Genomic DNA, 115,670 nt, shown 5'->3' with positions numbered 1-115,670 from the left:
AATTTTGATCTTTACTCGGCACTCAGGGCCATTGAGCAGTGAGGGATCTTTATCGTGCCAACGCCTGCCGTGACACGGGGCCTCGGTTTTTAAGGTCTCATCCGAAAGACCCGCAACTTTCACTTCAAAGTGCCGAGCGCATGGCGAAGGAACAGTTGCTACCTATTTTTTTATCGACTTAGGTCTGTCGCGGCCGAGATTCGAACTCACGACCTCCCGATCACGAAGCGAGCGCTCTACCGACTGAGCTACCGTGAACGGTAGTCATAAAGGGAGATTATGTTAAGAGTTATAACCAATAGTAGCCATTTTGCGATTTTCAATATGTGCTGAGAATACAATAGTCTTAAAATAAATAGAAATATGCATGTAAATGTGATGCTGTTTTATTGCATTTTAATTGTGCGTTCGTTTAGTGCTGGTCAAAAAGGGCATTAAGAAGAATTAAACATTGAGGTTCAAACCTTGGCGGCCGTCACGTAGCTCAGTCGGTAGAGCGCTCGATCCGTGATAAGAATGTCGTGTGTTCGGATTACGGCCGCGACTGACATAAGTCGATAAAAAATAAGCAGCAACGGTTCCTTCGCCAAGCGTTCGGCACTTTGAAGTGAAAGTTGCGGGTCCTTCGGATGAGCCTTAAAAAACAAGCCGCGGTGTCACGGTAGGCATTTGAACGATAAGAACCCTCACTGCTCAATTGCCCCGAGTGCCGAGTAAAGATATAAATTTGAAGCCCTTCACTGGTATATGGTGACGTCTCTATATAAGTGAAAAATTCTCGAATGGAAGTAAATCAACATACAATCAATCAGTCAATCAAACCTTGGCATCAATCACTTGTTACAAATTTTTTATCACTCTGCTGGATAGGGGGTCATTTTTCAACGGGGGTTAATTCTTAATAGGACATACATATAAAAAAAACATGACCCCTAGGGCTCTCTTTCTACTAAAAATTACCTTTTTCTACGGCTAGGAGTAATTTTTTGTCGTTGAAAAATGACCCACCCACCCCTTTCATTATTCTATGGGGTCATTATTCCTCTTTAAACCCGCAAACCTTTTATGTTCAGAGCCTTGCTTGATTCAGTGTATATTAACCTGGAAATGAAACGTTTTCTACTGCACAGATGATGTCTTCAACTTGTGTATTTTGTACATGTTACATACTTGTTCACCGTACTCATTTTTTTCGTGACATGACTTTATGAAGCTTTCATTTTCATGTTTGGTAAGATAATTTGTTGTAAAGTAGATTTTGAATTATAATTTATTTCATTAAACAATCTCTGGCAAATAAAATCGACTCGTTTAAAGTATATTTTTCTCAAATTCTATGGTCGATACAATGACTTTGTCAGCAAATACAGTCTATCCTTAAGTCGAATGTTGAATGAGTTTTTCTTACAAATTGTTAGGTCATTATTTTCACACTGAATTGTCTACGAATTCATTCGTCCGATCATGAGATGGAAAACACGGTGTGTGTGACATGTCGATAGGAGATGCATACTCCTCCGTGGCACCTGATCCAACCTCTGATGCTAGAGGTCCGTGTTTGCTCTGGTCCAAATTTCTATTGTTTCAATGGAACTTTGAGCTTGATTACTGACCGTTATCTTTATATTTCATACAATAGTGGACACAGAAAGGCTAAATAATCATGAGCAAATTATTAGTTTTTACTCATTGAAATTGTTAAGTCACTACTTTTGATTAATATGTCAATTTTAATTCGAAGAGCACAGGTATTTTCTGCAGAGTTTTACAATCTTTGAACACTGTACGGCATTACGTGAGATATGTAAGCCTACTCCCAAATCAGTGTTTAACTCAATATGTGAGTATTATTCAGATCAAAATACAAGAAACTTACAAATTACTATAAATCATAAAAAAAAATTAATCACCCTAATTCCCAGGGAGGGAGATCTAGGGTAGGCACGTGATGGCTGATGTTCCGTGGTGCTTCTGAAAATTCCAATTAAAGTTCACCTTACAGGATATTCTTTAATACTTTGCCACGTGGGAAATGTTTAAAGTAAATATTCAAACATTGGAAAAGGGGATTATTAAATCATAAATTACGAAATCCCGAATAAACGTCAAAGACTCATTGAATATTCTTATCATCTACGAAGGCAAGACTTAAAATTCGTATCATTATCAAAAAAATAAATTCATCATATAATTCACAAGGACTTTCTTCGTAGACCATCCAACATCTAATAAGATATTGTTAACTAAATTCCAAAAGATGTGCGGCTGTGCTTGCAGCAGTGAAACTACTAAGCCATGAAAACTTGAGGGCATCAATACCAGATTTGGATTTGAAATATTCTTTTCCCGCGAGAAATGTCCTTTGATGCCCCCCAATACACAGCTTTTTAGCTGTGAGAAAATATTCCCTATTTTTTCTTCTAAACTTTGCCTTTTTTAATATTTTACAATTTATTTATGTACAGTATGATGCAATATATATTCGTAAAAAATGACGGCAAATTTACATTCGCGTTTCGACCTACATATTTATAGGTGAAATAAAGTAGTTTATAAATCTATTGGAATTTGGGTAGTTATTTATAACATTGTTTAATCATGTGACATTTCATTTGTCACATGGTCTTATTGTCGTCTGCTTCGTAAACAGAAGCAAGATGGGCGCAAAATGGAAGGAGTTGAGCAACAAGGTAAAAGAAATCGCTTGGAGGTCATTACAAGAAGGAAAAACTATCAGCTACATATCAGAAACATTGGATGTGTCCAGGACTACAATCGTAAGTTTTAAGAAACGTGTAAAATGTCGAGGTTTCATAGAAAACATCCGGGAACGAAGCAGAAAAACCTATCGTGACAGCCCGAAACTATCGAAAAGCTAGATAGGCTCGTAAAATCCCACAGAAGAGAGAGTTTACATAATATAACTGACAAATATAATGAAAAGAAGGAACGGTCAATATGTAAACGAACTGTACAATTACATCTGGACAAAAATTGATTCGTGAGACGAGTTGCAAAGAAAAAAAACTGGTAATTCGAGAGGTTAACAGGGGAAAGCGCTCATCATGGTGTCGAGAAAAGAGAAAACTCACAGTTAACAACTTCTGGAGAAAAATGATATTCTCAGATGAATCCAAGATTTTTGTGGGACAAGATTCTCGTGTATATATTTGGAGAAAAACGGGGCGAGGGTTGGAGGCCGGATGTGATAGAGACGCGGAAAACCAAACCATGTTACCAAGTTATGATGTGTGGATGTATCACCTGGCATAGAGTTGGCACTATTTCTGAAGTGGATGAAAATATAAATGCTGATAAATATAAGAAAATCTTAAACGACATTTAGGCCGTCATTTTCCGACTGGAAATTATATTTTCCAAGATGATATAATGCTCCTTTACATCATGCACGTTCAACGCAGGATTATTTGCACAGAAATGGCATTGGAATATCTACAAGAAACTGATTATTACAGTAAAATTTAGAATAAAATAATAAGAACAATTTTGATGAGAAATACATTTACATGTACATAGATCAATTTAATTTTTTAACAGTTTACATTTTTTTTTTACATTTTACATATTTTTTAAATTTTAAAGTGACAATGTGACGGACAAACGGGAAAATTGTCAACAGTAGAATTTTTGCATGTGTTCAGTTCTTGAAGATATTAGGTTTCAGAAAATTACGGGTTTCAGAACCTAAAAAATCTAATTTAATGGAGAAAAATAAAAGTAAAAACAAGATGTGTTTGTGAAACACTGATGCCCCCGTATGGCAGCTTATGGCGAAGGTTAAAGTTTCTCAAATGCAAGTCAAAATCCAGGCCAAAAGATAAAAAATGTTTAATTCGAAAGCCCTAGCTGCAACTGTTCAAAAGTTATGGCGAAGGTTAAAGTTTTTTAAAAGTAAGTAAAACATCAAGGTCAAGGTCAAAATTGTTAGTATCCAAAGGAAGGTCTTGTCACAAGGATTACATATGTAAAGTATGAAAGCCCTAGCACCAACCATTCAAAAGTTATGGCAAAGGTTAAAGTTTATCGAAAGTAGGTCAAACTCCTATGTCAAGGTCAAAGGGTCAAAGTGGTTGGTATCCAAAGGAAGGTGATGTCACAAGGATTACATATATGAAGTATTGAAGCCCTAGCATCAACCATTCAAAAGTTAAGGCCAAGGTTAAAGTTTTTCAAACGTAGGTCAAACTCCTAGGTCAAGGTCAAAAGGTCAAAGTGGTTGGTATCCAAACGAAGGTCTTGTCACAAGGATTACATATGTGAAGTATGAAAGCCTTAGCTCTAACCGTTCAAAAGTTATGGCCAAGGTTAAAGTTTTTCAAAAGTAGGTCAAACTCCTAGGTCAAGGTCAAAGGGTCAAAGAGGTTGATATCCAGAGGAAGGTCTTGTCACAAGGAATACATATGTGAAGTATGAAAGCCCTAGCTCTAACAAGGTTAAAGTTTTTCAAAAGTAGGTCAAGCTCCAAGGTCAAGGTCAAAAGGTCAAAGTTGTTGGTATCCAAAGGAAGGCCTTGTCACAAAGAATACATATGTGAAGTTTGAAACCCCAAGCACCAACTGTTCAGAAGTTATGGCCAAGGTTAAAGTCTCATAAAATTTTGCAAAAGTGGGTCAAACTCCAAGGTCAAGGTCAAAAGGTCAAATATGATGGTACCCAAAGAAAGGTCTTGTCACAAGGAATACACATGTGAAATATGAAAGTCATAGCTCCAACCAATCGAAAGTTATGGGCAAGGTTAAAGTTGACAACAGACAGACAGACAAACAGACAAACAGATAAACAGACAAACAGATAAACAGACAAACAGACAGACAGGACAAAAACAATATACCCCCGGGATCTTTCGATCCGGGGGCATAAAAACCTTTTTATAACCCATCACAAAAATATTGCTTCACTTCTTCCTCGTTATTGTACGCATGCGCTGAAAAGTTGAAGAATTTACCATGGTGTCAATTCCATAGATATAAATGTCGGATGACTGAGAATTTTAATACAATCTTAATAAAAGATGATCATAACTTATTCCTCACTTCTACTTGCCCCAATTCAATGTTGTTTACAAGTTTCACGCTAAAGATAAAGGACGCGTGACCTTGAGATTGCTGACATTGACGATAAAAACAAAGCGATAGATACAACATTTGTTTTTCCGGCACCTATATTTTGCAGTTATTTCTTGCTTTACAGTGCAGTTGAGTTGTCAAAACTTCGCTATATTCATATTTCACAGAAATCTTTTGTTTTGTGATACAATTTTCTTAAAAGAAACAAATGGTTTTGACTCATTATGCAACTTTAAGTCCATCGGACGGGACATTAAACGGTGCCCCTTGTCAAGGATTACAACCTCCTTGGCACGTAAAAGATCGTTTCTCTGGATTTCCCGCGCATTTTTTCTCCTCCAGTTACACAACCATTATTTTATCATTTATTGTGAAAGAGACAATATTGTTTTGAAACAGGCGGAGAGAAAGAGAGAGAGTACATAACTGTGTTAAAGACAACTATCACTGGCATTAAGGATAGAATTTTTAAAAAGTTTATTACAACTACAGGGGTGTTAATACAATACACAGGCACCTGAAATGGGGAAAAGAAAGATACCATATACATGCATGGCCAAATTGTGCAAAATAAAACAAACTTATTCCACAAAATAACATAACGATGGAATTGATAGGGGAAATTACATTTTTTTTTTTTTTTTAGAAAATATAGAGTAGTTTTTAGTATTGGAGGGGGGGGGGGGGCAGAGGACGTTATCAATGTTTAAATGTTTAAGATGCCTGTGCATATGCATTGAAAATTATGGATTTTATTTTGCTCATATGGCTCATTAAGATATCGAATACCAGGCATTCATATTGATCATAGTGGTTTTCATGAAAGTTTTTCCACTCATGCATATTTTACTACAACTTCATGTTACATGAATGTATATGTACGGCATTAGAAATTTTCTGTTCCGTTTTCCGTACTCTATGCTCTGCCCATGTTCAAGGATCTTCATCATTACGACAGTGAACATGACTAAATTTACTCGAATTTAATAATCAAGGATTAAATATGAAAAATTTATATAATGTATACCGTTTCTGGTATGATTTTTCAGTTTTAAATGATTTAACCTGGAATAATATTTTCCGTTTTCTGTTCCGTTTCCATTCCGCGTTTTAGCAACACCCCCTTACAAAGTACTCGGTAAGTTAGTTTTGATTTATTCACTATCTGAAATGAAATAAACGAGTTACAATGTTGAATGTAAGCACGACGCCATCTTTTACGAATATATATTGCTTCGTGCTGTATTATTTACACTTTTATATACAATAAAGCGAATTGAAGTGGTAAAATTTTTCGTTTGAGTGGAAAGTCTGAGTTTTTCTTATCGAACGTAAATTGCTACATGATGATACGCCCATTTCTTAAGAAACGAGAAAGAAATATTCGTCGTAATGCTGTAGGAAACCTCACTCTCTGCGACTAGCAACATTGGTTACACTGAAATGGAGATTTTATAAAGCCAGAAGAGAGAGTTAGGGCCGGTACACACGGTAAGGCTTGCCTTATAAGTCTAAAACCTTATGGTTAGCAGGACGTACGGCTCTCGCGTCCACACGCTAAGGCAATTAAGACTAAAGTCTTACAAGATTATAAACAACATTTCCATAAATCCACGTCTTTTTGAGCCGTAAACAGTGCACATCATTAAAACAGAAGCATAGATTACTAGCTAGGATTTTGGAATAATTTTACCGACCAGTGCATTCACATTTTTTAAAAGAGTGGAGGTTATACAAAAGCATTTGCGGATATTTTCATTATCTTATACGAATATACTTTACATGTTTCCTTCAATCTACCCACGTGTTTGATAAAAATAGATTGAACTGTGGGTTATTGGATTTTATTTGTTGAGAGGAACATGACAGCTAAGTCTTGTATTAAGAAATACAGCAGTGCTCTATTCGAAAGTCAGACTTATAAGGCTTGAAAAAACGTATATTAAGGATGTACACACGGTAAGGCTAGAACTTAAGTTCCATGACTTATAAGGCAAGCGTTACTGTGTGTGCCGGCCCTTAGAGACCCCGTTTCTGTAAACACATAATGCAACGAATTATGAATGTTTTTAGTACTGTAGTGATGTACGATGTATTTATGATCGGGATCGGGATCCTTATAATGTGTATAAATAGAATGTAAATAGTTTTCAGTAGTTACCCCCTAGACCTTGCAGAGTCCAGACGTATTATACGGCCTGTGAGATCCGGTAACTCAGATCTTTGGTGAGTTATTGACTCATCTATTGGTTATTCATTCTTATTTCATAGTATTTATTTATGTCTAAATATTAACACAACATTGGTGTCAGAAGTGGTTGTAGATTTCAATCGAATACCCCGCACAAAAGATCGTGAATTTTGGCGCCATTTTTAAAAATAAATTCTTTGTTCGCCTAAATAAGATCAGGGTACATTGAATAAATAGTGTTAGTATTTTGTAAGATCCTTTGTCATTATTTTTCAATTTTCAATTTTTACTTATTTTTTCTTAGCCTACAAGAACATGTTTTTTTGCATCTCATACAATTGCATGACTATTTCGTCGGAGTGTCTGATGATTTAGTCAAACACATCATTTAAGACCATTGATAGTGAATAAGTAGGCTAATATAGTGGGTAAATAAGATCAAGATCATGATTACCCCTATAGATATGAACACAGCCTCTGTTGAAGATTTTGTGAGGATAAACAATATAGGTAAAGTAAGAGCACAGGCAATTGTAGATGCACGATTAAATAAGGGATCCCTTAGATTAGAAGATCTTAAGGTAATCCCTAGTATCCCAAGTAATATCTGGGACCCTCTTGTCGATCAGGGTAAGATAATTGTCCCTTCAACTTTAAGAAATACTTTGTCCACACAGATCACTGGACTAGTAGAAAAATCACAAGACAGATCACGAATTCAAACAGAATCAATAGAGCATGTACAGACACTGCAATCACAAGAAAACTTATACCAACAAATAGAAAATTTACAAAGAGAGTTACGAGAGAGAGAACATCAGATCAGAGAGAGAGAACATCAGATCAGAGAGAGAGAAAATGTGATCATGGAGAGAGAGAAAGAATTAGGAGAAAAAGATCAATTGTTACAAGATAAAACTGTCCGTCTTGAGAATAGTGAAGGGGAAGTTTCAATGTTACAGAGAAGTTTGGTCGTTAATAGAGAGAAGTATGATGGCATGTTTGAAGATTTGCAAAAGAAAGTTAATTTAAGAGAACAAGAACTAAATGATCAGTATGAGAGATTTGACGAACAAAAACAAAAAATAAGAGCATTAGAAGAGCAAGAGCGTGCTGAAAGAGAAGAACATTTAAGATCAAGAATGAGAGAGATGGATGAAAGAGAAAGGGAGATTGTGAAAAGAGAAAAAGAATTGAACCAAATGAAAGCAGAATTAGAACACCAACGCTTTACATCAAGAATAGAAAAAATTGCCCCACATAGTATTTATAGTCGTAAGAACGAATCTAGTGTTGAAAAACCAGAAGAGAAGAAAAACACAGTTTCCAGTCCAGCACCCCCAAAACTTGCTACGTATGATGGTAAATCAGAATGGAGACCATATTTCACTCAATTCAATCACATCGCTAAAAAGTACAAATGGAATGACTCAGACAAATTAGATAAGCTGATTGAGTGTTTGAGAGACAAAGCATTAAAGTTTTATAGTTCAAGACCTGAAAACGTACAAAAAGATTACAATTTGCTCTGTCAGAAATTGAAAGAACGATTTGACAAGAAGGACCAGCCACACATTATTCGGAGACAGTTGCAGGAGATAAAACAAAATCCAGAGGAAACGATTGAAGAATTTGCTGAACGTATTGAAGAACTCGCTGCTGAAGGATACCCTGAGACCCCTGAATTCTTCAAAAACACAATCACGGTTGATGCTTTCCTTAGAGGATGCACTGAGAAACGGGCTGCTCTGGTCACTTTGGATAAAGACCCACAAACTCTTGACCAGGCAATAAATTACATGAAAAGCACCATCACTAACCAAAAATTAATTATGGGCCCAAAGAAAGAGATCAAAAGGGTTACATTTGAGAACATTAAATCTGATGATAGTCCATCCAAAGACATCCATATTCGAATGGCAAGGAGTCCATCACCACCAAAGCCTTCACTAGAGTCAAGAATTTCAACTTTAGAAAAAGAGAGCAGGGAAACAACTAGACTGCTGAAGGAAATTTTGAGAGTATTACCAGTGCCTAATGAAGAAAGACAACCCAGACCAAGATACCAGTCACCAAAAAGAACACCTACACCAACATCTAGGTATATATCACCAGAAAGATTATTTAACACATCAGAACCTAGATATGCTTCACCAAAAAGATCCCAATCAAATAGTCCTGTAAGATCAGAGAGTGAGAGTGAATGCTATGTGTGTGGTAAAATAGGACATTTTGCTAGAAATTGTTGGAGGCCGAAATCAAAATCACCCTCCTTACCAACACATACTGGTCAACAAGGCAGTTTAAACTATCAAGAGCTGAGGAAGTAGGTCATTCTTCAGCTCGATCAAACACACCAAGACCTCAACCACACACTAGATTCAAAATATATATATGAGAGACAAAAATGATTGATTATACATATATGTACATTTCTTTCAGAACTTTTTAATGAAGCAGAAATTTAGTTTTATGTGATAGTAGAGAATTATCGAGAAATTGACAGATAGTGGCGTCGGATACTCTGATACTATTGTCTTGCTATGATTTCTCAGATAATTCTAGGAACAAGCCAGAAAATTTAGATGTAGGTTGATTCTGGTCATGAGAATTAAGTTTGCCAAAATGCTTTTATTTTATTGTAATATACAGACTTTAGGACATATAGTTTGGTATACAGAGCCATTCTAAATATTTTAATAAGTACACATTCAAAAAAAAAAAAATGTTGTACTTGTATATATGTTTAATTTTACATATTGCACATACTGGCTAGGTATTGACTTAGTATTATCATATATTTAGTCTTGTATTTCATTCAAATTGGAAGAGGAGAGAGATTTCATTTAAGGTTATGAATCTAACTTGGATCAATTAACTCGTTTTCTGTCCTCTGGCCATTTTTATTTGCAAAAAGGCAGTAGTTTTTAAATTGCAAAATTTCATGTTTTCAAATTTTTTAATTACATTTATCCAGGCTTCCTTTAATTCCTGGAGAACTTTAAAATAAGAAAAATGAGGAAGAAAAGGTCTAATATAAACAAATTGATCTACGATATTTTATTAAAAGGTTTTAAAATTAATCAAATTATCATTTAAAGTTTGATGACATTTTTTATAATTATTTATTGCGCATGGATGATGCTGACAAACAGTCGGATCGTCTGATTGTTGTCAATTTCATTGTCTCTGTGTAATAAATAAATGAATTACAAGTTTTTATTCTTACATTATTCTTTTTAAAACTATGTAAGTTCTATATGCGTTATATTTTAAAAGACATAAATATTTTTATGACCATATGTATAAAGACTTTTAAATATGAGGGGGAGGAATGTAGTGATGTACGATGTATTTATGATCGGGATCGGGATCCTTATAATGTGTATAAATAGAATGTAAATAGTTTTCAGTAGTTACCCCCTAGACCTTGCAGAGTCCAGACGTATTATACGGCCTGTGAGATCCGGTAGCTCAGATCTTTGGTGAGTTATTGACTCATCTATTGGTTATTCATTCTTATTTCATTGTATTTATTTATGTCTAAATATTAACACAACAGTATCATGTTTACTAAAGTTACCGCAACACACCTATCGGTCGAACACGCTTTTACTCTGTGTCTATGTAGACTGTCAATCTGATTGGCTATTATATTTTTGGAACACCTGTTCTACAAGTATTCGAATGAACCATTTGACCGTTGTTTTTCCTTTCTTAAGAAATAGGTGTGTCATTATATGTCAATCAACCACTTCAATGCGCTTAATTCATTGTATGTCACAATGGATATGCGAGGAGAACAGTTTTATTTTTATGCAACTATGTATCGTTTACAGTGTTGTTATTCTCAGGTGACCATTTAGGTCTTTAAAACTTTTGTATAAAGCCCGTGCACAATTGTTAGGTACTGTCTGGAACGGTATGAGAATACATGGTGACCTCCTTACTTTAACTTGGCTGTATAATGTTACTGTGAAGAATATTACATGTATCAATTTTGATTAAGGGTCTTGAATGTATTACAAAATTATCTACACAAAACACTACTTATCTTCTTCAAATTACATTTTGTATATATCTCTTTATTCTTTAATAAGTGATATCAAGTATGTAATATCTGTCCCGTTACTAACGCTAAGTGCATGACAAGCCTCAAATGAATTAAAACGTCTAATAAACGGATCTGATCCAATAGCCACGTCGTTAACAGGTGGTAAAATTTATAAATCCAAGAAAACTTCAGGCAGAATTTCTAGTTCCTAAACATTTATATCGAAAATTTTCTATCAAATAGTTAGCTTAAGTTAGAAATTCTAGGAGAACTATATATAACTGAAAAGGTGTCGGATACGTAAATAGAGTTCTTCATATGCAAAACGCACTGCTTTCAGTTTACGCTCTCCAAGAGTTCATAAGAACCGGAAATACTTTCTCTAGAATACCTTTGAATTGATATACAGTGTATAATTATGCGACATGCCAGAAAACCTAGCCTAAGAATCAGGTTGTGAACTTCTTGAGGTTGTTAAAGGTTATTCCAACATTTCCACCGGGGAAAAATGGAAAAAAAAAATGCTGTTTAAACAAAGTCTCGTAAGGTATGAATAATATACTGAGACGCAACATCCTATTTTAGGTTGAGAAAATTTATAAAGGGTAAAACTTTGTATTTAAAAGGTAAGGGCATCTTTCACTGTGCCAAGTCGGTAATTTACGGTTGAATGATTTTCATCCCATTATCGGAAGTTAAGTTTGAGCCCGCTTAACACTAACCGAAAATTACATGTTTAACAAAACATTTGGCAATAATTTGGGTTTTCAAGAGTTTGTACATGCATCTGTTAATCATAAATATTATATAAGATGATTATTTTCGTAATTTTCATTGGCTAAAGAACGTCACGTGATATTCGTCCTTTTGTGATATTGACACGAAAACGCATCAGTGGAATATGGTATCGCGCGACTCACCCTCTAACGTAGAAAGTGACGTCATAATATAAGAAGCATGTTTTTACCATTGTGGCGTGATGACAACCAAGATTTTTCAATTAGGACTGTGTCAGATTATTCACTTTGAGTGATTTTATAGCTATTATGGCCTTCAGTGAACATTCAATTTGTGGTTATAATGACCGAAGCCATTTGCAAGTGATATTGACCTCAGACACAGATAATGTTAGCGACCTCGCAAGCTCGGTCGCTATCACTTTCTGTGTCTTCGGTCAGTATCACTTGACATGGGTCCTTATAACCACATTTTGACCTACACTGAAGTCCATAATTGTATAGTATTGTACTAATATTCCAAAAATACACTGCGTCAGGTTAGAGAAAATTAGCATTCAGCAACTTAAAAAGGCCAAAGAGTATTTCTTTCGCTCAGATCAAGAGACTGATGAACCTAATGCATCGTAAAAATCGAGCTGCAAGTGTTGTGCATGGCGGACTTGCACGCTGTAATTGAATGGTCCGGGGGAGGGGGGGGGGGGTTAACAGTTATGTGTCACTTTCTAGGGTTTAAAAATAACATTCAACGTTTAAATCAAATCTCTGATGTTTTTAAATCTATGTTTTACCTTACTGTAATCATTTTTGAAAATCATTAGATAAAAAAATCAGATATGTGTAGTTTACTGCTTGTTGCGTGTCACTATAATACATGTAAGTATATCGCATAACATTAGGAGAAGCATCAAAGAACATTTCTACAAAAGACAATTCCTTTTGAATGGGCGATCCATACATCCTATGTTTTCAAAACACAAGTTCCAATCACCAATAAATTAGATTTCTTCTGGTTTCCATCTCTATCCTAATAAAATAGTCCTACAGTTTCTTGTAGTAAGTGAAAATTGATGATTGTACGTGGGTAAATTCGTGGACAAGTTGCCTAGAGTATAAAATAATCATCAGTGCGTTCTAAAAATTTCACTACTTTTTAGTACGTTTTTCACAATATACAAAGCAAATTTCATATAGATACATGTACGAGGGGTTATCAAAAAGTTCGTGGACTGACGCGATAAAATTAATAATATGTAGTCTTTGCTTACAAAATTTATGCGGAACATAAAACAACAGAAGTTTAAGAAATGTTGAAAATTTTAGCTTGATATGTTGATAATTTGCCAAATTATTCTAAAATTAAAAAGACTTTATGTGATCACCCGGCGCTGTCGCCGTTTAGTGTCATGACGTCCGCTTAACGTCATTGTTTCTTAATGTCCGCTCTCTCTACCTCATACAATTATCTTGATGAGATTACCTGGAGTTAAGTATGGACTTAAACCCGTCTTATTTATATGAATTTATAATGTCATGAGCAGCTGTTTTCAATGCATATAATTTTGTAAATGGATCTTTATATGGGGAAAGATCTTCACCTGATTATGCCAGAATACTTAGCTTGTTGGAGTTCAATTTCTACCACACATGATCAACGTCACTTTTCGATGTGACTGACTTTTGACACCCTGACTACAAATCGACACTAACTGTGCATATTTCATCTCTCTGAATCTTTTTGGGCATTAAAAACAAGTACTCTGGATGCATTTTATTTTTCTGTAGCCAGTTTAAACATTCCTTAGGTCAATACCAGTTTTTCCAGGAGCGAAACTCTATAGAGTGTTTGAAAAAGAAACCCCTCCCCCTTTTTGACGTTATTTTCAAGCCCATAATTGTTTGGACACTCCATATAAAATTTACGATAAAATTTCATAGAAATTACAGAATGGGGTAAAAATTGCAAATTTTACTGAACAAATGTGTCGTACCACATGCCTGAATTAACGAGATTTTTTGATGACAAATACTCATATCTAAAGAGTTTTTCTCAGTTACACTCAGGTAGAAAAAAACGTCATATTAGAGGTTGCGCCGCCTGGACATACCTTTGCTTACAAAAACACTAACAATTTATTAAAAAATAAAAATTATGATTTATGGTTTATTCTGTAGATAGAAAAGATGATGCTAACTAAATGTGTAAAAATTCATTGATGTACCTAAAGCGGTTTTAATTTTATGACGCTAGTCCACGAACTTTTTGATAACCCCTCGTATATGCAAAAATAAACAAATCATGAGATTTTATGTAATGTGTGGTATCGCCTTACGGCGCACAGATGATAACGTCAAAGTGTCTAAAGCAGCGCCACGTTTCCTCTATGTTAAGAAAAAGTTGAATAAGCCCCACTTAAATTCGGGAATTTCATTGATACACAAACTTGAGTTTTCCTTATTCCTTCATAAACAATTATCTCGCACACACATGTGACCTTCTGAAGATTTATTAGTAAGTTATGGACAGTACTCTCACTATCATTCAACTAAATAGGCTATCATATCTTATATCGACGGTCTACAGTGACAGCGTCTATTGCGCTATTGCCATTAGCTGTTTGTCTGTATGTTTTGCTCTACTGGGGACTCGATCATAAAGCTTTCGCTTAGAAAACTCCCATTTCACATGTATATTAAAGATCTAGTGATATCCCCCCCCCCGTAGTCATTTAATCTCTTAGGGCGTCATTACTACATCTTAATCAAACTGAACTGCTCTCCTGTGTGCCGTAACATAATCAAACGTCGCCATTTTTTGTGTGTTGTGTTTACCACTTTCCCTTTTCAAATGTTCGGGAAACTGCCAAAAATTAAGCAAATGCCTTTTTAGTACGTTTTTCACAATATACAAAGCAAATTTCATATAGATACATGTATATGCAAAAATAAACAAATCATGAGATTTTATGTAATGTGTGGTATCGCCTTACGGCGCACAGATGATAACGTCAAAGTGTCTAAAGCAGCGCCACGTTTCCTCTATGTTAAGAAAAAGTTGAATAAGCCCCACTTAAATTCGGGAATTTCATTGATACACAAACTTGAGTTTTCCTTATTCCTTCATAAACAATTATCTCGCACACACATGTGACCTTCTGAAGATTTATTAGTAAGTTATGGACAGTACTCTCACTATCATTCAACTAAATAGGCTATCATATCTTATATCGACGGTCTACAGTGACAGCGTCTATTGCGCTATTGCCATTAGCTGTTTGTCTGTATGTTTTGCTCTACTGGGGACTCGATCATAAAGCTTTCGCTTAGAAAACTCCCATTTCACATGTATATTAAAGATCTAGTGATACCCCCCCCCCCCCGTAGTCATTTAATCTCTTAGGGCGTCATTACTACATCTTAATCAAACTGAACTGCTCTCCTGTGTGCCGTAACATAATCAAACGTCGCCATTTTTTGTGTGTTGTGTTTACCACTTTCCCTTTTCAAATGTTCGGGAAACTGCCAAAAATTAAGCAAATGCCTTGAAATTTTCCAAAAGACGACATAATAGATAATGGACTAAAAATTTGATAATTTTTACCCCAGTCTTATCTATTTAAAACTTTTATTTCGAAATAATACTCGTGTATTCTCTAATGAAACTATGATTTTTTTATAGTGCGCCGTAGTCCTGACCGTACCCCGTGAACATTCAAGCCTAAAATCTTTTTTTTTTTGTCTTTATTTTATAAAAAAAAAATTAAGATGTATTTAAATCTGATAAATAAACATTTGCTGAAAATTTCAGCTCAATGTTCCATTCTTTTTCGATAAAAAAACTTTGTCCACGATTTTACCGACAACCCTCGTATATGTTTTGGTTTCCTTTCTAGACGTCATTTGGAAACAGTTCATAAAACCCTTGCAGTGATTCTGGATATACACTGAAACACTCGTTCTGCACTGAATGAATAAAGCAAGAAAAGCTAGGTTAAACAAGTGGTATCACAGCATTCAGAGTTTAAAGTCAAATTAAAAATTAAAAAAAGATCATGTATAAGACGTATCCTCTACTCTAGATAACACACTACTCTTTAAGACATTTATTGCTTTTGAATATATTCACCTTTTCATCCCTTAGTGCAAAAATTCACCTTGTCATCCCTTAGTGCAAAAAAAGGAAATATTTTAGCAAGTGCACATAGCAGCGAAGTTAAGCATACAAACGAAAGATAGAGCTTTTTGAGGCCAAGTTGAAACACATGTAGATACTAGTGTATTAATACAACGTTATGTCATTCATTATATTTTTTCCTTAGGCAAGCTACTGGCAAAAAAAAAAAAAAAAAAAAAAAAAAAAGCGCGGGTATGAATACTGTCGTGTAAAGTCAACACTTTGCAAATTCTATTGTCGATACATTAGCCTTTGTTTGCAAATTCCACCCGTAATTAGGTAGAATGTTTACAGACGCTTTTTAATACATTTTTATGCCATTATTTCCATACTGAGTTGACTCCGGATTTACCCATTTAGTAAATCAAGACAAAAGGCTCACGGTTGGTGTGTCCTGTTGACAGGGGATGCTTACTCTTCTATTGCACCTGATCCCACCTATGAAGTTTTCAGGAGTTCGTAATTGCTCTGCTCTCCATTTGTTTTTTTTATTTTGACCTTTTAGCATGATTACTATAAATCTTTATTAAAGAAAAGATCGCTGAAGGTTTTAGAATAGAGGTTCGATATGAAAAAAAAGTCCAACTTCCTGCATTATATATTGAATAAGGAATGATAGGTCTTTCAGTCTTTCATATGTTTTGGTATTTATGAATTAGGAATATAAAAATATTACTGACAGAAAAGAGTGATGTTAGGAACATTTAAGAATTATAAATGTAATATACACCATGTATTAAAGGAAAAAAAAAACAAGACAATGAGGTCACCGTAGCCTTTTCTGAAATTTAAAATTGAGACTTCTGATTGAATACAAAACGTTACAATTGAATAGACAGAATTTAATAATTTGTATATTCTTCGAGAAGAAATGCATGTGAGTATATGAAAAATATTAAAACGTCACATCTACTCCAGAAGAAGCAAATTGGTTATGTTTATTCATACAGTACCGCAAAACTTTTAAGTCATTTAAAAATTAAGTTGAAAGACAATGTAGAAATTTTAATTCAAGAATAATGAAATGAAAAAGAGTGTAAATATGGTGTTAAATCGAGTGCTCTGATTCATTTTATAACCCATATATCAATGAAAAATTTCAGTCTATTAGATTGCAAGAGTACTTTGACTTAAAGCGAACATTAAAAAAATTAATCTGATAAAAGGAAATAAGACTTTGTAATGCTTGATTATTTCCGAATATCATAAATGTTTAGTATTGTAAAGTGTATGATCACTTTTTGTTTCTAATGACTTAAATCAGCAACAAGTAGCTTTTTAATTCTTTTGTTCTGCATGTCAAATGCTCTTTCTATAGATCTAAAAACGTAATGTACTACATGTAATATACCCTGAAAAAATATTGTATTATCGGGTCAATAGATATAAACAACTCTCAACAAACATAATTCTTTGAGATTTATATGCTTTAGTGAGACGAACCCCAATGTTTATTTTTTTAAGTGTCAATTTTATTTTTAAGTACCAAATTTGATTTAATTTTGTTACTAATAGTGATGAAAATCAATGTAGAAAACCACGAGAGACGACTGAAACAACGAGTCTCGATCAATAAATACATACAAGAAAGCTTGTAGGAATAAAGCTGCCTTTACAGAGCGACATCCTATGGACATCAGCAGAAAATGATTCTGCTTACATGTATGTTCCTACTCTCTTCAGGTAACTGCTAAACTTATTACTTTCTTATTAAGACTTTTTATTATTTTGAAAGACATCTTAATTTTTAAGGGATTTAAAAAAAAAAAAGAAAAAAAGATATTGATATTTTTTTCAAAATTAATTTATATTTTTTTGTGCCGATCCATAATTTTTAATCATAAAAAATGAAAGTTGCATTGTCACCTGCTTTGGTTTTGTAAAAATGGCATCAGACGAAGTTATGAATTATTTCAACGAAATACGTGACAATACGTCCATGTTGACTGAGAGTGTTTAATAACAGTGCACACTTTTTAGGAATTATTTGCATATCTTTAGTAAATGCTTTTGCTTCAAAACTTGCAAGAGAGAATGATTTACTTCTTTATTTAGATTTTTTTAATGATAAAAAAACAAACAAAAGTTTTCTTTCATGTTTTATGAGAAATTGAAGCAATTAATACATTATGTTACCAAAGTGAACATACTGTAGGTTATTATAAAAAGTGCCAGCAACATGGAAATACTTTTCAACTCGATTACATTTTTCCTTTTAATTTCTTAAAACACACAGGTCAAACCTTACGTACTGCTAACTACACACGACAGACCAGATATGACGGAGTCCTACCTTTAGATTCTAGCTTGATTCGGTATCCCGACGCCCAAAGTCGGATCATCTGCGCAGGATTTTGTTCGGGATACGAAATTTGTAGGACTTTCTTGTATCATTATGGATCTAAAGATTGTTTTATTTGGGACAAGCTCTTAGAAGATAGCTCTGCGACAAAACCTGTCAGTGGGATACAAACATACGAATCCAACGCCCCATTCATCAACCTCAGGGGTACTGCTTTATAACTGCACTTTATACAAAAATCTATGTATATTATGTTATTAGTACACAAAGTCTAGAATCATTCCAAATTAAAGTTTATTATGTATATCGAATTCATTTTCAGAGAATTGTGTAAATCACGGGTTCACTATCAGTGACAGTGAAAGAATGTGCTTTAAATACTTTTACAACAGTGATCCCCGTCCTAAAGAAGTTATTCTGGGTGAATGCCAACAGTTCGGGGCTGGATTGCTTCTTCTAAACACTCCGGAAAGGAGGGCTTTCTTTCAAAGCAAAGGTATGAAATAAATAAAGATATTCAAAGAAAACTCAATTTGGAGAAACTGACTTGTTATACTAGTAGATGGCATTTGTATGTTTCTTTTTTAATAAATATGATGATAATGAATAAATATTTAATTCATGTATTCTTTTTGCTTTTCGTCCTTATTAAATAAGGTACATGTATTATGATGACAGTCTTTATACAAAATTATGTTCCGGAAAATAAGCGCTCAATAGCAAACCACAGAACACCAAAAACTTTTGTTCACTTTCAAATTGATGTTATACAGATTATGAAATTATAGGAACCAATGAAGCACACGTCGGACTAAGCGATGCAAAAGAAGGGACATGGATCTGGGATAACGGAGACCCAGCAGATGGCGCTGTTCTGACTAGTGCTACATTCGACAACGATGATGATCGGTACACATGTCCAGAGGGCGCTGACTGTGTTGTAGTCTTCATAGAGAGTAATAGTTTAACGTTCAAGGACTACTGCTGTGATTTCTTCAAACATTGGTACTGTGCTATTTACTTTTGAACACACTGATGATGTGGTATTTTGACTTTACATTTAGCAGTTTTGATTTCAGATGATATAAGATTGCACCTGGGGAATTATTGGGGAATATTTGAAGTTATGGAAGACTGTACTATTATTAAAAACGAAATTTTATCACTGCGTATCTGAAAGTATATTCAAGGAAAATGTTCTTTCATATTGATTTCTGTTAATTACAGTAATTTTTTTCATCATCAAATGTGATGTTTAGATTATTATGCTTAACCAAACGGAAAAAGTACATGTTGAAATTAATTGGTACTCCGTAAAAATGTTCAAATATAGCAAGGTCGAGTAATCAATAATTAATCCATCAATTTTATTTCCAAGATGATATTGATTATATTGTGTGGTGTATTATGCCCATTGAGCTACATTAATGTACTATTATAGATGTCTACAAAAATGCATCGCTGAAAGTCGTTTGTGAAGATGTATTGTATATTTTACAAACATTATATTTTCTTTGACAAATATTCAAAATACAAACCTTGTGGAGGTACATACTCAACTTCTTAAAAGTCTTACAATAATGACAAAGAAATCATCTCAGAAAGCCATAATGCTTTATGGTGCAATCCTGATTTGAATGTCATTTACTGCAAATAACGTTTTATTTATTGTATAATTCTGTGATAGGAAAACAGATCAAAGGCAAAAGGAACAGAGGAATGATTTTATTCCTTGATGTTAAATTCGATTTTCTTGAGCTGTTATTTAAGTATAGAATTTGCATATCAAAGCTAAATAAATCATAGATAGTAGATTCCTTTGAAAGTTATAATTAGTAACCTTATGTTTCTTTGTATCATTAAAAAAAATCGATCAATAGATGAAGGTGAAATCTACAATTCGCTTTAAAGAAAAAATTCAAATTAAGTTCGTGTTAGATTAGTACTGGAGGAAAAAACAAACACGGTTATTATCTTTCATTTCTTTTTTTATGCATTCTTTCACAAACAGCAGGACCACTGTAATAACATTCATATGGATACATTCCACAGTAAGGCGATTTAATTTTTTCCCCTCAAATAACAGATCAGGCCATGTTAGTCATAATAATATTGAAGCATTCCCAGGATGTGATGATTCAAGTTAGGGTATGTCAGCACCCTTTGCGGCAGGGAGTGGGATCGTAATACGGGGTAAAATTTTCATGTGTTTTTTTTTTGATCTTGTGATATACAGCATGGTCAGTGTGACCAAGGTGAACGTCTTTGGACAATTGGTTTTCTTGTTACAATCGGTGATGTATATCATGTATATAGTATAGTGTCAGTCGCACCCCCCCCCCCCCAAATAGGATTTTGTGTTCAGTCTGTGCAGTATTTTTTTTTCAAATCATTGAAAACGTTAGTGCTTAATAAAAATTGCGGGAAATAGTTTAATAGAAAATTGTATTTATTCCAATAAGACAAGATGTGTTAAAGACAATTTAACCTTTAGATTAAAGAATAAATAATGAACAAAGATATAGATTCCTTATAAATATTGACTAATTTTTTTTCTATTTAAATCTATGTTAGGAAATATGAAGATAACAAAAAGTAATCAAGCTCAAACGTCCATTGAAACAATTAAATCGAAAGCAGATCAAAAACGGATTTCCAAAAATAGAGATAGAATCAGATGCCATGCAGGAGAAAGCATCTCCAGTTGACCGGTCACACCCGCGGTGTGTTACTTGTTATGACCGAGAAAACGGAAAAATCCGTAGACAATTCAGTGTGTAAATAATAGCTTATCAATTTGTTGTAAAAAGGTCCGCCAATAATCGAGTTATTGATAGAATGCATTTGCTTGCAGTCATTGTATCGACCATAGAATTTGCGAAACATTTTCTTTAATGAAGACTGTTAATATTCCTGTTTCATCAACTTGTTTGTCAATAAGTTGCCTCGTTTTAGAAATCGTTCGTACGTAGAGCATACTCCTGTGTATAAAATCAACTGGGAGACACAAACTCCTTATGCAGGTGACAATGGTATATTTTAGGGATGGCAATCGAATACAGAATTGCAAGACGTTCCGACCGATTAATCGGTTAATCTTAAAAAAAAAAAACGGGATATGCCTGAAGTATCAGTTACATAAAAAAAACTTCAGAAGAGATGCCGTGCAAACAATTCTGCATTGTCATTATAATCAAAACTAAAACTGGACTATCGCTTACAATGTTTGTTTAATTATACAATTTGATAGGTAAATGCAAAGGATAGAAAAGGTAAGGTACACATTATTATCAGTTCGCAGTACTCAACGATCATTAAAATCATTAAAGAAACATAGGACAGGTTTGGTAACGACATGGTGTTTACACAGCAATTAACATCTCGAAAACTGACTAATTATCCCCATGGTGTCCATCTGGAGAGCCTTAATTATCTCTGAATCAACTTAAATAGATAGGTGAAAATGCTGTCATTTCAGATATTTTTATTTGTATCTTTTTAATTGATTTTTTTTTATGAAACTGTGTTCAGATTTACACATATATTAATTTTTTTCCGACTAACTGACTACAGATTGTCTAACCTATTACCATTGTTCCGACCGAGTAACCGGTTAACAGATTACAAATTGCCATCCATGTGAATTTAATAGCTACCCAAAGTATACTTTATAACCTAGGTTGGGGCAGTTTACGCTTTATAAACCGTGTATTATTATTATTATTTTGCGACTGGTGCTTCTTGCGAAATTAAGCGATAATAAATTCCTTGTGTATATTTAGGAATCTACAATATCCATATCTAAACGGCGGAGTTTATTTCCATTTCTGTAATGACCATGATTTTTTACTGATGTGTAATGCTTATTTTTAATTTTCTTCCTTTTGGATAAAATCTTTGCCCGTTGCTTCATCATTATACAAATAAAACTAAGTACTTGAATTTTTCTAATACAAAGACCTATGTGTTGTTAAATTGTACAGATGAAAAGGAAAGAGATTTTCGCTTTTAAAAAGCAGAATTTCCTTTAATTCCTTCCGTCATATTAATAATTGTTTATAATTTATACCCTGATTTTAGAATCAATCATGAGATTTCTTGTAAAAACAAATCACAGTGAACCTCAAAATTACGGCGTGTTTAAGAGGAAAGTACATACAATGTAATAAGTATGAAAATGGATGATATTATATGCTAGTAAAATTATTTTGAGTTAAGTTTCATGTATTGTATGTAAGAGTGTAAATCCCCACTTTGTGCCTCTTATCAGTAAACCCGTGGGGACCCCCCGGTAATTCTATCCTTTTGAGATAAGCAAACTAGCATCATTCTATCCACTGCTATTGTAAAGACAAGACGGCCAATCATTTGCTTAAAATATTTTGGATTACCCACCTCCATTCCCAATCAGACCTTTAATGTACATGTACATCAGGCCACCTCAGATTCAAATGTTTTATGTTTTCATTGTAATTTAATTTCTTTGTATATATATATATATATATATATATATATATATATATATATATATATATATATATATATATATATATATATATATATATATATATATATATATATATATATATATATATATATATATATATATTGTGTGGTCATATTTCCTTTAAAATCGGAATTATGTTAAATTTAAGACATTTCATATGTATAAGGCCATATTTTGGAGGCCACCTATTTTGCCAATTTATATATGTTATGTAATAGTCACATACTGGGAGGCCAATTTGTTATTGCATAATTGTTTAATATTTTTTCTCAGGAATTGTGTTTTAATGTTACATGGTCTCCCAGTCTTTTTCATTCAGTTTTATGTATTATATTATATGTTGTCATTTCATAATAAATGACATTGTTTGGAACAAATCTGTCCTGTGTTATTTGGCAAAAAACAAGCTCAATGTAGTCAGAGGAGTGTTTAATCCTAGGAATGAAAGCTAAACTTAAATGTTATTTTTCCTCCCGCGGTTCAGAGATGATTTTGAGTGAAGAAAGGTAAATCCTGATCATAAAAGAAGAAAACAATAAGAAGAGAATAATCTATTGAATGAATGCATAAATAAGTCTGCAATCAACATTTAAGTATCTCTGAAGTTCAAAACTTACAGTATAGACTTAATGGTATTAATCGATTTAACACACACACCCACACACCCTCACACACACACACACACACACACTGCAGAAATTGACAATCACAGACACTAGAAATTATAGGAACATTTTTACAGCTCCAAAACGAGGGTCACTAAAAATGGCGCCCCCTTATCCTGTTTTTTAAACAATTTATGATCAACATATTTTTATGTGTAAAAACATTTAATTTGTGTAGTTTTATTCCATTATTTGATTAAATACAAATCATGTTACTTAATTTCCAATTCAACATGTTTTGAGTAGATGGAGCACTCTTAACAACATTGTAACGTCAAAAACAAAGACGTGAAAGTTTCTCAGAATTACTCCTTTCTTCATTTCTCACAGGTCTTCAGCGCCTTACCTATTCATTAAAAGCATCTTCACAACACTTGCCTATTCACAAGTTTGCTAATGATTGTACGAGTAGTATTGTATAGTTCTAAATCTAGTAATGCAACTTACATCCACAGTTGACTTTCTAAGGATGAAATTCTTCAAAATCACATTTCAGTCTTTAATTCTTTTAACATTCCAGTCAATAAAGGTGAGTTCGAACTACCCTACCTATACTGTATTCCTAAAATTCATAAAAATCCTTACAAGCAAAGACACATTGACGAGTCCAGCAAATGCCTTACAAAGCCCCTGTCTTTAATCTTAAAAAAATATTAACTTCTGTAAAGGAGAAACTTCAGATGTACTATGCTACATCATATTTTAGAAGTGGGGAAAATCAGATGTGAATTCTCAAAAACTCTAAAGTTCTTTTTAGAAAATTTAAAAACAACAAATTTTTCAAAAGTCATTAACATCAAAACTTACGAATTTTCTACACTTTATACAACCATTTCTTTTGATAAATAAAAAAAACACAACAGTTTTTGATATCTTTGATAACTGCTTCTTCAAAAAAAAAAATGATCTCTGAAATTTTCATATATTGTGATTGGTTATCAACAAAATAACTTTGTTAAAAATCACTCTGATTCTACACACAAGTACTCTGGTGCCCTGTTCACACGAATGCGCATAAACATATTTAATTTGCAGTAAATTATTGCGAAGTAAAATGATTTAAAATCAGCTTATGTGAATTAAATTGCGTTCACACGGCGGTTAACACGAAGTAAACTAAAGCAAATTAAAATTATATTTCTACAGTAAGGCTTTTATGAATTCATTCGCAAATCACGTCACCTTTTGCAGATCAGATATACATCTGACAAAATGCCATAGAGTCTGTACACATTTTAGTGAAAATCAATTTCCCTTTGTTTTTCACTCAAAAATAGCAGAAGTGCTAATATCTACCACTGACACATGGCATGTGGCTTAATTTTGCTGTTACGCATACATCAAAAGATGTAGTTATATAAGCTTCGTTTAGTGTTCAGACGGACTATCATGGGCTGTAAATTAATTACAATTAAAGTAATTTGCATAAAAATGCTCCTAGTGAACGTACTTTAAATTAAATTGGAAGTAAATTATGTTTGATTTGAATTAAACTCTCCGTGTGAACTTGTATTTGATATGAAAGGGAAGCTGGAGGTCCACATTGACAACATCTATATGTACTCTTCAGAGACCAGGTCTTACAACAAACTGTTGGAATTTCGATTGAAACTAATTACGCTCCTTTATTAACCAACCTGTTTTTGTATTCCTATGAAGCAGAACGTCTTCAAAAACTTCCACATGAGAGAAGAAAACATTTGCTGTGGCTGTCACTTGGACATTCTGATATATCGACAACTTTTTTTTCTCCAATTGACAATAGTTAGTTCCATATGTCGACTTGATATATCCCAGTGATCTCAAAAGACACCACAGAGTCTGTCACTTCTGTTTCATATTTGGATGTTTTACTGACTATAGACGATAGGGCCAACTACCAACTAAACTGTATAACATTCGAGATGACTTCAGCATTTCCATCCTCAACTTTCCTTATTTATGTAGTAACATTTCGCTATCACCTGTAGATGGGGTTTACGTCTCCCATCTAACTCGATACTCAAAGACATTCTCTGAATACGATCAATTCTTAAACAGGTTACTTACAGAAAAATTGATGTTACAGGGATTTCAACAACCTCGTTTAAAGTCAGCATTTTGTAAATTTTATGGTCGTTCTGATGACCTTTTTAGCACATATAACCTATCATTGGGTCCTTTTTTGGCTGACGTTTTTCTTATTAATTTTTAGACCTCTGTTATTATTCTAAAATTGACCGAGGAATATTCCGACTAATTGATCAATACTTATATAGGGCTAATGGCGGTTATGACCGGTCGACAGGGAATGTTTACTCCTCCTTGGCACCTGATCCTTTTTTTAAGCCGGCTAAGTGCTATTTTGAGGACATGACGTCAGGTGCTTATTTTAAAATAAGCAGCGATTCCATCTTTGTACAACTATATTTACCTGACATGCGCTTTTTTGTTTGTAAAAAAAAGTAACAAGCCAAGTAAAGCACATGTTTTCACTGTATAAGTTTATATTTTAGCTGATATTGGTCCTGATCCATCAAATGTCTCACGAGTCCGTAAATTATGGAAAGTCATGTATGTTTATGTGTTATTTGATTTTTTTTTTTATCATTGGCTTCAGGCAAATATATGTGGTATGAAAGCTCCCCCTTTTTTCCGTTTCACTGTCATTGTTGTATGAAATGTTCATTGAAAAGCCTGCCCCCTTTGTGGTATAATCACTTCCCTCCATATTAAATGTTAATGTATTGGAATGTATACCCCCCCCCCCCTCCGCCACGAAATAGAATTCGAGTTTGGAATCCCTCTGGTTTGATTATTATTAGGATTTTTCAGGAAAAACATGTAACTTTTTTCCAGCTGAACCCCCCCCCCCTTTTCAAAAACGATATATCATGCCTACTAGCTATTGAGATATTTTTATCCACTACTAATGAATTAGTAGCATCACATACATGTACATATTTTGTATAGTCTTAAATTAAAAATATATGTGATTTGATCTTGAGTGTGCCTTCCTTTTTTAACCTTCAAACTCATATAACACAAAAGATAGACTATTTATATTCATTTTTGAAATAAACTTCGTAAGATTCAAGGTTTACAAACAACCAAAAAGAGAAACCATGTCATCTTCGCAGCCCTCAAAATTTTGTATCTGTTACTCGATTGATTCAATTTACAGGAGTACCGATTTTTTTCTCTTCAAGAAAAAAAAGGAGAGGGACTAAACATTGTACAGTAGAGTAAAATGCACTGAAAATCAAAGAACAAGCAAATGTAAGAACAAATCTGTTAAGATTTCTATTTTTCGAGATCTATCAGTATATACAAATGCACAATTTTTTAAATGGAAAATTCAGAATGTTTCAATCTTGGAATAACCCCACCCTTCTCCCCGTATTATCATATTTTGCAATCAGCCTTAGAGTCAGTTCAAATCAACCGATTGGGGGGTTCCTGTCAGGATAAACAGCAGGTGACAGAAAGACAGAAACCCTATCCCACCCTCTTTAATGTAAACACAATCCGACCCAACTGATGTTATTTAACATGTTTTGTTTTATTAATTCTTCTAACTCATTAACAGTAATGTGTTCAATATAAACAAATATAAAGGTTGAATAAACGTTTTATTAAAAAACAAAATACTCAAAGCATCATGAAATATGAAGCTAACGAACAGTAATCAAGTTCAAAAGTCCATTAAACCAATACAAATTTGGAGCAGAGTAAACACGGACCTCTAAAAACATCAGAGGTGGAATCAGGTGCCATGGAGGAGTAAGCATCCCTGTCGACCGATCACACCTTAATATACAGGTGATAATGATATTTGCTGCATAAAAAAGGGAAGTTGACGACAAAAAGGTTGAAGTAATCACGTTCATCATAAAGTTTTGTTGTTCGGTTACCATTAACGTCTTAGTAAAATATCCAAATATGAAACAGATGCATGTGTCAGACTCTGTGGTATCTTTTCATCTTTTCGAGTTTCGACTTTAAAGGAATATATATATATATATATATATATATATATATATATATATATATATATATATATATATATATATATATATATATATATATATATATATATATGAAAAACCTTAAGTCTTGGAATTTCAGTGTTGTACATTGACATTGTCTTCTCTTACATTTTGCACAGTAATAGTCAAAGAAGTTGTGAAATACAATTTGCAAAATTACAAATTACAATCTACAACTTAAGTTTTCCATGTAAGACATTTTGAGAGAAAAAAACTGAGTTGAACCACTTGGAATTCCATAATATACAGACTCGCGCGCCTCTAGGGTTAATTCAGATTATTACTGTTTTTTGCACGCCATCTAGCGTCAATTCAATGAACGATTATTGGTTTTGCATCAGTGATCGTTTAAGATTGGGGACTAAAGAAAATTTGCGCATTTTGTTTTTTAGAACATCTTATTATAATCGTTTTACTGAAGTAGGTAAATGGAGTGATATGTTGATTTACTCAGAGGCAACAAACTGTAATGTATTTGGAGATAAATCAAAATTTTAAATCTGCTATAAATATATTGTTCATAAAAGACTTTTTTGAAATGCTGTGCGCATAAAGTGAACAGTGAAACAAAGTGAAACAGTGATCTGTTTTTTTTAATGTGTTAAACCTCTGAAGCCTAGAAATTAGATAATTTTATAACTGAAGATTTGTTACTTTACGTAGTTTCACTTGTATATATCTTAACATATTATTTGTTAAATTACCTCAGGTACAATTTCATACTTTGTTGAGATAAAACAGAACTCGAACAGATAATAAAAACACACAAAGCAAACCCCTTTCAGTTTATAAACGAACAATAACTTTGCAATTAAAAAAAAATTCAAATTTTGTATTTGATATACTTCATTTCAGCATTGAATATGACGTGTATTGAAGAGGTCCTAGTGAATCTTGTATTTTGAACATCCGAAACGCGTCATTCTTATAATCTCAATCTTCTAATGACCTTTGAGCAGGAACTTGAATTTCCGTTAACCACAAAGCAATGATAGTGTTGTCATTTTTCCTCAATAATTGTTTAGCTGAATCTAACATTTAATAGCCATTATGGCCTAAACGCTGTTGTTAGAGATCATGACTCTCTAAATCATTTAAAATTTTATGATAATCTAGAGTGCATCCCATCTCTCTCTCTCTCTCTCTCTCTGAGATAGAACTCCTTAATTCAGCACGCACGGTACATTAAATACAAAGTAAATTTTATACAATCCCAAGACAGCAATATCAAATAAAAATCAAATATAACATTGACTGTAGAAATGTATCTTAATTCTTCATACATTTCTCATTACTTCATTTAAAAGCGAGGCTACATTTTCATTCATTGTTATGATGTACAATAATAACGTACATCTTCAAGTTCTTAATTTAGATCTTTAACAGAACGTTAAGCAAACAATTAATTAAATTGTACTAAAGATGAGAGATTGCAAGTTTTCCTTTTATACATATCGGAAATGTTGATGATCTGTCTATTTATGTATTCTGTCAGATTTATTTTTGTCGCTGGGTATATGGTCCATCGTGTCTAGCATTGAGAACTTATGTAATACCACTCAGTAAATAAATGTTTATGACTTAAAGGGGCCCTGACATAGCATTGTTTACATTTTAAATTTCTATGCATATTCAAAGAATAAAACCAGTTAAATGAATTGAACTAAGATGAATATTCTTAGAATTTATTGACAAAGACATTCTTCTTTACATCACGTCAAACATCTGTTTTTGATAAACATGGCACGAGCTCTGTTATTGTTAATTTTTACGTTTTACCGGGTGTGTTCAAATTGTTAAACTCCGCACACATCACTGAGCACGGACAGACAAAACTGGTTAGTTGGTTTTGCTTTTTCACATTTCTACTATGAATTTTCTGGATTATAGTTTTTAATATTTTTCATTAAAACACAACAAAATTTCTTAAGTACATGTATTATAAGGATAAAGTTTTCTTTGTATAAGTGCAAGGATGTGTCAATCAAACGCGTCCCAAAATTCGTAGTTTCAATAATATCCATATCAAAGAAGTTTCTGAACACGTTTTTATTATATTTTCGTGTGATTAGCTCGTTTAAAGTCGTCATTTCGTAAGTTCTATGGTCGATGCAATGACCTTGTCAGCAAATACAATTTATCATTAAGTCAAATGCTGACTGACGTTTTTCATACTAATTGTTAGGCCAATATTTACACACTGAATTGTCGACGGATTTTTCCGTTATACCCGATCATGACAAGGAGCACACGACGGGTGTGACCGGTCTGCAGGGGATGCTCACTCCTCCATGGCACCTGATCCCATCTATAATGTATTAGAGGTCTGTGTTTGCTCTGCTCCAAAATTTGTACTGTTTAATGGACTTTTGAGCTTGAATACTGTTCGTTATCTCTGTACATTTCATGGTACAGCAACATATAAGTCATGATATTATACAGAAAATTTGAGAAAATATTTACTTCAAATCTGTGTCCAGTTCCCTTTAAGAGCTTGAACATAACATATGATATACAATAGTCAGAATATAGCTCAATTTCATAAAGAAGGGGGTTAGAAAATGGTTATAAAATTTCAATGATATGATCAGTAACATTATAGCCCTATGTAAAAAAAAACTTCTTAGCACATGGATGTTTTTTTTTAAAAATATTTTTATCGAGTATGGGTAAACTATTTAATAACAAAATTTAAAGCACCGAAACTCATGGAAACGTTAAAAATAAAGTCAATTTAAATACGTTTTTGCATCCCCGTTAACATTAGTTGTAATCTGTATTACATTAGATGTAAACAAGGACCAAAGCACTGCGTAACCAGAAGCAGAATACTTTTTTCAGAATAAATACAATTTTCAATAAGTTTCATTTGATAACATATCCTGGTCGTCCAATAAGCTTTACCTTTAAAACCGATCAGTTGTCAGATATCAAGTGTTGTCATTCTCTCATCAATATTCATAAAATCTATCCATAAATACTTTTATATAACACATAAAATGTGTACGTTTCAAAATTAAAATAAAAAAGTATTGAGGCGTTTCAAGGTATATTAAGTAGATTTTTTCAACTTCAATCACTTGCTCAAAAATATCTTAATATTTCATATTTCTTTAAACAAATACATGTACAATGTAGATCTCATATAATGAAGTGAAATTTTGACCGGTCGGCAATGGATGCTTACTCCTACTAGGCACCTGATTCCATCTCTATAATTTCTGGAGGGGGGGGGGTGTTCCGTGCTTTATGTCCTGTTCATGGTTGTATTGATTTGTAGGTTATTTTCAGATGGATCCCTTTTCCTTATCTTCACCTTTTACAGTAAATGTTTAGTCCATGTTTACTAATAAATAACATGATTCATTCCAAGATTTAATTGTCGTGTGTTCGAATCATGGCTGGACTGATCTTAGTGGATGAAAATAGGTAGCTAAGCGCTCGGCACTTTGAAGTGAAAGTTGCGGGTCATTCGAATGAGACCTTAAAAACCGAAGCCCCGCGTCACGGTAGGTGTTGGCATGATAAAGAACCCTCACTGCTCAATGGCCCCGAGTGTCGAACATAAAGACCTAAAATTGAAGCCCTTCACCGGTATATGTTGACGTCTCTATGGTTGAAAAATTCTCGAACGGGACGTAATTAAGACAACATACAATTAATCAAGCATGCAAGTGTGCATGTGCAAGTATGCACTGAATTGTTTAAAATCCTTAAATTATTTTCTAAAAATACTGAAATTGATGTAAAGGGGATAAATTAAGTTGAAAGTAAAACAAATGAAATAAAAATATAAATCAGATCGTGGATTACAGTAAAGATAGAGAAAGCATAAACAACAGAGAACATTATGGTAAAAAATCAGAATACAATAAAAATGCTTTTAAAAGGAATAATAGAATACCAAAACAGAAAGCAGTAAAACCCTTAAATTCTTTCTATCTGATGTCTGTAAACACGTAAAATTGTTTTGATAGAGGAAGTAGGAAGGATATAGGACGGAAGAAAAGACGGATCCAAATATCAAGATATTTATTTTTTTTTTAGGTTCAATATCTCACTATGCGGACAAACATTGATTTTTATAATGACCACTCAGTAAAAAATTGGAAATGTTACATTTTTTCAGTATAATTTATATAGGAACCAGTTTTTAGATGTATAACAATAGGTAATGTGCACTGTAGTGCAGAGTGCATGCATTTTTTGATATGTTTTTACTTTGTACAACTCTATGAAATGGTTTAGAGGTTCAAGACAATCCCTGAATATTTGGTGACGATTAATTGGTGTCAAGAGAGTTTTATTCACATATATTTAGTTCATTGTTGGTTATTTCCTATTGCATGTGTATTGTAAAAGCTACTTTTTTGATATGACACAATTTTGATATCATGTGTGATATTTAAGACCTTATAATTGTAAATTGTACAGCACACTGTGAAAAACAATCAACAACAATATGTGTTAAATATTTTGATGGAAGAATATTAAGGATATTTCTATATCAAACAAATGTTCTGAAACTCAACTAAATCACTAAGTTACTAATTGAAGATCTAATGGACCTATTGACAATCTTTCCTGTTAATCTTAATTGTTTTCCAATCATTTCAGACAAATATATTTTAGCTTTTTATTTTGAAGTCTCTAAAAATTTGATGATACAAATGATATGTCACAACATGTATACAGTATTAGATAAGTGCTCAGCACTTGAACTTTTCCGTATCCATACAACAACACGTCAAATTATTAAATGTGGATTTTCCTTGTCACTGTACTAGGAGTATGCATTTTTTGGTTTTAATTCTTTTAATTTTGGACAAAGTGAATGCAATTGACATTGGGAATTGCACTCAAAAGTACGTATGCTTGTGTTATATAATGTAAAACAGCTGTTCATTAATCTTCATTATGTAAAATGGATGTTTATATTTCTTTACAGGGGCAAAAAGGAATGTTGTATCAATTTCATTTTAAAAGAGGAAAAATGTGTCGGTGAGGCATGTTTTATTTTTAAGTTTTCTTTCTTTAAACAATTTGAAATGCATAGTCTTCTAGTAAAGAAGTTAATTTTTCTGAAATTTCTGAAATTATTTTAGTATTTTATATTCATTGTTCTTTTAGAAACATAATGCACAATCAAGCCTCAATGCCTGATTTTATCAAACAAAAAAAAAATAAGTTACACTTTATTGCATAAAATATGTGAAACTGGTAAACCGACTGACTTGCCCTCTATGTTTTCTGACACAAGAAAAATCTCAAGCTTTTAAAAATCGAGTAAATATAAATTAGTCACTTAAGCATTAAAATCAATACTCTGTTGAAACATGGATAATAACATTTGTTTCATTATAAAATAATTAAAATTTAAATAATTATGATATAGTTAAAATATAAAAATAATAGTTATTACACTCATTTAACTCATTTATGACACTAAGATGGACGTACCTTGTCCTGCGTTTTTTTTTCTTAACATATAAATAAAAATGCGTGAACAACTAGACAAAAAAGGTGGCTTGCAATATTAGATTATTAAATTGTGGTGCTAATTTTCACTGCGATTGATTGAAGTATTATTAAATTGATTTTTTTATAAACAGCATGTCCACCAGGCACATATGGTATAAACTGCACTGCAACATGTCCTAGTAATCTTTCTGGGGATCGATGTCGTGGAATATGTAACTGTTCTGAAGATCAGATTTGCGACTACAGAGATGGTTGCGGGACTCCTGAATATTTCAAAGACCTGTATGGTAATGCGGAATGGTTATATATTTTTCAATTTCTTCATATAAAAAAATCTACTTGTTACTTTTCTTTTAATGAACTATTAATGAAGTTTTGTTAAATTAAACATTTTGTATTTTGAACCCTTTGTGAAGTTGGTCCACTGTACATCAGCTGTTATGATGCGCAGTTTTTGAACCATACTTAAGCACAAAGAAGTCCCAATATGGGGAACAAAAGGTTCATAGGACTCAACAGACACCTGATTTTTTTTATCATCAAAAGCCACAAACATGCTTGTCATCATTCACTTATATACAAGTGGTCTGATTTAAATTGCATTTTTGTTAGAAAATAAATTTTTCAAACTGCCAAATTACATAAATACCTTCTTTCTACAGACCGCTTCATCAGACATGAAAATGTGATGCAGAACATATTTTTTTACCCCACTGCACAATTATAATCTTGAGGTGGTCATGTTAAAAACAACACAAAGTTTGTTCCAACTTCCTGCAAGAAAAGTAGACTGGTACTAAATTTTATCTTACTTTCAGAAAAATAGCCAACTCGAACTGTTTGAACAATATCCCATGAATACCCCATGAGATTTTGGTTCGCTTATATCGGTGAATGATGAAAACATCTACAACATGCATTATTTTTGCTTGTGTATAATTTTCTGTAATTAACCGATTTTTGGAATTTCAGATGATTGCACCGGTGGAATGAGGTAGGGTATCATTTCTTGTTTGTTTGCAATTTTTTATATCAATAATTCAATAAACTACAAATCAGACACCCAAGCAGTCCAAAAAAGCAGTCCCGAAATTTCGGACTGTTCTGGGGTTGCCTTAGATAGAGAACCAAGCAGTCCCACCAATCCCAAAGTCAGCTTTTTGGGACTGCTATATTCACCCTTGAGTGAAAAAATAAAGTTTTGATTATGATGATTTGATGGTCTTGATATTAATTTACCAACGTTAAATATTGTTATTTTTATCAATAAAAATTAACTAAATATAACTTATTACTAAGATTATATGTTGCAGTATATTTAACAATTAAAGCTCTTTTTAACGGTCAAATCAAATCAAAATGCTACATTTGTTATATTATTTTCTTTGGAATAAATCCAGAACTTGTAACTTCTACAAACTTCTCACAATTATGACTACAACTTCGGATTTCTCTCTCTCTCTCTCTCTCTCTCTCTCTCCTTTAAGTACATAAACAATATCGTGAAATATAATTTTGTTTTTGATACCAAGCAAACCAGTTATATTAAATGAATTAAAGAAAATGATAGTATTTTCTATTATTCTTTGAAATGCATAACACAGTCTTTGAAACAACACCATGAGACACAATATTTCCGAATACAATATAAAAAAGACTGGAAGGTAAACTTTTAGTTAAATAAATGAAATATGTGGAGATAACGAACAGTATTCAAGCTCAAAAGTCCATCAAACAATACAGAATAGGAGCAGAGCAAACACGGACCTCCAAACATCAGAGGTGGGGTCAGGTGCCATGGAGGAGTGAGCATCCCCCGCCGTGTGCTCCTTGTCATGATCGGGAAATAACGGAAAAAATACACTACATTTCTTTAAAATTTCATCCAGAGGTGGGTTTTCATGTACCTTTTTCTTCCTTTCTTTCTTTTATATTTTTATTATTATTCTTACTCATGTACTGATGAAACATTTATTCTGAATAAGTGCCGTAAGATGTATCATGTAATATTTTTTTCTCCTCAAAATAGTTATGCATCGTCAATTTTAATCTAGAAAGTGCTACAGCTGATATTGACATTGCTTATTGATAATTTTTGACCATTTAGTTCCGCAAGTAAGTTGATTTAACTCTGCCTACTAAGTCTGCTGCGTCTGTTGAGACTGCTAGGATTGCCTTTGGGATTATATTCCTAAATGTTGCTTCCTCTTTCTGGTATCTTCTCTGGGAGTGAATTTTAGCTACAGATTCAAGTGAGCTTTTCTGGTCACCTCTCGTTCGTCTACTGTCTGTCAACTTTTCATATTTTTGATTCTCGGCAGAAACGTAAGACAACAAACAGACAATTATCAATCTCATTTTCTTCATGAAACACCAGTCCATCTTCAAACAAACTTACCACAAAACATCCTTGGGTAAAAGGGATTCAAGTGTGTTAAATAAAAGGGTCGTGTTATATTCCCTTTAAAGGGGAGATAATCAAGGGAAAATAGGGTGGCTATCTTTAAAATTCTTCTCAAGAACAACATGGCCAAAAAATTATGAAACATAAGTATGTGAAAGATTCCTGACGGTGTGGATTCATATTTGTTCAAATTAAAGATACAAGGATAGGATGGGGCACAATGGGGTATTGAATTTTTACATATGAAAATATAGATAAAAATAATATAGGACAAAAATATATCTTAAAATATCCTCATCTCAAGAGCAACAGTGCCATGCTTAGTCATAATTTTAACTAGTTATAATTGTAACGGGGACCGTTACAGATGTTCCCCAAACGCTCCCCAACCTCCTTTTGGTGTCTAAGTTTCATTAAATAAGGCAATCAAGTACATTGGTTGTTTTACGCATTACACGAGTGCGCACGTGCATGCACGTGCATGCTGACCATATCATCTTGTCTATACTATTAATACATCTTTATATTCTGAGTGTCAAAACATTTCATCAAAAAATGTTTTAAGTTATGGCTATATCAGGTATATGAGTCATTTTAGAATTTCATGCTTGCGCAAGTGCATGCAAGTGCAGGATGACCACGCCATTTTGTCTATATTATCAATATATCTTAATATAATGAGTATCAAAGCATTTCATAAAATATTATAACTGTTACAGCTAAATCAAGTATAGGTCATTTTAGCATTGCATGCACGCGCGTGCATGCATGTGCGTGTTGACCATATCATCTTGTCTACACTATTAATATATTTCTATATAATGAATATTAAATCACTTCATCGAAAAGTATTATAGTTACGGTTATATAAGTGTATAGGTTATTTTAGCATTGCATGCGAGCGCACGTGCATGCATGTACATGTGACCAAACTATCTTGTCTACACTATTAATATCTCTCTATATTATAAGTATTGAAGCATTTCATCAAAAAGTATAAAAGTTGCAGCTATATCAAATTTATAGGTCATTTTAGCATTGCACTCGCGCGCACGTGCATGCATGTGCATGTTAACCATATCATCTTTTCTACACTCTTAGTATCTCTCTATAGTGTAAGTATCAAAGCATTTCATCAAAAAGTAAAGAAGTTACGGCTATATCAATTATATTGGTCATTTTTCGCATTGCACGTGCGCGCACGCGCATTCATGGTCTTGCGTTCAATTTTGATAGTAGCATAATGTAGGATTCCATTATACCTATTTATATTCTAAATTTCATCCTGTTTTGTTGAGAACCAAGAGAGATATAGCCATTTAAAGTTTAAGCCAATCAGATTGCAGATCACGCGCATGCGCGTGTTTTCATGATAATTCTTATATACTATATTGTAGGACCTTCTAATGTATGACTATGTTTTAAATTTCAAAGTATTTTGTCAAAAAACAAGGAAGATATTGAGACTTTTGTTTCAGCCAATCAGAGCAAAGCGCACGTGCATGCGCGTGAGTTCATGCTAATTCAACCATTTCATCTTGTTTACTCTACTAATATATACTTATGTTATGAGTTTCAAAGCATTTTTTAAAAAAATGTAAAAGTTACGGCTATATAAATTATGTCAGTCATTTCACTCATTGCACGCGCCCGCACGTGCATGCATGTGCGCGCAAAATGACCTTCGTTCCGCACATCTACACAACATACCTATTAACCCTAAAAAGGTTTTAACTCAATTGGATGAGCAGTTTCCGAGAACACTCGCGGAACAAAAAGTACCGGAGAAGAAATAAGAATAAAAAAGAATAATAATAATAATAATAATAATAATAAGAAACAGAGTAAAAACAATATGTTCCCAAACTCCGTTTGGGGAACATAATTAATGTGTAAACATCCTCAAGGAGTGCATATTCATTTTTCTTTTAAAAAAAGTAACTGTCGAGGTTAGAATGGGATCCTGATGGTTCATGAAAATTTTACATGGGAATGTATTGGTAACAAAAACTTCAAAGTCTTCTTCTCGAGAGCAAAAATGCTATGGTTAGTCATAGAATATGTGAGCATCCTCGAATATTTCTTCAAATCATGACCCATGGAGTAGGATGGGGACAATTAAGGGGTCATAGTTTTAGACGGGAATATGTTAGAAAAATCTGAAGAAGAATAGCTATACAATAGTTTGTCTTATGAATATGTAACTATCGTCAGCAAATGCTGAATTGATTTTTTTTTCAAATTATGGCCACGGGAAATAGAATGGGGCCACAGTGGAGGATTAAAGTTTTATGGGAATATATACGAAGAAATTTTAGAAAATCTTCTCTTAAACAGAAGTGCCATGGTTAGTCAAATGAATATGCAGGCATCCCCAGGGATAGGGATAGAACCACAACTGGGGGTCAAAATTGAAGATTGAAAATATAGAAAAATCTTTATTTTTTCGCAAGAAAATCAGGACAATGATTAGAAATATTATAATGCAAACAACCCAAAATCTAGCATATTCAAATTTAATCCACAGGGGTAAGCTGGGGCCAGAATAAGAGATATAATTTTAACATCTGAATAAAAGGAAATTAAAAAAAGATAGTAGCAGGGCTACATGAAATTATATGGACATGGGAAAAAAAGTCCCAAGTTGTGTGGTTTGACTTTCTTTCAGTTACAGTGTGTAGCCTTGGGTTAAGGTGGTGCTAAAATTGGGGATTAAAGTTTACATTATGCACATACATGAAAACAGGAAAAATTTTAAAAATTCATTACTTGAACAGTCGGACCAAATTAGTCATATTGAAGCATCCCTATGTTGTGAAGATTCAAATTCCACTAAAACTTCTCATGTAAATAAGAGAGAAATCTTTTAATAATCTTCTGAAGAACAACAGGACTAAGGCAATTCGGGTGAGATTGTTGCTGTTGACCTCTTGTTTATCAATTTGTGTCTGGTTTGTGCTTTATATATTTTCATAACTGAGATATAGTTATAATGAAAACACTCTATTTGAAGACACTAATCACAAGTGCGATAATTTCATATCAACAGAACAACAAAATGCTGTATGAACCAAAGAGTAAAAGGGAATGATTGTCAAGGTATTGTGTAAACATTTTTATTTTAGTATTTTAAAAGCTACGTGGAAAAGTATGAAAAGAGTTTTTTTCCTTGGAACTATTTAACATTGATAATTAAGCCTTGTACAAGTAAAAGTTGTATGGAAATAATTTTAGCAAACCAAATAAAACTGGGGTATATGAATCTAATTATTTTAAATTTTCAGATTGTTGGAATGGAACTTATGGGACTGACTGTGTACATAAATGTTCCAAAAACCGCTATGGACGATTCTGTTTAAACAGATGCAACTGTACAGGAAATGAGACATGTCATTATGCCAATGGGTGCAACATTGATATGAGTATGAAGTTTATTTCTCTTAATTTATAGCATAGAATGTGTTACTCTTGAAAAGTACATGTTTATTAAATGACTAGAATTAGAAAAACTCTATATGGATTCAGGATGTGCGCATGACCGTGGAGTTGAAAAAGGAACATATGAATTGGTAATAAAAATTATAATATTGATCAGAAAATTCCTCTAGAAGAAACAAAAGAAAATGTGTATAATGTAACGTATAGAAGATGACTTACATGTGTGTGTGTGATATTTCCAAGCTCAACAAGAACTTTATCTATTTCACAAATAATGATAAAATTTGGTTGAAGATGAATGAAGACAGGACAGTAAATTATATCTAATTAAAAATTTCAGAAAAAGCGATGATGTCATAAAATCACATAGAAGCATCTTGCTTTTTTTTTTTTCACATGTTTATATCACAAATACATAATATAGGTTATGATTTATTCACCGGTCACGAGTAATTGTAATGCATGACAAATCTGTTTTCTGAAGGAGAGGGAGATCTTGGAAGAGAATATGATGGTTCGCTTGGAAGAGAAGATGATGGTTCGCTTTGGATTAAAATTCCTGGGATTAGTCTTGGAGTTATCGTTATCCTACTCATCGCAAGCTGTATCCTAATAAGGCAAACTCATTTAAAGAATAAATTAACTTTTAGAAAAAAAGCACTATTACTTATTAACATAAAAACAATATTATCTACGTTATTATAAAGCCGTTACTATTTTACATCAAGATATAAACAAATTTCAATGATTGGTATTTTTGGGAATATTATGTAGATCCTAAAAAAAGAAAGAAAATTTACGGTAAATTTCAACTCAAGAATATATGCAACTATTGCTATTTGGCGAAAAAATTCAATCTATGAAAATATTTTCTATTCCACGTATACGAGGGCTATTTTGCCATTTTTCTTATATTTTACAATTTATTTCCTGTTACAGGATCAAAATGCGCCAAGAGAGGAAATGGGGTCGCTTTGTCCAAGGTAAATATTGAATGCAATAAATAGTCCTTTACTTATAAAAAATTAAGTGGAATTCAAATATGAACACGATAAGGAACTATATCACCAGTTTTCCCCTTCCTGTTTTTTTTATTTTTTTTTTTATTTTTTCATTTTTTTGGGGGGGGGGGGGGGGCTGTGTGTGTGTTTTGGCAATGGATATTACAACACCCTTTGTATTTCAGGAAAAAAAATTAATAGAAGTTGCATACCGGGAATCAAAAAAATCCATACAATTAATATTTATAATAAAAAACATACTAGGTTTATTATTGCAGATAATATTCTTTAATGTCAGAATACTATCAAAGCTCCAAATATGATAAAATGATTTTAATTTTAAGGAAACGCTGCCTTTCTTTGATATATTATATTATTAAGAATTCAGGTACCATAATTTAGATATGGCACCTAATCCAACTGAATTTGGACTGCTTATGCTATCATTTTCCTTATTTTGTGCTATTCAAATTAACAGCAAATGAGAACATGGAAAAGAAAGCAATATAGTAACAATTAAACTTTATGATAAACGTGATGACTTCAACTTTTCCATCGTTAACTTCCCTTAATTAATGTATAGCAATATAACGTTATTCCTTTTTTTAAATAGCAATATACCACTATCTCCTATATGTCTATTAAACGTTTTGATACGCAAAAGCATGTTTTACGTATGAACAATATATAAAAAATGGTAAGCTACTGACAAATAATTTGATGATACAAGGATATAAACAGTTTCGTTTAAAGTCATCATTTCGCAAACTTTATGGTCGATACAATGATCTTGTCAGAAAATACAATTTATCATTACATAGAATGAAATATATGGAGATAACGAACAGTATTCAAGCTCAAAAGTCCATTAAACAATACAAAATAGGAGCAGAGCAAACACGGACCTCCAAAACATCATAGGTAGAATCAGGTGCCATGGAGGATAAAATTAATGGAGGATAGAATTATTTTCACACTGATTTATCTACGAATTTTTCTGTTTGCCCGATCATGACAAGGAGCACACGACAGGTGTGACCTGTCAGCAGGATATGCTTACTCCTCCATGGCACCTGATCCCACCACTGACATTTTTTAGAGACCCGTGTCTGCTCTGATCCTAATTCTTCCTGTCCCAATGGACATTTGAACGTCATTATTGTTTGTTATCTTTTTTAAAAGAGAATAGTCGCCCTTTCTTAATTTCATTTCTCATTTACTATATAGTTTAATTGCTCTAAATGATCAATCAAGAGCCCATCAATTCCTAATTTCTATTACTTTCTCCTACTATACGAGGATTGTCCAAAAAGTTTGTGGATATATGGTTTTTTCTTTCTTTATAATGACTACACTGCCAAGTGTTTACGATAAAATATTAATATAGACAAAAATAAGTTTAATATCCATGCCAATCTTGATGATGTTGAACGTAATTTTAATGTTGAACGTAATTAAAATAAAAGTATCAAACAGTGTTAATATACATTTTTACAAAAAAAAAAAAAAAAAAAAAAAAAAAAAAAAAAAAGAAGAACGATTTTGTGATATTTTTAAGAAAAAGGGTCCATTCTCTATTGCCCACGTGCACTTGTCCGACTATGGTCGATACAATGACTTTTTTTGCAAATACAATCTGGCGTTGAGTTGAATGTTGATTGACGTCTTTCATACAAATTATTTTCATATTGAATTGACTAAGGATTTCTCTGTTTCCCCCGATTATGACATAAGGCAGTCGACGCTGTGACAAGTCAACAGGGGATGCTCAATCCTCCATGGCAACTGACCCCCCATCTCTGGTATTTTCAGAGGTGAGCCTTTGCTCTGCTCACATCATATCATCATATCGACGACGTTTTATCAATTAACAAAAGTTACTTTCTTTCTTATGTCGACTGGATATCTCCCAGTATACTTGAAATAAAAGATACCAAAGAGTCTGACACACCTGTTTCATATTTGGATATTTTACTAGAAAAGTACGTTAATGGTAACCTAACGACAAAACTTAATGATAAACGTGATGACTTCAATTTTTCTATCATCAACTTCCCTAACTTATGTAGCAATATACCCTTATCACCTGCGTATGGGGTTTATATCTCCCAGTTGACTTGATACGCAAAGCATACTTCACGTACGATCCATTTCTAAAACGAGGCAAGCTATTAACCAACAAGTTGATGGAACAAGGATATCAACAGTCTCGTTGGAAGTCATCATTTCGCAAGTTCTAGGGTCGATACAATGACCATTTCAGCGAATACAGTCTATCATTAAGTCAAATTCTGACTGACGTTTTTATACCTATTGTTAGGCCACTATTTAAACACTGAATTGTCTACGGATTTTCCGTTTGCCCAATCATGATAGTGAATACACGGCGGATGTAACCGGTCGATAGGGGATGCTTACGCCTCCATGGCACTTGATCCCATCTTTGAAGTTTCAAGTAATTTGTCTGTCTGAATTCTTAACCCTTATTGTTATCATACTATACTAATATCTGTCTGTTTTGATTAAACAATAATTAGACATATATTGATCATTCAATTAAAAAAAATGTCTTTGTCCACGAACAAATGGACATCCCTCTTATATTTTAAAAATTTCTTACTTCATTTTTTTCAGGGAATCCATTATCGTCAAATTTACATGCAGGCGCAAGTGTGACCACGTTATTATCGACGGCCTCTTCTAGAAACGAAGACAAACCAAAAGTAACTGTTTCTGAGTATCCAACCCTGAAAATTTCACAGGACCGCGATAAATGTTTTGATTCATATAATACCATAATGAGAGATGAATCAGATTTTCAACAAAACAGAAGATCTATACCAATATTTTTTACAAGTAATACAGATAGAAATAAGATGAAGTCTTCTACGTTACCAGATTCAAGACTACATTCAAACATCCATCGCAGTAGTCGTGATAATGCTAAACGGGACAAAAAGCAAGAGAAACACACTAAAAAGGGCCTTCGAAGTTTTGAAAATGATATCGATCAACGTGTGCTACATACAGTAGAAAGCGCGGAGGATTTTTCTTTTCAGAAACATATGACAGTCAGATCTCAGGATACCAGATCACAGGATACTAACCCAGTGAGATACAGTCTTGTGCAAAATGTGATATCCAGACCACAGGATCCCGAGTCTAAATCGAAACAAAGCGCAGTGAGATACAGTCTCGTGAAAAATGTTTCTGAGAATTTTTCTCTCAACAATTAATAATATCTTCGTTTAAAAAGTGTTTATATTTTGCGAACGGTAATACTGTCGAGAAGAGACATAAAAATGTCACATAACTTTTTCAATTTTGATTCAGAAAGTGATTATTTTGTCCTTGTCTAAGCATATACAAGAGGTTAATAAAGGATTTCTATCTATATATGAGGACCCTAGATTTTTGTTACATTGGAAGAATTGTTATATCGATATATAGTAAAAAAAAATTGAAGATAAAGAATACGTTTAGTAATTGAGAAACAGTTTACGTAAACAATGATAACTTTTAAAGAAATTTATGTAATTTTCTGGAAACATGATACAACATGTGTTTGGATTAAGAAGATATTTCTAAGTTTATTGTATTATTATAAAGTCACATCAAAGGCAAAAACAATGGTACATGAAAAGTTCAATGGCTGTAGGTTTCGGTGTCAAGACGGTTAAAGCTCACTTAGCATAGTTATTTCATAAAATAGGTTCGGAGCTAAGATGGTAAAAGCTCTGGTTCAAACTCGAAGCTAAGATGTTACAAACCTATTGATATTCAATGTGAACATAATTTGCACGAAAACCTGCATCATAGGGATCACGTATTTGGTAATAGCAATTAGTAAGTTAGAGTGTCACTTCATTAATATTAAAAAGCCTCCCCCCTCCCCATCACTGAAGCTCTGTCTCTCATATCCTTATAGGATAAGGTACCTCTTTTTACATTCACATTCTTCACTTAATTAGATGGTTGCAGCGTTGCACAAAGTCTGATTGGAAAGTATCAATTTTCGAGAACAACACATGGTTAAAAACTACCTGTCCATCAAACTAAGATGCTCTTATCTGTATCCATTAAAACAATTTCACAATTATGAGGTTATAGTCCGTCGCTCTACACACCAGTAGTATAAATTATAATTCGTAACATGATATTTTAACATTACTAAGTGCACTTTAAAAAATCATCAATAAAAATAATAATTGTGTTACATTAGTCGCTCAACCTTTTTCACGAATAACATTTTTGTAGGATAAGCATGCTATAAATGGAGTTTTTACAGAACTTTTTCCTGCGTTGAGAATCATTAACAATGGAGTTCCTTCCATGGAACTTTAAGTCGTTGACATAATTTGAGAAATGTTCTTTTTTCAGCGCAAAATGTCTTCATTTGGGTTTTATATAAAGATTGTTTTCATACCATGGAAGTGTAGCAACAGCTTAACGTCTATAAGAAGTGTTTAATTTTTGAGCTATGGTGCATATACAAATCGCTAATACATGTACTAATAACTACAGATCAATCTTTAAGATGGTATAAACAGCTTTGTATTAAGTAACTCTTCTCCTAAAACTTAAGAAGTGAGCCCTCTGTATTGATCAGGTAGAAGGAAATATCCGTAGTCAATTCAGTACAAAAACAAAGGCCTAACAATTGGCATGAAACAAATCAGCCAAATGCGACCAAATGATAGGTTATATTTTCTAACAAGGTCATTACAACGACCATAGAATTTACGAAGTGCTGACTTTAAACGATGCTGTTGAAATCCCTGTAACATCAACTTATCAGTGAGTAGCCTGTCTCGCTTTAAAAATTGATCGTTCTCAGAGCAAGCTCTTGAGTAGAGAATAAGTTGGGAGACATAAACACCATAAGCAGGTGATAGTGGAATGTTATTACATAAATAAGGAAAGTTGACTATGGAAAAGTCATCTCGTTTGTCATACAATTAAGTTGTTAATTTGCCTTTATCGTCTATAGTCACTTTCTAAATATCTAAAATATCTAAATACGAAACAAGTGGCAGACTCTGTTTAAAGTTCACTGGGATATATCGAGTCGACATACGAATGAAAATAACTATTGTTAATGGATAAAGCATCGTCGATGTATCTGAATGTCGAATTGCACAAGATGAAACACTTCCTTTAAGTTTGGCTTAATGGTGGCTTATAGGTCCTTAATGGTGGTTTAATGGTTGTCTTTAAGTCACCATTAAGCACTTTTAAGCTACATTTAAGTAATAAATACACCACCATTAAGTAACCATTAAGCCATCTCAAAGTCCTTAATGGATGCTTAAAGGTAGCTTAATGGTGGCTTAATGGTGGCTTATAGGTGCTTAATGGTAGCTTCTAGACAATCATTAAGTCACCATTAAGCCACCATTAAGCCAGACTTATAGGTGCTTAATGTCCAAACTCCATTAAGCTACCATTAAACAACCTTTAAGCCACCATTAAGTCACCATTACGCAGTCGATAAAACTGCTTTTACGGGTTAAATATTATTTTTATAATGATTTCTTCACAAAAATTATAAACGTCGAGTTTATACATTTGTTAATTCAGCGAAAATAATGTAAAAGAAAGAAAATTTAAAAAAAAAAACAAATTAAAAAAAAAAAAAGCATTCTCGACAGGATTCGATCCCACGACCTTGAGATTGGAGGGCGAATGCTTTAACTACTGAGCTATCGAAGCTGTTGATATCGAAGTGAAATATAAAGCCTTTATTTTTAACAAAACTTGTTTGGAATGGTTACAGGTAACGTACATGTATTTTTTTTTATGTTTATATTTATTAATCAATAATACGAATAATTATATTTATATATATGTATATATTTTAAAAAAGACATTTTGATAAAGTTTTATATTACGTTAATATTTCTTAACCGTGGACCGGAGTTCGGTGTGATGGTGTGAAACAACTTTTTGATTTTAAGTAACTGAATTCCTCGTTCTATTATTCGCCGATTTATAAGCATGAAAAGATTGAAATTCCACAGATATAACAAAATTTTGTTATTAAAAAGGAATATATCATCGAAAGAGAACGATTGGGGAAAAAAAAAACAGATTATACTTTATATAAATATGCTGCGGATATTTACGATTTTTGACGATCTTTGCGTAACAATTAAGCTATAAAATATTTTTATAACATATCTTCAGTTTTAATTCTTTTTATATCATTATGGGTATCAAAATAATTGTCTTTTTGTGTACAATCATAATTTCTAATTTGTTATATGCTTGCGTAAATTTTAAGTTTTGTAAAAAATAGATCATCAAAATCTATCACTGTACATTCCCGTGTATAGTTTCCTGTTAATTGACTGGGGACGGATGGGGACACCTAATTAAGGTCTATTGTCTAACTAGTCGATATACTGTACACTGATTATTTTACCCCGCTTCTCAATGTGTATAAATCTGGTCGGATACCCTTTTTAATCTGATCGGCTGTTGTTCTGAAAATTGATTTTGAAATAACAATCATTGAAGACCGACTATATTTTGATAAATTCTTACTTCTGCATTATTTTAAATAAATTCTTACTTCCGCATTATTTTAAATAAATTCTTACTTCTGCAGTATTTTAAAAGAAAGGAAAAAATAATGGCACTTAACCACGAATTATTTCAAATTATTCATGAATTAATTCAAAGATTGGCAATATAATCTAAACCTATATATTTTTTTATATCTTAAACTTTTCTCTACCCAAAGAAAAATTATGAGACAGAGATATTCCAGAAGAAAATGATTCTAATTACATTTCCTATGAATTCGGCAGTGGGACGTGGCTCTCCAAACACGAAAGAAAAATATGTGATTTTTTTTTAAAAATTAATATATATTATGTATTTATGGATAAAAATAATTTTAAAACAAGTATTCAAACAAACTGATTTTAGGGAGCGAAAATTTTAAGGCATTTGATGAAGCTGTTCTCAGTTCCCGAGTTTATACGCATTGACATAGATGTTAGAAATAGCGAGAAAAAAATTATGAATTGAATAAGTATTTGTGGAAATGATACTGAAACAACTTCAAACTTAACAAGTTAGTTTAAAGACTTGATACTGGATGCGTTAAGGTGGTTTAATTAAGTTTGGACATTAAATCACCATTAAGCCGCAGCTTAAAGGTGGCTTAATGGTAGCTTAATGAAGTTTGGACATTAAGCACCTAGAAGCTGCAGCTTAATGGTGGCTTAATGGTGGCTTAAAGGAATTAACTTCTATAAGCCACCATTAAGCTACCATTAAGCCACCATTAAGCGATTGCTTAAAGATGGTCTTTCGTCCTGTGTTGAAAGCCACAGCTAGTGTTTTCCTTTAGTGTTTTTTAATAAATTCTTCTTCATAGGAATATTAAAAGGGTCAGCTAATAAGGAGAACAATTAGTGCCCATCGAAATTCCAACAGTTTGTTGGAAAACTAAGTCTCCGAACAAAAATGTTGTCAATGAAGAACTCCAGCATCCTTTTCATATCAACTTCAGAGTACTAGTATATACAATCAGAGTGGTTTTAACGAAGTAATTTTCCTGATGACCAATCAAAAGATGTGAAATTTTCTAGGTCCGTTTTTATTTAAATTGTCTATGATATCAAGACATCTAGATTTTAATTTATCGTGAGGAATAATTGTATAAAGCGTAGGAAAGTCTTTGATGTTATAAAGTTATGAAAAATTTGGTGATTTTAAAATGCCTAAAATTTCTTTCGAGTTTTGGAGGACCCACATCTGATTTACACCACTAGAATAAGCTGTAGCACAGCATGTCTGAAGTTTCTCCTTTACAGCATTAACATTTTTGTAAGGAGTAAAGATAAGGGCTAGGTAGAGCATTTGCTGGATCCAGCAATGTATCTTCTTGGTTTGTAATGATTTTTATAAAGTTTAGAAATCCAGTACAGTTGGGATAGATCAAACTCACCTTGGTTGACTGGTATATTAATTAAATGTATCAAACACTGAAATATGATTTTAAAGATTTTTTTTTCTTTAGAATGTGAACTGTGAGTATGTGTAGGATTTCCATACTTAGAATTAAAACCAAGTTCTTACAAATACAATTATAATGAGCCTTACAAACAAAGACAATATTGTTATCAGCCTTGTCTGCTGGAACCATAACATATTTTTCGTGTAGTCGCTCTGGCTCATTCATCACTTCCGGTTTCTTAAAAACAGAAGGATAGTTGGTTAGCATTTTACCTTTTAATTTTCTAATACGAAGAGGCCTTCATGTATTAAAGATGTAATTATTGCATAAAAGGAGCAATTAATTACATGTATGAGAAGAAATAATTTCAACGATGAATTAAAAAAACTAAAATATATTTGCACGATGTAGCATATCTTTGGTTCGAAACTTACATTAAAAGCAATATATTTATTTCCAAAATGAGTATTTATCTTTAGAATTTTTCTGCGGTTAATATTTGGGACTGGACGGGTGCTTACCTTCTCGATTCTCACCCCTTTTCCTTAACTGCTTTTGCTATATGCCTTCAATTTTCTTGATAAGTAATATAATCTTTTTTAAAAGGAAGATACCTATATGTCTAAATAACGTAAGGCTTCATTGACCATATGTGCATGAAATATGGAGATAACGAATAGTTTTCAAGCTCAAAGTCCACTAAAACAATACAAATCGGCAGCAGAGCAAATACGGACCTCCAAAAACAGAGGTGAGATCAAGTGCCATGGAGGAGTGAGCATCCCCTGCCGACCGGTCACACCCGTCGAGTGCTCCTTATCATGATCGGTAAATAACGGAAAAATCCGTCGACATTCATTGTGTAAATAATGGCCTATTAGTATGAAAAACGTCAGTCAGCATATGACTTATTGATATATTGTATTGCATCTGTAATACTAAGTACGATTTTTTATGTGCCTTTAAATTTATTTAAAGATCTTGAAATTGGATAAGAGATAATATTCGCTACATATCCTACTATGCACATACTTGTACGATTTTTTCTATTTGTCGATACTTTTTCCAGTCATACTTTCAATAAAGTGTGTATCATTTATTTCACTGGAATGACATGAGTGATGATGTGTTAAGAATATCGTTTGTAACGTAATTTTAATTCATGGATTGCACATACTGATTATGACCGAAAAGTTTAACAAAAGAAAAATTGTATAGTTACCTTTCTCCTGATAATGTCTTGTTTAATATAAAAAAAAGTGTTTATTATTTAATGTTAGCCGTAAAGCTTTATATCCTGAACATATTTTAGATATCCTTTTAAAAAAGATCTGATGAATCATGCACTTTTTTTGATAGAAAAAATATAATGTTGTAGAAAGAGATAGGCTTACTGTGGTCATCTGAGAATATATATATATATAGGGGGTGTCTATTTATAATATATAGGACTGCTGTCATGAGAAAAGGGCCCTTATCTTTTGACGTCACAATGAGCTAAACTCGCGGTTATGTAAACACGGAAGTATTTTTTTGACAATTGCGTTTCGTGAACAAGAAATAAAATTGGATTTTCAAGCGTAACATAAGAAAGATATTAAATTATATGAAATTTGATGTAGACATTTTTAATAAATAATAATGTTACTATTTAGTACATGCATTTATCACAAGTCTGTTTTAAAAGTATTTTATTTGATATCACATAATTATTCTCAACGCGACATTGGACACACTGTTAGGTACAACGATTTATAGCGAAGTCTATATATTATGCATGGCTAAAATGCTGTATATTTGTTTTCTGAGCAATTTGCAAATGCTTAAAGTTGACTCATAGTAATTGTCATAATATTAACAAGTATTCTACATATACGTAATTTATTTTTTTAAGAGAGAGAGAGAAAAAAATCAGTGCACATATACGCGTTCTTTATAAGTGTTTATTCTGAAAAATACCTTGAAGAAAAATGTATTTAAACATTTTGATTTTAATCCAAAGTTAAACATATTGATAAGCACAGTTAACCAGCACAGGGTGAAGCGCCGATCTCCAAACGTGTATGTGTGTGTGTGTGTGTGGGGGGGGGGGGGGGGGTAATTGACAAGCAAAAAAAAAATATCCGAATAAAAAGGCAACCGGTAAAAGTTCAAACTGAAAAAGAGAACCCATCTTTGTTTGGATATAGATACTCATTGGTAACATGGTATATTCGAACATCCTACTACAATAGCAAATGAGGAGTAGTGGGAGGGGGCGGCAAACGGTCCCTATATAATAATTCTATACTAAATTAACAGCAAGAGAGTATGGTAAGGGAAAAAACGGAGGAGGAGGGATGGCACGAAAATTTTGACAAAAAATATTCTATAAAAATTGAAATGATCAAATAAATACATTAAAAAGTAGTCTCTGACAAAACTTACTATTTCATCAATTTTCTTAAATTATTCCGATTAAAAAATTAAATACGGGTAATGTGGACGTTTTCTAAGAGCATTATACTCACTGTTGAAGATAATAACAATTACATCGACAGTGATATTATGATAGAAAATATTTATGAAACATGCAGAAGAAACAAGAGATTAAACGATAGATTAGGCTTTAAACAAATTACAAACTGATAAATGTTAATATGGCGACATCTTCTGAGAATAGATCATCTTTCCAAAACAATTTTTTACATTTTTGACAAATAATTCAGTATCTGTCTTCCAAAAATCACAATATTTACTACATTTGGAAGAATACTTGTCAAATCCATTCAACTTGACACACAAGTATCATTAAAAATATCTACGAATTTATGCGATTTTCAGACTTTTACAAAAAGAATAAAGATATATCATTCTTAACACCCCTTTTTTTATACCTCTGAATAATATCCTTTTTAGCTACTCTTGGAGTTTGTAGTTCCAGATATTTTCATAAGAAAGTGTATCAATTTCCTTTTACTTTTCCCTCAGGGAGGATTTTAAAGACTAATTTGTAGGCGTGTGATCTTTGGGAGAATAAGGGTTTTAATTATAGTAATACGCCCTGTCCTGCTGTAGATAACAATCTTCAATATGGTCTTGATGTCTGAATCTGCTTCTGATTTACAATAGTCTCTTGATGTGATTTATGGAAACTTCGTGTTAACATAGCACCTGGCATGGCACTTGATCCCACCTCTAAATTTTGAGGTCGGTGTTTGCTCTGCTTCAAATTTGTATCGTTTCACAGGACTTTCGAGATTGAATACTGTTCGTTATCTTCATATTTCATAGTCGCCGGTATATGGCTGAAATAGTGCCGATTCGGCGTAAAACATTAATCAATCAATCAATCATATTTCATAGCCAAAACAAGTTCTTATTTTTTCTAAAGGTCCAATTACAAAATGTAATTTTTTATAAAATGGTGTGGTTATTGAAAATGTGAGAGAATTCCACCTCTGATGTTTTTGGAGGTCTATGTTTGCTCTGCTCCAGATTTATATTGTTTAAATGGACTTTGAACTTAAATACTGTTCGTTATTTCTATATTTCATGTGGTATATTCCTGTCAAGAAGTTTGTTTGTATGTTGATTAACGTCCCTCTCGAGAATTTTTCACTCATATGGAGACGCCACCACTAGCCGGTGGAGAGCTGCAAATTTTGTCCTATGCTCGGCACTTACGGCCATTGAGCAGTGAGGGATCTTTTTCGTGCCAGCACCTACTGCGACACGGGACCTCGATTTATACGGTCTCATCCGAAGGACCGGTCTCCACGTCCCACAGTGGGATTCGAACCCGCGACGTAAGGATCAACTCCTTACGCCGCGACTCTAGAGCGAACCCTCTAACCACTCCGCCACGCGGGCGACTGTCAAGAAGTGGAAAGTTTGATAATGCAAAGAAACATTTAACAGAACAAGAATCAAAAGCAATATATGGAGTTTCACGTAAGGGTATATTGCTGCATAAGTAAGGGAAGTTGACGATTGAAAAGTTAAAGTCATCACGTTTATCATAAAGTTTTGTAGTTAGATTATCATTAACCTCTTTTTGTAGTAAAATATCCAAATATGAAACAGATGTGTCAGACTCTGTGGTATCTTTTATTTCAAGCTCACTAAGATATATCGTGTCGACATATGAATGGAAATAACTATTGTTAATTGTTGTTACTTCGTAACAATGTCGAGTTGAAGGCCACATCATATGAATACAAAAATAAGTCTGCTAATAACGCAATTGGTACCCATGGGAATTCCAACAGATTGTTTGAAGACCTGATCTCCCAAAACCACATAGATATTTTCAATCAGAAACTCAAACATCTTTTAAATATCAACTTCAGAGTACTTCAATCAGAATATATCTACAAAATAATTTTGCAAATGACTAATGACAAGGTAATTAAATTTGCGAGTTCCATTTTTTTGAAAAGCAGCTCTCAATGAAAATAAGCCTGGACTGGGAAATGGTTGTAAAAAGTGTTGAAAAGTCGTAAATTTTGATGTAATTAATTTTGGTATAATTATGTGAATTTAAATTTTCAAAAAGTTTCTTGGAATATTTAAGTATCCGCATCTGATTTATATCACTTCTCGAATACATGTATATTGTTGCACAGTACTCCTGAAGTTTCTCCTTCACTGCTGATTATATTTTAGTGAGGAGTAAAGAAAGAGGCTTGGTAGAATATTTACTGGAACCCGCTATGTATCTGTGTAAGGAGTTTATGAAGTCCAATATAAATATGGTAGATCTAATTCATTTTGGTTGTTGGGAATATTACAAATTTTCAAAACTGACATATGATTTTGAAGAATTTCCTCCTTAGAAAAGGAGCTATGTGTATAAGTTGGATTACCACAAGTAGAATTAAATCCCAGTTCCTCTAAAATACAATTAAAATAATGAGCCTTACAAACAAAGACAATTTTGTTACCTGCTTTGTCAGCTGGGACCAGTACATATTGATCGAGTAGTCTATCTAATTCTTCTGAATTATTTAACACAGAAGGATAGATGGTTTTCATATTACCCCGCAATCGCTTAATGCAAGATTTTAGCATACATCTGATACATTTAATCCATTCTGACACAGTGTCAAGGTCTTCTTTTTTCATGTCTGGCCCATCACCTGGCGTAATCTTTCACGGAAATCATTATGATTATGAAATTATGATTCCAGTTGAACGATCGGGTTTCCCTACATTTTGGCCCTTTTAAAATAAGTAATTTAAGGTCCTCATTCTTAACTATGTTTACGTCACCAGTAATAACGTACGTGTCCAGCACGTGGTTCCTTTTAATAGTAAAAATGCGTCATCTGGATATTGCAATAATTTATATATTCTTCATCATTTACAACATTTCCTTTGATTGATGTACTATTTCTTATCATTATGCCTATTATTTCTGCACAAAGGAGAAAAAGATATTGGGAAATAGGATCACATTGTCTGCATCCCCTGCAAAGAATTCTGAAAAAATACAATTTTGAATAGCACATAGTTTTGCCACATTTAAAAGAGTTCTTACAGCATTCTGTAAATTTTCACTAAAATTGAAGAACATTAAAGAAAGTTAAAACTTTGAAAGTAAACTTCCAAGAGGCTGGGTCAAATGCCTTTTAAAAATCAATTAACAGAATAAATCCCGGAGTAATACTTTCATTACAATATTGAAAGACGCCATAAAGTTATCTAGAATTTTTTCCTATGTGTCTTCCTGCTAAAAAAGAACATTTTTGATTTTCATGGATTATCTCAATTAGAATGGGCTTCATGCGATCTTGAAAGACACTGGATAAAAGTTTATATGATGATTTTTTATAATATTTTTATTTGTGTGATAAAGTTTTTTCCTAATTTTTCTTTCTTTTGCTTTTTGAGATCAATAATAAAATAGTTAGACTTCTTATTTTCATTAACAGCAATCTAAAAATAAATCATTGGGAATATTTAATTAAGCATCTGGTACTGGAACATAAGAAGGCATTATGTATTTAGCAACTGTATTTTAATAAGTTCTTTATTATTTGTGTATATTCATTGTCTCTTAATAAAGAATTCTTGAATCGCCAAAAGCCTCTACCCCCTTGAATATCAGAATCAGAATTTAATTCTGAATTCAATTCTAATTATTGAATGGTCAGTTCTATCAACCTGAAAATGAAATTAACATTTTCCAAATGGACAATAATTCATTAGATATAAGGAAACGTCTAGCCTTGCTTGTTTAATAGGATTTCTACGGCTCCAAGTGAATTTTTTAGCTGTTGTTTTTTTTTTATTTTCCAAGGATCCACAAGAATAAATTTATTTTTTAGGTTTTGTATTTCTAGCATATTTTAAGGATTGTTTTCTTTGATACAATTATGACAATCTAACTGAAAATCTTGAAATAAATGTCAGTCTCCATATATAATAATAAATTCATTACCATATTAGTCTATTGTAATACCAATGTATATGTAAAACTGGACCATCTCTATTTGGCCCATTTAAATTAACCAAGGTAATAATTTATCTAATGTCTACCATCATATCTGTAATACTGAAGTTTCCATTAATATCAGATTTTATTGTAAAAATATTAACCTCTGTATTATTATTCATAAGACTTAATATTCCCCTATCATCTGTTCTTCCTGCACTCGTCATAATATCATGGTCCCACTGGGCATAAACTGGGCTTTTTAAATTCTTTGTACTATGAATATCGTGAAACAATATATGGAGGATTTTAGATTTCTAAAATGGCTAAATGACATATGGAGATAACGAACAGTAATCAAGCTCAAATGTCTTTTAAAACACAAAAAACAAGGACCTCTAAAAGCACCAGAGGTGGGATCAGGTGCCATGGAGGAGTAAGAATCCCCTGTCGACCGGTCACCCTTGCTGTGTGCTCCTTAAACTTATTTTCTATTCTTACTCTGATTTAAACCCCTACAATGTACAGAAGTTATGCTAAAATGTAACATTTACAAAAGTAAGATAATGAGTATCTACATATATTGCATATACACACCTCATACACAACATTCATACTTAAAACACAAAATGCTTCCTGTATGTGTACTCAAAAACAAAAAACAAAAAAAAAAACAAAAAAAAAAAAAAAAAAAAAAAAAAAAAAATGGGGGAAATCAGACAAGTATGTGACGCTATATATAAAGCCATCCGAGACCCGCTGGTATTTAGGTATTAGTCTATATTGACTTAAAAGATACTTTGGTCTCAAATCGAGAGAAAAAATGAGACCGTTCTACGAATATGACAAGAGAAACACTGTACAACTCCATAAAAGAAGACAGACGATAAAACCGTGAAACATATCAATCCTTTGCATTTTTAATTAAATATGATTAAGATGATTCTTGTTTGAATATTCTACCTATATATCCAATTTGATCAATAGTTTCTTTTTTGTTCTTCTACCTTGGAATTCGTCAACCTTGATGTATTCCTTTAAAAATTTATAACGCCCGCGGAATTATAAAGACAGGTGTTTACAATGATCAACATGCTTGCTTTTTTTACATATGAAATGCACGAGGTGTAATGAATAAACGACCATGCCTTATCCATATACCATCTGCACTTTATAGGTGAAAAGCTTCTTGTTCTTATAAATTTCTTAGTTTTTATGTGTAATATTGATTCCATTAATCTTGCATTGTGAATGAACATTATTCGCCATTTCAGGGAAAAAAGTAAAATAACACAAGATATTTACATGTATTTTGTATGCCTGATATGAGTTCATGTATTTGATGTCATGTATTCGATGAATAGCCATGTCTCTCTATTTAAGAAAACAATTATCATTTGTGAACAGTCATCCTTTCAATAAACCCCCTAGTATAGACGGAAGAGTTGTTTAATAAAACGGGGAAAGATGCACGGTAATACAGTTCATTGAACATTCAAAAACAGATGCGTATTAAAATCTATATGTTTAAAGGGACTTCCTACTGTGTTGTGGTCTGAAAAGCAACCCTGGGAAAGATTAACTAGAGCGAATCGTCCTTTCTGCAAAATATAATACCGATCATTTATTGTAGGGAGAAATATTGAACCTGGATTTAAAAAAAACAGTAAGTTTCCATTACAGACAGAGGATTTCAAAATGAGACCGATTTTCGAATGAAACAGTTCAAAGTCTTCCGTACTGTCAGAAACATTTTCTATAATCTACTAAACGTCAGTGTTTCCGATCTATATTCTAATGGTTTGATTTGGAATTAAAACGGAAGTGCGAAAACGAGTACCGGTACTTCTTATTCGTTACATGTGAAGTAGTTTAACATTTTTAATCATAGCCTTATCCTTAATATGGCATCCCTAAAACACTTATCGAACAGAGACACCACTAATTTTGCGAGGGTATGTCGACTTGTCAGTGTCTGTGCCGACCTATTGAGAGATGTTCTTCTTCACTTCGTTTCCGTCATGTCTTTGTATTCAGAACTTGACCGGGCGAAAGAAAAATTCATGAAAATTCTAAATCCACAACAAAAAATACTTCTTTATAAAAAGAGAAAATCATTTTTGCCTTACGATGATCTGGATATATCACTTCTATATCTAATTATACGAAATCTGTGTGATGAAAGTCTGCACACGCTTAGTAATGGACAGAAGGGGATGACCAGCCCTAAAGAAGGATGGGGAAAGGAACCCACTGAAAAAGACCGGTCTCTGGCAGCAAATATAGAAAGAATTCGTCTATTTCGAAATGATATATGTCACAGAGAGAATGCATCGATGGCAAACCCTGAATTCTCCTTCATTTGGACAAAGATGAGTAGAGTGGTTGAGGAAATTGAAAAAGAGCTGGGAAATAAAGTTAATCCTACTAAACACATAGATCTATTGAAGACAATAAGAAGCATATCAATGGACCCTGAGGAAGCCCAGAAATATATAAAAGAATTGGAAAAAATGAAAGAAGAAAAGGAAGGACTAGAAGAGAGACTGAATCTGAAAATAGAGGAATTAAAGAAGGAAATCGTAAATAAGGATCTAGCTAGAATCATCAAAAATCCAGGTCTGTTTGACATATTTCTAAAGCCAATATCATCGTATATTATCACAAAGCAAATTTTTAAGTAAGATACTAGTAGTTGTTCAGTTTTGGTATGGATGGTTTTTTATATCTTCTGTTCTCCAGTAACATATGTGCGTGACAATTGTGTAATTCTAAATAATTCGTAACAGCCTAAGTTAAATGTGAAGAAAATGAACAATAATCATGTTAATAAAGCCAATAAAACAATACAAATTGTGAGCAGAGGAAACACGGACCCCTGAAAACATCAGAGGCGAGAAGAGGGCCATGGAAAAGTAAGAATCCCCTGTCGACCGGTCACAACGCAGTGTGTCTTTGTCATGATCAGTTTAATGGAGAAATCCGTAGTCAATTCAGTATAAAAATAATGACCTAGAACTTGCTCTTGTGTATCGAATCAACTGAGAGGTTTAAACCCATATGCTAGTAATGAGGTTAAAATGGTATTTTGCTACACAAATAAGGGAAGTTCAAAGTAGAAAATTAGAAAAATCACGTTAAACATGAAATTTAGTTATAAGTTTATCATAATTCCATCCTCTATAGAATATTCAAACATGAAGCAGATGTATCGGACTTTGTTGTGTCTTTTATGTCGAGTTCAATGGGATATAGGGAATCAACGTAGGAATGAAAATAAGTATTGTTAATTTATAAAACGTCATTGTTATTTAAATTGAATTCCACATCCAGAGACTTCTTCTTTTCAAGTAGAAGTTTTAAATACAATCTGCTTCGTAAGAATACAAAACAAATTTGATAATAATAGGGCGCAATTAGTACCAATGGGAATTCTTCAAGATTGTTGGAAAACCTGGTCTCCAAAAACTTCATAGATATTGTCAATGATGAACTCAAACATTCTTTTTATATGGAACTTCAGAGTACATGTGCGTAGAATCAGAGTGGTTTTTAACGAAGTAAGTGGTTGCTTCATGAACCATACTGTTTTTGGTCTTCCACTGTCACCCGAGAGGATGTACCCTAGAAGTCTGCAAATAAAAATCCCATCTACTGGAAGATACTTTGTACCAAGCTTGGTTAAAAACAACTTAGCTATTATGAATAAGATTCATTTAAAAAAAAAACTGCAATCAACGTTATCCCTGCAAAAATAGTCCAAGAATTAAACAAATAAGAAAAAATTAATCTTTATTTGTATCTCGGGAGGTTTGAACTAGTCTGTTGACATAGGATGACACTGACAGAATTATGACTTTCGATAACTGCCAACAAATAACTTAACTGTATGCCAAATGGGATTACTTCAGCTTTTGCACGTTAACATCCCTTATTAATGTAGTAATATTCCACTATCACTAGAATATCGTGTTAATGTCTCCCAACCGATTCGATATGTTAAAGCATGCACTGTGTTTGATCAAATTTTAGACCAAGACAGGCTACTAGCAAATAAGTTGATTTTAAAAGGATTTCAACAACCTCGATTAAAGTCAGCATTTTGCAGGTTCAATGATCGTAATAATGACCTTATTTGCGAATACAATATAGTATTTCTAAATAAAAAGTAGAGATTTTTTTTTTATTAATTATGTTCATAGACAATAAAATTTAATTTTTCAGACACAAAAAAAGAGAAGCAGATTGGTAAGTGTCACAAGTATGTGTATTTCTATGTATATTAAGATTATTCAACTGAGATAATAACAAACTTCAACAGATATTTTATTCTTTAGCCAGGACTGATGCTTTTTTAGAGATGGAGCTCCAACGTTTGGAAGAATATTTTGTAAAAACAAGAGCGTTTTCAAGCGTAATGAATACACTTCAGAAGCTTGGATATGTTGTAGTCAAAGGCAATCCTGGTGATGGGAAAACTTCAATATCACTTTTCATAATGAAAAGGTTAAAAGAAATAGGGAAAATACCAATTCAAATTCGTACACCCTCTGGTTGGGATGAATTTGTTTCACCGAGAGAAAATTTGGTTATTTTTATAGACAACATTTTCGGTGAATTATCTGTATCACAAACTGACTTCACACAATGGTCAAACAGGTTTTTAGAAATGAAAGCTTCCGTAGGTTCTGATATAGAGGGATCAGACAATGTTATGATCATCACCATTAGAAACGATATTCATGAAGAATGTTGCCTATCACTGAAAGATGATGTTTTCTTCCAAACTGCCACAGTTGACATATCAGACAGATATAATAAGTTGTCAACGGTGGAAATGACAATGTTTCTCGAAAAATATATCCCAAAAATGAATAACCAGTCTATTATAATCGACTCTGAAAAATTCTTTTCTGATGTCCCAAACCTTGGATTTCCGCAATGTTGTCGACTTTTCAAAGATAATGATTTCCTACAGAAAGGAGGTTTATCGTCATTTTTCCAAAATCCACTGTATTTCTTGAAAGATGGATTTCGAAAATACATACAAAATAAAGAAACAAAGATGGCGGTGTTAGTATTTATTTTAATGCAAGGGGGGAAAGTTGAGAAGAATACGTTGGAAAAATCTACCTTTAAATCGAAAACTTTGAAAATAAAAGCAATGGAAATGTGTGAAGTACAGCCAAGTCTTATTGATTTTCATATATCAATCAGATCGTTCCTTGGAAGTTTTCTTGTGCTTGATAATGCAGATGGATGTTACAGATTTTCTCACAGCTCTGTACAGAGTAGTTTGTTTCTTGTACTTGGTGAAATTTGCGAAATGGATGATCTGATATGCAGCTGTGATTATATTTTGTTAAAACATCTCACTTCAAGCAATTGTCCAATTAGTAAAATGGATACTTTGTTGATAACAAGCGAACATTTTAAGTGTGTGGCTGAAAAAATAATATCACTCATCGAAACACGTATTCCAACCGTTTTCGCCTCCCTTGCTGAACTTATTTTGTGGCAAGATGAAATTTTTTTCAAAGAATTTTTGGATATCAATGAAAGAGAAAAGGGTAAATTTCTCTGTCAGGTAGATGAGGAAAGTAATTCTATGATGGTTCATTTTGCAGCAGCAGGAAATGAGAAATGGGTTAAATTTATCTTTGAAAAGGTGAAGGAAAAATCGTTTACTGAACAACACTATCTATCTTTAAATGCAGCTTGTGAATGTAACCATATAAATATTGTTGAATTATTACTTAACGTCAACGTTAAACCCGACATTAAAAGTTGCTTCCATGCAGTTCGAAGTGGAAGAATTGAAGCAGTAAATTTATTAGTGGCTCGGGGTGTCGATCTGAGAGATCGCACATACTCCCTTACACATCACTGGCGAAACAAACCGGACACAATATCTGTGCTGGATGAAGCTTGTCTCACTGGTCAAAATCATCTTGTACTAAATTTACTGGATATTTGTCCAGATCTTCTTTACACAAAAAACGAAAGAGGGGAATTCAGCTTATTATTTGTTGCATATGCAGGAGCCACAGAAACTTTGCAGATTTTGATTGAAAAGGGTTTGAATCCATATGAAAGATCGTCTATTGAATCTACAATATTACATTGTGCATGTCAGAATGGTAAACTAGAGACATTCCTATATATCATAAAAACATATCCTGATTTGTTAGAAGAGGACTACAATAACTCAACTCAAGGAACTCTGCTACATCGAACGGCTGAAGGAGGAAATCTGGAAATACTGAAAATTCTTGTCGAGAAGGGCAAAAATATATACTGTAGAACAAGGGATGGAAAAACTGTCTTGCATAAAGCGTGTAAGGACGGAAGATTTGACATGTGTAAGTATTTAGTGGATACTTACCCAGACCTGCTTCAAATGTGCGACAGTGAAGGGCGATCTCCGCTTCATGATGCCGGGCTTGGAGGCAATGTTGAGATATTCGAATTCCTCAAAGAAAGAGGTTTGAATGTGAAATATGTTTGCAATGAAGGGAAAACAATCCTTCATTACGCTTGCACAAACGGAAGATTAAAATTCTGCAAATACCTTGTTAGAGAATATCCAAAGTTATTGGCAGCGAGGGACAACAAAGGTGTTCATGCTATCCATGAAGCTGCTTGGAGCGGAATAGTTGAACTTTTAAAATTTTTAGTCGAAGCCAAGAAGGACCGAGGCATACGCGATAAAACATTCGATGGACGAACAGTGCTACACCAAGCGGCAGAAGGAGGACGTTTGGAGATGTCTAAATATTTGCTGGATAAAGAACCAGATCTTCTGCGAGAGGTGGACAACGAAGGAATGTCGGTTCTACATACAGCAGCTTTGGGGGGAAACATTCGATTATTTCAAATGTTGGTGGATAGGGGTCTTCTTCCAACCGAAAAGACAAAATGTGGACAATCAGTTCTACATCTGGCTTGTAAAAATGGGAATTTGTTAATGAGCAAGTATCTTGTTGCAAAATATAACCAGCTTTTGGGTGATGCGGATAACGAAAATAACACCGTGGCACACTCCGCGGCATATAGTGGAAATACTCAACTATTTGTTATATTACAGGAAAATGGAGTGAACGTTCAAGCTAAATCAAATAAGGGAGAAACCCCTTTGCATGTGGCCAGTGAACAGAGTAAAATAGATCTTTGTAGACATCTTCTTAAAACAAGTGAAAACGAAGATTTGGTCAAAATCAAAGATAAAGACGATATGAGTGTTTTACACAGTGCCGCTGCTAGTGGATACATTGGTCTTTTCAAATTATATATCGATCGAGGTTTAAGTGCAGTCGATTTCACAAGAGAAGGGAAATCGGTTTTAAGCTACGCGGCAAGAAACTGTAGAATAGAAATGTGTAAATACATTGTTGAAAAGTATGGCGAGTTGGTATGGCATATAGATAACCTAGGTGAAAATGTGCTGCATGATGCAGCACGAGGTGGAAATAGCGAAGTGTTCGAAATATTCATTTCACATGGCTTAAGTGCTAACACCAAAAGTAAAAACGGAGAAACTGTGCTCCATATTGGTTGCTCAAATAACAAATTCAAATTTTGTGACTTTGTTCTAGAGAAATATCCGAAGTTGTTGGAAGAAGAGGACAAATTAGGTCGAAAAGTACTAAGAGACACCTCTCAAGATTCCCTACAAAATCAGTATCGGTTTATATGCTCAAGCATCGAAAAGGAAAGCGGAAATTTAGAAATAAGTCATGCGACTGCGTCCTCAGAGGATGAAATTTCAAGATTGTCACCTAAATCAGAAGCTTCTATGGAACCCCCTAAGAAAATGCAAAAATTCTGAACTTCATGGTTAATCTTCTTGTGTGAAAGAAATGTCATGCATGGCCATGAAATGAGATTTGACATAAAATTGAACTACTTTAATACATGTATGACATTTAGTGTAAACAATCGATGTAAATATCAAAGGAGAATATAAAATTTAATCGATAATATATCAACAACAAAAAGATTAAAATACCTATGAGAAGATTGAAGTTGGGCACAATCAAAATCATAAAGTTTAAGTATGGGTCACTGTAACAGGAAAAAACCCCTCAGTCCTAAAGGGACCATTACATTTTGTAGGTCACACAGATGATTTTCTGTTTTTCTGTTACCGTCTGTTCGCCTCTGTTGTTCGTCATGTATCATTCATTAACATTTGAAGGTTTACTGTTTCTTCTAATGGCTATTCGCAAACGCTCTCAGTCTTTTTTAATTATTGTCCGGAAACGAAGTGTTAAAGTTGAAGTGTTCATAGCCATGCACGACTCTTTCTAAGGAAGAAATTCTTCAAAATCATATGTAAGTTTTGAATATTTTTAATATTCCAAACAACCAAAATGAATTTGAATTACATTATCTATATTGGATTCCGAAACTTCATAAAAATCCTTACAAAGATACACAGCGGGTTCCAGTAAATGTTCAACCAAACCTCTTTCTTTACTCCTCAATAAGATATTAACAGTAGTGAAGGGGAAACTTCAAGAGTACTGTGCAACATTATATTCGAGAAGTGGTGTAAATCAGATGTGGATACTTAAAAATTCCAAGGAACTTTTGGAAAATTTGAAATCATAAGATTTTACCAAAATCAACAGCTTAAAAACTTACGACATTTCAACTTTATACATAACCATTCCCCACGATAAATTAAAATCCTGGCTTTTTGATATCATTGACAGCTGCTTTTTCAATAAAAATGGAACTCGTAAATTTACTTACCTTGTCATTGGTCATTTGCAAAATTATTTTGTTAAAAAACATTCTGATTGTACACACAAGTACTCTGAAGTTGACATTAAATATACATTTGCGTGTTTAATGCTCTGTTCACAGGACCTTGATCTATGCCCCTTTGATAGGAGTCTTCTATTTAAAAAAAAAAGTGAAGATAACGAACAGTGATTAATCTCAAGAAATCTACTAATACAAATCTGTGAACAGGACATAAAACACACAAATTCCAGGGGTTGGATCAGGTGCCTAGGAGTAGTAAGCATCCCCTGTCGACCGGTCGCTCCCGCCGTGAGCCCTAAGTATCAATTAGGTAGACGGAATATTCCGTAATCAAATTTAGTATCACAAAAGGCCCATGGCCTGCATCGCTCTCCTGAACATTTTGGTTAGGAAAATGCAGAAATCAGTCAGTATTGAAAAGTTTAAATATATATATTTAAATATATAAGTTGTCCCATCCTAGTAAGGGGGGGGGGGGAGGCATGATTTGAACAAACTTAGATTTACACTAACTGAGGATGCTTCAATATTTCTTTGACTACTAATATATTCCTATAAGTTTTATCTTCTATTGCCCACCCCCCCCCCGGGGGGGGGGGGAGGGGGGGTCATGATTGAAACAAATCTGAATCTACACTACCTGAGATTGCTTCCATATAAATATGACCAATCTTGGCTTTGCTGTTCATAAGAAAAAGATTTTTCAAGATTTTTCTTATATATTCCTATGTGAAACTGATCATCCAATGTGGTTCCACCCTATTCCCTGGGGTCACGTTTTAATCAAACTTGAATCTACACTATCTGCTGTGACATGAGACCTCGGTTTAGATGGTCAGATCCCAAGGACCAATTTCCATGCCCCACAGTGGCATTTGAACCCGCAACATATCTCTTTACTCCACAAATCTAGAAAGATTGCGCCATGCTGGAGATTACTCTCAGTAGAAAATATCACCATAAAAACATGATGAACCCTTAAAACCCCAAAGAAAGTTCTTCTCCAACGATTCTAGTATTTTTTAATATATTTCTTGTAATATGAATGTATATCATTTAGCTTAAGCACACCATGCATTAACATAAAGCCAATCAGTCAAACATGAGCTATCCACAATGATATCATTGTTTGATGTCAGTAATATCATTGTTTAAATATCACAGTGATATCATTGTTAAGATATTACAATAATATCATTGTTTAATATCACAGTGATATCATTGTTTAGATATCAGTGATATCAGCGTTTATATTTAAAGTGATATCATTGTTTAGACATCACATTGATACCATTGTTTAGATATAACAGTGATATCATTGTTTAGATATTACAGTGATATCATTGTTTACGTATTGCAGTGAAATCATTGTTTAGGTATTATAGTGATATCATTGTTAAGATGTCACAGTGATATCATTGTTTAGATATCACAGTGACATTGTTGTTTAGATATTACATGATACCATTGGTTAGATACCAATATCATTGTTAAAATATCTCAGTGATATCATTCTTTAGATATTGCAGTGATATCAATGATAAGATACCACAGTGATACAATTGGTTGGAAAGACACTATATCAACTTAAAAAATAATATCAATGAAATTTCCAATTCTTGGAACTAAAAATGCAGAATGGACAATCCTTGATCAGAAATGCAATTATCAATCATTTTCTGTAGTAAAATAGAAAGCTCTCTGCTATGTAAAAGCCTCCATATTTTAAAAATGTGAAGCTCTCTTCTTTAACATCTTAAATGACATTTATTTCTATCAATGGTAACAATTATTGTGATTATTTCTCAGACATATCTCTTATTGCATTAAGAACAAACATATGTTTAATAAACCTATCAATTACTGGGGGTTTTATCATCCAAAGCAATTCTACATCAAATGAGCACTTCAAAGAAAAACACAGAACTGGACTCAATGTACAACAGTGTATCTGCATCTCATCTCTACCTTCACCAAGGTATGGCTCAACACAAGAAAATAATTGTCCAAAAATGTCTGCTCAAGGGATTTTCTTTTATAATAATAACACAAACATACCAATATATACTGTTGTAATAATAATATGGACATTCATAACCTCTTAATTAAATATAAATACATTAAAAACAGCTCTTCAGATTGAAAGTCAGGTGTTTGTTTCATACTTAACAATGTACACACATACTTAAGGGATTTAATGGACAGAGTAAACAGGCTATTAATACAAAATTAAACAGAAATGGAACTTCTATTTAATCAATCTCAACACTCCACACTCAAAATACATATTGTATCAATACAACATGGAAGACCCTTATTTAATACATCCTTGAATATTGAGCACAGCCTGCAATGGTTTCTCTTTCATTATATTGCAATTTTGAGCTTCAGAATCAACTACACAGAAATATCTACTTAATTCTGTTATGGGTATCCATATTTACAAAAGCTTCTCAAATTTTTTGTATCTTTATCAAAGAATTCCTCTCCTTGAATACAATCATTTCCACAGAAGTTACACATAACTAAGAACTATAAAAATGTCCTTAACACCTCTTTGCATGTGTTTATACTTTGATGCATAAACTATGCTCACAAATAATGCATTTATTTGACCCTCTGGCATGTTCATGGCCTTATCATAACTTTAACAGTACCTTCTATATCCACGAAACAAGATATCTGAAAGTACATCAACATCCACGAAACAAGATATCTGAAAGTACATCAACATACACGTACATATGCTATCTATAGAATTATACCCCTTATGCTGCCAGCATTGAATGTCCCACATTCAATGTATCCCTCAAGTAAAAATTTTGATATCCAATCACCACCCAATTGCACATACATGTACATTGTATGAAGACTGAAGTACAAATGTTCTTAGTCAACTTGTAGAATTAATGATGAACTATCAGATCAGTTAGTCAGAGTTTAAGGTTGGTAAACAGTGTGTACGATATAAATCTCAAATTTTATGTTCTTACCTGAAACGCTACAGTATGCTTTGTATATGAACTAATACATGTGTACTATAATCATTCAATCACTCTCACTGCATACATAACACATGTATATACCAAATACCATAGATAAAATACTTCAGAATGATAGGTACCAAGTTTTTTCTCATTAGAAAGAACCTAAAATAAATCTTTCATATGCTACAAACACCTTAGTATGCATATGATACTGAAGTTGTACTAGGTAAAGACTTGAATACTGACAAAAATATTGCCTACATTTTGTAAATCAATGAAATTCAATGAAAATCTGACTAGAGAACATGAACTAAAGCCATTGAAAGTCTTTTTCTGAACTTGCCATACTTTTAACTAAGTAAAATCCCATTACCAAGCCCTAGCTTTGTATATGTTTGTTTCTTATTTCTAGCCACATGTCTTTAAAAATAAACTTTTTTTGTACATTTTAACTTTGTAATATTTTGCTTTCTTTACTTACATGTACATGTATTTTTACCACAGTAGCATGTCATTGGACATTTACATTACAAAACGAAATACTTTTGGAATTTGTTAACTCAAAGAGATCCACAATTCGACCAAAAAAAAAAATCAAATAAAATTGCTAGAGCAATACTGTGGACGGAAAGAGAAAATAAAAGAAAAAGTAGTATTTCAGGAAGAGATGTCAGCCTTCATGAAAATTCCTCTAATTTCATGAAAGAAAAGTTGAAATAGGGGAAAACAGCATCTGATAAATTTGTTAACTTGTCTATTCTGCTCTCCTGTTACTATAGAAGTCCATGTTTTTCTTTATACCGCTGCCGAGCTGTTTCCAGCATGATTTGTTTTCTTTCCTCTAGAGATAACATACGACTCGGTGCTGCCGTGTGGAATGTAGTGTCGCCATATTTCTGTTGAGATGGCTGGAAAAATCACATCACACAGTTTTATAAGGAAGTGGTATAAACCAATAATAAGAACCAATTAAAATCAACAAGGTCTTCAAAGAGTATAAACTAACAAGAGGCCCAAGGTCCTTAACGGTCACCTGAGTATAATACAACAATTTAGAAGTTAAATACACTGATAGATGAAGCTTTGTTGCCCTAAAGCAAGAGAAGTAGGAAGATCAGGATCTACAAAATAATTAGCCTAGTATTCAGTATCAACTCATAACTTAAGTTCTAATCTTTCCCCCACTTAACATTATCACCATGCAGACTATTAACAAACTATTAGTGCTTCTGTACTATTTTTAAACCCATATTAAGACCTCTAGCATTGACCTCTCTTATGGTCTTTGAAGAACTTTTAATAAGATAAGTTATTTTTGTCTCATTTTTATATATCTATTACTTACAGGTCTGCCTGATTATTAAAACTAAGAAAGTACTTTTTGAATTGTACGATAAACATTCTTGCATAATTATCTTATTCTATTAATCTTTCAAATACATTATTTACAGTGATTAATTATCAAAGGTGAATGGAAAAGAGGAATAACTTCTCTCAGTAGAATACAAATTAACAGAGCCCTGTCCAGGACCAGAATGCTTAGACAAATTGTCCAGATGTTCAAAAATCTGGTAGAAATATGCTTACTTATATCATTTAAACTTTTACTCAGTTTGCTTTCGATATGCCCAGAAGCAGAGAAGAATTTCACAGGTACAATGCATTTTCACTACAGATTCAACAAAGCCTTACCCTAGCACCAGAACCCAAGACCAAAGGTCAAGAAATTTACAAATTTGGAAGAGTTACCCTCATCATCACAACTATGGACTTCAAAGAATTAACACTTTTCCACTATATTATCAAAAGCCTCCTCCCCCCCCCCCTTTCCTCGTTATGCCAGAACCCCTGACCCTAGGACCACAAGATTTAAAAATTCTGTTCGAAGCTCCCATCTTCATCATAGCTAAGCAATTTATTTATCAGCTCAACACTAAGGAGCAGACAGGATTTGTTAATGATTAATTAAAAGAATTAATGCATTTTCACTATATAATCAATAGAGCCCCCCCCCCTCCCCCCCAAGAACCCCAAAAACTGAGGCAATGTATTTAAAAATTTTGGAAGAGGCACCCTTGCCTATAATAATCATGCACTTAGTTTGTTTAAATAATCTCCAGTAGCAAAGAAGAAGATTTTAATAGAATCAATGCATTTTCACTATATAATCAATAGAGCCCCGCCCTAACATCGGAACCCCTGACCCTGGGGCCATGAAATTCACAATTTTTAAAAAGGCATCCTTATGCATCATAACCATGCACTTAGTTTGTTTAAATAATACCCAGGAGCAGAGAAGAAGATTTTCAAAGAATTAATGCTTTTTCACTATATAATCTATAGAGCCCCACCCTAACACCAGAACCCCTGACCCTGGGGCCATGAAATTCACAATTTTTGAAAAGGCATCCTTATGCATCATAACCATGCACTTAGTTTGTTTAAATAATACCCAGGAGCAGAGAAGAAGATTTTCAAAGAATTAATGCATTTTCACTATATAATCAATAGAGCCCCGCCCTAACACCAGAACCCCTGACCAAGTGGCCATGGCTTTCACAATTCTGGAAGGGGCCCACCTCCTCATCATAACTATGTACTTAGTTTATCACCTTAATGCCCAGGAGCAGAGGAGAAGATTTTCAAAGAATTAATGCATTTTCACTAGATAGTCAATAGAGCCCCGCCCTAACACCAGAACCCCTGACCCTGGGGCCATGAATTTCACAATTTTGGAAGAGGCACTCTTGCTCATCATAACTATGTACTTAGCTACTTTATTTAATACCTAGGAGCAGAGAAGAAGATTTTCAAAGAATTAATGCTTTTTCACTAGATAGTCGATAGAGCCCCGCCCTATTACCAGAACCCCTGACCCTGGGGCCATGAAATTCACAATTCCTGAAAAGGCACTTTTGCTCATCATAACTATGTACTTAGTTACTTTATTTAATACCTAGGAGCAGAGAAGAAGATTTTCAAAGAATTAATGCTTTTTCACTATATAATCTATAGAGCCCTGCCCTAACACCAGAACCCCTGACCCTGGGGCCACGAAATTCAAAATTCTTGAAATGACACTTTTGCTCATCATAACTATGTACTTAAATACTTTATTTAATACCCAGGAGCAGAGAAGAAGATTTTCAAAGAATTAATGCTTTTTCACTATATAATCTATAGAGCCCTGCCCTAACACCAGAACCCCTGACCCTGGGGCCATGAATTTCACAATTTTGGAAGAGCCACTCTTGCTCATCATAACTATGTACTTAGTTACTTTATTTAATACCCAGGAGCAGAGAAGAAGATTTTCAAAGAATAAATGCATTTTCACTAGATAGTCGATAGAGCCCCGCCCTATTACCAGAACCCCTGACCCTGGGGCCATGAAATTCACAATTCTTATAATGGCACTTTTGCTCATCATAACTATGTACTTAGTTACTTTATTTATACCCAGGAGCAGAGAAGAAGATTTTCAAAGAATTAATGCTTTTTCACTATATAATCTATAGAGCCCCGCCCTAACACCAGAACCCCTGACCCTGGGGCCATGAAATTCACAATTCTTGAAAAGGCACTTTTGCTCATCATAACTATGTACTTAGTTACTTTATTTAATACCCAGGAGCAGAGAAGAAGATTTTCAAAGAATAAAAGCTTTTTCACTATATAATCTATAGAGCCCCGCCTTAACACCAGAACCCCTGACCCTGGGGCCATGAATTTCATAATTTTGGAAGAGGCACTTTTGCTCATCATAACTATGTACTTAGTTACTTTATTTAATACCCAGGAGCAGAGAAGAAGATTTTCAAAGAATAAATGCATTTTCACTATATAATCTATAGAGCCCCGCCCTAACACCAGAACCCCTGACCCTGGGGCCATGAAATTCACAATTTTGGAAGAGGCACTCTTGCTCATCATAACTATGTACTTAGTTACCTTATTTAATACCCAGGAGCAGAGAAGAAGATTTTCAAAGAAATAATGCACTTTCACTATATGATCTATATTGCCCCACCCTGGGGCCAGAACCCCTGACTCTAGGGCCATGAGTTTCACAATTTTGGTAGAGGGCTCAATGCTTATTTCAATGATGCCAACAGTTTGACTGCTTGATGTCCAGGAGTAAAGAAGAAGATTTTTAAAGATTGCATTATTTTTGGTGGTTTTAGCCCCACCCCTCAGGCCCCAGGGGGGCAGGGACCATGAAATTCACAATTTTTGTTCCCCTTCACCCATAGATGCTATATGCCAAATTTGGTTGAAATTGGTTGAGCGGTTTTAGAGAAGAAGCTAAAAATGTTCAAATGTTAACGCACGCTGCACGCCGACGGACGAGAATGGATAGCAATAGGTCACCTGAGTGACTCAGGTGACCTAAAAAGATAAAAAGATTTTTACTTTGTAGACCATCAGAAAATGTTAACTTTAAACACGTGTAAGCATTAAGGAAGACAATTTCTAATTTGTCTCTTTCTGCATTTTTATACTTACTGCTATGTGTACATTTATTTTCTTTCTTATGTGTAACAAATTGTCTGTTGATTGTGAATTTTTCTGAGGTTCCACGGAGATTTTTCCCTCCAGTATATTGGTAATTGTTAGATCCACTTCACGAGTTTTTTCTAATACAAAAAATAAGAAATACAGTATTACAAAAAAATGTTTATTTACATTTCCAAATATTTTTCCTTAATCAACTGCATATTTAACATGAAGTGCTAACGCTTTTCATGAAATATGCAGGCGTGAAGCATCGTAGTTCATGCTCTCATGAATTCTCAAAAATTAAATTCATCTCTTAAATATATTTTATAATACTGCTTAGATATGAAATTGTAAGAATGATCCCTTGATGCTGAAATATTTCATATGTACATGTATATTAGATTTATTTAAGCAATTGCAAAACTAGACTTCAGCAATTCAAAAAAAAAATCACTGTCAAGACAGAGTATCCAATCTTTTATTATGAAAAGAGGAAATTCAAACTAGATCTTTTAGTAGGACTGTACAGAGTATTCTACCTAAATATGTTAGAATGACTCTAGTGTGTGCTAGTACATGTATATCCTACTTAGGTCTATCAGTACGCCTGCTTGGAATATCCTACCTACACATAATTTTTAGTAGGACTAGTACTGTTTCGAATGTTGTGAAATCATTCTATCTACGGGGGCACATTTCTATGGATTGCTAAAAATTTTACAGGTTTGTAGGAACATACATGTAATTTTGTAGGCAAACATATTGTTATATAAAAAAAAAAATTAAAACCTATATTTCAAAATTTGTTCAGGTTGTAATTCATGAGTAAGGGGTATCCTAACCAAAAACATGTCCAAAGGACATGAATGCCCCTCCCAGGGTTCATTAGTAATGCAACATGAAAATTTGTATTAGTGTATGAAATTTGATGAAAACATCTTGAAAAGTTTCTTTAAAATTGAGTTTAATTTAGGAATGACTCTAATTCTTGGCCAAATTATTCGAGTATAAGCTGGTTTGGGTCACTTTACGCTTTATAATCCGCAAAGCAGATTATAAAACAGCGTAAACTGACCCAAACCAGGTTATACTCGAATAATTTGGCCAAGAATTAGAGTCATTCCTTATAATTTAATTTTAAAATCATTAAATAACTACGGATGTGAAATTTCGTTGCTGTTTATTAGTTCAAATTTGCCGCTCAATAATACAACCGTAGTAACGGAAGTAACGGAGGTGATGGGAAGCGAGGGGAGGTAAAAACTGATACATAGGCCTAGCAGCCTTGTTGTTTGTTTATATGTGGTAAGATCAAATTATTGTTTGAAGTTAAAGGTACATTTATTATATCTGGAATTTTCCATGAATCCCGAGGACTGGAAATGAGAGGATTGTATGGATACAGATGATTCAGCTGGTTGTCAGGGGGGTGTGTCCCCATACCAAACCAGGTTATACAGAAATACTTTGTGTTCCTTTTTGGATATTAACCAATCAGAGGCTAGAATACAAACAAAATTAAATTATTAAAAAATAAATGGTAAAGTCAAAGGTCATTGGGAGTTCAAGGTAAATAAATCTAGACACAATTGATAAATTCTCACTACATTATGTATCAGTGCATAAGCATATAGATAAAAATATCTTGAACAGTTTCTCTGAAATTGAGCAGAGGGCAAAATAAAGAAAAGTAAGGTCAATGTCTTACATTTAGGACAGAGTTGAACAGTTCTCACCAGTATTTATCAGTATACTTGTATATTGATAAAAATACATGTATTTTGAATGTTTCTTTATAACTGACCTAAAAGCAAAGTGTGTCAGATGGACAGAAGGAATGATGGATGATGGACATGCTATAGGCCCTGGCCATATTCATGACAGGGCATAAAAATCCACAAAAATTGACCCCCCATGAAATTTAATGATTCCTCTATACCTAGATTTTTCAGTACAACTGTGTGGAGTATTTTACCTAGATCTTTCAATATAACTGCTTCTGATGTGTCGGGTAAAACATCCCGGACTTGTTGGACCATTCTCTGTAACTCTGGGTCAGAACTTGCTCTATGAGGTGCTGCAAGTCTTTGTCTTGTATTGTCTACACATTAATTAGAAATAAGATATTTTTACTTGGACATTTTTGCTTGAGTTAAAATTATTTTTCAAAAATTCAATCTACAAATAAAGTTTTAGGTGCAAAGTTGCCCATACAATTTTCATTTACATTTCATTCTAATTTTAATATTTATCAGCTTTCTAATTTTACCCTCTTCAAAAATGCCACTGTTTTTGATTCATATTATTTTTCAAAAGTAAGGAAAACAAAAATAAGACCAAAGTGCTAATTTTTGCCAGGAGGAAAACATTCATTCCCAATGTGTACTCATGGACATTTGGATTGTATTATCCCTGTGTTGTTGCTGAGAACAGGACCAGTTTCCTTACTCTGTTGTTCCCGTTTTCTGGCTTCCTCTTCTTCCAGTCTTCTGATGAGGTCTTGTTTGTCCGACCACGTGTACTCTGTCATGGGGATATCCAGGCTCTCGGCTAGGTTTTTCCTTACTCTCTCAGTGAAGTCCTCCACACTCTCCCCTTCCCCACACTCTTCTTCTGGTAGTAATCTAAATATAGAACATGAGCACTAAAATATAGAACAGGGAAACTCCCTGGACCTCATATTGCTCCTCTGTAAGTTATCTAAATATAGAACACAAACACTACAATAGAGAACAAGGAAACTCCCCTTGTAAGGTTAAACCTTGTTATGCTGTCCTGGTGTTTACAGTAAAATTAAATTGCATGAATCTGAAGGGATTTTACAGTTCTGTAGTATAACCCATGTTATTTATAAACAAAAAGCAGATGCACAAATATAGTCATACACAAACACTGAATCAAAATGTTCTTTAAAAAAAGCATCTGCTGTCTTGAAGTGTTTCTGAATCTGCTGACTTACTTGACTTTGTATATTGTGTATGGCACAAACAGACTCCAGAGAAAGTCTTGATATATGTTACTGGTTAGTGTTGTCTGCAAAGAATACAAAGGTAAATATCTCTGTTATCTATAAATAAATAACATTAACATACCACAAAACATATTACATAAAAATGGAAAATAGAAAGTCCTACTTGATAGTATTGGTGTACCACTCTATGCATAACCTTGTTTTAATTGATAAGATAATGCTAGGCCCTTACCACAGCCATTGTCATTGGCCACCTTGTAACCTGCAGCGCTACCTAAAATTAATAAAGAAAACATAAGACTTTAATATATTGGTGTGTGATTTATACATGTACATGCACTTACAGAGATATGGCAACATAGTAGATACCATTTGACCATTACTGGTACATCAATGCCACCATTCAGTGTCATTGTAAATGGAAATCTGAATGCTAGTATATATACATGTAGTTTAGATGTGATACTAGAAACATAGAGATTGGGAGTCATGCTTAGGCACCAACAGATTTCTGAATTTTAACTAGCTGATTGGAGAAATTTTAAAATCTTACATTGATGAATAAAAACATATAATTATTTTCAACATAGCCCTTGAATGGAACATAAATAAATGTAGGGGATAATTGTGGGAATTTCTCTTTCAATTTAACAATCACTTACAGGTTGAACCTTCCCGAGGCTGAAGGGGAAAGACCTGGAAAAATAAAAATAAATTCTTACTACAAACACAGTAGCAATAGCTGGTTGCTTTCATGATCAAATTAATCATCATAGTACAATGTACATTGTAAAATAATTATTAAATTTCACCATTACTCAAATTTCTTGTCATATTCATACACCTGTTACTTAAAAATTTAAAAACAATTGACAAAGTAACACCTGTAAAGTGAAAGAGAACCACTCACATGAATTTGAGAAGTCCTGTTCCATTTGTTGTGGCCTTTTCTGGATGAAGCAACACAGGGAACTTGGATTCTAAATATATTGGTACTTTTTTTTGTAAAAGACCTTCAAACTCCTAATAAGTGTATTAAAATGAATTCATAAAGAACTAAAGAAATATTGCTTAAATGTTTATAAAGATTTTCTGTCATTCAAAATTGATTATCATGTGTTGCCCAAGTTTGATGTACCTCTGACAAACTTTCTGATATTCTCTTCTAAGACATCGGCTCCTTTAGAAGAACCAAAGTCCTTGAAGCCAGTTAGCCACTGCATGAAGGATGACAGGCCCACTATGTCAGGCTAAAAACAATATGATCCTTATTAATTTTCAAACTCAACAATCAAAAACACTTATACATGTATTAATTAAATACTTTCATATATGAATAAAGTCATAAAAATCAATAGTATTGAAATTGGACCAGCTACGATGCTGATATCAGTTCAACATCACTAATATTGGCACACTTATTTCCCATCTAATCAAAAGTTATAAAGTGTCCAGAAGTGCTTAAGATAAATGCATACAAGCTGTCCTTTCATATTAGATGGTGTCCCAATTCATCAACATATCACATGCAAGTAGTGAGTGCAAAACATTTACTCATGACCAAGAGTCAGGCAATATATGAATTGTTAACCCTTGACCAAATCAAATTTTGCCCTCATATTTAGTCAATAACTATATAGTGTTTGATGTTACAGCTGCTGTTTTAATGTCCTCAAGACTGGGAACAACTCAGATTGAAAACTATTTATAAAATCAACCCTCCAGTTTTTCTCTGTGAGATTACAGCTCTCAATGTGGCTGAACTACAGAGGGAACCTTGAACGGCTCAACCACTATAGAAACCACGGAGACCTGTGACCCACAGAACCCAGAAAAACCGGGTCAACTGAGTAAGGAATCATCACCGTAGTTCTCAAGTCAAGCTGTAAACAGGTAAGAATGTGTATTAAAAAAAACAAACTACTGTATGTGTACATAAATTGACGTACTCAAAATTTAGCACAATCACTGGGTATTGAGTGTTTAGCGTAATCATGAATTAGCGTTACACACGTCTGCCCAATGTATTGTAGTTATTTGTGATTTATTAATGGTATTCATGAATTATCGCATTGTTGTCCGCGCCAAAGCCGCTAAAATATGAAGCCCGCTTTTTTAAGTATCCATACAGTATTTTTCAGATATGAATTTCAAAGCACTCTTTCATTTTCTATGAATTTGACAACACAATTTTACAATCACTAAAACAATCATTATGAATTCACTTAACGTACAGTATAAGTGATATTTAACATGACAGACTAACTTCACTAACTTTGGCTGCTCACCAGCTTCTCAATGTTACAGCATCACATGATTGTATACTTTCATGTTAAATACTAAAATCTAATTGGTTTAGATGCATTTAACAATCTGTAATGTTACCCTCAGCGTTAGCAACACACTTGACAATGGGTAACACAACGAAATTGTTACATGTGTGCAAATTATGCGCATACGGTTCACCGTAGAATTCTCAAAATGTCAGTTGTGCATTTGAAAGAAGCCGAATAAACTTGACGTCAATAAAAGCTTGCGTCCGATGTAGCTTACTTGAAAACATCAAACGACAGATGAAACATGCTTGCGAGTACAGAAATAACGAAACTTTAGATGATAAAGGACTCTTTGAGTATCAAACAAATAATAAAGAGGTCAGTAATTTCTTATTGAGAAAAATAGTAGCGGGGAGTTTGAAAGCTTTCTAAATGTGAACGTACAGATGATCGACAAATTTTCTGGCCGACATCCTAAATCAATAAGACATTCAGTATAAAAAAAATAAATGGTGCCTGACGCGTCGGTTGACAATGGTTTTCCTTGGGATGTCAATTTCAACTGTTACCCTCCAAAACAGGCACCATTTATATAATGTACACACAGACTTACTGTTATGTTAGCAATGATAAAATCAATGATCATGTGATCCAAATTTGACACATGATTGGATACAATCACTTTAGCATCTTTATCTCTTCTCCTATCTTCCTGAATGACGACTTGTATACCAATCACTCCAAATATTGTCTTCAGAATAAAGCTACAAAACAAAGCATTAGTTTTTCTTTTGAAGTAATTCTCTATTTGTCTGTTCTGGGGATATCATTTGTTTTGTATTTTCTTCATTGCCCTATAATGCAACTTATTTTTTATGATAAGGTGCAAATGAAACATATAATTACACAGATGTGTTTTGTATTAAACTCTCAAGACATTCTTGAACATTTATAAAAAAAAAAATCTTTGTTCTCTTTCAATCCTGGATTAAAGTTTTGGGTAGATACATAGTTTACATGTATGTAGAAAAACTTGTTTTTTTTCAAAGAAAATACATTCCCTCTGAAAACTACAGATAATGAATGTGATCCCTGTAGATGTTTATGCTGAAATACCAATCCTCCTGCTTACAAAAATTTCAGATTTCAAGTTCTGCAAAATGAAAAAAAAGAAAACCCAAACAAACAAATATTTTTTAAGGAAGGAAAGAAAAACTTTTAAAGTCGCTTAAGTTTTTTTAATTCAATCTTATGGGTGAAAGGGGGGGGGGGACAAAACAGAACTAAACAAAACAACCAAACAAAAAACAACCAAAAAAAAATCTTCACTGTAGCATAATCTATAAAGACTTACAACTCTTTCTCACTTAATGTATGGAAATAGTGTAATCTTTAAAATTTCATAGCATTTCTGTCATTTCCCAAAGTTCACAATTAAACAGAAAATCATACCTAGTAGCAGCACATTTTGGCAATATACAGGTAACCAAGAGAGCATGTAATGTAATGAAGAGTCTAATGATGACCAGAGCAACACCAAAAGGGAAGTACAGGGCTGTCATCAGCTTTGTCTTGCTGTCAGGAATCCTGTCAATAAACATGAGGCAGATAAACAAATACTATCTGTACATAACAAATAGATGCTCCATTAAAGCACTGTGATAATTTACCCTCCATAGTTTGACCTAAGGGTGGTATCATTTAAAACATCTACTGCTTTACAACCCCAGTGTACTTGGACAGAAACATTAGAAAGTAGAATGTTCTCAGATTTACCTGGTTTGAGATGTCAGATGATAAAGAATAATGTAATAGGAGACAATCTCCTATAGTTAGGAAAACATTTCCTTTGATCGACCAGTCTTGATCTTGGGCCAACCTGTTTTAATTATTGGGCAGACCCTGTTTAGATAGAGGTTTCAGATTTGATGGGTCAAGATATTGTTGGGTTGAGACGTCTGGCTACCCTTGTTACTGTACAGCAAACTTGACTGATCAACAACATATGCATAGTAATTTTTTGGCTTTTTTTTTAAAAATAAATTTATGTGATCAAATGATGAGAAAATTTCATGGAAAGAAGGATACCCGAACTTACATTCAGCAGCTGTTCAGATAATCAAGGTATGACAAAATGTTGTATACATGCCCCCCCTTTAATGTCCCTTTACAGTAGAGAGGAGATATAGAAATGCCCTACTTTTCAATTAATTTAGTTCAATTTTTTAAGTTTCTACGCTATGATCATAAAAAAATATCCCAGTCTGTGTCCTGTTACAGTGTTATCAATTTTAAACGGGTTCCATTACGATCACAAAGAAGTAAAATCGTGACAAACACACCTGTTAACATTAAATAACGATTCCATCTCAATTCATAAGTTAGAGCAGGCGAGCGAAACAAGAAAAATAACTTTTAAAACTTTCTACATATTTTTCGAGTTTTTCATGGGGGCAGACATCTTGGTTTCAGTGCATCATGGGATAAAATCCGGATGAAAAGGAAGAAGAAATATTCAGATATTACTATGACAATCAAATTTCCGGTATTGAAGCGCGCCTTTTTTGACAGATCTGAGAAACATCGTAATTTAGGTAAATTAAAGCTATGCTTTTAGCTGTTTTCAATGGAGGTAAATCGAGTCAATCACTGCTAAATGACTGTTGAAATTACAAGAACTTAACTTATCATAGGATCAGTAAACAGTATTTGAAAAAAACGACAACGAATAAATAACAAACATAACACATATTAAACACTTTTTTTGTATTCAGTGTTAATTAAATTAACAATATAAAACACTTTTTCTTGTCAGATTAAAACAAGAGAGAATGGATAGTATCATAGATGAGGCCGAGGAGGGTAATGTGAAGGGTGTTGCTGAGACTCTGTGTAAAATACCAGAGAAAGAGGTGAGGATGTTTTCCAGGTTTGGTACAAGGCTCAACATAAGCTAAAATATCCACTTGTCCTTCAGACAAGTTACCAACAATTATTACTTGTCCGAATTCATATTTTAATCATGAAAATAAAGCCATTACTGTATGTAACCCAGTCCCAATCACTCTAGTCCATTAACGATGACTGATGAAGTGTGACTGAGCCCTTAAAAAATCACAGAGTTCATTAAATGAATTTATGAACATTTTTCTTCAATTTTCACAATTTTCCATACTGGTTAGAAAAAGTAACTTGTCCAATCGGTGTGTCTGGAGATGTGTGATTTTATCAGTAGACCGGTATATCCTGATTATTGCATGATATGCATATATATGAGGGATTAATTACAGTATTTGTATGGGTCTTTAGAGGATTATTTATAAAAATTTGCTTAATATGAGAGATTGAACTTAAAACAATGAAACTGTTTACTGTTGGATGATAGATAAGGTGAATTATTACTACAAACTGTACAGAAGGTATCAGTTTTGAGTATAAAAAAAATATAAAGATTCGTATATTTCTTTTATGTTGCAATACAAATGTACCTAGGACAGGGCATTCATGTCCTATGGAAATATATTTCTAGTTGTTTATTAATTTTTTAGATCATTGACACCATAGCAAAAAGACTGTGCAGGGAAAAGGGTGATGCTATAACTCTCATAAGAACCGTTCTACAAGGTTTGTATCTCAGTAATTTCTTGAATATTCAATGACAATGTTTATGATTACTTTTTCATGGAATTAATGCTTTGTCACAAAATGTGTATTGAACTACCTCATATTTTATGTTAGCTTCAGCAAGTGATCCAGGAAGCAAGAAGATAGGTGTTGAACTCTATAAAAGATGTATTCAGATTCTGGAGAAAAATGAATTGTCAAGTAAACTGGCTTCAAATCTGACAGGGATGCTGTTGATAGAGGTACAAAGATATTAAAGAGTAATGATGTAAAATTACCTGCACACGGAATTAATATATTAATCTCTTGTCTTGTATCAAAATATCTTGCTACTACTCTAGCAAATACTGATGTACTCATGTATTTCCTCTTATCAATGTAAATGTACTAAGTATTTTTGATTCAAGATTTTTTTAATACTTCTACATGTATTCTTTCAAAGACATTTGAGTATAATACATGATGTCTAATTATATATGAAAATATATCGTATAAGATAGAGCTTGTTTTCAAGTCTTTATCAATAATCATCAATACACTTCCTTAAATATCTCCAAATAATTATTAAAGTGTCATTACCCTCAATATAATTTTAAAATGTTGAAATCAGGATATGTGCCAATAACTTACCCTGTAATTATTTGTACAATTTTATTTGCAGGCTGACACATTAAACAACAACGCTCTGGCAGAAATCTCCTCCTTGTTCATAGACATGGTTAAAGCAGGGTCTATCCAGTGTGGAAAGTAATGGACAGAGAATATTATACCATTACAAGCTTCCCACTGGTGCATACATAATCAGGAATGCTTCAGTGGGAACAACCATCCTGTATCAAATTTTTTCCTTTGTATATCATTAGCTTGATGATGCTAACTATAGAAGCTTGAACAACCTGCTTTATTCCTTTTCTAACAGAGGCCTTGCACTACTACCCAAGATTCTGTCAGCCCTGTCTGTAGAGGAGACGGTGTCCTTTGGTGAGAGCTGTCTGAGCGGAGAGAAATACAAAAACCATGTCATCAACAGCCTCTGTTCCTGCAAGTAAGCTGTTCAAGACTTATTTTTTTGAAGACTCTCTATCAAATTTTGAAAAAAAGATTTGAGTTTCTACCTCTCTTTCTCACCCACTTTCTTTTTAGATAAGTAGCGCTGATATGATCAAAGCGTGTAAAGCTAAAACATAACAACTGAAATATTTAACTTAATCTACTTCATCCATGACAGAGCACTTGACTAGAAAGGAGTGGATGATTATGGAAATTGAGCAAGAGTGGCCATGGTTGTCGCTAACAGTAGGCCTAGTAGATCTAAGCATCAATGTCAAAACTTGATCATAAGCATAATGTAATATTTTAGAGTGAGTAAGAAAGTTTTTCTAAGTTTAATTCAAGAAAAAGTTTAGAATAGTAAAAAGACCATAAAAACCTGAAACCAGATTAATACATAACTTAACCAGTCAGAAAAATTTTAGATTCATGACAGCCCTAGAAAGAAGGGAAGGCTCTTAAATGATGTAAAATAAAATTACTTTGAAAAGTGTAGTTACTTGTACATATTTGGAAATTAATGAATTTCTTTGTTTATCATTATGTTTCATGGCCTCATGTGTCCTGCGGGGCACAGAGAGGATAAGTAAGTATTGTAATGTTTCACAGTCTTGTGTCCTATGGGGCACGGAGAGGATAAGTTAGTATTGTGATGTTTCACGGCCTTGTGTCCTATGGGGCACGGAGAGGATAAGTTAGTATTGTAATGTTTCACGGCCTTGTGTCCTATGGGGCACAGAGAGGATAAGTTAGTATTGTAATGTTTCACGGCCTTGTGTCCTATGGGGCACGGAGAGGATAAGTTAGTATTGTAATGTTTCACGGCCTTGTGTCCTATGGGGCACGGAGAGGATAAGTTAGTATTGTAATGTTTCACGGCCTCGTGTCATATGGGGCACAGAGAGGATAAGTTAGTATTGTAATGTTTCACAGCCTTGTGTCCTATGGGGATAATTAAGTATCATTCTGATTCATTGATTCTCTAACAGGTGGAACACTAAGAGTGTCTTACATTTAGCCGCCATGTTTAAGGATATCACACTGACTAGTGAGGAAGTCAAGTTTGTTCTGGAGAAGATCATCAGGATGATAAAGGAGTTAGAACTGGCAGATTTACCTGCCCTTGTTTATCAACTCTTACTACTCTCTAACAAGGTATAACATTCTTGTGCTTTCGTGTTATTTTTTGCATTACATTGTTGTAAGTCCATTTCTTTGATTTTCAGATACACATGTATTTGATTTCGATATTTGATTTTTCTTAAAGTTTGATAAAGAAAAAAATTATTGGTAAATACATTTATTGTAATACATACATTTTCAAACTAATGTGCTTTATAGGGTCACAAGAAACTGGTGATTGATGGTGTTACAAAATACTTCATAGAGCAAGATGCTACACATAAGGACCATGATCCTAATGAATTCAGGTTTGTCTGCTCTAAACTTTCTTACTTTCAGCATGTATAGCCAAGAGGAGTTTTTATTGTTTCACAGATTTGGTGTAGTGTTAATTATATCATGGATTTGTTGTAGTGAAGATCTTTTAGAGGGAGATAACTTCAGTGTGGAGACCCTGAGACAAACAGAGGGGACTATAATACTCCATATCAACTTTGCCATCAGTATGGACCAGGAACTGGGCAGAGAATTTATCAAGTTTCTTAAGGTTAGTAATACACAGTTATCTTAAAATATATACATGTATATATGATATACAAGTCACATGTTACAAACTAAATACCGTTATTACTTGCATGCCAAATTCATTAAAACTAAAGAAGACAGTAGAATATTACCATATTGAATTTATATAAGGTGTGTTACATTGTGTTTACCATATAAAATTTATATGTGGTGTGTTACATTGTGTTTACCATATACAATTTATATGTGATGTGTGACATTGTGTTTACCATATACAGTTTATATGTGGCATGTTTCATTGTGTTTACCATATAAAATCTATATTTGGTGTGTTACATTGTGTTTACCATGTAAAATTTATATGTGGTGTGTTATATTGTGTTTACCATATAAAATTTATATGTGGTGTGCTACATTGTGTTTACCATATAAAATTTATATGTGGTGTGATATACATTGTGTTTACCATATAAAATTTATATGTGATGTATTAAATTGTTTACCATATAAAATTCATATGTGGTGTGTTACATTGTGTATACCATATAAAATTTATATGTGGTGTGTTACATTGTGTTTACCATATAAAATTCATATGTGGTGTGTTACATTGTGTTTACCATATAAAATTTATATGTGGTGTGTTACATTGTGTATACCATATAAAATTTATATGTGGTGTGTTACATTGTGTTTACCATATAAAATTTATATGTGGTGTGTTACATTGTGTTTACCATATAAAATTTATATGTGGTGTGATATACATTGTGTTTACCATATAAAATTTATATGTGATGTATTAAATTGTTTACCATATAAAATTCATATGTGGTGTGTTACATTGTGTATACCATATAAAATTTATATGTGGTGTGTTACATTGTGTTTACCATATAAAATTCATATGTGGTGTGTTACATTGTGTTTACCATATAAAATTTATATGTGGTGTGTTACATTGTGTATACCATATAAAATTTATATGTGGTGTGTTACATTGTGTTTACCATATAAAATTTATATGTGGTGTGTTACATTGTGTTTACCATATAAAATTTATATGTGGTGTGTTACATTGTGTTTACCATATAAAATTTATATGGTGTATTACATTGTGCTTTTATTTTGTAGAGTAACCAGTCTGATACATCCCGAGTCTTAGCTCCCTTTGTACTCGCTTTGTCACTCTCACTGTCCAGAATTCACAGATTTGAAGGCCAGGTGAGATATTTAATTTAGGATGGATTGGTTATGGTCATTTGTTTGTCCATCAATTTTGTATAAGTGTTGCATTTGTTCTGGGTGACATACATTCATAGTATAATCGTCAACTTTAACAAATAAGTAACCAGAAAGAAATGTTTTAATGAGATGACCTTGACCTCAACATTTGACCTATTAGTAAACAAAAAAGATTTATTCATTTCTCATAAATGTCTTTTTAAAACATCACACACGGCTAAATCCAAGATGATTATTTTCAAATACCACCATTTGAAAAGATTTTGGCCTTGACATTTGACTTATAATGGAAAATTATAGTGGTGTTCACCTCTATTTTGTGTAGTATATATTTAATTAACTTCAAATTTCATGTTTTATGAATTTGTGTGTAACATTTTGAATACTAAGATGTATGTTGACTTTCACCTCACTGTACCTTATGAATTGTAACATTTTGAATACTAAAATGTACATGTATGTTGACTTTCACCTACTGTCCCTTTTGAATTGATATGATTTGCATGGGTATGCTTCTATCTCAGTATTTTGTTTGATGAGCTTAGTAAATAAGTTATGATAAACTCATTCCCATACATACATGTATAACTCAATGTGCTCAGAACATTGTCTCTTAGGACCCTCAATGAAGCATCACAACAATCAACATTTCAATTGATCAAATTTTATATAAACTGTCCCATGCAAACTGGTCAAATCAATGAGGAGTTTCTTGTATTGAAATGAAATACACATATACATATATATGTAGTTATGTGTGAGTTTTTTCCAACCAATTATTTTATTATTTTATATTTTTATTATCGGAGCTCAAGTTCATTCTCAATTTGTTCAGAAAAATGAAAATACATGTATATTCATCAAATTATTGAAATTGTCACCAGATTATTAAACCTGATTGTATTTTGAATGATCTTTTTTCAGATATTTGATTTGCTGAAAGCTACAATTATCAAGAGTTTTAAAGACAGTGAGAAACAGAAGCAGTCCAGCTGGGTTCGGGAGATTGTTCCAGATACATGTCATGTACAGGAGTATGTTCTGTCAACAATACAGAACAGGTATGCTTAGAGATCATGAAAACTTGCTACATAGTACATGTACAGTGCCTATATAATTATAATGTTGATACGGAACAAAAGGGTAGTTCAACAGCTATAAATGGATGCTCCTAAGTTGTTTTTTTTTTCAAAGTGGTCTTTGTTTTTCTAACCCAGTGATCATCCATTTTATATTTTGCAACAGAGTGAAATTAATATATAGAAGTTTGTTGTAAAAAAACTTGTGTATGATTGAAATATTCTTAAAACTCAATTTTAGCAAACATGGTTGGGACCATGTGATTCAAGGCTTGGTTCAGTTAGGATTTGGGTTAATGGATGCCTATGGTCCAAAGGGTGCCTTTGGTCGCATAGAGACAGGGAGCATACAGACAGGCCCCTCCCACTCTGCCTGTCAGCTGGGGAGCAAGATCCTACTACACACATTCAAAGTAAGACTTTCACCATAACATCACAAAGTAATGATCTACAGCTTGGTTGTATGATGTAATCACATCACAAGGGTATTCCTTGGGTTTTATGGATTATACAATGCAAGATAAAGTTTGTAACAAAAAAAATCTGAATATTTTATATGTGAAGATTTTCCCAATTATTTTTTTAGGCTCATGATATGGTGAGAGCTGAAATTTTAGAGCAGATTTTTAACAGGGTTGTTACAAAGGCAACATCACCTGTCAGCCATTACTTAGGTATTTTATGACATTCCAATTTTTCTACTCATTCAGTTTGTGAAGATGGACTGTCAGTCTTGATGAAGAATCCGTCTGAGATCTTTTTTTTATAGAACTGCTGTCCAGCACAGTGATGTCAGCTCCCCAGAGGCTCTTGGAGTCCTCCACTAAGGTCCGGGAGACATTTGACTACCTGGCGTTCCTCACCCCCTCAGCTGCTGAGGGACTACTGAAAGCTATCAACCCTCTACTGAAGCTCAGTATGTCACTGAGAGACTCGCTCATTCTCGTCCTCAGGAAAGCCATGTTCTCAAGGTAGTATACTAGAGTTTATTTAACTAGGCTAGAAATCTAGGATTACATGTTGAAATGAAAGTGTATGCTAAGATCTGCATAATATTTTCAGGCAATTGGACTCCAGAAAGATAGGTGTGTATGGGTTTTTGATGTTCCTGAAAAATTTCCGTATTCTTGGTGGAATGCCATCCAGTCAAGCTAGTCAGCAGTTCTCATCAAGTCAGGTAAATTTGTTTTGTCCAATTACATGTGTTTACCAGCTTTATTGACAGTGAGAAAAAAAAAGGAAGGAAAATTTAAGTTTTGGAATAGATTTGATAGTTATAGTACATGTATGAATTCAGTTCACATTTTTAAATGTTTTCAGTCAGTTTGCAATGCCAAAATTTTTCTTTGGATTTACAATACTTTATTAGATGGAGAAGATCATGAAACTGTCTGAGGTGTGGCCTTTAATGTTATTGGCATTTTGTTTTCCCTTCACAGTAGAGTAGAATCAGTAGATACAATATATTTGTTTTATAGTTTAGTAAACAATTTTTTATTAACATAATACAGTGGCGCCTCGTTTATCCGGACGCCTCCGTTCCCAACGAAAACGTCCGGATAAATGAATCGTCCGGATAAGTGAATCACTTCTTAAAAAAAAACCTTCTCCAAGCATGTGTATATGCACATACTGGTATCAAATGTAAAGGCAAAGGGAAAAAAAACTGATATTTTGGTTTAAACTTTTTATTTTTTAGCTTTAAAAGAAGTAATTAAAAGAAGTAATTAAGTAAAGAAAAAAATATATTAAAATGTAATTTATGCGATAAAAAAATTGATACTAGGTAATTTTATGCTGAGACCTTTTTTAACGCAGGCTATTTTATTCGCCTTCTCTTTTGGCGTGAATTCATGAGCTGAGAAAATTTTGATCTACTGTTGTTTTATTTCACTATCTTTTATAATTATTAGAGCTCATATAATATGACAGAACTGTTCAGCATCATCATTGAAAATGTTCAAATATAAACTAACCCTGTATATTCCCGTATATTCTTTACACAGGGCTACTATAGTAACTGAACACTTCAAGCTATCTCAAACACGCACAATCAGTGAAAGTATTGTAAACATTCAACATAAACACAAGCAATCTTAATGATTATCAATTATTTTTTTCTAAAGACTCTAAGTTTGAATTTCGATCACAAAAAATACCTTGAAAAAACGTAATCAACTTCTATACGTAACGCCAGCTTTATATTTCTTTTCTAAAGTAACGTATGTTTATAGACGGTAGTACATTAAATAGAAAGATATTTCTGTTCTGCCTAATGTAGAAAAAAGCGTTTCAAATACATTTACGTTTTTAGAAATAGAAAATCATATTTTAAACTAACAGTCAACATGATCAAGACCATTACGAAATCGCTCGTAATTTATTGTTCTTTTTATTTACAACTCTCCAAAATTCTCATGAATTTACCGATGTATATACGGTTAGCAATATGATTTTGAACAGATTATAATTTAAATAATGCACAGTGTAAGCGAAATTCTTCGAGTTTCATAATAGACGTGTGATTTAATTGGGGTAAACACATAGATTAATTATAGACGCTTTTGTCTGTAGGTCACAGGTAACCGCCTTTAAACTGACTACATGGCCAATGTTTTTACAACAATTAACACTACTGCAAGATGGGTGAGAAAAAGCCGTTTCTTGAAAAATTACTGTCCGGATAAACGAGTCATTTTTTCAACGAACTATTACGTTTTGTAGTAGAAATCGACCGTCCGGATACGGAACGCGAATTTCTGGATTAATGAAACAGAATAACGTGGAAAAAATCGGTTCCCCAGAAATATCGTCCGGAAGGTGAAGCGTCCGGATAAATGGTGTCCGGATAAACGCGGCGCCACTGTATTGCATTCCGAAATGCTTAGTTTTATTTTGCATGTGTTCTGTATTTTACCTGATACAGTTTTTTAGAGCATTTTACTGTACAAGGTTAATTTTGTGTTACTCAATATGTTTATGAGAATACAAACCCAAAGAGTATTTAACAAATTTTGAAAGAAAACCATAGTTTATTTGCATGGTTGATACAGTGTATGTGTCACAATGCATGCCTATGTACAGTCATTGTTGTTCCAAGATAACTTTATTTTACTGTTATATTTAAAAACTCCAAAAATTGAAAGGTGCATTTCTATTTTTGTTGTAGATTCAGTGTGTATAAGTATTAATTTTGTTGTTTATAGGTACAAGCTGACATCCATGTTCGGTACAATCCCGCCAGTAATGAGGCACTGTGTTTAGAAATCATGGGAAATCTCCGACGAGTCCTCACTCAGCAAGCTGACGTTAGGCTCATGTTCTACCAGGCATGTAAAACAAAAAAGAATAAGCAAGTGATCAATTTACAGTATAGAAAAATACTCATGTTTAATCAATGAATGTAAAAAAAGTTTATCTGTCTTCTTCATATGTTTACAGGGAATCTATGAAGCGTTGTGTAAAAATACACAAATAATGGGGTCGGTTTTGGAAATTCTTCTAAGTCAGGTACTAGAAAACATATAGGACACTGACGATTGATAGTTTATTATTATATGAATACAAATAATTATGTATAAATTCTATACAAAAATCTCTTCACAGTTGAAAAAGTACTATGAGCCCACTGAAGATGTTAATCCCCCCATAAAGCTTGATCTCTGCATCACTGCTCAAGGAGACCAGATATATCTAGCTGAACCACTGGTCAGTCAAATAATACACATAGATTTATCAAAGCATGTGCATACTGATGTTATTGTACCTGTACAGGTTATGATCAAAATTCTAACCCACAATTATTTAACAAAAATACATGTATATAATGACAAACTTTTCCCCAGAATTTAGATTAAAAAATCCTCAAAATTGAAGAGATCAAATAGATGTATACTCTTAAATTTGTAAAAAGGTTCAGCTTGAGTCATTGACATAGAATTCTAATTTCATTATCTTTAAACACTGTTGCTTTGTACATTGTTATCGCATGCACTTCCTCCAAAATAGAATAGAGTTTAGACTCAGAATAGTAGAAAATTGTTTTTGGTGCCTTTCTGAAAAATTGTCTGAAATTATTTTGTATTGCATCTTAACATTGTTGCTTATTATTTATACAAGTGTTATCGATTGCCATTAGTTTACATTTATTTACATGAATTGAGAACTACGGTGATGATTCCTTACTCAGTTGACCCGGTTTTTCTGGGTTCTGTGGGTCACAGGTCTCCATGGTGTCTATAGAGGTTGAGCCATCCAAGGTTCCCTCTGTAGTTCAGCCACATTGAGAGCTGTGTTCTTACAGAGAAAAACTGGAGGGTTGATTTAATAAATAGTTTTCAATCTGAGTTGTTCCAAGTCTAGAGAAATCACTTATCAGTCCATATTTGTCTGCCTGTCTTAGAGACAATCTCAAGTAAACTGCCAGACAGACACATGTTCTTTAAAACACTCTTATTTTTGAATCAAATCTCTTTAAATTTGTTCTTACCTCGTGACGTTTATCTCTCTGATTGTTGTAGACTCACTCGATTTGTTGTATCCAGCTCTGTCTGATTGTAATAGGCTAACTTGATGTGTTGTATCCAGCTCTGTCTGAATGTAGTAGCCTCACTTGATGTGTTGTATCTAGCTCTGTCTGATTGTTGTAGGCTCACCTAATCTGTTGTATCCAGCTCTGTCTGATTAAGGTTAGTGACATTCGTCGTCAGCTGAATGGGGACCATGACGACACAGTAATGGAGGACTCTAATCACACACAACAGGAACTGGAGGATAAGATGGAATCCCTCGTCACCAGAATGATTAAGTCAGAGATGGAGGACTTTGAACTGGTTTACATTTGTTAAACATTATCAATATCACATAAATAACTCAGAACTCTTTTAACATGTCAATCAATAGGTAGGTTAAAGCATCCTAAACTTTAAGCTGGAAGAATTTTGCATCTTAATTCACAAAGGGATCTGATAATTGTAGAAAAACAAATGGGTTTAACAATAAACATTATATGTATTGAATTGACTTGAAGTATATACATCTATATATTAATATCCTTGCCAAAATAAAGTGAAAAATTTTATGTTGACAGGACAAATCAGCTGACTATTCTCTAGCTAACAGTGTTGGGGTAAAAAATAACATATTCTCCATACTGGTTCTGGGCATTTATGAGTCGTTAATGGAGTACACATTCAACACTGGGCAATATAGGTAATTAGGAACAGTAAAAAAGTACCAAATCATAAATACTGACGAGTGTAGGTAGTTAGCAGCACTGGGTTGTGTTGTGTTTATAAACAATTTACAACACTGACCTGTACAAATACAGAATTGAGAGTCTATTATCAAATGTCAGATTTTTCTTCAAGAGTCAAATTTTTGATAGTTTATCTGCAAATTGAAAAATTAAGGATATGAAAATATTCCTAAGAAGTTCTGTTTTGCTTCCAAAAGTTAAAAAAAAAATCATTTTGATTGTAGCGAGTCTAGCTTGCAGCAGATTTTACATTTGTTTAAGAATTATAAGAAACTGAGTGAGGTGTTGAAAGAAAAAGCAACCTCTAGTGCTGGGAAGAAAGGAAAGCCTCCCACAGGAAACAAGATGCCCCTCAGCCTTCTGTCCATCAGGGGGACCACAGAGATCCTGAGGGCACTCATCAGGTAGGCAGGGTATCCCAATGTTATTGAATGGGCACATTGTTTTGAGACATTAATGGTGTAATGTTCTTACGACTTCACTTAAATATATTTTCCATGGTAAAAAAAAATATATATAGGGATAAACATAATTCCTTCTTCTTTCTGTAAACTGTTAAAATGAAAATTGAAAACATTTTTACTTTTAAAAGTATTATCGGTAAGTTTTCATTAAATCAATCTGTAGTACAATACATGTAATTTGTTCATGATGATTTCAGTGAAACTGCACCAAGTTTAGCAGAAAATCTGAAAATTTTGAGAGATGACATGGACTTCAGGAGACATATTGTCAATGTGGCTTTGCAGAAAATTCATCAGGTCCAGGAGAAAGGGGCATGTGATGGGGCAGAGGGTAGTGATAAATCCAAGATTCTCCAACATCTCATCTGTCTGGCCAAGTAAGAAACAAGAAAAATGTTAGTAAGGGAATCATTTACATGTAGGTTTACATGTATTTTCTTAAAACAATTTGCAGATTAAGCACAAGGAATATACATGGAAATGGTGTTTATACTGAACAGTATTCATGATTCCAATCATGAAATTTGAGTCTGATATTAATAGACTTCTTATGCTTGAATTAAACTTAGGCTGACAAATGTACCAGCTTACTCTCATCCATACTATCAATTCACCTTGGAAAAAAGATGCATTGAATTAGGCATTGACAGAGTTGAACTCCTGTTTCAGAATATTCATCACGTACTACACAGAAAATCAGCGGCCTGAGGAGGAGGGGAAGAGGGACAAGTCTAAATATATCAGTGGTCAGTGTCTAGAGGGACTGGTGGGGATAATGACCATTACATCCCAGCGTTACGCTGACCAGTTCTGTCACTGTCTCTGTGAGATGGGTAAATGGATTACACAATTTGATTGTAATATATACATATTCACATTCCTGATGCTGGAATGTTTTTTTTTAATTCGAATTTTTAAATGTTGTTACCGTTTTCATTAGTTCAGAACTGTATTGTTTTGTTGAAGTACACATGTAGATGCATACGAACTTGATTAATTTAAATTTCCATCTCTTATTGGTATTTAAATGTAAAGACTTGCACTGTATATGTACATGTACATTTACTTTATGAAAGTACTGTTTACAGGGATAATTTGTGAGTATTTAAATGTGTATGTGGCATTTTGTAGTGGATGCTGATGAATCGGAAGATCTCCAGGAAGTTATTTACAGTCATATTAAAAAGTACCAGGTAAATTTATTGCAATGAATGGTGTGGCTTTAAGTTAATTTGTATTTGTTGAAATACTTCTGAAATTCACATAAAGCATCTACACCACAAAAGAGTAGTACATGGTATATGTCCTATTACCTTCAGCCGTAAGATGATTTAATCATTTTCATATTTTTTCAGCGACTGGTTATGAACATTTTGAAATCAGAAAGTGAAGATAAGAACATGAAAGAGGTCCAGTTATTGCTGGGAATTATTCAGATTCTGTGTAAACAGCTGTACAGCTCAGGGAACCAGTTTGAGAAAGTCTTAGATTGGGTTCACAAAATCTGCACAGAGCAGAGTATTGGTGAGTTCAAGACTAGTCTACAATTATATATGTGTACATGTAAATTTATTTTCTGTGTGTGTTTATAACATATACTAATACAGTAAAACTTGTCTAATCCGGCAACCAGTGGTTCCAAAATTTTTGGCCGGATTAGACAACATCCGGATTGGAGAAAATTGAACCGTTTAGCAAGTTAAAAATTACATAGATATTAACAAAGAGTGGTAAATAAATACTTGATCAAATGTGTCATTTCTTATGTTTCATTTGAAAAAAATCGTCTATTTCTTTTGTTTTGAACTCTGTTTGTTCTTCAGAATTTTCATTTCTGTTTAAGTTTTTTTATTCAGTAATGGAATATAAAATATATCTCTTGGTCATTTATTAAATTAGAAAATCGTTTAATGTTTTAAACGCACTCCAAAACCTCATCCTAGCTGTAAATATTATTTTGTGAGGGACAGATTCCTTATTAATTTTTTTTTCTTTTAAAATTGATATGTTTGAATATTTAGACACTGTATTTGTGAATATCAAATGTTATAGTGAATATTGGACCAAAATCGTCTGTTGTTGTGGTCGTTGCAAACTAGCGACAAAAAGGGAAGTAATTCGAATTGCACGTCGTGCACGCAAAACGAAAGTAGAAAGGAGGTCATGAATAAGTCTCCAAATTTTTCTACAGACATGCTACACACAACCATCACTATCACTTGTTCTTTGTCAGTTTCCTCGCCTTACTTGAGCCATTAATGATTGTTTTTTCATCACCCTTGTTAAAATCTAAACTGCCGACACAGGATAGATCATTAACAGGACAATAATTACCCCATGCTAGACTTCTCTAATGACCAGCGGGCTCAGGTAAAAATAAGTGGCCGGATTAGAGGAGAAAATTTGTACTAATTATGAGCAGTTAGTTCTTTAAATAGCGGCCGGTTTACAGAATAGGCAAGATCCGGATTGAACAACATTTATTAAACATAAATTATAGAGAAAACTCTCGGGACTAAAATATTACGCTGGACTGAACAACATGCCGGAATGCACAACATCCGGATTCAACAAGTTTTACTGTATTTACAAAAAACAACTCTCTTTTCAGATGATATTCCTACCTGCAAACTTCTATTCTCCTTGTTGTTGGCCTTCACTCAGCAGGTTAAGAGTTGTCCACCTTTGTTAAGGGACCTTTCTCAAGATGTACACAGTCAGCTGGGGGATATAGACCAGGTGTGTTTTAGTATTAGGAACCTTTAGTAGATGTTGTTGATTGTAAAACAGGATTAACTCAGTTGGCACTGAAACAAAGCTTACTTAATATTGTTTGGGTCTTTTGTAAACATCCTTAATTATTTGTTAAAGGAGACTCAGGTAGAAGATAAGACCCACTTTTCTTTAGTGACGCACAGAACAGCGGCTCCTGTCCTTCTGAATTTAGTATTACAACAGGTGGAGAGGGAACTGGACGATACAGAGTGGGTGGTGGCTAGGCTCAGGGCAGAGACTGGACAGGCTAGCGGTCAGTTTGTGTGCTAATTTTGTGAATGAAAAGGACATAAACATGTACAAAGTACACATGTGCATGTATGAGTTTCAATTTCATGTAGTAGGACATAGAAATTATTTTTGAACCTCCCATTTTATTTTGGTTATGTGATAAGATTTGTCAATGAATTTTGAAAGAAGTAAAGATGTCTGCATAAAAAATATGAATCTCAAACTTGCTTAAACAATGTTATACTGTAACACGTACCTGTACCTGTAATCCTAGTTAATGAAACCTAATGTTATAGATCATTTTCAATGTATGTAGAGGTTATCTATTCTCAGTAGTCATTTATTAAGTTTGTATGTAGAGATTATCTACTCTCAGTAGTCATTTATTAAGTTTATTTGGCTCCAGATGAAGCAGAGATAGACTTGACCCAGAAGGAAGGTCACGAGAGAAGTATCTGTACCAGGTTAGGTATACTGGTCACTGCCTTCCATGAACTGGTCCAATCTGCCATACCTGTGGGTGTTTGTATGGAGAACATTGTCAAACAGGCTACTAGGCTGTATGGAACCCTCACCATAGTGGTCAAATATGTAAGCTGTTCTCTATTTATTTCTAACTGAACACAGATTGTAAAATTATCTTGAAATTCTAGTCTCAGACTGTTTAGCAGCAAATTTACGTCATTCTATAAACTGTTGAATTTGCTAAGAATCCTTATATTTTGTTCTCAGAAATTAAAATATTTTTTCTTTAACCAATATTTATTAAGCATATATTCCTGCATGCGTTGTACATGTAAACCATTTCTACTGTATCTAACCAGTATTATGAATAGTGGTGATTGCTTTGATTTAATTACAAAATTTTACACCAGTACAGTTATCAGGACTGTCTTGTCACTTTGGCAATATTGACAGAACTCAAGGGGGAAATATGCAAGAAATTAATCAAATAACAAGCACATGTTTGAGACTGTTCACTGCCTGATTTTGTTTTAAGGTTGTATTTTGTTATTTTTCAGTATCTGAATCTCTATCAGCTAAAGGCTGGTCATTTGTCATCCAGGTTTGAGAAGCTTGTCAAATTGATTGGTACCCACTTAACTCAGTACTGCTACGGAATGATCACATACATACAGGTACTCCTCCCCAGCAAATAACACTGCAAGTGGTATACAGTAATCACTTTGTATGTCTGTTTGTCAGTAAAATTGCATCTAGGTTCACATTTGAAGCTCATACATGGATTGTTAATGACCTTGAGGTGTGGTATGACCATGGACCATGACTCGGGTCAAGTTGGCTAGTTAACGTCACTTGTAGAAGTAAACTTGTCATGAAGACACATTTGTGTATACAATTTAATAATAATGTTGTTTATAACCAGATAATGTTTCCTGAGACTGATCCAAAGTTCTTGATGTGAGGTTAAGAATACAGGGAAAAATAAAGTGTAGTGAGGGGTATCATTTAGTGAGCTAGCCACATGTAGTAGTATTTCTTAGTTATTAAAGCTAAGAATTTTTCTTTCGTAAATTAAAGCATCTTTCTGAATTAATTGTAATACTAATGTAGGTTTCATTGTGGGTAAAGTATTTTTTGTTTAGGATGAGCATAGAAATCTTTGGATTTAACACCCAAAATAAAAGCTTCTGATTTCCTGTTCTTGGTTTATCATAACTTTAACAATAACCAAGTATCTTATATTTCTTAGCAAACAGAAAGTGAGCAGGTTCAACAGAATGTGGATAAAGGGAAAAAGGACAAGAAGAAGCAGGCAGCTGCTCTTAATGCTGGAAAGGTTTGACACATATTATTTTAACATTGTGTATCATAGTGCAGACTAAATACCAACATGCTGGTGTGGACATGTACAGGTTTACATCATGTATTATAGTTTAAATAAAAAGGACAAGAAGAAACAGGCAGCTGCTCATAATGCTTGAAAGGTTTGACACATATTATTTTAACATTATGTATCATAGTGCAGACTAAATACCAACATGCTGGTGTGGACATGTACAGGTTTACATCATGTATTATAGTTTAAATAAAAGGTACAAGAAGAAACAGGCAGCTGCTCTTAATGCTGGAAAGGTTTGATAAATACCTGTTTTACATCCTGTATCATAGTCCAGACTAAATACCAGCATGCTGGTGAGTATATTGGTACTTGTAACATATGAAATTAAATTCAATTTAATTAAATGAACTGATTTCAAATGAAACAAACCAAAAACATAAATAGAATAAAAGTGAGCTAAACAAAGTTGACTGAGAAAATCTAAGAAATCTTGAAGATCGATTGATTGTATGTTGTTTTACATCCCGTTCAAGAATTTTCATTCATATAGAGACATCACCATATACTGGTGAAGGGCTTCAAATTTAGACCTTTACTTGGCACTCAGGGCCATCAGACAGTGAGGGTTCTTTATTGTGCCAAAGCCTACCATGACACTGGGCCTCAATGACCCGCAACCTTCACTTCAAAATGCCAAGCGCTTGGCCAAGGAATAGTTGCTACCTATTTTTTATCGACTTGGGTCAGTAGTGGCCATGATTCGAACACACAACCTTCTGATCACGGAGCAAGTGCTCTAGAAATCTTGAGGAAATAGGCTTTTATTATAATCGTATGAATTCCAACAAGACTGAAATCAAAAGAAACTTTACTTTTTAATTATTATTCAACTATCAATGTTACAATGATGCATTTTCCCACAAAAAATTGTCAAGATATGAAAACCTTAAGGGAAAACCATCACTTGATGTACATGAATCAACCCATTGCCAATCTTGGTTTACATCTGGAAGAGAAATGATTTGATTCAAATGATTCATTGATTTAGGTTTAATTGTATGATATGACCAATACATGTATATAGGGTCTTTTTTTTTTTTTTTTTTTTTTTTTTACAGAATATGGGAAAAACTTGTCACAGCTTATTATTTTAATTACATATATCTAGGGCTGTCACGGTTCCAAAATTTTTCGGATCGGGTCGGTTCTGTAAATTTTCAGTTCGGTTTCGGGTTTTTCGGTTCGGTTATTTACATCTATTTTAAACCTTAATTTCATGAATTTAACTTGAAAATTTTTTATTTGTTATGTTAAATTTACATTGAAACAAGTCTTAACCATGCGAACGTCTAGACATCTGTGTTTAGAACTATTTGGTCTACTATTAGCCACAACCTGACCATTCCTTCTCGTTTTGGTAATTATCTAATACTTCCGTGAGAAGTGTTTTGTCATGGAATGAAGTAGATTTCAGTTGTGATGTTTATTTATCACTGTTATCGTCATCATTCCTTTGATTTCGACGCCATTTCTTGTATTAAACAGATCTAATATATAAACCAAACCCAAACCGAAATCCGAAAAAATGGAACCAAACTGAACAACTTGGACCACGGTTCTTGGTTATTTAGGGAACTCGTGACAGCCCTACAAATATCATTGATTATTGACATTATAGTGATATTATTCTTTTTTTTCTTGTGTACTTATTAGAAATGAGTTAAAACAGATTAGGTATAAATTGTAGATCTTTTTTTTTCCTCAGGCACGTGTGTTAAAGGAATCCAGACTTATTCCAAACCTCATTTTTTCCATAGAAACATTTGAAAAGTTCTTGATTCAGCTGTCAAAAAAGTCCAAGGTACTGCATTAGCTCTCCCATAAAATGGTTTTTAGAATTTAGATACAAAACCGGAAATGCTCTTAAAAAACTATAAACAATTTAAATTCTTTTATTATCCAATTTGAAGGTAATTTGAATGTTTTTATTATCCAATTTGAAGGTGAACCTGATGGAACATATGAAGATGAGCACATCCCGAGATTTCAGGATCAATGTGGCCACAATTCATGCTGTGATGGAAAACGATTCAGATTCACCAGAATCTGAGGAAGAGGAGGAAAATGATCAAAATGAAGAGGATCAGGAAAATGAAGAGGTATACTGCCCTACCTCCTCTCTTTCTCTTCAGATTCTTGACCACTTTTCTGACCCAAGATTATTTTCAAAGGTCATCTCCATGAAGCAAAAACCATGTAGTATCCATCAGACTACATATTTTAATTCAGTGATTGTATTTTTTTTTTCAGAACAGTTCTGAAGAGCAAGAAAACACTGCTCCGACCAATAAACGCTCTGCAGAGCCCTTGGATCCACCACCTGCAAAGAAATCCAAACTTGGAAAAAAGGCCAGAGCTGGCAAAGTGTAAATCTGTTTATCTTTGAACTTTGAAATTGTTAGTGAAAAGCATTTGTTAAGACTTGTTTGTTAGGTAGATTTGTGCCAAATATTATGTGAATATAATATGTATCTGTAAACACATTTACAATTAAATACTTGTAAATGAATATAATTATTAAATTCTTGTAAATGAATATAATTTTTACTGTATTTTATTGCAATTGTATTGCAGAGTCATAGGAAGCTTATTCCTGAGATATCAAAGTTGTGCAAAAGCAGAATCTGGTTACTGGACAACAAAGATCAATATTAATTACAAATATAATGATACACATGAATAATTTTTGAACTAAAGAAAACTGTTCTGAATCCAACATCAATATTTAAAGTGACTTTAATTGTTGTAGATAGTAAAGAGTAGGTGAGATAATAGTTTTGCATCAAGCTCCTGTGATGTGTTTTCTTCATGTCTCAAATGCTGGGCTTTGAAAATAAAAGATACTTTTGTTTACATCAATATCTATACTTACCTGCATAAACTTTTTGCATTTTCCTCGGGCTTCCTACCATCTTGCCTGAACTTTTGAGACCACTCCTGTGGTATCATACACTGTGTATGCCCATAATGTGCAAGCACTTCCGCTTGAGTTTTGTTCAGATCTTGGAAGAAAAAACCACATGTTTTTCTTCTGTGACTAAATTATTTCGGTAGCCTGCGATTAAGGATGTCTGAATCGTAAAATTTATGTCAGAAATGTAATAAAGAGATGACAGTATTAGACACAGAATGTTACAGACATGGCGTGTGTAATGAAGCGTTTCCTTTGTGAAGGTTGTAAAACTTTGACAGGAATAACGGACTAAATGAACAAAGTGATAAACACAAGAAATCTGAATCTGGTAAGAAATTGGCAACAGTGTCAAATCTAGCAACAGAAATTCTCTTTGTGGGGAATAACACTTGTTCTGATTCACAAGTTTCCTGAACTTACATCTGTGGGAAACGTAGCTGTATCAGAATCGCAACCTCTCTCGGTTGGGACTTGGGAGACAAAATGGCGGCCATTAGGCATAGGGTTTTTTTCCACCACAAATGGGTAATTTACCCCCTTTTTATGTTGGGGAATTTTGAAACTCAGTGGCAACAATATCAAGAAAATTTATTACGAAATTTAATAGTCACCAGAGTTAAAGATTAGTACATGGCGCAAATAAACAGTCTGAAAAACAGTCTGTTACACGTTCAGAGAGTAGGTCCACGAGGTTTGATAGATTTCGACCTTCAGATGATCAACACGAGAGAGAATCGGATGATGAAGATTTTGTAAGTCACAGGGGTGACAATAATCCAGTCGTGACCAATTCACTAAAAGACGATATTGTTGAAGTCCATGATGAGGACAATAAATCAGAGTTTGACAACTCTGCTGCAGGTTCTGTGCATACAGAAACTAACGATTCATGCACAGTAGACTGAAAGAATTTTGTTAAGAAGGTAACTTCAGAATTAAAAATAGATGCTGTGAATGCATCTGAAAATCAGGATTTCAAGTCTTATACGTCAGAACGCTTGATCATCTATCCCACGGCAATCTTTGCCCCTGGATGGGTACATAACTAATGTAGATGAGGAGTTCCAGCATAAAGGTGCAATACGTACTTATAAAGCTTCAGATGATGAGAAGTACAGAGTTGCGTCTGCAGATTTTGATTAGTATTTCACAACGCCACGACTTGATGACAACATTGAGGACAGTAGCTTCACAGCAGGAAGGAAAGGTAAGAAATATTCTTACCGTTTCCATAATCCAACGTTGCATTCTTGTACAAATGAGTTGTGGGAGACAGATCAGGAGTCTCGTCTTCTCCTGAGAGAGGACCTGTCATATTACCTCATATGTGGATAATGTAGTATCTGATGAGGACAAGACGGAGGCCCTTCAAGCACTGATGTAAGTCTTTAAGTCAATGGCTGATGTTACTTCACGTATCTTAGTGTGTGCAGTTGCGGCACGAAGATCCATTCACATTGAATTTCTGGCATTTAGAAACAAAGCAACTGAAAATAAGCTCCTTGTAGTCTATTCTTAATCCTTAACTTTTTTGTGGGAAGTATTTTGACATTCTTCACTCAAGTGCAGAGAGTTTACGGGATGCTAAAGAAACACAACACTTGAGAAGTTCAAAGCAGAGAGATGGTTCAAACACCAATTCTGGAAGAAAGAGAAGAGTCAACTGGCGCTTCAGAGCAGAAAGAACAGAATTCATCCATTGCAAGGAAGGGAAAGTTTTCCTCTAACAGAAATGCAAAGACTGCATGGCCTGGGAAGAGGATGAAAGTTGAATTCTCAAGTTTCTCTCGAAGGCCAAACTCGTAGCTCAGTCCAAGATCATTTGGGGTTTTGTCTCCAGAAGTAAGCTTCAAAGTTCAACTAGAACCAAAAAATTAGCCAAAGTATGCTGTCAAATCATTTTTACCACAAAGAGTGGATGAAAATTATATCCGACGATGGGTTTTAAAAATAGTCCAGAAAGGACTCGAACTTGTATTCTTAAAACATTCTCCAGAGACAGGACTAAGAATCATAAATGTACAAAATGTTGCTCAAAAACAATGTATTTTAGAAGAAATAGAAAGTTTATTACTAGTATTAGAAAAGCATGCCAAAAGACTGTTCCCAAGGCCCAGGAAGGTCAGGAGATTTACAACAGCTTTTTTGCAGTTCCAAACCAAGACGGAGGGTACCGTTCAATTCTCAATTTGAAACTGTTAAATGTTTTTTTCTCCAGAATCAGCATTTCAAAATGGATTCTCTAAAGTCAAAAATACAGGCTTTGAATATAGGAGATTTGGTTGCATCAATAGACCTAAAGGATGCATTTCTACTCGTTCCAATTTAAAATACCTCAGATTTTGCATAGACAACAATCATCATCAATTCCAGTCAATGCCGTTTGGTCTAGCAACAGCTCCAAGAGTGTTCACGAAACTGGGAGCTATAGGAGAGCATCTGAGAAATCAACAGATTTTCATTTACATGTACAGTATTGTGCCATATATTTATGAACAAACGTAAAAATAGCGCTACGATTTTGAAACAATCATTAAAAAGATACAAAATTTCTAGCAATTACACAATCATACCATACAAGTGTCTTACTTCTATAGATAGCTAACAATATCCACTATCGATCAATGACGTCAATTGTAAAATATGACGTCAGCTGAAAACGAAAAGGTGAATGTAAACATGGGGAAATGCAAAGAATTTTCTACCCCTGTGAAACAAATGATTGTTGACAAATATCTGTCAGGACAAAAATATGCAGCTATAGGCCGTGAGTTGAAAATTCCTCGGAACAGTGTGTATCCAGTTGTCCATCGCTATTTTGCTAGAGGTTCGGTGGAAAAGGCCTCAAGAACTGGCAGAAAACGAAAAATGGACGACCGTAAAACTAGGAAACTTTTAAGGAGTTGTAAAAACTAAACGCACTGTTCCGTTAGCTGGCATTACCGATATTATCAATCAGGGCAGGCATTCTCCTGTTTCACAGAGAACAGTCAAGAGACGATTGTATGAAAATAATTTTCATAGGAGGATCGTAAGAAAGAAGATCCGTATTCGTGACGAGAACCAGAAAAAACGTGTGCCATGGGCAGGAGGAAAGAGATTGTGGAGAGTTGAAGGAGAATGGGATAGAGTGATATTTACCGATGAATGTAAGGTAATAATAGGAGAAAGCAATGTATGTATGGAGACCACCGGATGAAGAATGGATGCCCGAATGTTTATGTCCTGGTCCGCCTGTCAAAGTAAGTTTGATGATCTGGGCCTGCATAACTTGGAATGGTGTGGGGACAATTTGTGTAGTAGATGGTAATATCAATGTACAAAAATACATAGACATACTTGATTCAGAACTTTGTCCCGTTGTAGCCCGGCATTTTCCAACAGACAATTTTATTTACCAAGATGACAATGCGCCCGTTCATCGGGTCCGGATTGTTACTGAATTTAAGCAGAGATATGCCATCAACTCGATGACATGGCCAGCACAATCACCCGATTGTAATATAATAGAAAACTGTTGGTTGTTATTGAAAAATAAATTGAGGCAACGAATCTTAAGTACAAACAATGCTTCTGACCTGGAACGTGAAATATCCGCCATATTTGGACAGCCATCCCAACAACCTACATACAAAACTTGTATCGTTCAATTCCAAGATGACTGCTTAAAGAAGTCCGTGCCAAGGGCAATATTAAGGAAGAGATTGCAAGGGTACATGAAAAAAATCCGCTCTATGAATTTTTCTCATTTTTACATATAATTTGCCTTACGTTAATGGTATCATAATATGAAAATTTCAACCATGGTCATCAGGGTTATAAGGAAGATATGGTTGCCGTTTTTAGCTCACCTGAGCTGAAAGCTCAAGTGAGCTTTTCTGATCACCAGTTGTCCGTCGTCCGTCCGTCCGTCCGTCTGTCTGTCCGTCCGTCTGTAAACTTTTCACATTTTCAACTTCTTCTCAAGAACTACTGAGCCAATTTTAACCAAATTTGGTACAAAGCATCCTTGAGTGAAGGAGAGTTTAAATTGTTAAAATAAAGGGCCAAACCCCCTTACAAGGGGAGATAATCAAGAAAAGACAAAAATAGGGTGGGGTCATTAAAAAATCTTCTTCTCAAGAACCACTGGGCCAGAAAAGCTGAAACTTATGTGGAAGCATCCTGGGGTAGTGTAGATTCTAAATTGTAAAAATCATGACCCCCGGGGGAAGGGCGGGGCCACAATAGGGAATACAAGTTTTACATTGAAATATACAGATAAAAATCTTTTAAAATCTTCTTCTCAAGAACCAGTGGGCCAGAAAAGCTGAAACTTATGTTGAAGCATCCTGGGGTAGTGTAGATTTTAAATTGTTAAAATCATGACCCCCGGGGAAAGGGCGGGACCACAATAGGGAATCCAATTTTACATTGAAATACATAGAAAAAATCTTTAAAAATCTTCTTCTCAAGAACCACTTGGCCAGACAAACTGAAACTTATGTGGAAGCATGCTGGGGTAGTGTAAATTCTAAATTGTTAAAATCATGACCCGGGGGAAGGGCGGGGCCACAATAGGGAATCCTAGTTTTACATTGAAATATATAGAAAAAATCTTTAAAAATCTTCTTCTCAAGAACCATTAGGCCAGAAAAGCTGAAACTTATGTTGAAGCATCCTTGGGTAGTGTAGATTCTAAATTGTTAAAATCATGACCCCTGGGGGCAGGGCGCGGCCACAATAGGAAATCCAATTTTTATATTGAAATATATAGAAAAAAAATCTTCTTCTCAAGAACCACTTGGTCAGAAAAGCTAAGACTTTTGTAGAAGCATCCTGGGGCAGCGTCAATTCTAAAGAATTCAAATCTTGACCCCTGGGTGTAGGGCGGGGCCACAATAGGGAATCCAAGTTTTACATTGAAATATATAGGAAAAATCTTTAAAAATTTTCTCCTCAAGAACCTCTTGGCCAGTAAAGCTGAAACTTATATGGAAACATCCTAGGGTAGTGTAGATTTTAAATTGTTAAAATCATGATCCCCGTGGGTAGGCCTGAATAGGTATTACAAAAAGATCATCTGGTGAAGAACAGCAGGACCAAAGTTATTCAGGTGAGCGTTGTGGCCCAATGAATTTTCCTAAAATTAATATATTTTGTAACAATTATTATAAGTGACTTATGGTTAAAATATGAAGTGGGGTCATCACATTCTTTTTTAAGCTACATGCATTTCAATACCCCCCCCCCCTTTCCTAAAATATTAAAAGATTTCATAAATTTTAATCTGATGGTTTGTTGCTGAACCTTTAATATGCATAATCTGTTAAAAAACTATAGAAAATACGTATAGATTAATAAATATTTTTTCCTGAAAATCTTGTGGTGGTTGCTCATTTCATACGTAGAGCAGAATGATGGCAGAATGATAATTATAAGTATCATGTACACAAAAAACAACAATATGCATTTTTTTTTTTATTTCCCCATCTCCAAAATATTCATTCCGTTATATCAATATAAGTATATACATTCTAAACCAGTGCACAGTGGTCTAAGGGCCAAATTGTTCATGCTCTGAACACTCATCGAGTTCTCTGCATTGTGACTTGGTATCGGAAAGGGGGGGGGGGGGGGCAGGCACTTGAACACATTGAATGAATAGGTTATTTCAGAGAACTTGTACCTGCAATATATACCGTATATAAAAATCCTAGCTATTATCTTATTTGACAAATTTTAGTGATTTGCTATTTAATATTTACATTTGCAAATATTTTTCCTTCAGATTCATTGCAAGTTAGAAAACAATTCATTTTCTCATGAACTAGGTAAACCTACATATCTCCATTGTGACGTCATAATGCCACAGTTGACGTCAAAACTATAGTGAAAACTGTTTTGTTTCAAAAATAATCGTAGAATGACATATATATAGGATCTCCCATGATTTGTAGTTGGATTTGATTTTTATCCAACGAGTTGTGTGTTTTTTATCCCCGAGCCTTGGCGAGGGGATAAAAACACACAACGAGTTGGATAAAAGTCATATCCAACTACAAATCATGGGAGATTCTTTTTATCCCATGTTTAATACTTCACAACCAATGTTTTACACTGTTTTATATAGGACTCCATTTTATTTTACTTCATCGCGCTAACGCAAAAACCATTGTGACGTCACAACTGTGGATTATGAAAAATTTATCCAATGAGTCATATCCACGGGATAAAGGGGTAAACATGGGATAAATAAATTTTCGCTTCATGCTCACGCGGTTCATGAAATATGCTGAGGTGAAGCGTCCTTGTTCATGTCCTCGTGAATTTAAAAAAAAATTAATTCATTTTTCAAATATATTCCCGTGAGCATGATGAGTTGAAATGTTTTTTTTCTTTTATAAATGTATATGCTCAAAATAATTTTCTCTCTCTGATCATGATATACCTGGTACCTCCGTAGTACCTCGATTGTCAGAAAAAACCTCTCTTAGTTTCGTCTGTCATTCTTACACGCGTATTTTTTGCTAGATTTGTGAAAACTTGCAAAAAGAAACTTTTCTTTTCTGTCAGAAGTAGTGTGTTAAGTTTCAATTGTTTACGCATAAAACATTTTACCACAACAACAGTTTACGCAATAATGTGCCGACGATTCAATGTTTATATGGTCGATGTAAGAGTTGAAAATGCTAGAGAAGATCTTACGGAGGAAAACAATTTCCTCTGCGATATTTTTAAAAATACGTTCATGTCCAGCATGCGACCTCAAACTGGTCAATACACGTATATGTGAAAATCGCATTCGTTTATCTGTCCATCCATATAGGCCTATATTCATTATAATCACTGAGAAAATCACGCCGTCTGAAGCTTCTAGGAAATGAATATCTATTCTTAGATGTAGATCCTATAGGAGAGAAACCGATCTCAAATAAAATTCTAATATTTTAAATAAAACTAGAGGACATAAAGATCCAGATATGAATTAAATTTCTCCATGAAATAGATTTCAGTGTTCAGAACTACGACAAAAGGTAGACGTGTCAAAACGGGGAAAAAAAAACAGGGATAAAAAAATCTGCGTACGCTCACCAACACTCTGGAACATCACATATTTATCTTATTCTTTCTATGTTTTAAAAATATTGCCACGAAGATCTTTTGTCATGGGCGTAATCATAATCACTCTCCTTATTCAGCTGTTATTCCGGAAATGGTTACCGTAAATCTTTTTTTAAAAATCACATGAGTCGATCACGTGACGCCTTGCAGTCGCTTCCTTAAGGTAAGTTTTATTATTTTATTATCAAAATTTAGTGTACTATTATGGCTATAATATTCCCTGTAGTTCATCTGATGACGTCCATTTACGTGACGTCGCCGACGTTTGTTCATAAATATATGGCACAATACTGTACTTGGACGATTGGCTGAAAAATGACATTAATGCACCAACTACAGAGAACTCTGTTTCTCTGATGGGTTTGGATCTGGTGATCCCAAATCAATATTACAACCAACTCAACAGATTACTTATCTGGGAGCTATATTTCTCCTCCAACGTGGTATGGTCTACCCAAGTTTGGACCGTTTCCACAGTTTTTGTGGAGTAATTTCTACCATGTTTACAGCTTCCTTTATCCCAAAATACATTTCTCAGAGTCCTTAGGCTAATGCAGCTTGCATAGACTGGTACCTTTTCCCAGACTACAAATGGGCCCAATTCAGAGCAAAAGAATGTCGATCTTGCGGGGACATCTATCATGAGTTTCAGGGCAGATCTAACATTGTGGATTCCTCATCTTACGGTTGGGGACCCACCTAGAAGATCGCAGTGTTTGTGGCAAATGGACTTTTGCGAGAAGCGCTGACTATTACTTTTGACGGCTTACTTTTACACGAGGATAGTATGTGGAAGCTCTTTTGCGATATAAATATTAAACTTAACGGTTAATTAAACGATAATGGGTCACTTCAAAGCACATAATACGTTGTCTAGGAAGGGAACGGCAACCACCCTACTCTTATTTCCCTCTCTTCCCACATTGACCAGCTTAGTTTTCCTTCCAGAATGTTTTTCTTCCTTATTTGATTTCTTCAGAAAATGAAATGGAGAGGAGGAACTAACCCTCACGAATAAGGTAATTGAAGCTAAGTAATTCTGCCTCCAATCATCTCTTGCATTGATTGCATACCAGATAATCATGTTAGTGCCCCAAACAAAATAATTATAACCAATATTAAGGTTTTCTTATCTATTATCAATTCCGTACCTCTGTACATAAGGCAGGTTTAAATGTCAAAGTAAGCCGTCGACTGTAAAAGTCGATGCTTCTCGCAAAAGTCCAATGGTCAGTGGAGGAACAACCATTACACATCAATCTGTTGGAACTCAGTGAAGTGGAAAAAAGCCCTTTATCACTTTAAAAACAATGTTAAACACAAAGAGATCCTATTTAGGACAGACAACCCAACAGTGGTGTCCTACATAATCGCCAGGGAGGAACAAAATCTCCAGTCCTTTGTATGCTGACATGGAGGATTCTGCATTGGTAACGCTTTAAGGATGTACAACTTCCTGAGAAAAGGAATGTGATTGCAGACCAGTTGTCCAGAGGACGACAAATTCCGAAAATTACAGAATGGAGTCTGAATCAAGAAGTAGTTAACATACTTTTTCACATTTTCTTAACATCGATCTGTTTGCAACAAGGGAAAATCGGTAACTTACTGTTTTTTTTGTTCTCCCTTCCCAGATCATCTAGCATGGGGATGCGATGCTCTAGCTGTAGATTGGATAGGAATGTTTGCATATAAATTCCCACCACCAATATTAATTCCAAAAGTACTCTTAAAGTAGAACAGGATCCTTGTGGTTTTCTTACAGCTCCGTTCTCACCAAGACAGTCGTGGTTTCCAGACCTACTAGATCTGCTAACAGACATTCCAAGGGAACTATTCATAATAGGAAACTTGTTAACACAAAAGAGGGGGTAGTTCATTTATCCAAGTCCAGAAAGTATATATTTGGCCGTTTGGAAAATTCTTGCGAACTAATTTTCAGAAAAAGCTAAGTCGTTCATCTTCAGCTCTGAGAGACCCGTTAGCTCAGTCGGTAGAGCGCTGGCTTCGTGATCAGAAGGACATGTGTTCGAATCACGGCCGCGACTGACCTAAGTCGATAAATAGTAGGTAGCAAAAGTTCCTTCGCTAAGCGCTCGGCACTTTAAAGTGATATAAGGTGCGGATCCTTCGGATGCATGAGACCTTAAAAACCTAGGCCCTTTGTCACAGTAGGCGTTGGCACGATAAAGAACCCTCACTACTCAATGGCCCTGAGTGCCGAGTAAAGGTATAAATTTGTAGCCCTTCACCAATATATGGTGACCTCTCAATATGAGTGGAAAATTCTCGAACGGGTCGTAAAATAACATATACAATCAATTAATCAATCAACTCTCGGAGACAATCAACAAGAAAAAATGTATGATGCTAGACTACGAATCTACAGAGAATGGTGTACCACAAACAAGAAAGATCCTCATTGTAGATGATTTGGCAGATTTTTCATCCACTTGTACGAAGAACGTAGCTCTAAGCCAAACATATTACAGGTTTTAGGTCAGCTATAGCATCTATTCACAAGGGTTGGAGTAACAGTTCCGTCAGTAATGATACTGATATATCGAAAATTAAAGGAATGTATAATTTCGAACCAAATGTACGACCATTACTTCCAAATTGGGATCTACCATCAGTTCTATCCCAGATAGCAAGACTACATCGGGCCAACGTTGGTTGATGGTTGGTAGGTTGGTATAGTGTTGGCATTGGGCGGTAAATGTTGGCCCAACATTGGCCCAAAGGATGATATGTTGGCGTGAAAGCTGGTCCATCGGTGTTGGGTATGCGATGTTGGGCCAATGTTGGTCCATTGTAGTAAATGTTGGCATGAAACATGACCATTGTATGTTGGGCATTTGATGTTGGCCCAACGTAGGTTCAACCAAGTAGATGTTGGCTTAAAACAAAGCCACTGTGTGTTGGGATGTAATGTTGGCCCAACATAGGGCCAACCAAGTAATGTTGACATGAAACACATGAAATGTGTGTTGGGCATATAATGTTGGTCCAATGTTGGCCCAACGTAGTAAATTTTGATTATAATGAGGTATTGAAATGGCTTTCAACGTTGGCCCAGCGTTGGTTCAACGGAGTGAATATTGGGATAAAATCAACTTTCATTAACATACATGTTGGTGATCTGTTAATTACACATATTAAATTTGTATCTTTTAGAACCAATTAAGCTTCTTTCAATAGAGACATCTCATCTTTCGGTAAAATATTATGAACAATGGATTATCTTAATAGCCCATTTATTAATAATTTACAGTGTATGTATTAATAAAAATGAAAAATTATTCCAGAACCTAATTTATGAAAATAAGATTTTTAATACTAATTTGTGTTTGTAATTTGTGTCTGAGACCATTGCAAATACATGTAGAAGTTTTAATTATTCTGCACAGTATATAATTTTGTAGATTCTATATTTAGCATCATGGAACTTAAAGTGCTGAATTTTAGAGCTCCAAATAATTAGGTCAGTGGTGAAATCCACTGGCTCAGCAGGTGACTGGCCGGTTTCCTAGGAAACAGGCATCCTAATCAGCTCTGTTTCGTAAACTCAGAGTGGTCACATCTTATCACTTGCAACACTTGAACAAAGCATATACATGTGCGTGTCCGTTTTGAATCGCAAGACAGAGAAAATGGATTGTTTTAGCCCTTGAAATGTAAGTATAGTCGTTTTAGGTGTGATTGATAGAATTTTATCTCTGAAAGTTTTAACTTGAGCATAGTTTGTAAAATTGAACAAGTTATTCAAGAATTGCAATTTTCAAAATATGCATGTATATTTACTAGTAATCTCTTTAAGTTATAACTTATAAGTAGTAAGTGACATCATTTTTGAACGGATTAAACTGATATATTTTTCATATCATTTATAGCATCTAGTGGGGAGAAAACCCTTTGTGTTACAAGACCATTGATGTTTGGAATGTAATGGACAGTGAGTGATTTATCTCAATTATCAGTGTGAGAGACATGGATTTCACAGACAAAGAAACAATAACATGAACAGGAAAAAAGGAGTGAATGGTTCAGAAGTAATATATGGGCAGGAGAACATTCCAAAGTTTCACAAATATGAACACTGGGACTCTTATTCTAGAGGAATATTATATAGTGATTGAAGTGATATGGGATAGACTTAAGGAAACATTGAACTACCTTTATTTCCCGCTGTTGATTTCATTCCATAGAAGTGACAAAAAAATAGAACATTTAATTGTTTGAGGAACAAGATAATTTACCATGCAGGATTTATTCAATCAATTGTGTTTTACTCGTAATTATGGAAATAAAAAGGTTACAGGAATTCATATTGTTGAACTAAGATAATTCAATCGCCGATCATTTGCCAACATGTTTATAGAACGTAGGGCCAACGTTGGTCCAACATTCATTCTTAGCTTTAAAAAAAACATTGAACCAACATTGGGCCAACAGGAAGTTAAACGTTGGGCCATTGTTGGGCCAATGCCAGATAACCAACCATCGAATGTTGGCCCAACGTCGGGCCAACATGTTGGTTGAACGTAGGGCCGATGAGCAAGATGATGTTGGGCCAACGCATAAAACTGACAGAGGGCCAACGCAATTTTCACCGTTGGGCTTGCGTTGGCCCAACGTAAGCTTGCTATCTGGGATGGAATTTGTGTGACTACCCTTTTGAACCAATGAATTCCTGTGATATGAAGTTTCTTACTTGGAAGACAGTGTTTCTAGTAGCATTTTTTTTTACAGTGAGTGAAATTCATGCGCCATGCTCTCTCTATCAGAGAGACGCATTTGCTTTTAGAAAGGAACGGAATTCGACTTTACCAAACAGACAGTTTTTGGCCAAGAATCAAAGATAAAGAAAGCCTTGGAAACTTATCTTAATTCATACCAGAGTTTAACACCTTTGCAACAAACAGCAAAGACTTGCTTTTGTGCCCTTGCAGAGCATTAAAAATGTATCTGGAAAGAACAGTCTCCTCGAGTAATGAAAGTGTTTTGTTTTTAACTTGCAAATCAGGTCTACGAAAACCACCATCCAAAAATTCATTCCATATCGAGATATGGATTGTATCTCTTGTCAAGTCATGGTCCCTTTTCAATGGCACAACAGTCTAAGAAATTTTCAGACAACTCATTAGGCAACAGAAATAACTTTTACTGTATTCTACATGAGGGATGTTCCTCAAGGTGAAGCTCAGTTTGCCAAGTCTTCAGTCCTCGACACTTCAAGATTGGCAAAGGGAAAAAGAACAGAAATAGAGTTCACCTGTAATAGTGAGTGCAATCTTTACTTTTACTATTTATGTAGATAGTAAATGAAGTTATCATTATCCCGCCCAAATTCTGCTACAAATTCTTCTAAATGTTAATGCAGGTAAATATAGATATTGATGTAAACTGGGGGGTTTTAAGGTTAAAACCTCTGTTAACGGTATGTCTATACTTACCTGTATCACCCACCCCTTAGAAGTTAAGTTCAAAACTGAAGCAGAAGTGCTTGCGCATTATGGGTAAACACATAGCGTATGATACCACAAGAGTGGTCTCAAAAGTTCAGACAAGATTGTAGGCAGCCCGGAGAAAATGCAAAATGTTGATGCAGGTAAGTATAGATAAATCGGAAACAGAGGTTTCACCCTTAAAAACCTCCAATTGAAAAAAAAAAACTGTTCCTAAATTTTGAAATCTACAAAATGCGTTTTTCTATGGAGGCCAGTAAGTCACTCAGTGATCTATTGTGATCTATTTTCATTCAATGTGGGCAAAGGTTGTTAACTTTCGAACATTTTCAGCTTCTCTTGAACCACAGAGCTTCACAAACTTCAACCATATTTGTTACATGTATATAGTATTTGTGAGTAATGGTAATTTTCATGGTGTTTGCCTCCCCGCAGCCTGAAGGGCAGGGACAATACAATCAAAATTAATGCTATTTTGAAATTTTTTTATGTAAGCAATGAGCCCTATACCAAAATTGTGAAATTCATGGCCCCAGGGTCAGGGCTTCAGATGTCAGGGCAAGCTCTATGGTCGAATAGTGAAAATGCATAAATTCTTTAAAATTATATTCTCTCCCGTTTATATTTTGCAGATGAACAAGATCATAATTATTTTGGAAAACACAAATTGTGAATTTCATGTTTGTCTCTCTGGGGCCTGAGAGGCGGTAACAAAAATGACACAATTATTCAAAGTCTGCAGGAATTTACAATGTTAATTTTGGCCATTGCTGCCAAGCGCAGGAGGATGTTGTCGTTATACCCAGAAATTATCAAAGAATGGCAAGTTAATATATTCCAAAGGCTTGCTACTTCAGTGCAATATTAATGATTATCAACTCAAAGTCACAAATAATGGTGGATTCATTTCAGAAGTGTTTCAGTATGGAAATGTTGAATTCCTGTAGACTTTAGATTTGCTGCTTTGTCAGTATAGTAGTTAAACTGGAGGCAGATAGTCTGGGGAAAAATGATCGATTGACTGAACCTAATTTGAAGGCCAAGATATTTGCATGTGAGTTAAGGTTAGGCATAGGCGTTTCATAGGCGTATGCAAATAAGCAATTATTCAGAGAAAGTTTTGATTTATTTTCTTATACATACTTAGTAACCACGATATGTTATAGCCAGTACACATTATGACGTCATATTATGACGTCATTGTTCTTACCTAATGGAGGTAATAAAAAACATCAACAAAACAGCTTCGGCGCAAGGGATTACCCTATTTAATTTCACATAAAAGGTATGCTAAGAAGAATATTCTATAGATTAATAAAACTGCTGCACAAATCCTAGGCATGTTCTCATTTGATCAGAATTTGAGGAAACTTCTACCGGACTGTACATTTTTACCCTGATTCAACTTAAAATTTTACATAGTAATTAAACAACTGAGCTGTTGTCTTTGAGACTTTAAGCTGAGCAATACCAGCAATCCTTGGAATTTTTTTTCTTCTAAATATACCTTGTTTCAGTTAAATAAAATAGAGCATGCCCTTGCGCCGAGGCATTTTTATTGATGTCCTTTATAATCATGGTAGTAAAGAACAATGACGTCATAATATGACGTCATAATGTGTACTGGCTTTCTCACGTCGTGGGCACCGAGTATGTATTAGAAAAAAAGTTTAAACTCTCTCTGTATAATAGATATAATCCTTAGGCATTTTAGTTAGTTTATTTGCATAGAATTGCCTATACCTAGCCTTAACTCAGTTGCATTTTTATACCTCCACTTGAAAAGTGAGGTGTACATAATTCGGGTGTCTTTCCGTCCATACATCCCTTATCTACAACTCCTCTTACACCTCTGAATTCAATTTCATAACATTTTCTCAAAATCTTTATTACATAGTGCCATTGTGCACCTCCTATATTATGTTTCAGTCGGGCAGATATTTGGGGTTTCCCTACTAAAAGCAAAACATGGACTTTGCCATTATACTCGAGAAAAGGGGTACCCATTTTGTTAAACAACTCCTCCTACACCCAGAATGAAATCCATAGGAACTTACACAGAATCTCATTTACAAATTGCAAATATAATACTCATATGGAGCAGAGTTATAATTTTTGAATTCAGTACTCACAGTATCTTGACCAGTCACACCTGCCTCGAGCCCTGTATTGAACAGGTAAACAGAATAATCCATAGTAAAATTGGCTTAAAATCAATGGCCAGACAATTGGTATGAAATATGTCAGTCAAAATAACGTTCAAAGAAATTGAAGAAAACCATGTAACATCCATTTATTTGTCAGTAGCCTGGCTAAAATTATAAATTGATCGCACTCCAAAATGCTCTTGTATACTCTATTATTTGATAACCTTAACACAATATCAACAAAATTACATTCTACACAGGTACTCTGAAGTTGATATTAAAAGGATACTGGAGTTCCTCATCGAAACATCTATGTAGTCTCTAGAGAGACTAGATCTTCCAACAAACTGTTGGGATTTTTGGGGGCACTAATTATGCTCTTTTATTAGCCGATCTGGTGTTATATTCCTATGAAGCAGAATTTATTCAAAAAAAATTACACGAGAAAAAAACTGTCGTTGTGGCCTTCAACGCCTCATTCATATATATCGATGACGTTTTATCAATTAACAATAATTACTTCCATTCATATATCGACTCGATACATCCCAGTGAACTCAAAATAAAATACGGTAGAGTCTGCTACATCATTTTCATACTTGCATGCTTTTACTGACTATAGACAATAAGGGTAAATTAACAACTAAGCACTAAGACAAACGAGATGACTTCAGCTTTTTCCTCAACTTTTCTTATTATGTAGCAATATTCCGCAATGACCAGCATATGATGTTTATGTCTCCCATTTTATTCGATACTCAAAAGCATGCTCTGAGTACGAACAATTTTTAAACTGTGACATATGCATTGAGTTGTTGTTACAGGTATTTCAACCTCATTTAAAGTCAGCATTTTGTTAATTTATGGTCGTTATAATGACCTTGTAAGCAAATATAACCTATTATTTGGTCGTATTTTGGCTGACGTGTTTCATACCAATTTTAGGCCTTCGACGACCAATTACAAGAAATAAAAAATTACAGTATATACGTATGTATAGGTAGTTCCATTTTATTGAAGAAGAAATTTTCTATGATATCAGAAAGCCTAGTTAGCTCTACTGGTCAGAGACCAGAAGAGGTTATGCGATAGAAATGTGTCCGTCGTCCGTCCGTCCGTCTGTTTGTCTAGCTGTCCGTCTTCTGTAAACATTTTTTCAAAATGCTACTCCTCCTACAGTTTTGGTCTGATTTCAGTAAAACTTGGCACACAAGTAGACTACACTAAGATGCATAATTTAGTGCATTGGTTTTTGATTTCGATGAGCGGTATCGCCATGGTAACTAAAAATAGATATATGTGAAATTTCTGTTAAACGCTACTCCTCCTACAGTTTTAGTATGATTTCACTTTAACTAAGCACACAAGTAGACTACACTAAGATACATGATTTAGTGCATCGGTTTTTGATTTCGATGAGCGGTGTTGCCATGATAAATAAAAATAGAAATTTCTGTGAAATTCCTTTAAAACGCTACTCCTCCCACAGTGTTGGTCTAATTTCAATATGATTTGGCATACAAGTAGACTACATTAAGATACATAATTTAGGATATCAGTTTTTGATTTTGATGAACGTTGCTGCCATGGTTACTAGAAATAGAAATTTCTGTGAAATCCCTTTAAAACGCTACTCCTCCCGCAATTATGGCCTGATTTCAATATGATTTGGCATACAAGTAGACTACATTAAGATACTTAATTCAGTGCATCAGTTTTTTTTCTTTTGATGAACGGAGTTGCCATGGTTACTAAAAATAGAAATTTCTGTGAAATTCCTATAAAACGCTACTCCTCCTTCAGTTTTTGTTTGATTTCAATATAACTTGGCACACAAGTAGACTACATTAAGATACATAATTCTATTTATTGCTGCATGTTGCAAAGTTTCAAATCCAAGTGCTACTCTTTCTTTGTTATATGTACAGACCAGTAGAGCTACAGTCTCACCAGAGACGTCTTTTTTTTTTTAAATTTACTATGAGTAATGGTTGTATAAAGTGTAAAAAAAGGTCGTACGTTTTGATGTTACTGATCTTTGTTTTTCTTAAATTTTTTCTAGAAGTTCTAAAAAGGGTGTACTGCATAGTAGGAGGGAAGCTTAACAACATTAACGACGGTGTTTAACGAAGCCTGTCCCTTTTTATGTTTGAAGGCATTACTGTGGATGGATGATCAGTGACCTAAATCAAAGAGAAATTCGGGACAAAATCCTTACTCCTCGTTCAAAATCGTGGCAAACAAACCAAATTGCAACCGCTTTGCAACAACGCAATGTAAGCCACCTTTATGCTCTTGATTTTATGTAGACAACAGAACATGATCAATATTCTTTGACTGCTTGATCCTTCGATTTTTAAACAATGAACATTTTAAAAAAGTATGTAGAGTTACGTTTTCTGCACCGCAATATTAAGAGCTACTGCACTTAGCTGTACCACACAAAAGGTATTATGTATTGTGAAAATCATTACAAGGTCATATTTAAACTGCAGCAAATTACAAAATGGCGGAGGATAGAGAGTTCCATTCTGTCTACGTAGAGCAGGTAAGAGGATTTTGAATTTATAGATACAGTAGAGCAGTGACCAACGGTAACTTAACGTCCTCATCAGAATATTACTGTAAAGGAGATCCTCCATTTGTTTCGAACTGTAATACTTTGTCTACACGGATTATTCTTTATGTTGTTGACTTGATGTGTATTATGTTTCCAATGCTCTTGTCTGCATGACCATAAACAAACAATACTAATGTATACATTTGTATGTTTCTTCAAGGATTTACTTCATCTGCATTAACATACACTAATTGATATTGTACTTTACTGCCCTAACTA

At 33.9% G+C, this 115,670-nt stretch overlaps 6 protein-coding genes across 6 annotated transcripts; 5 read left to right on the top strand and 1 right to left on the bottom strand.

The window, feature by feature from the left end:
• Positions 1-18,882: 18,882 nt before the first annotated feature.
• Positions 18,883-19,572, top strand: LOC133180266 (CD209 antigen-like protein E). Its single transcript, XM_061314811.1, has 2 exons — positions 18,883-19,041; positions 19,334-19,572. The coding sequence occupies exons 1-2, from the start codon at positions 18,912-18,914 to the stop codon at positions 19,570-19,572; spliced, it is 369 nt and encodes a 122-aa protein (XP_061170795.1). The 5' UTR covers positions 18,883-18,911.
• A 20,440-nt stretch (positions 19,573-40,012) lies between these two features.
• LOC133180257 (uncharacterized) lies at positions 40,013-43,417 on the top strand. The gene is made up of 2 exons (XM_061314801.1): positions 40,013-40,051; positions 42,704-43,417. Exons 1-2 carry the CDS (start codon positions 40,015-40,017, stop codon positions 43,303-43,305), a joined length of 639 nt encoding a protein of 212 aa, XP_061170785.1. The 5' UTR covers positions 40,013-40,014; the 3' UTR covers positions 43,306-43,417.
• Positions 43,418-56,292: 12,875 nt separating this feature from the next.
• LOC133197990 (uncharacterized) lies at positions 56,293-57,140 on the top strand. Its single transcript, XM_061334142.1, has one exon. The coding sequence runs from the start codon at positions 56,361-56,363 to the stop codon at positions 57,138-57,140; it is 780 nt and encodes a 259-aa protein (XP_061190126.1). The 5' UTR covers positions 56,293-56,360.
• Positions 57,141-60,067: 2,927 nt separating this feature from the next.
• LOC133197978 (putative ankyrin repeat protein RF_0381) lies at positions 60,068-62,284 on the top strand. Its single transcript, XM_061334136.1, has one exon. It carries the CDS (start codon positions 60,068-60,070, stop codon positions 62,282-62,284), a length of 2,217 nt encoding a protein of 738 aa, XP_061190120.1.
• A 2,686-nt stretch (positions 62,285-64,970) lies between these two features.
• On the bottom strand, positions 64,971-78,437 carry LOC133193065 (lipid droplet-regulating VLDL assembly factor AUP1-like). Its single transcript, XM_061329054.1, has 12 exons — positions 78,305-78,437; positions 77,415-77,549; positions 76,576-76,726; positions 74,825-74,936; positions 74,597-74,666; positions 74,349-74,382; positions 73,919-73,960; positions 73,675-73,748; positions 73,164-73,339; positions 72,691-72,816; positions 70,722-70,852; positions 64,971-67,123 (listed from the first exon to the last, which is right to left on the bottom strand). The coding sequence occupies exons 1-12, from the start codon at positions 78,328-78,330 to the stop codon at positions 66,989-66,991; spliced, it is 1,212 nt and encodes a 403-aa protein (XP_061185038.1). The 5' UTR covers positions 78,331-78,437; the 3' UTR covers positions 64,971-66,988.
• A 356-nt stretch (positions 78,438-78,793) lies between these two features.
• Positions 78,794-97,670, top strand: LOC133193051 (Fanconi anemia group I protein-like). Its single transcript, XM_061329045.1, has 32 exons — positions 78,794-78,874; positions 79,511-79,586; positions 79,701-79,828; positions 80,248-80,333; positions 80,506-80,631; positions 81,626-81,791; positions 81,978-82,066; positions 82,173-82,305; positions 83,418-83,507; positions 84,453-84,589; positions 84,849-85,020; positions 85,194-85,281; positions 85,377-85,578; positions 85,670-85,784; positions 87,814-87,936; positions 88,049-88,117; positions 88,214-88,315; positions 89,257-89,439; positions 89,697-89,818; positions 90,089-90,268; positions 90,526-90,705; positions 90,998-91,161; positions 91,460-91,521; positions 91,684-91,852; positions 92,940-93,067; positions 93,200-93,356; positions 93,741-93,925; positions 94,357-94,473; positions 95,049-95,135; positions 96,904-96,999; positions 97,142-97,297; positions 97,449-97,670. The coding sequence occupies exons 1-32, from the start codon at positions 78,794-78,796 to the stop codon at positions 97,566-97,568; spliced, it is 4,089 nt and encodes a 1,362-aa protein (XP_061185029.1). The 3' UTR covers positions 97,569-97,670.
• The last annotated feature ends 18,000 nt before the right edge of the window (positions 97,671-115,670 follow it).

Source organism: Saccostrea echinata, unplaced genomic scaffold, assembly GCF_033153115.1.
Source record: "Saccostrea echinata isolate AGI-Se365-2 ecotype Australia unplaced genomic scaffold, CSIRO_AGI_Sech_v1 ptg000001l, whole genome shotgun sequence".
In the NCBI taxonomy this organism is placed as follows: Eukaryota; Metazoa; Mollusca; class Bivalvia; order Ostreida; family Ostreidae; genus Saccostrea; species Saccostrea echinata.
This window is presented reverse-complemented; position numbering and strand designations above follow the sequence as displayed.

Excerpts from the sequence above, each read along its gene's own strand:
- LOC133180266 (XM_061314811.1), top strand. The coding sequence starts at position 18,912 with ATGTGCTTTAAATACTTTTACAACAGTGATCCCCGTCCTAAAGAAGTT. Across the intron at positions 19,042-19,333 it reads GGCTTTCTTTCAAAGCAAAG|GAACCAATGAAGCACACGTC; the intron begins GTATGAAATAAA and ends ATGAAATTATAG.
- LOC133180257 (XM_061314801.1), top strand. The coding sequence starts at position 40,015 with ATGCGCCAAGAGAGGAAATGGGGTCGCTTTGTCCAAG. Across the intron at positions 40,052-42,703 it reads ATGGGGTCGCTTTGTCCAAG|GGAATCCATTATCGTCAAAT; the intron begins GTAAATATTGAA and ends CATTTTTTTCAG.
- LOC133197990 (XM_061334142.1), top strand. The coding sequence starts at position 56,361 with ATGGCATCCCTAAAACACTTATCGAACAGAGACACCACTAATTTTGCG.
- LOC133197978 (XM_061334136.1), top strand. The coding sequence starts at position 60,068 with ATGGTTCATTTTGCAGCAGCAGGAAATGAGAAATGGGTTAAATTTATC.
- LOC133193065 (XM_061329054.1), bottom strand. The coding sequence starts at position 78,330 with ATGGAATCGTTATTTAATGTTAACAG. Across the intron at positions 74,667-74,824 it reads TATCAGAAAGTTTGTCAGAG|AATCCAAGTTCCCTGTGTTG; the intron begins GTACATCAAACT and ends CAATATATTTAG. Across the intron at positions 67,124-70,721 it reads AAATAAATGTACACATAGCA|CCATCTCAACAGAAATATGG; the intron begins GTAAGTATAAAA and ends TGATTTTTCCAG.
- LOC133193051 (XM_061329045.1), top strand. The coding sequence starts at position 78,794 with ATGGATAGTATCATAGATGAGGCCGAGGAGGGTAATGTGAAGGGTGTT. Across the intron at positions 85,579-85,669 it reads AGGAAAGCCATGTTCTCAAG|GCAATTGGACTCCAGAAAGA; the intron begins GTAGTATACTAG and ends TAATATTTTCAG. Across the intron at positions 97,000-97,141 it reads AGCTGTCAAAAAAGTCCAAG|GTGAACCTGATGGAACATAT; the intron begins GTACTGCATTAG and ends TCCAATTTGAAG.